Below are 144179 nucleotides of genomic sequence, written 5' to 3' on the forward strand. Positions count from 1 at the left end.
TGAACAACAATTCCTAACGAATTGTCTGCGTATATGTTTAATGTCCTTTTCTCTGGTCAAATCAAGGTCCATATATGTATGTCCTATGTCAATGAGTCTGTCCATAAAGTGGGAGGGCGTCTCATCAATTTCCTGTCGGGATTGTTCAAATTTTTCCCATGCATCAGGGCTATCAGAGCAGTCTCTCATGGCTTTTAATAATGCTTCTCTGGCCAGGACTAGTTTTGTGTGATCCTGTATAATATTGGGGTTCCAGTGTGGATCTACAGTTGGCCAGTGATGAGCTCCTCTACCACTTTTCTTATTAGCTAGAGAGATGACATTATTTTTCTCTCTCTTTGTCAGAAATGTATCTAACAAATTCTCCACATCCAACCAAGAAGGGTCAAAGTTTCTGAATATATTTTCTAATTTTTCTATAACCAACATTGGTTCTGCCTCAAATGATTGAACATTGTGCTTGAATTTTTCTAAATCATCAGGTTTAAAAGGTGTATAGTGTCTTACAGACACCAAGTTCCCTTCTTTATTAAAGGTGGGTACTTCCCTCAATGGAAATAAACTTCTGTCTAAACTATCTGGTGTTACTGTTTCTAGGCTACTTGCTCCATTTTTAATGTTAGGATTATTGGCAGTTGGAGCATGGGGGTTGGACATTAGAGCATGAGTGGAGGGGAGGGCAGGGGGAAGGGCTGGGACAGGAACAGGGGGTGGGGCTGGAGCATGAGCATGGGTGGGGGGAAGGGCAGGGGGAGGATCCGGGGCTGAGGAGGCAGGGTAAGAGGCATGAATGGAAGGAGGAACCAGGGTGGGAGGGGCAAGAATGGCAGGGGGAAGGGCTTGGTGGTCAGGATGGGGAGGAGCTGGTTGGTGTGAAGGGGCTTCTATTTGAGCCAAATCGTTTTGGGCAGGGTTGGTCAGGGAATCTGATAATGATGGGGGATGGAGAGTTAAATCACTCCTATTGTAGGATGTTTTTAACTCCCTATCAATGTTTTGCAGGAAGGTTCTTATCTCTCTCCATTTTTCCTCCCTAATTTCATCCAGGGAAGTTTTTATCTCTCCCCATCTTCCCTCCCTAATTTCAGCCAGGGAAGTTTTTATCTCTCCCCATGTTTTCTCCCTAACTTAATCCCGTTCCACCAATTGCTGATAAATAAGAGTAATTTCTTTTTTAATTTGTTCATTATACAAGTATTTTGGTCCCGAATTCTTTGATCAGTGACAGTATTCAATTCTTTATGTTGCTGATCAATAAATGTGTGCAGTTCTGTAATTCTCTGATCAGTTATAATATTCTGTTCCCTAAGTTGCTCCTCAATAAAAGTGTGGAGTTCCCTAATACGTTGATCAGTGATATTATATTGCTCATTAATTTGTAGATCAATAAAAGTGTGTAATTCCCTAATTTGTTTAGTAATAGAAGGAACAAGGGAGTGTTCTCTCTTAGAGGTTAGGTATATTATTGTAAGTACAACAATTACAATCCCAAGGAAGATGAATATAAGGGTCACGAAGAGGTTTATATTTTCTGAAAAATACCATCCTAGAGGAACACCTACTAAAAATCCAATGTACTTGGTCATCGAACTTATAAGCCAATTTAGAAGCAAAGCAGACATTGGTTGTAGCCACATTTTTTTCTTCTTTGAGTCAATTACTAGGTTGCCTGTAACCTTTTTTTTTTTACAGTAGGTGGCTCCCTAGTCTACAACCCTATACAGGCTAAGGGCCTATTGTGTTGTAAATTCTCCTTATTAAGCTTCTGGGAGGGGTTACAAAAGACCTCATGCAGGAAGGTAGAAGCTATGAAAGGGCTGATTAGGAGTGAATAGACCCTAAACAAAAGGTAGAGCTAAACCTCCTTCTTTTACAAAGTGTGTATATGGGAGGGTCCCAGCAATCTTCCTTAGCCCTCAGGCTAAAACCGCTAGGACCATGTGCTATCTTCCTTGAGCAAAGCCCACTTAAATTTTTAAGACTAGAAAGGCCAGGAAACAGAAAAAAAATGGGTTTTAAGTTAGCTCCCTAGCTGTATTCAGCTGTTTTTTTTTGTTTTCGGGCTAGAAGCTCCTAAAAGCTCCTTCTCTTGAGGTTCCTAGTTGCTAATCAGTTGATTAGATAAGCCTGGCCTGCCTCTCAATCTACTGAGCCACCTCCTCAAAGTAAAAGGAGACGGAAATGAGAGACAAAGGGGAGAAGGAACAAAATCCTGTTGACCCCAATTTAACTTAAGGAGAAAAGGGAAGAGAGAAAAGGTGTTTTATACTCACCTGTTCTGGCAGCTTTGTCTTTAAGCCAAGGTATTTGGTAAAAGGACTGACGGAGTGAGTAATAAGTGGGGTGAAAGGGCAAGAAAATTCAAGAAATTTATTGAGGTTCTAGAAACCTTTGAAGCACTAAAGCAGGGCCAAGAGCCAGAGGGGGTAGCTGGGGTGGGACCTCTCCCAGGTGATTACTAAAGAGATCAGAAGACTGATATAGTTCTTTTTCCCGAAGTGGTTACACCAACTGTAATGGCTGAAAATTTTAGGCTTCTGGGAGAGGTTATGAGCAACTGTATTTGGTTAAAATGTGGCTACAGGATTTATGTAATATTGAACAATGGCCGCCAAGGAATTTACTTATGAAATTCCTAAAATGAAGCACTCAAGTCAGAATGCAGTTTATGGAGGTTTAATCACACTGGGAGTAGGGAAAGGAGAGGGAGAGAAGGAGAGAAGAGAAAAGGGAAAGGTGCTACTCAACCTCTGACCAAGGCAGAGGGAGTTTTAGGCCCAAAGGGCCAAGGTGGAAAGAATCAGTCCTTAACTCACGTGAGTGATCTGAAGGCAAGCTGTCTGCGGGCGTCCTCCCTGTCCAAGCTCCTAACACCAACTCCCATCTAGCTCTCTCCACAGGAAGTGAGCGAATTCCAGAGGCTGTTCCCTACCTCACTTCCTGTGTCTCACAAATGCCAATGGTTGGCTCTAGCTTGGCTTAGGACAGCCCAGGTGGGCAGTTAGTTATTTCTGATTTGTCATTGACTCGCACATGCCCGTGTAGTGAGGGTGTGCACATTTTTTGGGTGCTAGACCAAGATGGAGACTTTTAAAATTCACACCATAGAAGTGAGGAAGCAGGGTTTGAGGGGATTCCTGGCAGCCACCAGCTGACTCGGGCCCAGAAGCCCCACGTGGGCCAAGAGAGCCACCCTGAGAGTCTCAGGAGGGAGGAGGAGCTTCTGGGGGGTGAGAATGAGAAAAGGAGAGGATTGAAGCAATGAGGACTGACGGGAGTGAGAGAATAATGGAGAGAAAGTTTCCTCAGACAGCTACAAAGACCAGAAGATTCCACAGAGCTGTGTCTGTGCCACATCTGGTTCTGATCCTGTCCAAGGCTCTGAGCGTGCTCCAGGGCAGAGCTGGAGAAACGTTGGGGAAGTAGCAGCTTCGTTTGGGTCACGTGGTTATGGCCAGTTCTGGAGAGCAGGAAGAAGCCAAACAGCCCCAAGTCTGAGAAACGCGGGTCGTCCCACGCTGGCCTCCATCCTGGGTCTCCTGTTTAGGCAGAGGCATAGATTGGAGCCCCGAGTTTGCTCTCACTATCTGACCAGCTCCTGACAATTTTCATTTGATGCTGAATTGAATTAGCTTCTATTTTTGAAAGGAATTCAGGCAAAGAGGTGATCCAGGACCCTGGACAGGAGGAGGGAGATCAGCAGGAGGAGCTGTGTCCAGCACCACCATGACTGCATATGGCGCAAGAGGAGGATCGATAATGGTCCACACAGAAGATCCAGGGCTCCCAGGCCCAATGCAGCCCTGGATGGAAATCTTCTGGGTAGTTAGGAAGTCTGGGGCTTTCCATTGAGCCAGGCTGTGCAAAGCAGCCCAGTGCTCTGTAAATCTTGAAAAATTTCTCAGACTTGTGAATGTTAAAAATTTCCCCATTGGGGAATTCTCAATTGGAACAGTTCTCTACTGGGAACATTCCCCATTTTGACTGTGAGAACTCGCCAGGATCAGAAATGGGAGGACCTCTACTCCACCTGTACTTAAGACTGCTTTGGGGGGAGAAAACTACTGCTAAACAATGAAAGTACTTGGACCCATGCTTATGATGAGACAGGGAGTTCTTTGAGCCATGCCTGTTTTTAGAATTGATACAATGGGGTGCTAGGTACCTAAAAAGGTCGGGCAACTTGTAAACTTGCAAGGAGCAAAGAGGCGAAAACTTACTCAGAGGTTTTCTCTTGAGGGGATTACTCAATTCAGCTGTGTTTTCTCTAGTTCAGACTTACTGAGGGGATTAGTCGACTCAGCTGTGTTTTCTCTGGTTCAGACTTACTCAGAGGTTTTCTACTAAAGGAATTAGTCGACCCAGCAGTGTTTTTAGAATGGGTTGTCCTTTGGAAAACATCTACAGTGATTGGTAGATGTAAGGACTTAGGGGAGGTGACATAGGAGAAAACCCCCTATATAAGAATAAGCAGAATCTCTTGAAGGACAATCCTTTTGGAGAAATCTCTGATGAGGATCGCTTGGGAAGAATCTCTTGATAGAGGCTCTTTGAAACAGCCTCTGGCTGGATCTCTCTTTGAGGAGGACTCTGGCTGGAACTCTCTCTGGTGAAGTCAGCTGAGATGGAGCTGGCCTGGTGTCACTAGAATCCTTGCTTAGACAGACCTTGGAGTGAGTGATAAAAGACTGAATGACTGATCTCTCTCTCTCTTAAGACTCAGGTCTAGGCCATGTTGGCTTAAGGCCCTTCATACTTATTGCTTTCTTACTCTTTCTCTCCTTTTCTTTAATTCCTCATTGTATTATTAATTAAAATCTCTATAAAACCCAGTTGACTTGGGCATATTCATAATTGGGAATATATTCCCTGGCGACCACCTTATATTTAATTTAAAACCAAGACACTGTAGGGAAACATTTTCTGTGGTCAAATTTACTCACCCACTGTTCTATCTTCCACTATTTTACTCACTACAGTTTAAGACCCCAACTCTTTTAACTGCCACAGTTTATGGCAGATAACCATTTTAATTATTACAGCTCCCCAGATTGCAAGGTGTCTGCATAGCCATTAACTCAGAGGCAGTGACACACGCAGTCTGCAGCCCAGCTTGAGACAAGCAAACATTTCCCTCTGGCCAAAACAGGAGATGTCATGCCAAGAGAACAATAAGCCAGAGCCCTGGAAGAAGACCATGCCATATTCTATAGTGAACTGGTCAGGCCTCCATTATCCTCTAGAAGATGCTGCTCAGAGTATAGGAGAGGATTTCTAGCTGGGCAGAGCAGTGCAGGCTGGCAGCCTGGGATGATGAAGATCAAAATTCCCCAGACCTTGGCTGGGTCAGGATTCTAGGGCAGTTGGAAAATCTCTTTTTCTCTCAAGCTGGTCAGACTGGAAGGTGTGCCTAGTGGTCTACCTGAAGAACCAGTTGAGCAGCTGCCAAGGACTTTGGATTATCCAAAAGGGTTGCATGGGTGTTCCCCTGCACATTGTGGACAGTGACAACTTTCTCCCCTTTGGGACCTTGTGAGGACAAACTTCTTGACTCTACTGTCTGACCCAACCATCTAGAGTTTGTGAGGATCTGGCCCCGTGGACATTACTAACCCCTTGTAGTCTGGTTTTAGTTGTTAACATTTATTTAGGTTTAATACCTGCGTGGTTTGATAGAAGTAGGACTTCCCTAAATTCCTCTCCAATTCCCTTTATCCTTATAATTAAATATACTTCTGTTATATATTTATTAGTGTTATCTTCTGTTACCTTTCCCTAAAACCTTCCCTATAACAATTTTTAATATAACAAGAGCCACTGAGGCAATCTCCATCCATTGGTTCTATCTTGCAAATCATTGCCAATCATGGTTCCTGCCAAAGGCTTACCCCATACTTTAGCCTACGTCATTTCCCCTCGAAATTGTGGACCCAAATCAGTAAACCTTGTTACCACCCAGCAAGAGCATGTCTGCAAGTCTAATCTGTAAGCCTGTGGGATGAATAATCCTGTAATCCCGGCCAATTTCTCTTGTCCCAGTTCCAAGAACTCGCCATATGTCTGTGGAGCAGATCTCTACTGTGTGGACAGGGGGTTGCCTTACTAGTGCCCTTTGTGTGTCTCCCATGTTTTTTTGGTTTGTTGGTTGGTGAAATTCTCATGGTAGCAGGAGTGTGACCCTGTAATGGCACCCTGGTAAAGTGTTTAACAATCTTTTTTTTAGTATTATATAGATTAACACCCCAGCATCCTAGTTAAGCCCTCCATGTAACAGGTAGCCATTATCCTTCAGGAATTTCATTGGGGAAACTGAGGCCCAGGATCCCCAAGATGAAGGGAGAAATAGTGAGAATTTATTTTTCATATACTGTATGAATAACAAATACTTGGGAGGACTACTGAGCATTCCTGCATCTGGGATCCCATCAGAGACAGCATCTAGGCTGTTGGTTTGGGCATTTCTTTGTCCCAGGAATCTCCAGGAGCATCTTCCTCTCTAGCAGGATTGGGCTAAGCAGTGAAGGGACCAAGTACTCCTCACCTGTGTCAGCTCCCATGATGTGGTCTGGAGAGGACAGGAGAGCTGACTGGGCCTCCTCTTTATGAGCTCCCCATTAAAGCTGTCTTGGCTGATAGGGAAGACGCTGAGTAATGAGCTCCTCAGAGTTGGTTTCTTAAGTTGTGGGACCCAACACAAAAGGATCCTGACTGTGAGAACACCAGGGAGCCTCGGATCACTTTGTAGGGTTTGCTGCTGCCTCACCTGCCAGCTGGCCACCATCCATGAACTTGTCTTCTTACCCCTTAGTCAGTCTCTTTTCTTAATTTTAAATATAACAGGGGACAGACAGGCCCATCAGGTGGTATATTTGGTCCAAACCTTCTAATCATGAACTAAAGAAACTGGTGATGCCTGCAGAAGGAGGTGACACTCATGATCATAAAAAAAGCACAACTATAACAATCCAATGAGAATCACCACTTAGGTGACCCTTTAAAGTTTGCAAAGCACTACAAATATAATATTTGTTGATACTCATAAGGACTCTGGGATATAGATGTTGTTTTTATGCCTATTTGACAGATGAGGGGACTGAGGCAGATAGAGACTCAGTGACAAGGTTAGGGTCACACAACATTTCAGTGTCTGCAGGAGCTTTTGAACTCAGGTCTTCATTTCAGTTCTGGAATTCTATCCTCTGGGCCCTCAGGGTGCCACCATGGTCTGACTTCTGGGGATGGACAAGGATCTACTGTCACCACTTTGGCACCATCCCTTCCTATGGGTCTCCTCCTCTCTCCCCAAGTCAGTCTCTCTCTTGCTCTCTTCTTCCCATTCTCCAGTCTCTCCCTGAGCATCCTTTACTTCTCACTAGCCCTGAGTCACTCCTTCATTGCCCCCTACTAGAGGCTGGGAAATCTTCACTGGCCACCTGAGACTTGAGCAAGAGTGAGATCCATGACTCCATTCAAAATGGTACCTACAGCCAATAGCTAGTGAGGATTCACCAACATGCTCTGAACTATTTTGACCCTACCACGTGTGACAATGTTGTCCAGATAATGGGATGGGACTCAAGGGACCATGAATTCCTTTCAGTGACTCCTGATCAGGAAACCCAACACTGGACAAGGGTCTGAGGACCTTCATCCCACCTCGCACATTCCATGAAGGGTCTTTAATTTCTCTCTGGGTTCTGGGGGTTCCCCTGAGACTTGTTCTTGCGTTTGTCAACTTGTAATGGCTCAGGCTCCCATTCTGCTCATCTCCCTTCTGTAACCTTTCTAATCGGCCAATGAGCACAATTGGTTTCATTAAATTATATTCATTGAGATAATACAGAAAATAAAAGTTTCAAATATTTTCACTCAACATCTAGGGACGCTTTCTCTCCTCTACAATCCAGTGCATTGGAGAGAATGGACTCCCTCTAGAACTACTTTGGCCTTTATGTCTACCCATTCAGTTTCCTTGTAGATCAGGTCCGGCCCCAGGCTCAGTGCTCTCATGATGTGACCATAGCCCTTCGCAAGAATCCAGATATAAACCCCCAAAGTGATCTTTATATGGAAAAAGGCCACTTGCTATTAAATTGTAGAAACCGGGATCAGGTATTCAATAACATGAATTTTAGGAAAAATGGTAATTTCAGAAATAAAGCTATAAAAATAATCAAAATTATAATCAAAGCAATTACAGAAATATACTCCAAGTGTCACGAATGACACTACACAGCAAAATACCCAAGAACAATATCTCAAAAGTGGAGCTTGTCCACTCTGTACTCAGGGTGACAATCCCCTCCGAGTGGGGGATCCCAAGGAATACTCATGGATCTTTATGAACGTGAGATGTGGGGAGGGGAGGGGGAATAAGGCCCTGGGATCAAGGAGTGAAACCTTTGATTCCGCAGACCCTGATGTTGTAATGCCAATCATCCCTGTTCATTATCCCCCATGTATGGTAATGAAGCTCGTGTAACCCTAAAAGATGGGAACACATATAATGATTGCCACTTAGATACAGGAGCTTCCAAATCATTTTTGATGAATGAACCAGATGCTGAGTGCAGTTCTATTGGCTCTCTAAATGGAGTAGGTGTATCAGGAACACCTCAAAAGGTACTAAAGCTTTCCCGCCAGGGGCCCTCAGAGGCATGACCAAAGGAATCTACATGAATGATGGTACTCAGGAGGGGAAGGAAACTGAAAGAGTCTCGAGGTGAGTTTTAAGCTTTTTCAGACTCTTCCCCTCCCAACAGTAAAGACACCTCTGTAATGCTATTTATTCCTTATTTTTTATTTTTCCCTCTCCTATGGTTGGACTGGAGACAATACCATTTTAAGAGTCCACAGACAAATGGACACTGTTTTGGGAACACAGTGAATTCCTGAAAATTCTTACTATTGCTTTTCTTTGTATTTTCAATGGAATATCTCTTTTTCCCCTTTCTTATTTCTTGTACTTAAAATACATATAATCAATATTATTTTTATTTGCAATATAATAAGTTTAAAATATCCATTTGCTCCAATATTGATTCATAACCCAAAGTTTTAGACTATGGAAACCTGCCATTGATAAGTGTTATGAGACTTTGATTAAGGATCACGTCTGATCCCCGGGAAAAGGCATCACAGAAGAGCCACTGCACAGTAGGAAGGAAGCACAAGGTTAATCTGCACAGTGCCTACAAGCACAGGGTCAAGGAGACCAACCAATGCCAGTGGGATTGATGAGTTTCTGCACCAAAACAGAGGACTTGTTTGAAGTTGGAGTTTGTGGCTGTTTGACATACAGCAGAAGCATGTCTTCCCCATGGCACATTCTGACGTGTACCCAAGCTCAGCCACCATCTTGGCTCCCACATCCTTAATAGTGAAGGTAAAACAAGGCCTTTTATACAGAATATCTAGTCCTTTTCTCTCTCTTATAATATAACAACTTCCTGTAGTCCTGGCTGCCAATGGGTAAGCACAATAATACTGAATTTGTCCTATAGACTTGTGAGACAGAAATGACTTCAATTGAACCCTGACTTAAGAAACTATTATGGATTTATTGTTTACTCAGAAATTTTATATACATAGATTTTTGATATTTTGGTTTTGATTTTCATTTTCTTTTTTCCCAAAATTTATTTTTTTATGTTTTGGGTTTTCATTTGACACTCAATTCACACATGTCATAACTCAACCATGTATCCTGAGTTGATGTGGATGTTGCTCAACACCCTTTTCAGGGGGGATTGTGAGATTTTCATACAATTCAAGATTTAAAAAAATTTTTTGAGAAAAGTTTCAGGAAAAGAACCTCGCCAAGTCCTTGAATCTAGCAGATGAACTGTTTGCAGAAAATGCCATAAAGAAATCCACACTTCATTGGAAGATCCAGAATGAACTTTGGGATGTAATTAATTGAACTGAAGGGGGTTGTACATATTTATTCTGAATCTAAACTCTTATGCCAAATGGGACTTCTCCCTAATTGGCTTTTTTTCAATGCACCTAGTGACCATTGGTTTCTCTCTCTGTCTCTCTCTCTCTCTCTCTCTCTCTCTCTCTCTCTCTCTCTCTCTCTCTCTCTCTCTCTCTTCTAATTCCCTCTTATCTCTATTGTAATTTCCTCTTAGAAAGTGCAATATTGTATGCACTTTTACTTAGAGATTTTTAGAGGTATAAGATAGTTATGTTTAAATGATCAATTGAGGAGACTAGTCTCCCCAAAGATCACAGGGGGAATTGTGAAGACTGTAGTATTTATTGGGAAAATGGGGTGATTGATTAATAGGGGATATGGAAGGATTTGTATCAGGAAATGTTGGAGTTGAAGGGAGAGAGGGAATATGGCTACCGGTGAGGTAAAAGGAGAGAGATGCCCCCTGCCCAGGGGCTATTTTTTAAAAATGGGGTTCCTGAGAAATGGGCCATTTATGATAGCCTGAGGGGATGTCTTCTCTATAGAATGATGTTGAAGATACCCCAGAGCAGGTAAGCATGGACCCTCCTAAGGGAAAAGCCTTCCCAGACCAAGGTCGCCCAGCAGGGGTCCAATAAGGACTGTTTTTAGTTGAATGGTTGTCCTGAGGTTCAGCTCCCTTGATGTTCCCTGAAATGATCTTCCTCTTATCTGACTACGATATTCAAATAAAGATAAATTTTAATAACAAGTTTGGGTTGGAGATGTATCAGGGAAGAGGGAAGAAGGATTTCCCTAGAAGAGGTTTGAGTCTCTCTCAGCTTTCGAGCTGAGGCCAGGCCTTACAGGCTGGTGGAGGGTTTCTGTTGTTCCTGTCTATGCTAATCTGTGCTAGTTTTCTCAAGTTCAAAGTCTTAGCAGTAGACAGCAAGATGGAGAAAAGTTCTGACTTTCAGAACTGATTGGGCCTGTTTCTTCAGGCTGATGCCCTAAAGTCTGGCCTTACAGTTCAAACTGCTTCCCTTAAGTCCTTTTGTCTAATGAACACAATCACAGGGATCCAGGTAGAGCACTCAGTTGGGAAATTCAGGAATAGAGGCACTTCTATCCAAAGACAGAGAAAGAGGCTCCTTCCAGTTTAAGGACCAGGAAGTGAGCACATCACAAGACCAACTGCTACTCCCAGTGTCCTCCACCAACTATCCATCTTGTCAATATCTTCTCTCCAATACTCCAACTGGTGCTTCTTCCAACTCAGTGGCAGAAATTCCAGAATTTGCTTTAGTTTTCCTTTCCACAAGACCCAGAGACAGAGACAAAGAGATAGAGACAGAGAGACAGAGACAGATAGACAGTGATAGAGACACAGAGACAGACAAAGAGACAGAGACAAAGAGACAGATAGAGACAGAGACTCAGAGACAGAGACAGACATACAGACAGACAGACAGAGACAGAGATCCCCTGGCTTCCTTTCCCTTCTCGGTGCCGATGCTTCCTCTGGGCAGCAGGCACAGATCCCCTTGTCAGGGAAGGTCAGGCCCAGGAGAGAACACCAGCTCCAGCCCTGGAAGAGAACAGCTTCCTGTCTCTGGCCAGGCTTTTCCTCTCCTCTACAGACTCTCTGACTGGCCTTTTTCAGCTTCAGTCCTTCATTTGAGACATGCCAGCACAGGGTATTCTGGACAGCCTCTCCCAGACCTCTCCAGGTACAAACACATGAGCAGAGTCACTCCAAGGTGGAGCAGCTTTCCAGAATCTGATTTTCAAACTGAATCAGTCATTATATTTCTATTATGCTGACTCTACAGGCTTGTGGGGGAGCACAGAAGGCCTGGAAGCTGAGCCCAGCTGGGCCTGGGGAGCTCCATGAGGATGGCAGACAGGACAGGCTGGCCTGAACCAGAGAGCAGAGTTTCCTGTAGGTCCAGGAGCCCCAGCAGGCTGGGAAGAGGCAGCGGGCAGGGACTGGGCTCTGGGAAGGCTCGAAAGCCAGGAAGAACCTTTCCCCAGTGAGAGGCCACAATTTCTATCCCTGGAACCCAGGCACAGATAAGTTCCTGCTAGCGGAGTGTGCTGAGGACAGAAGGCCAGGCCAGGGAAGGGGCTGAGTTCAGGGGCTGCTCTGGGTGCCTCAGGCTGGGGTTCAAGGGAGGCTCCATCTTTGGGTGGGATGAACAGAAGAGGCAGCAGGAAGCTTCCTCTGCCTGGAGGCCCTGAGCTCTGCCTCCTTGTGGGATGGATGTGGGTCCTGTAGCCAGCAGGAGATGCTGTGGGGCTTGTTCTGGACAAGCAGTGAGGGCCTGGGGAGGGAAAGAGCCCAGCTGGCTGTGCCTGTGACTACTTTGAGCCCTGTGATCACTCCTGGGTGACATCTCAGCTGGGCTGGGCCCAGTGACTCCAACAACCCCCCTGCATGAAGGGCTGCCCCCCTGGGACCCCAAGAGAGGATGCAGGTGGGGTCTAGAGGAGGCTGGAGCAGGCCCAGATTTGCATCAATCCCCGTGTGCCCATCAGCCACCATCACAGGGTAACCAGGAGAGAATAAGAGGGAGCTGAGAGAGGCCAGACTCAGCTGGGAGCTCTTTGAAGCTGAGCTCTCGGGTCCTCTCGCCATGGCCTGGCCTCTTGTCTGTCTCTCACTGCTCACCTTCTGCTCAGGTCAGGACCATCCCAGACCTCCCCTTTGGCCTCCTCCTCCCTCCCTGTTCTTGCCTCTCAGGAGGATCTCAAAGCACCTTCTGGCTTCCTCCTTGTTCAGGGTCATTAACGAGTCTCTCTGTTTGCAGGCTCCCTCTCCCAGGCGGTGGTGACTCAGCCTCCCTCTGTGTCTGCAGCCCTGGGGAGCTCGGCCAGACTCTCCTGCACCCTGAGCAGTGGGATCAGTGGTAACTATGTTTATTGGCACCAGCAGAGCCCAGGAAAGCCCCCTCGGTACCTCCTGTATGTCCGCAGTGATGGAAGTACAGGCAGGGCCGACGGGATCCCTGAGCGCTTCTCTGGCTCCGGATCTGGGACGAACCGATTCCTGTCCATCAGCAACGTCCAGCCTGAGGATGAGGCCGATTATTTCTGCCAGTCGTATTATGGCAGTGGTAGTAGCTTTGGTTATACACAGTGATACATTCAGTGAGGAAGTGGGACAAAAACCTCCTTGTCAGGCCTGCAGCAGCTTCTCGCTTGTCCCCAGGCTCCTGAGCAAGGCCAGGGTGCTGCTAGGGCCATGTGAGCTGTTCTTTCTCCCTCTGTCTCTGCCAGTCTCTGTCCTCTTTGTGTCTCTTTTTCTGGCTCTTTCCTTCTGTCTCTCTGTGTGTCTCTATTTTACCCAGTTCAGTAGTGACTTGCCCAAGGTCACACAGACTAAAGCTGGAACTTAGGTCTTCTCACCCCATCACCAGTACTTCCCTCCATGCCCCAGCCTCCTTTGGGATGACCAAGACACCAGAGGAGTGATTCAGTTGAGCCTTCAAGGCTGAGGATTTGGCTGGTGGAGAGGAGCTGAGAGGAAGCTCCCTGCCGTGCTCTGGCTGTGCCCCAGTTTGCTCTCAGGGAATAGAATCTTGTTTCTTTGAGGGGATCCCTTGAACCCCTGCCAGTGCTCATGAGTCCATGACCAGAGACACCCTTCAGGGGAACAAAAAGGGAAATGACGATTTCAGGAAGGAAATGGGAATAATGTTTGGAAATGACCAAATAAAATAATCTTCAAAAAACCCTTAATTATTAAATATTCATTTTCATCTTTACAATGCCTAAGTCTTGGACCTTCTAGGACGTCAACTTCATGAACAGTGAGAGAGCCAACAATCTACACATTCTATTGTCTTCCTCTTTATAAACATGTGAAAAACAGGGGCCTTCTCCAGGAAGGGGAACGTTCCCTCAGAAACTGTGTTTTCACCCTCAGGCTCCTAGTAATGTCCCTTCAAGGAGCCCCAAAACTCTGGCTACTAAGAGATTTCAGAAACTCTCTGCCCGGCCTGCCCAGGCTCCAGACTCTAAAGGACCCACTGTTAAACCCGGCCTGTGGAACATGTGCAGATCAGGAGAAGGCATGAGGAGTACCCTGAGCCTGACCTGGAAGCTGGACAGCCCACAAACCTTGGTAGCCTATGCATCTGGGACCCATCTGGGCTGGAGATATTTGTTCAGTTCTCCATCTCAGGCTCTCACTGTGCTATTGTAAAGGATAAAATTAATGTTTGACAATGATTATATGAAAGTGTGTAGTCATCAGTATTTATTATATCTTGTGTCTGAAAAATTTATGTACAAATGATGAGGAAACAATAAAGAAGAGAAATGTGAAGGGGATGAAAAAGTCATTGATTAGCTCTCAACCAGGAAGGCTGATAGTGAGTAACCACATAGCCTCCTCCAAGATGGAAGTTAGTCTCTCCAGAAGGTAGGAAAGTGATCAGCCTTTCACTCACTCAAGGAAGCAGTCCAGGAGTCAGAGTCCAAGTAGAAGCTGAGCTCGAAGCCAGCAAAACTCCCTTGAAGACTATCCAAGACTATCTCCAGAAGACAATCTCTTCAGACTATCTTCTCTAAGACAATTCCCACCAAAGGAGTATGGGGTTTGCTTTGATGGTGACTCCTTGTCCCTTCCCCTCTTCACAGGGGCCAATCACAGTTTACAAATTATCTATCACTGCCCAGTAGGCAGTATCTGTGGGATCACCTTTTCACCTATAAGAGTTAAATTAATGTCCAATACTTTAAGTATTATTTTATGAAGTTTATTATATGACAAAATAGAACCATGTGACTAAGTTCTCTACCTGCTCAAAAATCCTTGCTCCATCAAAGCTGCCACCATAAGGAAAAGAGGGAGAGAGATGGACCTCCACCCAATTTATATCCTATCTACCTCAGCATGTAATGAAAGGAAGTGAGTCGAGTTCAGGGAATTATAGTTTTGCTGGGGATCATAGTTTTTCTAGGGTAACAGATTCCAATTACACACACCTCTGAAGGTCTTAACTCTTATCATATACAAGATTCTCACTGATCGAGTTTACTGATCACTTTAGCAAATGACTTGCCAACTCTCTTACTTAGTGTTGAGTTATAGAGTTATCACTCATTTTAGCAAGTGACTTGCAAACTCCCTTACAGTGTTAACTCCGTACAGAATTCTCTTTTCACAGTGACAAGAACTGTTGTGCCATATAGAACAGTCATAACCAGCCTCATCCTCAGACTGGACCTCTGGGATGGTGAGGGCACCCTTGTTTCCCAGGAGGGACCCAAAAAAACAGGCAGGGACCCCTGATGAAGGATTGTTGGGTCTATAAATCAGAGTGCTGGGAACAAGGCCAGATTTCTGAGGGAACCAGTGAGGGCTGAGGCCAGTGATGAGTGCCCCTGCACTGGAGCTGCGGGTCAACGTGATGGTTCTTCCTTGGATCACAGTCAGAGAAGGTCCCTGAGGCACCACCACCTCAGAAGTGACCCCTGAAAACAACAGGACAGAGATGAAGACGGGGCTGTCAATGGGGGGGCTCTTTGCTTCCTGCCCACCTCAGCCCTCATCCACTCCTCAGATCCCAGAGTCTCCCCAGAACCTGTGCAGAGAGAGAGGAGCATCAAGAGGGGAGTCAAGGCCCTCATGTTACTTCTCTGTTTCTGGACTCTCAGAGCTAGGGCTGGGTTCCTACCAGCCCCTCTCATCCCCCCAGACCCAGGAGCATGGAAGGCTGTTTCCTGCCAGGGTTCCCAGTGTCATGGCTAGTTTAGAGGGGGTGAAGCACAGCATAACCTTCCCTCGAACTTACCCCATGGGGCGCAGGCAGGAAGCAGCTACTGGACTAGCCCCCTCCTGACACATATAGGACCAACTTATTCACTTTTGGAGAAGCTCCTGTGACTTCTGACATGTGATGAGGCCCTGCCAGGACTCACCTCTGGCGATCCCACACTGTCCTCCATTGTCACCAGGCCTGAGAGCCAACAGATGTCAAGGAGGAAGCGCCAAGGCTACAGAACTTGTGGCAGATACCTGAACAGGCCACTCACGGCAGTCTTTATGGCCTGTTAGCCTCAATTTCCCCTTGTGTAAAAATGAGCCTTAGAAGGAATGGCAAACCACTGGGGCGTCTGTGCCCCCAAATCCCCAGTGGGGTCGGGATGAGTCACATAAGGCTGACAAAACTGAATGTCGGTCCTGGGGAATCGGCGTCCTGCTGCCCAGAGAGCAAAGAGCTCATCCCTGCCTCTGATTAATGACCCTGAAAGTGATGGAATATCAATGCAAATGGAAGAACCGCACGTCATTCCTGTATATTAACTGGAAGAAGGAAATGAGTTTTATTATGTCTGTGCAGAGCCAACTAGAAGTAGAAGTACATGAGCTTTTAGTGGAGAAAAAGCATGCCGTAACAGAAGAAGGACATTATACAGACTAATTGATCTCCCAGGGAAAGATTTCTGTGTTTGTGGAAGCTTTGGGGAGAAGCTTATTCCATGATCCAAAGCTTTCTCTGTGAATGCCTTGAGTGTTCATACAAGGGGATCCCTTGAACCCCTGCCAGTGCTCACGAGGCCATGACCAGAGACACCCTCCAGGGGAAGAAAAGGGGAAACGAAGATGTCAGGAAGGAAATGGGAAGAGAGGAGACAGAGGCAGCTGCTGACAGTCCCTGCGCCATGATGTACACCTTGTGGCCAAGCGCCCACACCTCTACAAGCCTTGACAGGCATCCCCTGAGGAGAGGCTGAATTCTGAGGTCGAGAAACCCTGCGGGGCGTCTGCAAAATCAGCTACATCATTGTGTGGGCTGCAGAGGGCTCTGAGGGCCTCCCTGAGGCCAGGACAGTGTGGAGTCCATTCAGGCCTCTTTCGGAGTTGGTGCCGCCTGAGGAGAGAGATCGTGTCTGACGGTGTAGCCGCGTCTGCCCAGCTTGGGGGACGCCCATCGCCCGTCTCTCGGTCCCATAGGAGGGAGGAAGCAGCGTTTGGGTGGATTCCTGGCGGCCACCAGCTGACTCGGGCCCAGAAGCCCCTCGTGGTCCAAGAGAGCCGCCCTGAGAGGCTCCGGAGGGAGGAGGAGCTTCTGGGGGCTGAGAATAAGAAAAGGAGAGGATTGAAGCAATGAGGACTGACGGGAGCGAGAGAATAACGGAGGGAAAGTTTCCTCAGACAGCTACAAAGACCAGAAGAATCCACAGAGCTGTGTCTGTGCCTCATCTGGTTCTGATCCTGTCCAAGGCTCTGAGCGTGCTCCAAGGCAGAGCTGGAGAAAGGTAGGGAAAGTAGAAGCTTCGTTTGGGTCACGTGGTTACGGCCAGTTCTGGAGAGCAGGAAGAAGCCAAACAGCCCCGAGTCTGAGAAACGCGGATCGTGCCGCGCCGGCCTCCGTCCTGTGTCTGCTGTGTAGGAGGAAGCAGAGTCCGGAGGCTCGAGTTCGCTCTCACCGGCTGACCAGCTCCTGACAATGCTGACTTGATGCTGAATTGCATTAAGTTCTATTTTTGAAGGGAATTCTGGGAAAGAAGCGATCCAGGGACTTCCGGTTAAGATGGCGGCTTAGAGAAAGCTAAAGTTCAGATCTCCGGAAAACCCTTCCTGACTGATCACAAACTATAAGCTCCTAAGGCGCCGAAATTCAAAACGATCAACAGCACAGACCCTGGGAACCCTCCTCCTGGACCTGGACCAGGATCAAAAGGTACGGCTCCCCTCAAAAGCCAGAACCCGAGATCACTCGGACCTAAGGGCTAGGAGCGCAGAGTCCAAGGCTCCGGGAAGCCTCAGCCTGGCCCGGCTCAGAGAGCAGGGTCCTCGGAACAACAACCCTCAGGGCCTTCTATCCGAGTCCCAGTGAAAGTCACTGCCTGGAGCAAGACAGCCTCACTGGCTGGATCCTGCTATCCAAGTCTCAGTGAAATTCCCTGCCCTCGGAGCTTGGGGAAGCTGCAGCCCATCCCCCCCGCAGGCCAACGAAACTTCCTCTCGGCCAGCGATTCTGAAGGCAACTTCCGGAAAGCAATGTGGTCCGACCTGTCCATTTTAGTTCCAGTGAGGCATATTCAGTTTAACCCAGGGAAAGCTCATAGAACCGACAATCTGCCCAGGACTAAAGCCTCTGATCACCAGACAGAGATAAGAAAAGCTAATCCTCCACATTCAGAGATGGCAAACTCCACAGAAGCACAGAAGCCCCAAAATACCAAGAAAAATAAGAAGAAAGGGGTGACTTTGGACACATTCTATGGAGCCAAAATACAAAATACAGAGCAGATAGAAGAAGATATATAAGAAAATGCTCCAAAATCTTCCAAAGGAAATGGAAACACTCCACAAACCCATGAAGAATTTGAGTCAGAAATGACCAAAAAGATGGAAGCCTTCTGGGAGGAAAAGTGGGAAATAATGCAAAAGAAATTCACGCATCTACAAAACCAGTTTGACCAAACTGTAAAAGAAAACCAGGCTTTAAAGCAAGAAGTAATAAAGCAAAGCCAAAACACCAAGAAATTAGAAGAGAACATAAAATATCTCACCGACAAGATGATAGATCTGGAAAATAGAGGGAGAAGAGAGAATTTAAGAATAATTGGACTCCCAGAAAAGCCAGAAATAAACACCAAACTGGACATGGTGATACAAGATATAATCAAAGAAAATTGCCCAGAGATTCTAGAACAAGGGGGCAATACAGCCACTGACAGAGCTCACAGAATACCTTCTACACTAAACCCCCAAAAGACAACTCCCAGGAATGTAATTGCCAAATTCCAAAGCTATCAAACAAAAGAAAAAATCCTACAGGAAGCCAGAAAAAGACAATTTAGATATAAAGGAATGCCAATCAGGGTCACACAAGACCTTCCAAGTTCTACTCTGAATGATCGTAAGGCATGGAACATGATCTTCAGAAAGGCAAGAGAGCTGGGTCTCCAACCAAGAATCAGCTACCCAGCAAAACTGACTATATACTTCCAAGGGAAAGTATGGGCATTCAACAAAATAGAAGACTTCCAACTTTTTGCAAAGAAAAGACCAGAGCTCTGTGGAAAGTTTGATACCGAAAATCAAAGAGCAAGGAATACCTGAAAAGGTAAATATTAAGGAAAGGGGAAAAATGTTATCTTCTTCTTTTACTCAAACTCTCTTCTATAAGGACTACATTTATATCAATCTATGTATACTAATATGTGGGGAAAATGTAATGTATAAATAGGGGGTAAAGAAAGACCAAATAGAATAATGGTTCTCACACAAAGATTCACAGGGGAAGGGGAGGGGAAGAAAACTCCTATAAGAAGGAGAGGAAGAGAGGGGGGGTGGTTTACTTAAACCTCAATCTCAGGGAAATCAACTCTGAGAGGGAAAAACATCCAGATCCATTGGGATCTTGAATTCTATCTTACCCAACAAGGGTAAGGAGAAGGGAAAACCAAGGGGGGGAGGGGGAGAGGGAGAACAAAAAGGGAGGGAAAGAGAGGGGAGAGGGGGAGGGAACAAAAAGGGAGGGACTAAAAAGGGAAACATCAAGGGAGGGGACAAGGGGGACTGATTCAAAGTAAATCACTGGACTAAAAGGTAGAGCCGAAGAAGAAAAGGTTAGAATTGGGGAAGGCAATCAAAATGCCAGGGAATCCACAAATGACAATCATAACTTTGAACGTGAATGGGATGAACTCACCCATAAAACGTAGACAAATAGCAGAATGGATTAGAATCCAAACCCTACCATATGTTGTCTTCAAGAAACACACATGAGGCGGGTTGACACCCACAAGGTCAGAATTAAAGGATGGAGTAAGACCTTCTGGGCCTCAACTGATAGAAAGAAGGCAGGAGTGGTAATCATGATATCTGATAAAGCCAATGCAAAAATAGACCTGATCAAAAGAGATAGGGAAGGTAATTATATTTTGTTAAAAGGGACTCTAGACAATGAGGAAATATCATTAATCAACATGTATGCACCAAATAATATAGCACCCAAATTTCTAATGGAGAAATTAGGAGAATTGAAGGAAGAAATAGACAATAAAACCACACTAGTGGGAGACTTAAACCAACCATTATCAAATTTAGATAAATCAAATCAAAAAATAAATAAGAAAGAGGTAAAAGAAGTGAATGAAATCTTAGAAAAATTAGAATTAATAGACATATGGAGAAAAATAAATAGGGATAAAAAGGAATACACCTTCTTCTCAGCACCACATGGCACATTCACAAAAATTGACCATACATTAGGTCACAGAAACATAGCACACAAATGCAAAAAAGCAGAAATAATGAATGCAGCCTTCTCAGATCACAAGGCAATAAAAATAATGATTAGTAATGGTACATGGAAAACCAAATCTAAAACCAATTGGAAATTAAACAATATGATACTCCAAAACCGTTTAGTTAAAGAAAAAATCATAGAAACAATTAATAATTTCATCGAGGAAAATGACAATGGCGAAACATCCTTTCAAACCTTTTGGGATGCAGCCAAAGCGGTAATCAGAGGTAAATTCATATCCCTGAATGCTTATATTAACAAACAAGGGAGAGCAGAGATCAATCAATTGGAAATGCAAATGAAAAAACTCGAAAGCGATCAAATTAAAAACCCCCAGCAGAAAACCAAATTAGAAATCCTAAAAATTAAGGGAGAAATTAATAAAATCGAAAGTGATAGAACTATTGATTTAATAAATAAGACAAGAAGCTGGTACTTTGAAAAAACAAACAAAATAGACAAAGTACTGGTCAATCTAATTAAAAAAGGAAGGAAGAAAAGCAAATTCACAGCATTAAAGATGAAAAGGGGGACAGCACCTCCAATGAGGAGGAAATTAAGGCAATCATTAGAAATTACTTTGCCCAATTATATGGCAATAAATACACCAATTTAGGAGAAATGGATGAATATATACAAAAATACAAACTGCCTAGACTAACAGAAGAGGAAATAGAATTCTTAAATAATCCCATATCAGAAATTGAAATCCAACAAGCCATCAACGAACTTCCTAAGAAAAAATCCCCAGGGCCTGATGGATTCACCTGTGAATTCTATCAAACATTCAGAGAACAGTTAATCCCAATACTATACAAACTATTTGACATAATAAGCAAAGAGGGAGTTCTACCAAACTCCTTTTATGACACAAACATGGTACTGATTCCAAAACCAGGCAGGTCAAAAACAGAGAAAGAAAACTATAGGCCAATCTCCCTAATGAATATAGATGCAAAAATCTTAAATAGGATACTAGCAAAAAGACTCCAGCAAGTGATCAGAAGGATCATTCACCATGATCAAGTAGGATTCATACCAGGGATGCAGGGCTGGTTCAACATTAGGAAAACCATCCACATAATTGACCACATCAACAAGCAAACTAGCAAGAACCACATGATTATCTCAATAGATGCAGAAAAAGCCTTTGATAAAATACAACACCCATTCCTAATACAAACACTAGAAAGCATTGGAATAGAAGGGTCATTCCTAAAAATAATAAACAGTATATATCTAAAACCAACAGCTAATATCATCTGCAATGGGGATAAACTAGATGCATTCCCAATAAGATCTGGAGTGAAACAAGGATGCCCATTTTCACCTCTACTATTTGACATTGTACTAGAAACACTAGCAGTAGCAATTAGAGAAGATAAAGGAATTGAAGGCATCAAAATAGGCAAGGAGGAGACCAAGTTATCACTCTTTGCGGATGACATGATGGTCTACTTAAAGAATCCTAGAGATTCAACCAAAAAGCTAATTGAAATAATCAACAACTTAAGCAAAGTTGCAGGATACAAAATAAACCCACATAAATCATCAACTTTTCTATATATCTTCAACACAGCTCAGCAGCAAGAATTAGAAAGAGAAATCCCATTCAAAATCACCTTAGACAAAATAAAATACCTAGGAATCTATCTCCCAAGACAAACACAGGAACTATGTGAACACAACTACAAAACACTCGCCACACAACTAAAACTAGACTTGAGCAAATGGAAAAACATTAACTGCTCATGGATAGGACGAGCCAATGTAATAAAAATGACCATCCTACCCAAACTTATTTATCTATTTAGTGCCATACCCATTGAACTACCAAAATACTTCTTCACTGATTTAGAAAAAACCATAACAAAGTTCATTTGGAAGAACAAAAGATCAAGGATATCCAGGGAAATAATGAAAAAAAACACATATGATGGGGGCCTTGCAGTTCCTGACCTAAAACTATATTACAAAGCAGCAGTCATCAAAACAATTTGGTACTGGCTAAGAAACAGAAAGGAAGATCAGTGGAATAGACTGGGGGAAAGCGACCTCAGCAAGACAGTATACGATAAACCCAAAGATCCCAGCTTTTGGGACAAAAATCCACTATTCGATAAAAACTGCTGGGAAAATTGGAAGACAGTGTGGGAGAGACTAGGAATAGATCAACACCTCACACCCTACACCAAGATAAATTCAAAATGGGTGAGTGACTTAAACATAAAGAAGGAAACCATAAGTAAATTGGGTAAACACAGAATAGTATACATGTCAGACCTTTGGGAGGGGAAAGGCTTTAAAACCAAGCAAGATATAGAAAGAATCACAAAATGTAAAATAAATAATTTTGACTACATCAAACTAAAAAGCTTTTGTACAAACAAAACCAATATAACTAAAATCAGAAGGGAAACAACAAATTGGGAAAAAATCTTCATAGAAACCTCTGACAAAGGTTTAATTACTCATATTTATAATGAGCTAAATCAATTGTACAAAAAATCAAGCCATTCTCCAATTGATAAATGGGCAAGGGACATGGATAGGCAGTTCTCAGATAAAGAAATCAAAACTATTAACAAGCACATGAAAAAGTGCTCTACATCTCTTATAATCAGAGAGATGCAAATCAAAACAACTCTGAGGTATCACCTCACACCTAGCAGATTGGCTAACATAACAGCAAAGGAAAGTAATGAATGCTAGAGGGGATGTGGCAAAGTGGGGACATTAATTCATTGCTGGTGGAGTTGTGAACTGATCCAACCATTCTGGAGGGCAATTTGGAACTATGCCCAAAGGGCGACAAAAGAATATCTACCCTTTGACCCAGCCATAGCACTGCTGGGTCTGTACCCCAAAGAGATAATGGACACAAAGACTTGTACAAAAATATTCATAGCTGCGCTCTTTGTGGTGGCCCAAAACTGGAAAACGAGGGGATGCCCATCAATTGGGGAATGGCTGAACAAACTGTGGTATATGTTGGTGATGGAATACTATTGTGCTCAAAGGAATAATAAAGTGGAGAAGTTCCATGGAGACTGGAACAACCTCCAGGAAGTGATGCAGAGCGAGAGGAGCAGAACCAGGAGAACATTGTACACAGAGACTAATACACTGTGGTATAATCGAACGTAATGGACTTCTCCATAAATGGTGGTGTAATGTCCCTGAACAACTTGCAGGGATCCAGGAGAAAAAAAAAAACACCATTCATAAGCAAAGGATAAACTATGGGAGTGGAAACACCGAGGAAAAGCAACTGCCTGAATACAGAGGTTGAGGGGACATGACAGAGGATAGACTCTAAATGAACACTCTAATGCAAATACTATCAACAAAGTAATGGGTTCAAATCAAGAAAACATCTAATGCCCAGTGGACTTACGCGTCGGCTATGGGGGGTGGGGGGGAGGAAAAGAAAATGATCTATGTCTTTAACGAATAATGCTTGGAAATGATCAAATAAAATATATTAAAAAAAAAAAAAAGAAGTGATCCAGGACCCTGGACAGGAGGAGGGAGATCAGGGGGAGGAGCTGTTCCCAGCACCAGCCTGACTGCAGATGGCCCAAGAAGAGGATCCAAAGAGCCGGGGAGCCCGGAAGTCAGCCCGCTGCATCTGGGGACTCTGAGTCCTCCGACCTAATGGTCCGCACAGAAGATCCGGGGCTGCCAGGCACAGTGCAGCCCAGGACGGACATCTTCTGGGCAGTTAGGAAGTCTGGGGCGTTCCATTGAGCCAGCCTGTGCAAAGCAGCCCAGCGCACGCCAGATTGCAACGTGTCTGTATAGCCATTAGCTCCGAAGCACTGAGACACGCAGTCTGCAGCCCAGCCTGAGACAAGCGAACATTTCCCGCCGGCCAGAACAGGAGACGTCGAGCCTAGAAAGCAACAAGCCAGAGCCCGGGAAGAAGAACAAGCCGTATTCTACAGTGAACTGGTCAGACATCCATTAACCCCAAGAAGACGCTGCTCAGAGTGTAGGAGAGGATTTCTAGCTGGGCAGAGCAGTGCAGGCTGGCAGCCTGGGGTGATGAAGACCAAAATTCCCCCGACCTTGGCTGGGTCAGGATTCTAGAGCAGTTGGAAAATCTCTTTTTCTCTCGAGCTGGTCAGCCTGGAAGGTGTGCCTGGTGGTCTCCCTGAAGAACCAGTTGGGCAGCTGCCAAGGTCTTTGGATTACCCAAAAGGGTAGAGTGGGTGTTCCCCTGCACATTGTGGATGGTGACAACCTTCTCCCCTTTGGGACCTTGTGAGGATACTCCATCTTGACTCTGCTGTCTGACCCAACCATGTGGAGTCTGTGAGGATCTGGCCCCGTGGACATTACTAACCCCTTGTAGTCTGGTTTTAGTTAAGATTTATTTAGGTTTCATACCTGGGTGGGTTGATAGAAGTAGGACTTCCCTAAATTCCTCTCCAATTCCCTTTATCCTCTTAATTAAATATACTTCCGTTTTATATTTATTAGTGTCATCTTCACTTACCTTTCCCTAAAACCTTCCCTATAACAATTTTTAATATAACAAGAGCCACTGAGGCAATCTCCATCCATTGGTTCTATCTTGCAAATCATGGCCAATCATGGTTCCTGCCAAAGGCTTACCCCATCCTTTAGCCTACGTCATTTCCCCTAGAAACTGTGTACCCAAATCACTAAACCTTGTTACCACCCAGCAAGAGCATGTCTGCGAGTCTAATCTGTAAGCCTGTGGGATGGATCCTCCTGTAATCGGGGCCAATTTCTCTTGTCCCAGTTCCAAGAACTCGCCATATGTCTGTGGAGCAGATCTCTCCTGTATGGACAGGGGGTTGGCTTAGCAGTGCCCTTTGTTTCTCTCCCATGTTCTTTTGGTTTGTTTGTTGGTGAGATTCTTATGCTAGCAGGGGGTGACCCCGTAATGGCACCCTGGCAAGGCCTCTAACAATCTTTCTTTTATTATTATATAGAGTAACACCCAAGCATCCTAGACACTCCATGTAATATGTAGCCATCATCCTTCAGGAATTTCACTTGGGAAACTGAGGCCCAGGATCCTCAAGTGGGTGGGAGAAATAGTGACAATTTATTTTCCATCTACTGTAAGAATAACAAATACTTGGGCGGTTGACTAAGCATTCCTGCATCTGGGATCCCATCAGAGACACCATCTAGGCTGCTGCTTTGGGCATTTCTTTGTCCCAGGAATCTCCAGGAGCATCTTCCTCTCTAGCAGGATTGGGCTAAGCAGTGAAGGGACCAAGCACTCCTCGCCTGTGTGGGCTCCAGAGAAGTGGGCTGGGGAGGGCAGGAGAGCTGACTGGGCCTCCTCTTCATGAGCTCTCCCCCATTAAAGCTGTCTTGGCTGATAGGGAAGACCTTGAGTAATGAGCTCCTCAGAGTTGCTTTCTTAAGTTGTGGGACCCAACACAAAAGGATGCTGGCCGTGAGAACACCAGAGAGCCTCGGATCACTTTGTAGGGTTTGCTGTTACCTCACCTGCCAGCTGGCCACCATCCATGAACTTGTCTTCTTACCCCTTAGTCAGTCTCTTTTCTTAATTTTAAATATAATAGGGGACAGAAAGGCCCATCAGGTGGTATATTTGGTCCAAACCTTCTAATCATGAACTAAAGGAACTGATGAAGGCTGCAGCAGGAGGTGACACTCATGATCATAAAAAAAAAAACACACACACACAACTATACCAATCCAATGAGAATCACCACTTAGGTGACCCTTTAAAGTTTGCAAAGGACTACAAATATTTGTTGATATTCACAAGGACTCTGGGATATAGATGTTATTTTTATGCCTATTTGACAGATGAGGGGACTGAGGCAGATAGAGACTCAGTGACAAGGTTAGGGTCACACAATATTTCAGTGTCTGCAGGAGCATTTGAACTCAGGTCTTCATTTCAGTTCTGGAATTCTATCCTCTGGGCCCTCAGGGTGCCACCATGGTCTGACTTCTGGGAATGGCCAAGGATCTGCTGTCACCAGTCTGGCACCATCCCTTCATATGGGTCTCCTCCTCTCTCCCCAAGTCAGTCTCTCTTGCCTTGATCACTGATGGGATTATTAACCTTCTTGGTATCTGCTACAGAACAACACTACTGAAGGGCTATTGCATTTAAAGTATCGCCTTCCTGTATATCTTCTGTTAATAATACAATATCATCGAATCTCTCTCTTGAGGTACTTCTTCTGACTTTCTCTCTTCTTCTTGGTCAAAGTTCATATACTTCAGCATCGTCTTCAAAGATATCAGTGTCTGTATCACTTACAAATGAATATATTTGGTTGCTCACCACAGACTGAGTTAATGGAAATGGAAAATTTAGAGTCTGATTCCTCCCTGCCATAACCTCAAACTCTGCAAGGACTTAAGTCTGGGGTGTGGGTTCATCCACTCCAAAGTTCTAACTAGTTACTACATATAATACTTAATGCATAAAAATGTAGAAGATAATTTAAATAAAATATAATAGTAAATAGCTTAAATCATAGGAATTTTATATCCTCCTTAAAGACGTTTTTCTACTCACCACATGAGAGCATTTTATATTCCTTCTAAAAGGTGACTTGTGTAAATATTTGTAGTTCTGTATATTTTTGTATCAGTTTTGCAAAGTTTTTGGTTTCATAATATTGTGTGTTAATTTTTTTTTCAAATTTAGCCAGATATCTAGTTTATTTTTTTTAATTTTTATTTGGTCATTTCCAAACATTATTCATTAGAAACAAAGATCATTTTTTTCTTCCCTCCCCCCCCTCCCACCACCTCTCCCACAGCCGATGTGCAATTCCACTGGGTATCCCATGTGTTCTTGATTCAAACCCATTTCCGTGTTGTTGGTATTTGCATTAGAGTGTTCCTTTAGAGTCTCTCCTCAGTCATATCCCCTCAACCCCTGTAGTCAAACAGTTGCTTTTCATCGGTATTTTTACTCCCACAGTTTATCCTCTACTTGTGGATAGTGTTTTTTAGATCCCTGCAGATTGTTCAGTGACATTGCATTGACACTAATGGAGAAGTCCATTATCTTCGATTGTACCACAATATATCAGTCTCTGTGTACAATGTTTTCCTGGTTCTACTCCTTTTGCTCTGCATCACTTCCTGGAGGTTGTTCCAATCTCCATGGAATTCCTCCACTTTATTATTCCTTTTAGCACAATAGTATTCCATCACCATCACATACCACAATTTGTTCAGCCATTCCCCAATTGAAGGGCATCCCCTCGTTTTCCAATTTTTGGCTACCACAAAGAGTGCAGCTATGAATATTCTTGTACAAGTCTTTTTCCTTATTATCTCTTTGGGGTACAAGCCCAGTAGTGCTATGGTTGGATCAAAGGGCAGACAGTGTTTTATCGCCCTTTGGGCATAGTTCCAAATTGCTCTCCAGAATGGTTGGATTAATTCACAACTCCACCAGCAATGAATTAGTGTCCCTACTTTGCCACATCCCCTCCAGCATTCACTACTTTCCATAGCTGTCATGTTAGCCAATCTGCTAGGTGTGAGCTGATACCTCAGAGTTGTTTTGATTTGCATCTCTCTGATTGTAAGACATGTAGAACACTTTTTCATGTGCTTATTAATAGTTTTGATTTCTTTGGCTGAGAACTGCCTGTTCATGTCCCTTGCCCATTTATCAATTGGAGAATGGCTTGTTTTTTGTGCAATTGATTTAGCTCTTTGTAAATTTGAGTAATTAAACCTTTGTCAGAGGTTTTTATGAAGATTGGTTCCCAATTTGTTGCTACCCTTCTGATTTTAGTTACATTGGTTTTGTTTGTACAAAAACTTTTTAATTTGATGTAGTCAAAATTATTTATTTTACATTTTGTGTCTCTTTCTAAGTCTTGCTTGGTTTAAAACCTTTCCCTTCCCAAAGGTCTAACAGGTATACTATTCTGTGTTCACCTAATTTACTTATAGTTTCTTTCTTTATGTTCAAGTCATTCACCCATTCTGAATTTATCTTGGTGTAGGGTGTGAGGTGTTGATCCAAACCTAATCTCTCCCACACTGTCTTCTAATTTTTCCAGCAGTTTTTATCAAATAATGGATTTTTATCCCAAAAGCTGGGGTCCTTGGGTTTGTCATAGACTGTCTTGCTGAGATCATTTACGCCAAATCTATTCCACTGATCCTCCTTTCTGTCTCTTAACCAGTACCAAATTGTTTTGATAACCACAGCTTTATAGTGTAGTTTGAGATCTGGGACTGCAAGTCCTTTTTCCTTTGCATTTTTTTTCATGATTTCCATGGATATCCTTGATCTTTTGTTCTTCCAAATGAACTTAGTTATGTTTTTTTCTAATTCAGTAAAGAAGTTTTTTGGTAGTTCAATGGGTATAGCACTAAATAAGTAAATTAATTTGGGTAGGATTGTCATTTTTATTATGTTAGCTCATCCTACCCATGAACAATCAATGTTTTTCCAATTGTTTAGATCTAGTTTTAGCTGTGTGGAAAGTGTTTTATAGTTGTGTTCATATAGTTCCTGTGTTTGTTTCGGCAGATAGATTCTTAAGTATTTTATATTATCTAGGGTGATTTTAAATGGAATTTCTCTCTCTATTTCTTGCTGCTAAGATGTGTTGGAAATATATAGAAATGCTGATGACTTATGAGGGTTTATTTTGTAACCTGCAACTTTGCTAAAGTTGTTGATTATTTCGAGTAACTTTTTGGTTGATTCTCTAGGATTCCTTAAGTAAACCATCTTATCGTCTGCAAAGAGTGATAGCTTGGTCTCCTCATGGCCAATTTTAATACCTTCACTTTCTTTTTCTTCTCTAATTGCTACTGCTAGTGTTTCTAGTACAATATTAAATATTAGAGGTGATAATGGGCATCCTTGTTTTGCTCCTGATCTTATTGGAAAGGCTTCTAGTTTATCCCCATTGCAGATGATGTTTGCTGATGGTTTTAGATATATACTGTTTATTATTTTTAGGAAAGGCCCTTCTATTCCTATTCTTTCTAGTGTTTTCAATAGGAATGGGTGTTGTATTTTATCAAAGGCTTTTTCTACATCTATTGAGATAATCATGTGATTTTTGTCAGTTTGCTTGTTAATATGGTCAATTATGTGGATGGTTTTCCTAATATTGAACCATCCTTGCATTCCTGGTATGAATCCTGCCTGGTCATAGTGAGTAACCCTCATGATGAGTTGCTGGAGTCTTTTTGTTAGTATCCTATTTAAGATTTTTGCGTCTATATTCATTAGGGAGATTGGTCTATAGTTTTCTTTCTCGGTTTTTGACCTGCCTGGCTTTGGGATCTTCTGTGCTAATTTAGAGTTATTTAACATCGATTTTCTTGTAATAAAGTAGTTTAAAAATGTGGTCTGATTTCTTTCCTTCCATGGTATTTCCAAAGTGAATTTTAAAGTATTGTCATTATATGGAATTGTGTTTTTATATAACACTATATGGTAAAGTGTCATTTTGTTATTGCAGTTGTTTGCATTTTAATTTTTGTTACTGTAATATTTGACTTGGAGTTTTGCAAGACTTTTCCTTACTTTCTCCTTTTATTTTTCCTGTAATTCTCTTTCTGTCCGTAGCATAGATTATAGCTTAGTTTAACTATAGAATAAGAATAGATATGTGTTTGCTTCATTTGAGAAAAAAAAAAGGTCTATAATCAACGTGACTTTTCAAAGAAGCCCAGGTGGGGAATGTAAACTTAAGTGAAATAGTTGAGTTAAAGAAGAGGCTTTAGATAGAAGTAAGACCTTGAGACAGATAGTTTAAAAAGGTTATCGGGGCTCCTTTAAATTAGAGAATTTTGAAGAGGTCGGAGGTTTTGGGATTCCCAAGGCTCCCCGGGAAGAGTCCGTTGATAAACAGACACTCCTTGGATTTCCCTTGCTGAGGGAGGGTGTCCAGGGAGATGGCTTTGAGCTATTGGGAAGAATTTGGTGATAGAGAGTTTGGAAAATATAAAACTCTGTATCCAATCAGAAGAGTAGCTGTGCAGTACTCTGGAATTCCACTAGGTGGAGGCAAAGAGCAACTTCAATCAGAAGACAGTCTAACAGCTGACAGAGAAGACCTTTCTCTGACTGGAGAGAGAGCAGGTTCTGCATTTCTAAACATATTCAATGAGATAAAGAAATGGATTCGTTTCATAATGGAGATAGTCAGTCTTTGGGGTTTTTTTGAAGACAGACAGTAAGAGTTAAAGTATCCCCAATTAATCAGGGCAGACTTCTTGGGAGAGGCAGAGAGACGAGGGAGGCTCCGGGAGCCAAAAGCTGGAGGTGAAGGGAAGGCTCTGGCTTTGGGGTGAACAGAGCAGCCAGCAGGGACCTGGGGGGCTGCTGAGGCTTAGCTACAAGCCTGGCATGAATGAGGCTTCTATAGGCAGCAGTTGACCCTGTGGGGCTGGTCCTAGGAAGGCAGGGGGGCACTGAGGACTCCTGGGGGTCGTCCCAGTTGCGTTGGGCCAAGACGCCCCAAGACCCAGAGAGAGAGGCTGTCCCCATGGGACCTGGGACCCAGAGTCAGGAGCCAGAGCAGGATTAAGTAAGCCCAGGTACAAGGTAGATTTGCATCCAGCCCCCACAGCCCTCCCAGTCAACATCACAGGGTTTCAGGGTGAGGATGAGGGACCAGGAAGAGCCCAGGCCCAGGCATGAGCTCTTTGGGGAGCAGAGTTCTTGGGGCCTCTGCACCATGGCCTGACCTCTCATCTGGGTGTCACTGCTCACCTTCTGCTCAGGTCATGACTGAACTCCACTTGTTCCTGCTCCTCCATCCCAGCCCTTGCCTCCTATAAGGATCTCAAAGCACCTTCTTGTTCAGTCATTAATGAGTTGCTCTGTTTACAGGCTCCCTCTCCCAGCTGGTGCTGACTCAGCTTCCCTCTGCCTCAGCATCCCTGGGGAGCACAGATAGACCCACCTGCAGCCTGAGCACTCAGCACAGCACCTACAGTATTCAGTGCTTTCAGCAGAGCCCAGGAAAAGCCCCTGAATGTGATGTGGGTCAAGAGCGATGGAGATGGAGAAAAGGGCGCTGGGACCCCGGAGTGCTTCTCGGGCTCCAGCTCTGGGGACGATCCATTCCTGTCCTTCAGCAGCGCCCAGCCAGAGGAGGAAGCCCAGCACTGCTGTGGGACAGGCCGAACCATTGGCCATGTTTGTGAATATCCACAGGGACCCGTTCAGTGTAGACACTCACTGCCCAAAGCCCCCCAACTGTCCCCTCCTATATCTTAATAGTTGGATCTGACTGCTTCTCATGAGTTTCAACATTCATTGTTTATAGACCTCCCTGGGCAGGTGGTGCCAGACCCCTCCAGGGCGTTTCCCTTCCACAGTCACTCAGAGGGTCCCAACAGCTCACAGCAGCTCCTGCCAGGACTTCCCCTCCTGCCATAGTAAGCAGAATCCGGTCTAATGACAGCAGAGAGCAAAGAGACGTTTCCTCTGGGAAGGGCTGCCAGGCTGAGCTGCTGGGAAGCCTCTGACCCAGGAACGGCTGAGCAAAGGCAGCACCCATTCCAGACCTCCCCCAGCCAGGCTTCCATTAAGGCTCATCTCAGAGAAGGAGAAAGTCCAAAGGCATGTTGTGTGTTGTAGAGGGAAGGGAGTGCGGAGCAGGGGATGGGCTCAGACCACCCTCATCACCGATTTTCTTGGTCCTCCAGAAAGAGAAAGAGAGGAGGCACATCTTGGTCTGGAAAATGGTGGGGGAAACGGGGGGCTGTTCTTGGGGAAGAAGGACATGGACTGCTGCTGCAGCAGGAGGCTGCCTTGGAAGTAATGATGACAATAAGAAAAAGACCTTTTATAGTCTTAAATTGTGTAGAACACTTTGCAAATGTCATCGCATGAGGCCAATCACAGCCCCTGGGGAGGGTGCTGTCATTATGCCTCATTTTCAGATGACAAAACTCAGGTAGATAGAGGTGAACAGACTTGCCCAGAGTCATACAACCTTTTAATTCCTGTAGCAGCATTTGAACACAGGTCTTCTGGAATTCAGCTCCAGGATTCTCTCCACTGGGACCCCTGGGTGACATCACGATCTGACTTTGGGGTGCTTCCCAAGGATCTCCTCTCCCACCACTCTGACACCATCCCTTCATATGGGTCTCCTCCTCCCTTCCCAAGTCATTCTCTCTCTTGCTCTCTTCTTCCCATTCTCCAGTCTCTCTCTGAGCATCCTTTACTGCTCACTAGCCTGGAGGCTGTCCTTCATTGCCCTCTACTGAAGGCTGGGAAAGCTTCAGCTGAGGCCTGAGCAGGAGACCCAGGAGTTCACCCAAACTATGAAGGTCCTGGTGTTGAGGAGGAGTTCCCTGAGAGGGTCAGGGACTTGGTACCTGCAGCCAATAGCTATTGAGGACTCAACAACATGCTCTGGGCTCTCTTGACCTACCACATGTGACAATGTTGTCCAGATATTGGGATGGGACCCAAGGGACCATGTATTCAGTCCAGTGACTCCGGACCAGGAAAGCCAGCCCTGGAGAAGGGTCTGGGACCTTCATCCCACCTCCTGCAATCCCTGAAATTCCCTTAATTTCCCTCTTGATCCTGGGGATTCCCTGAGCTTTGTGCTTGCCATTTCTACTTGTAATGGCTCAGGCTCCCACTCTGCTCTATTTCCCTCACTGTAAAGGATCTAATGAATGAATGAACAGAACCCATATGTACAAAATGATATTCATTGAGGTAACATAGAAAATGAAGAGCTTCCAAATATTTCAGATCAATACCGCAGGAGTCACTCTCTCCCCTCTCCAGTCTCACCCCTTGGGGCGATGGAGCTCCAACTGGAAGCACTTCGGACTTTATGTCGATCCCATTCAGTTTCCTTCCAAATCAGGTCTGGGCCAGCCTCAGGCCTCTCACCAGAGATCACTGGCCTGGCTCCCTGGGCTCCTTTCGTGCTACTAGTATGGCTACAATTCTGGTTACAATTCTCTGCTTCTTAGTCCCTCAGCAGCTCCCCATTCCTACCTGTTGAACCTCAGCAGCAGTAACTCTCCCTGATGGCCTTCAGGTAACACAAGAAATCCCAGGCCATTTCCTGGCCTCCCATGGAGAAGCCTGTGTCCTCCCTCCATCCTGGGACTCCCAGCACCTCCCTTCACACCCCCATGCAGGGAGGAAGAACAAGAGCCCCAGACCCTCTTTGGCTGAGGATGCTGGGGATTGGCCCCCTGGCTCTGGCTCCTCAGCCAATCAGAAAAGTTCTCTTCTTCCCTATCTGTCAGGGGAGGGAAGCAGTGACATGACATGATCCCAGGCTCTAACTGGGAGCAGGAAGGAACCATTTTCCTCCCTCTGGTCTTCGTAGGATCAGGCTCCCTAGGGTGGGGAGGTGGGATGGAGGGGTGGATTCACCTGCGCCCAATGAGCATGTTCCAACCCTCCCTCCCCTCTTGCACTTACCCAGTTGGAGGGGCTTTGGGTCTAGACAATAATCAGCTGATCTGATACACTCAGAGCCAGATTAGGAGCAATGAGACCCCAAATGGGAGGGAAGAACACCAAGAAACCTGAGCCTAATGGCCACAGGATCAGCGGAGAGGCTGCCCAACCTGATGAATGCCCAGGGAGGGGCTGCCCAAGCATCTGCCACGGAATCAGGGTAAGCCCTTGGGACCCTGAAGTACCAGGAGATTGTGGCCCCTCCAGGATGGCCTCTGGGAGGCAGGGAGGTCCAGCCTGTCAGCTTGCTGTTCCTAAGTGCCTGGGACATAGCAGAGAAACAAATAGATGCTTCATTGGTCCACTGATTGGGTGAAAATCAGAGGCCCTGTGACTTCTGAGAGGGCTTGTGGGAAGAGAGCACAGAAGGCCTGGAAGCTGAGCGCAGCTGGGCCTCAGGAGCTCCATGAGGATGGCAGACAGGACAGGCTGGTCTGGTGCAGAGAGCAGAGTTTCCTGTCGGTCCAGGAGTCCCAGCAGACTGGGATGGGGCAGTGAGCAGGGCTGGGCTCTGGGAAGGCTGTAAGGCCAGGAAGAAGAACCTTTGCCCAGTGAGAGGCCAGGATTTCTAGCCCTGGAACCCGGGCCTGGATCAGTGCCTGCTAGCAGGGAGTGAAAAGTGCAAGAGGCCAGGCCAGGGAGGGGGCTGAATTCAGGGGCTGCTCTGGGTGCCTCAGGCTGGGGCTCAAGGGAGGCTCTACCTTTGGGTGGGATGAACAGAAGAGGCAACAGGAACCTTCCTCTGCCTGGGGGCCCTGAGATCTGCCTCCTTGTGGCCTGGATGTGGGTCCTGTAGCCAGCAGGGGACGCTGTGGAGCTGGTCCTGGCCAGGCAGGGAGGGCCTGAGGAGCCTGGAGGTGTTGGGGGAGGGGTGAGCCCAGCTGGCTGTGCCTGTGGCTGCTGTGAGCCCTGTGATCACTCCTGGGTGACGTCTCAGCTGGGCTGGAACAAGTGACTCCAACAACCCCCCTGCATGAAGGGCTGCCCCCCCTGGGACCCTGAGAGAGGATGCAGGTGGGGTCTAGAGGAGGCTGGAGGAGGTCCAGATTTGCATCAATCCCCGCCTGCCCCTCAGCCACCATCACGGGGTAACCAGGAGAGAATAAGAGGGAGCTGAGAGAGGCCAGACTCAGCTGGGAGCTCTTTGAAGCTGAGCTCTCGGGTCCTCTCGCCATGGCCTGGCCTCTCGTCTGTCTCTCACTGCTCTCCTTCTGCTCAGGTCAGGACCATCCCAGACCTCCCCTTTGGCCTCCTCCTCCCTCCCTGTTCTTGCCTCTCAGGAGGATCTCAAAGCACCTTCTGGCTTCCTCCTTGTTCAGGGTCATTAATGAGTCTCTCTGTTTGCAGGCTCCCTCTCCCAGGCTGTGCTGACTCAGCCTCCCTCTGTGTCTGCAGCCCTGGGGAGCTCGGCCAGACTCTCCTGCACCCTGAGCAGTCAGCACAGAGATTATGCTGTTGGTTGGTACCAGCAGAGCCCAGGAAAGCCCCCTCGGTACCTCCTGTATGTCACCAGCAGTGGAGGTACCAGCAGGGGCGACGGGATCCCTGAGCGCTTCTCTGGCTCCGGATCTGGGACTGATCGATTCCTGTCCATCAGCAGCGTCCAGGCTGAGGATGAAGCTGATTATTTCTGTGGTTATGATTATGGCAGTGGTAGTAGTTATCGTTACCCACAGTGATGCATTCAGTGAGGAAGTGGGACAAAAACCTGCCTGCCAGCCCAGGCGCAGCTTCATGCCTGGCCCCACTTACCCACCCACTCAACTGCCAGGAGCTGGTCAGGACTGGCTCTGTATTGCTTCCTCTCTGTGTTCATCCCCCCCCCCCCTCTCTCTCTGTCTCTCCCTCTCTCTCTGTCTCTGTCTCTGTCTCTGTCCCTTTTTGTCTCTCTGTGCCCCCTTTTCTGTCTCTGTGCCTCTCTCTCCTCACTTTCTCTTCTCTCTCCCTCCTTTCGTCCCTCTGTCTCCCCTCTCTCTGTATATCTCCACCTCTGTCTTTCTTTCTCCCTCTGTCCCTCCTTCCCTCTCCCCTCTAACCCCCCCTTCTCTGTCTCTGTCTCTCCTTCTCTTCTCTTCTCTTCTCTCTCTCTCTGTCTCTCTCTGTCTCTCTCTCTGTCTCTCTCTCTGTCTCTCTCTCTCTGTCTCTCTCTCTGTCTCTCTCTGTCTCTCTGTCTCTCTCTCTGTCTCTCTCTCTCTGTCTCTCTCTCTCTGTCTCTCTCTGTCTCTCTCTGTCTCTCTCTCTCTGTCTCTCTCTGTCTCTCTCTCTCTCTCTTTCTCTCTCTCTCTCTCCCTCTCTTTCCCATTCCAGGAAGTCCCATGATGTGCCTGAGGTCACACTTCCAGACAGTGGCAGAACTGGACCTCGAGGAGCCATGAAGAGTGAGCAGAGGGGACTCCTGTGTGCACAGCCCGGGGACGAGCACCCACAGCTCCACCCAGCCTTGTCCTGGGTCCCCTGAGCTCAGCCTGACACCTAAACCCTGGGAAACCCTCCCCAAGTCTTGCCCTCTCGGGCCAGACCTGACCAGACAGAGGCTACCAGCCCCTCCCACCCCCAAGCACTGGGCCAGACAGACATGCCATTCAGGGCTCTTGATCCAGGCTACTCAGTGCTCCTAACAATGGCTCTGATCTTCACCAGTCCCACAGCTGCCTCAGGCCCCATACAATATAGTCCCATCAGTGATCAGCGCCCCTATTGGGATATAGTGTGGATGGACCAGCTGCTGGCGCTGCAGTCAGGAAGCCCCGAGTGCCAATCCGGTCTCAGACAATCTGAGCTCAGGAGACTGGCACTAGGAGTGGAGCTTTCTCAGGCTCAGTTTCTTCATCTATAAAATGGTCCCAATGATCACTCTATTCCTAGGCTGTTCTGAGGCACCAGCATCAACTTAACCAGCCTGGTTTCTCTTACCCGGATGCCGCCTGAGCAGAAGAATCTTGGCAATAGACATGTGTCCGGTCCAGTCGTGGTAGAACCTCCCATGGTCTGTGGCAGCTCCCCAGCCTCAGAGGCCATCTTGTGCCCAATGATGCAGCTGCCAATGGCTTCCTGCTGCCAGTCCCAGAGCAGGACAGGCTCTCCTGTATCTCCTCGGTCTGCTTCAGCTCAGAGGAGGCATATCTTGGTCTAGAACATGATGTGTGGAATGGAAGGCCCAGAGGACCAGGCTTTCCCCACTCCCAGAAAAGGTTGAGGGAGAATGTGGTCACATCATCCAGAACCAAAGGGATTTCTCCTTCCAGTCTAGACCATGGGCTCCCAGAGGCTTAATGAGGCAGGAGCAAAAAGGATTAGTTCCTCCTGGAATATGAAAATAGGAACAATAAAGCTGAGAGAACAAGTCTTGGAGTCAAGAAACCCTGAGTTCAAATCTAACCTGAGACACTCCTGGTGTGATCCTGGGCAAACATTGATCATTCCTGGTCTCAGTTTCCTCATCTGTAAAAGTGGATCATAATAGCCCTGCCTCCCAGGTCATTCTTGTGAGGATAGTATTTGGAAACAGCTTTGCAAGCAATAAGATCACATATGTATGTTTTTCACACACACACTGACACCCAACTACAAATACATGCATCTGCTTATAGAGAAGCACAGATACCTGAGGTAGGTACACCATGTGCCTCTATGTTGTTACATGTAATATATAGACACACACAAATGCCTGTTCATGTTAAAATGGCTCAGGGGTGTGAACATATGACTGACTCTGCCCTTGCCTATTTTGAACTGATCAACAAAAGCTGTAAAGCGCCCTACTGAACCCTAATTAGGGGAGGGCCACAAGCCTCTGGCTAATGACTGACCACCCCTGGGCGGTGCTAAGCAAACGTAAAGACTGCAATTGGCTCCAGTAAAGTGGAGGAAGTGGCAGGAAGGGAGCAAGTAACGGACTATAAAAGACGATGAATTCCTGTCCCAGATGGCTGTCCTGAATTTTCAGCTTGGAGGATCGTGGACTGGGACTGAGGCTAGGACGTGACGTGGCACTTCGACCACTGATTTTGGCTCTTGGCTTGCTTCTGGTGTGACTATCGCAGTCAGAGAAGTGGACTCGCTTTCTGGCGCATAGAGGGAGCTGAACCTCGGTTCAGTCATTCAACCACACCTGGGTGACCAAAGTCAGGGGAAAGGCTTGTCCCTCAGGAGGGTTCATGTTTAGCCTGCTCTGGGGCAGCGGCTGCACTGCAAAGTCCTCCCACACAGCGGTGTAAGCACTGCGACGAGGCTCAAAGTGTACAACGCAGGGGTCCTCAGCTCGCTCCTGTACGGTGTGAGACATGGACACTGTACCGGAAGCACATGATGCAGCTGGAGCAATTCCACCAACGCTCCCTCCAGTCAGTCATGAGTCTCCGATGGCAGGACCGAATCACCCACCAGGAAGTCCTCGACAGAGCCAACTCCACCAGCATCGAAGTCCTGGTCCTCAAAGCCCAGCTACGATGGTCTGGACACGTCATCCGCAAGGACCCACAGCGAATACCAAGACAGGTATTCTATGGTGAGCTGTCAGCTGGACTCAGGAAACAAGGCCGGCCAAAGAGAAGATTCAAGGATCAGCTAAAGTCCAACTTGAAGTGGGCTGGCATGACACCAAAGGAACTAGAACTCGCTGCCTCGGACAGAAGCAGCTGGCGAGCCCACATTCACCATGCCGCTGTAAACCTCAAAATTCCTTAGACTTATAAATGTTGGAAATTTCACCATTGGGATATTTCATACTTGGAAAATTTCTTACTGATAGTCTATTGGAATGGGAACCCCATTGGCATGGGAGGTTCCTTCTCTTCCCTTCTTAAGATTACTTTAGGACATAAACCTTTTGCTGAACAATGGAAAGGGCTTTGACCTATGCTTAAGCATAGAACAGGAATTTCTTTGAGTCATGATTGATTTTAGAATTGATACAATGGAGATACTTGGAATCAATCTCCACCCTATTCAGTCCTAACAGGATTGAGTAAGGGCTGCAGCCTAGATCAAAATTTAATTATTCCAATCTCTACCCTACTCAGGTTAACAGGATTTAGAAAGGACTGTAGCAAAGGAGCAAAGATTTAATCATTTGAAAATATGACCTTCAACAGACATGTGCAAAAGCCAGAACCTCTGGGCGGTCCTGGGTTAATCTAGAGCCTCCATTGGCACAGGGAAATTGATGAACAGTGATTGGTAGATGGGAGAACTGAGGGGAGGAACTTGGATGGTTTCCTTAAAGATAGGGGGTCTGAAGACTCGAGAGGAGGGTTGAGTAGTTGGTCGGTGTGGTTCGTGTGGGCTCGGAGAAGCTTGCTCTGGAGGAAGCTGAAGGTGGGGGCCTCTGAGACTGTTTCTCCATTTTGGTCACGTGAGTAATAGGGACTGATCTCTTTTCTTTGCCCCAGCTATCTAAGGGCTTGGGCCTTTTGGCCCAGCCTAAACAGAAGGGGTATTTAAGCCCTATTTCTTTCTCTCCCTTTTCTCTCTCTCTATCTCTAATTACTTCCTCCTATTGTAATTAAACTCCATAAAAGATTGACGGCTGACTTAAGTTTTCATTTAGGAATTACATAGCTGATTCCTTGGCGACCTTAAATTAATATATATCAGTCTTTTAAAGTGATTCCCTTGTAACACTGCCACCTTTGAAGATGAGCGACGTCGACGTCTTGCCACTGCGCTTGGAAGCCGACACCAGGCCACAACCGCACCTCCCGTCACAAGGGGCATCCCAGGCCCCGTGTGCCACACACTGTGCGCCTCAGCCTGTGGACTCCAAAGCCACATGAGGGTACATCAATAGATGAAACTGCGCAAAGACAATCGTCATTCTCGGTCACCGAGAGACCAGCACCCCCCCAATGCTGATTCCGAATCTATACTATAAGGTTCAGGGGATTCGCAGAGGAGGCGAGATCATTGCTTCGGTATTAAGATGCATTGATATACGTTTGTCAGTGAAGGATCAGAACCCAATCCCGATCCCTAAAATAATGAGGAGTCACCAGGGGAGGTTCAATTGCTCAATAGATTGTTTCTCACGTTAGACTTTCAACTTGTCGGCTTATGAGCACGAATGTCCTAACTACAGCTCATCCCATGTGTTTGATGAGGAAGCGTCCCCGGGAGCCTGAGCCAAAGACCTTCACTTTGGCGCATCCATCATCCATCTCTGTGCCCCCGAAGGGTTGTCGTAAACCTCTGTGGCAAGTTCTCAGACTGTGTCACTGCCCTCTGCTTGCCAGCAATGGGTGGGATCAGCCTCTAGGTGAGCTGAGGGCCAGTAGGGCTGGGGAGGCCCAGTTGGGCTGTCCCACGCCCCTGTGACCATCAGCCAATGAAGCTGGGCGGACTTTTGCTGGCTTGAGATCACAAAGGAGAATTTGTATTTGGTGCTGCCCCGTCTGGACTGTCTGGGACTTGCAGGCGGCACAATTTGTTCGCTGGAGTCTGATGGCTGATGGAGGCCGAAGGGAGCCAGATCTCTCTCACAAAGAGATGTCGGCGTGGAGCTCTACCTCGGCCATTTCACTGGCACGTTGGACCATTTCGGTCATTACACACCCCGTGGTTCCCTTGGCTAAGGCAGGGTAGACAGTGGATATACACAAGGCATTAGGCAGTTGAGGGAAGCCTCAGAGTGTTCTGACTCAGTTCTCTCTGGCGACCAGCTCCAGGGGAGGAGGAAGAGAAGAGGAAGGAGGGGTCCTCATGGATGACTCTTTGTGACACCATTTGGGGGTTTCTTGCCAAGGACCCCAGAGTGCTTTCCCATTTCCTTCTCCAGTTCTTTTTTATAGATGAGGAACTGAGGCAAATAAAGGTTATGTGACTTATCCAGGGTCACACATCTAGTAAGTATCTGAAGCTAGATTTGAACTTGATTTTCCTGACTCTAAGCCTAGCACTCAACCCACCCAACCACTGAGTCATCTGGGATTAATATAGATCTATTTCTTCCACAAAGGAAGCTCCCAATTTCTTTTAAACAATGCCTGACATAACATTCTGTTTCCAGCCTCTGCTCCCTCTGAATTTAACCACGAGGCCATTGAGAGGACAAGAGGGGCCACAATGATGGCCACTTTTGCCCTTCACCCCACAGCCAAAGACCAAGCATCCAGACCGCCCACGCTTTAGGGATGAAGCTTTCCAAACTACAGCAATGACAGTGGATGATCCAATATAGAGGAATGTGGTGAATCCTAGTGAAAGGATTTAAAAACAGAAATGAAAGGACGCCCATTAGAGTGAAATCCTCTGCAGCTCCCTCAGCCCCCCAAGAGCAGCCCAGTGGTCAGGGCTGCTGGACCAGAGCCCGAGGGAGCCCTCTTTTCTGCCTTGGAACTGTGACCGGGGTTCAAGCTCCCCTGAAGCCAAGAGCTCTGCCCTGCTGGTGCTTGTCCTTCCCCGCGGCTCTGACCCCAATCCTCCCCTGGACGGTGCATCAGTCCTGCACTCAGTGCCAGCAGAGGAGCCCCTGCCACCTCTTGATTGGTCATCGGACTCCCCGACCTTCTCTGGAAGCTGCTGCTGCTGATTGAGGGGCCCCTGAGGCTCACCTTCTGGGCTCACTTGGGCTGGCCGGAGCTCCACCTTCACGCCGGTGTGGCAGACCTCAGAGCTCTCCCGAAGACCTCTTTGGGATTTCACGTCGTCCTTCCCTGGGTTCCGGCCCTCCAGCTTTCCTTTGGAGCCTCTGCTTGGAGGTCGTTTGGGGGAACCTTTGGGAGTGCTTGTGTAGATCATTGCTTTTACTGCCTTGATCCAGCCATGCAAGTGAGGGCCAGGCGGGGATCCCTGTCTGGGGCTGAGTGTGGGGAGGGCCAGGCCCAGCCCAGGGAGGGGGATAAAGCACGAGGGAGGCTCCGGGAGCCGAAAGCTGTAGGTCAAGGGAAGGCTCTGGCTTTGGGGTGAACAGAGCAGCCAGCAGGGACCTGGGGGGCTCCTGAGGTTTTGTTACAAGCCTGTCATGAATGAGGCTTCTATAGGCAATAGTTGACCCTGCGGGCTGGGCCTAGGAAGGCAGGGGGGCACTGAGGACTGCTGGGGGAGGCCAAGATGCCCCAAGACCCAGAGAGAGAGGCTGCCCCCATGGGACCTGGGACCCAGAGTCAGGAGCCAGAGCAGGATTAAGTAAGCCCAGGTACAAGGTAGATTTGCATCCAGCCCCCACAACCCTCCCAGTCAACATCACAGGGTTTCAGGGTGAGGATGAGGGACCAGGAAGAGCCCAGGCCCAGGCATGAGCTCTTTGGGGAGCAGAGTTCTTGGGGCCTCTGCACCATGGCCTGACCTCTCATCTGGGTGTCACTGCTCACCTTCTGCTCAGATCAGGACTGAACTCCACTTGTTCCTGCTCCTCCATCCCAGCCCTTGCCTCCTATAAGGATCTCAAAGCACCTTCTTGTTCAGTCATTAATGAGTTTCTCTGTTTACAGGCTCCCTCTCCCAGCTGGTGCTGACTCAGCTTCCCTGTGCCCCAGCCTCCCTGGGGATCACAGATAGACCCACCTGCAGCCTGAGCACTCAGCACAGCACCTACAGTATTCAGTGCTTTCAGCAGAGTCCAGGAAAAGCCCCCTGAATGTGATGTGGGTCAAGAGCGATGGAGATGGAGAAAAGGGCGCTGGGACCCCGGAGTGCTTCTCGGGCTCCAGCTCTGGGGACGATCCATTCCTGTCCATCAGCAGCGCCCAGCCTGAGGAGGAAGCCCAGCACTGCTGTGGGACAGGCCGAACCATTGGCCATGTTTGTGAATATCCACAGGGACCCGTTCAGTGTAGACACTCACTGCCCAAAGCCCCCCAACTGTCCCCTCCTATATCTTAATAGTTGGATCTGACTGCTTCTCCTGAGTTTCAACATTCATTGTTGATAGACCTCCCCGGGCAGGCGGTGCCAGACCCCTCCAGGGCGTTTCCCTTCCACAGTCACTCAGAGGGTCCCAACAGCTCACAGCAGCTCCTGCCAGGGCTTCCCCTCCTGCCACAGTGAGCAGAATCCGGTCTAATGACAGCAGAGAGCAAAGAGCCGATTCCTCTGGGAAGGGCTGCCAGGCTGGGCTGCTGGGAAGCCTCCGACCCAGGCAAGGCTGAGCAAAGGCAGCACCCATTCCAGACCTCCCCCAGCCAGGCTTCCATTAAGGCTCATCTCAGAGAAGGCGAAAGTCCAAAGGCATGTTGTGTGTTGTAGAGGGAAGGGAGTGCGGAGCAGGGGATGGGCTCAGACCACCCCTCATCACCGACTTTCTTGGTCCTCCAGAAAGAGAAAGAGAGGAGGCACATCTTGGTCTGGAAAATGGTGGGGGAAACGGGGGGCTGTTCTTGGGGAAGAAGGACATGGACTGCTGCTGCAGCAGGAGTCTGCCTTGGAAGTAATGAAGACAATAAGAAAAAGACCTTTTATAGTCTTAAATTGCATGGAACACTTTGCAAATGTCATCACATGAGGCCAATCACAGCCCCTGGGGAGGGTGCTATCATTATGCCTCATTTTCAGATGACAAAACTGAGGTAGATAGAGGTGAACAGACTTGCCCAGAGTCATACAACCTTTCAATGCCTGTAGCAGCATTTGAACACAGGTCTTCTGGAATTCAGCTCCAGGATTCTCTCCACTGGGACCCCTGGGTGACATCACGATCTGACTTTGGTGGGTTCCCAAGGATCTCCTCTCCCACCAGGGAGAAATATCTCTTCTTTCTGAGATTTTGACTGACCAGGAATTGGAGGAAAGCCAGGCTGAAGGAGAGATTTTGGACTTTGTTTTCTCTCTAGAGGAGTTGTCTCAGATGGAAGGACCCTTGCGGGGGGCTTCAGAAATTAAGCTGAGAGACTTTGCTGACTATGTGAAGAAGAAGAAGGAAGATTTTGAACAGCTGTTGTCCTCCAGCTCCCTAAATGACTTAGAGTCACAGCTTGTCACTGGACTACTTTCTCAAACCCTCATTTTTGATTAGGGACATCCTCATCCATCTTACCTCAGTTTCCCATCTTGTTATGCCAATAACCGCCTGACTTGAAAAGGAAATGAATATCTTCATAGTTCTCTCATGGGGGAGGGAAGAAGCCAAAGGCTTCAAGAAGAACTGGGAGGAGAGGGTTGGAGAAGGGAGGGAGTGAAGGGAGGAAGAGGTTAAAAGGATATATTGATCCATCAGCCATCAGTAGAGATCAGTAGGCAAACCCCCAGAACATTCCCCAGAGCAGTCCCTTGTTTAGCAGTTCCCCTATATCAGCATCCCTGTGTGGCAGCATCCCTCAGATTTTCTCATTCCTACCCTCCATCACAAATAAGCAGCCTCAGGTTCCCTTAGAAGTTCTCTCTAGTCAAAGGCAAAGGACAGCAGTCATTGCAGAAGAAACATTTCCCCTCACTTTACCTTCTCTATTTCAATAAGCAATAGTTTCCTCAGTCTACATTCTCTATTTCAATAAGAAAGTTTCCTCGGTTTACCTATTCTATTTCAGTCGGCAGGAGCATTTGAACTCAGATATTCTTCATTTCAGTTCCAGAAGTCTATGCTCTGGGCCCTCAGGGTGCCACCATGGTCTGACATCAGGGGATGGCCAAGGATCTGCCGTCACCACGCTAGCACCATTCCTTCATATGGGTATTCTCCTCTCTTCTCAAGTCAGTCTCTCTCTTGCACTCTTCCCATTCTCCAATCTCTCCCTGAGCATCCTTTACTGCTCAGAAGCCCTAAGGCACTCCTTCATTGCCCTCTACTGGAGGCTGGGAAATCTTCACTTGCAAGATGAGACCTGAGCAAGAGTAAGACCCATGACTCCATCCAATATGAGAAGCTCTTGGTGTTGAGGAGGACTCCCCCTGGGAGGGTCAGGGACTTGGTACCTGCAGCTAATAGCTAATGAGGATTCACTCATATGCTCTGAGCTATCTTGACCTACCACGTGTGACAATGTTGTGCAGAAAATTAGGTGGGACTCAAGGGACCATGAATTCTGTCCAGTGACTCCTGATCAGGAAACCCAACACTGGACAAGGGTCTGAGGACCTTCATCCCACCTCCCACATTCCATGAAGGGTCTTTAATTTCTCTTTGGGTTCTGGGGGTTCCCCTGAGACTTGTTCTTGCGTTTGTCAACTTGTAATGGCTCAGGCTCCCATTCTGCTCATGTAACCTTTCTAATCTGCCAATGAACACAATTGGTTTCATAAAATTATATTCATTGAGATAATACAGGAAATAAAACAGTTTCAAATCTTTTCACTCAACATCTAGGGACACTTTCTCTCCTCTACAATCCAGTGCATTGGAGAGAATGGACTCCCTGTAGAACTACTTTGGCCTTTATGTCTATCCCATTCAGTTTCCTTGTAGATCAGGTCCGGCCCCAGGCTCAGTGCTCTCATGATGTGACCGTAGCCCTTCGCAAGAATCCAGATATAAACCCCCAAAGTGTTCTTTATATGGAAAAAGGCCACTTGCTATTAAATTGTAGAAACCGGGATCAGGTATTCAATAACATGAATTTTAGGAAAAATGGTAATTTCAGAAATAAAGCTACAACAATAATCAAAATTACAATCAAAACAATTACAGAAATATACTCCAAGTGTCACGAATGACACCTCACAGCAAAATACCCAAGAACAATATCTCAAAAGTGGAGCTTGTCCTCTCTGTTCTCAGGGTGACAACCCCCCAGAGTGGGGGATCCCAAGGAATACTCCTGGATCTTTATGAACGTGAGACGTGGGGACGGGAGGGGGAATAAGGGCCTGGGATCAAGGAGTGAAACCTTTGATTCCGCAGACCCTGATGTTTTAATGCCAATCATCCCTGTTCATTATCCCCCATGTATGGTAATGAAGCTCGTGTAACCCTAAAAGATGGGAACACATACAATGATTGCCTCTTAGATACAGGAGCTTCCAAATCATTTTTGATGAATAAACCAGATGCTGAGTGCAGTTCTATTGGCTCTCTAAATGGAGTAGGTGTATCAGGAACACCTCAAAGGTACTAAAGCTTTCCCGCCAGGGGCCCTCAGAGGCATGACCAAAGGAATCTACATGAATGATGGTACTCAGGAGGGGAAGGAAACTGAAAGAGTCTCGAGGTGAGTTTTAAGCTTTTTCAGACTCTTCCCCTCCCAACAGTAAAGACACCTCTGTAATGCGATTTATTCCTCATTTTTTATTTTTCCCTCTCCTATGGTTGGACTGGAGACAATACCATTTTAAGAGTCCACAGACAAATGGACACTGTTTTGGGAACACAGTGAATTCCTGAAAATTCTTACTATTGCTTTTCTTTGTATTTTCAATGGAATATCTCTTTTTCCCCTTTCTTATTTCTTGTACTTAAGATACATATAATCAATATTATTTTTATTTGCAATATAATAAGTTTAAAATGTCCATTTGCTCCAATATTGATTCATAACCCAAAGTTTTAGACGATGGAAACCTGCCATTGATAAGTGTTATGAGACTTTGATTAAGGATCACGTCTGATCCCCGGAAAAGGCCTCACAGAAGAGCCGCTGCACAGTAGGAAGGAAGCACAAGGTTAATCTGCACAGTGCCTACAAGCACACGGTCAAGGAGACCAACCAATGCCAGTGGGATTGATGAGTTTCTGCACCAAAACAGAGGACTTGTTTGAAGTTGGAGGTTGTGGCTGTTTGACATACAGCAGAAGCATGTCTTCCCCATGGCACATTCTGACGTGTACCCAAGCTCAGCCACCATCTTGGCTCCCTCATCCTTAATAGTGAAGGTAAAACAAGACCTTTTACACAGAAATTCTACTTTTTTCTCTCTCTTATAATATGACAACTTCCTGTAATCCTGGCTACCAATGGGTAAATGCAAGATTACTGAATTTGTCCTACGGACTTGTGAGACAGAAATTATTTCAATTGAACCCTGACTTAAGAAACTGTTATGGATTTATTGTTTACTCAGAAAATTTTATATACATAGATTTTTGATATTTTGGTTTTGATTTTGATTTTCTTTTATCCAAAAATTTATTTTTTTTATGTTTGGGTTTTATTTCGACACTTGATTCACACACCCCATAACTCATTCATGTATCCTGAGTTGATCTGGGTGTTGGTCAACACCCTTTTCATGGAGGGTTGTGAGATTTTCATTAAATACAAGATTTAAAAAAAATTTTTCAGAAAAGTTTCAGGAAAAGAAACTTGTTAAGTCTTTGTATCTAGAAGATGAACTGTTTGGAGAAAATGCCATAAAGAAACCTACACTAAGTTGTAAGATCCAGAATTAATTTTGGGATGTAATTAATTGAACTGAAGGGGGTTGTACATATTTATTCTGAATGTAAACTCTTATGCCAGAGGGGACTTCTCCCTAATTGGCATTTTTGTCAATGTACCTAGTCAACATTGATTTTTCTTTCTCTCTTCTATTTCCCTCTTATCTCTATTGTAATTTCCTCTTAGGATGTGTGCTATTGTGTGCATTTTTAGTTAGAGGTTTTTAGAGGTATAAGATAGTTATGTTGAAATGATCAATTGAGGAGACTAGTCTCCCCAAAGATCACAGGGGGAATTATGAAGATTGTAATATTTATTGGGAAAATGGGGTGATTGATTAATATGGGATGCGGAAGGTTTTGTAACAGGGAATGGAGGAGTTGAATGGAGAGAGGGAATATAGCTGCTGGTGAGGTGAAAGGAGAGAGATGTCCCCTGACGAGAGGCCATGCAACTATAGGCTATAGGCACTGACTACGGGAAAAAGGAATAATAACAGATTGAGAAATAATAACTATAGAAATTACTATGATAATCATAATAATAGAAATAATAGCAATCACAACTTTAGAACTGCTAGAAATAACTATAGGAATTGTAATGGCAATCAAAATAATGTCAGTGCTCCAAATGACGAAAATTATAATACCCAACACAATGCCCAACAACAATATATAAAAAATGGAGCTCATCCACTCTATACTCTGGGTGAAAATCCCCATCAGAGTGGGGATTCGAGAAAACTGCCCTAGCACATTTATAAAGGGGGGAGGGGGGAGGACCTTGGAATCAAAGAGTGAAACCTTTGATTTCCAAACCCTGATATTTTAATGCCAGTAATACCTATACATGCCCCTCCCCCCCTGCAGAGTAAGGAGCCTCATATCACTTTAAAGGTGGGAAATACATACTATGATTGTCTTTTGGACACTGGGGCATCTAGGTCACTTTTGTAAGCAAACCAGATGCAAAATGTGACCCTATTGGCTCCCTAAATGTAGTAGGTGTATCAGGAAAACCTTTAAAGGTCCAAAACCTTTCTCCTTGCACGGTATGTGTGGGACCCCTAACTGTTGACCATTCTTTTCTTTTAATGCTTATATCCTCCACAAACATGAGAGATTTACTATGCAAACTACAAGCTACAATAATTTGCATTCCAGACAGCTCCTTATCATTGGAAGTACCTGAGGAATTGGTAAAATTACTCCCTGTACTTCTCTCAGAGAGCCAGCAAAAGAGATTTCTATCTTTGTAATACCTACAGATATACCGAGTCTCTTTGGGCCACATCTACTTCTGATGTAGTCTTACTTAAATCTGCTGTTCCTGTTCAGATTAAAATTAAATCTAGCCCACCTCCTTCCATTCCTCAATATCCCCTCTCAAAAGAGGCAATTGAGGGTATTCCCCCAGTATTAAACTCATTAATTGATCAGGGAATAATAATCCCATGTAAATCTGAATACAACGTGCCCATCCTGCGGGTTAAAAAAAAAGGGGGGGGCCTATGTCAAGTACCTCTATAGATTCGTACAGGATTTCAGGGCTATGAAAAATCATGTTATAAAGAGACAATCAATAGTTTCCAATATAAATACTATTATTTCCTCTATTCCTCGCATAGCTACATACCTTACACTAGTTGACTTTTGCTCAGATTTTTTTTTCATTCCCATACATGAGAACTCCAGGCATATCTTTGCTTTTAAATGGAAGGGCTCACAGATACATGGAGTCAACTGCCACAGGGTTATGTGGAAAGCCTGTTTATTTGCGCAAATTTTGAGCCAAGACACAGATAATATTAATATTTAAAAATAAGAAATTAATCAAATATGTAGATGATCTACTCTTGGCTTCAACAGACACAGAAGCACGTCAGGAATATACCAAAAACATTCTTTTGGAATTGCACAAAATAGGGCATCAGATTTTGAAGGATAAAGTTCAGTGGTTTCTCCCTATAGTAGAATATTTGGGGTTCATCCTGACTGTGGGTGCCCATTCTATTTCTCCCAAACAAAATGAAAATATTTAAAAATTTAAGCACTCCTACCACTAAAAACAGTTGAGAGCAATTTTAGAAGCAACAGGGTTTTGTAGAGAATGGATTCTTTGCTATAGGGAAATTACTAAGCCCCTTGTAGCACTAACAAGGGATTTGGTCCCTGAACCCCTCAAATTGGAGCCAGAATACCTGTCAGGTCTATCATTTATAATACAGGCTTTCCTGTCAGCCCCTGTTCTAGGCATCCCAGATTACAACGAGCAATTTACTTTGTATGTACCTGAGTGAAGAGGGGTAGTTTCAGATGTTTTAACTCAGACTTTGGGGACTTCTCGGTGTCCAATTCCTTATTATTCTGCCCAACTGGACCCAGTAGCATCAGGAATACCACCATGTCTTAGAGGAGTAGCTGCTACAACCTTACTAGTGACAAAAACTGTTGATCTGGTATTAGGATGCCCATTAACAATTATGTGTCCACAAGAGGTAGAAGAATTGTTGCTAAGGCATAGAACACAGGCATTCTTGGATCAGAGAGTTACAAGGTATGAAATAACTTTGTTAAATTGCGAAAACATTGCCTTGAAATGCTGTACAATCATTAACCCTGCCACCTTGCTTCCAGGTTTACAACTTCAGGAGAACCATTACACAGTTGTGAATCACTAGTGTCCATGTCAAAAAAGCCTCAAGATAATCTCTTGGACACTCCCTTAGACAATCCAGATCTGGTCTTATTTATTGATGGTTCCTCTTTTATGAGGGATGACATACACTACACTAGAACTGCTGTAGTCACAGAATTTGTCACTGAGTGGTCAGCTTCACTTCCCTCTAATATTAGCGCTCAAGGAGCAGAACTCATAGCCCTGATACATGCCTGTATAATTGCCAAGGGTGAAAAGGCAACAATTTATATGGACTCTAGATGTGCTTTTGTCATTTGTCACTCAATCAGAATGCTATACCTCCAGAGAGTATTTATAACCTCAGCTGGAAAATCTATAGCTAATGCAGAAATTATTAATGTAGTTCTTTCTGCTCTCCAGCTGCTTGAAGTCCTAGTGGTTGTTCATTGCTCTGCCCATACAGGTGGCACTGACCTTATCTCTAGGGGAAATGATTGAACAGATGCTGCTGCAAAGCTAGCAGCCATAGAAGGACCTGAATTAATTTTAACATTAACAACCACTGATGACTTAAATTTATGACTTTCCTAAAATGAAAAGAGAGTGGAAGAATGGAAACAAAAATTCAAAGCAAAGCAGATTAATGGAGTATGGGTGTCATCTGAAGGAAATTCCCTGTTCCCTATAAGTTTCTATCACCAAATATGCCAATCTGTTCATAAAAATGGTCTCTTTGGCACCCAGGGTATCATGGTCTCTATTAAGAAAGTATGGATAGCCTTTGGTATAATTGCTATACTCTCTAAAGTGTATACAGCCTGCTCTACCTGCCAAGCATATAACAAACATGCCTTTCATGGCAAAACCTTTGATGGGTGTCCCCTGGTTTACACACTTTTTAAGCATCTACAGATAGATTTCATAACAAGGCCAAATGCTGGACATTATAAATTTTGCCTAGTCATAATAGATCAATTGACAAGATGGCTGGAATCATTTCCTGTGACCCGAGCCACAGTGGCTTTTGTTGCTAAGGTGATTTTAAAGGAAATTATTCCTTGCTTTGGCCTGCCAGCACATATTGATTCAGATAGAGGAAGTCATTTTAGTGATTCTCTTGTAAATCAGATATAGTCTTGCTTGGGGATAACTCCAAAATTCCATGTTCCATATCATCCCCAGAGCTCAGGCCAAGTTGAAAGAATGAACAGAGAACTTAAAAGCCAGAGTTTCTTCTCCTGCCACAGTAAGCTGAATCAGGACTTAATGACAGCAGAGAGCAAAGAGATATTTCCTCTGGGAAGGGCTGCCAGGCTGAACTGCTGGGAAGCCTCTGACCAAGGAAAGGCTGAGCAAAGGCTGCAGCCATTGTTGACCTCCCCCAGCAAGGCTGTGCCTGTCTCTGGCTTCTTCTCAGCACTGACTTTGGAGGCCTGACCAGGCTTTGGCTCTGAGTCCTGTCAATCACTCACCTCTGCCTTCCTTTAGCTCTTCCTCGCTGTTCCCTGTCAAATCCCCATCTGTGTGGTACTGGATCCAAATGAGAGATCTCATCCCCCCTCCATGAAGATGGCCCTAGGCAGGGTCTGAATCTCTCTCAGGGACTCCTTCTGGATGCTGGAAGGACACAAATGGCCCCAGATTCAGCTGAGAGGCTGCCCAAAGCCCCCTGAGGAGGGCCCTATGAGGGACTGCCCAAGCATCTGCCAGGAAGCAGGTTAAACCATGGGACACTCTGGTACAAAAAGATCCCATCCCCTCCATGGTGGTCTCTGGAAGGCAGGGAGGTCTGGACTCTCATCCTGGCCTTCCTCAGGCCAAGCACAGTGCCTGGCACTTAGTACAGAACAAAGAAACATTTCATTGGTTCATTGATTGACTGAATATTTGAGAACCTGTGAATTCTCAGAGGTGCAATGATTAAAGTTTCTGGAGATTGGATATTAATTCATAGTTATGTATTAGTAAACGTGAGAGAGAGACAGAGACACAGATACAGATACAAAGAGACAGAGAGAGAGAGAGACAGACCCACAGAGACAGACACAGAGACAGACAGACAGAGATACAGACAGACAGACAGACACAGAGACAGACAGACAGAGATACAGACAGAGACAGAGATCCCCGGGCTTCCCTTCCCTTCTAGGTGCTGATGCTCCCTCTGGGCAGCAGGCCCAGATCCCCCTGTCAGGGAAGGTCAGGCCCAGGAGAGAACACCAGCTGAAGCCCTGGAAGAGACCAGCTTCCTGTCTCTGGCCAGGCTTTTCCTCTCCTCCTCAGAGTCTCTGACTGGCCCCTTTCAGCTTCAGTCCTGCATTCTAAACATGCCAGCACAGAGTATTCTGGACAGCCTCTCCCAGACCTCTCCAGACCCTGCCAGAAGGCCGCACAGACAGACCTGCAGAGTCACTCCAAGGTGGGGCAGCTTTCTAGAATCTGGTTTTCAAACTGAATCAGTCATTAAGTTTCTATTACGCTGACCCTGCGGGCTTGTGGGGGAGCCCAGAAGGCCTGGAAGCTGAGCCCAGCTGGGCCTGGGGAGCTCCATGAGGATGGCAGGCAGGACAGGCTGGCCTGAACCAGAGAGCAGAGTTTCCTGTAGGTCCAGGAGCCCCAGCAGGCTGGGAAGAGGCAGGGGGCAGGGGCTGCGCTCTGGGAAGGCTCGAAGGCCAGGAAGAACCTTTGCCCAGTGAGAGGCCAAGATTTCTAGCCCTGGAACCCAGGCCTGGATCAGTGCCTGCTAGCAGAGTGTGGTGAGGGCAGGAGGCCAGGCCAGGGAAGGGGCTGAGGACAGGGGCTGCTCTGGGTGCCTCAGGCTGGGGCTCAAGGAAGGATCCACCTTTGGGTGGGATGAACAGAAGAGGCAGCAGGGAGCTCCCTCTGCCTGGGGGCCCTGAGCTCTGCCTCCTTGTGGCCTGGATGTGGGTCTTCTGGCCAGCAGGGGATGCTGTGGGGCTGGTCCTGGGCAGGCAGGAAGGGCCTGGGAAGCCTGGAGGTATTGGGGGAGGGGTGAGCCCAGCTGGCTGTGCCTGTGGCTGCTCTGAGCACTTTAATTCCCCCTGGGTGACATCTCAGCTGGGCTGGCCCAAGTGATTCCAAGCCCCACCCCCTCCATGAAGGGCTGCCCCCCTCTGGGACCCCGAGAGAGGATGCAGGTGGGGTCTAGAGGAGGCTCGAGCAGGTCCAGATTTGCATCAATCCCCGCCTGCCCATCAGCCACCATCACAGGGTAACCAAGAGAATAAGAGGCAGCTGAGAGAGGCCAGACTCAGCTGGGAGCTCTTTGAAGCTGAGCTCTCGGGTCCTCTCGCCATGGCCTGGCCTCTCGTCTGTCTCTCACTGCTCTCCTTCTGCTCAGGTCAGGACCATCCCAGACCTCCCCTTTGGCCTCCTCCTCCCTCCCTGTTCCTGCCTCTCAGGAGGATCTCAAAGCACCTTCTGGCTTCCTCCTTGTTCAGGGTCATTAATGAGTCTCTCTGTTTGCAGGCTCCCTCTCCCAGGCTGTGGTGACTCAGCCTCCCTCTGCCTCTGCAGCCCTGGGGAGCTCGGCCAGACTCTCCTGCACCCTGAGCAGTGAGCTCAGTGGTAATAATGTTTATTGGCACCAGCAGAGCTCTGGAAAGCCCCCTCGGTACCTCCTGTATGTCACCAGCAGTGGAGGTACAGGCAGGGGCGACGGGATCCCTGAGCGCTTCTCTGGCTCCGGATCTGGGACGAACCGATTCCTGTCCATCAGCAACGTCGAGCCCGAGGATGAAGCCGATTATTTCTGCCAGTCGTATTACTACGCTGGTGGTAGCTATCCTTCTACACAGTGATACATTCAGTGAGGAAGTGGGACAAAAACCTACTTGTCAGGCCTGCAGCAGCTTCTCGCTTGTCCCCAGGCTCCTGAGCAAGGCCAGGGTGCTGCTAGGGCCAAGTCAGCTGTTCTGTCTCTCCCTGCTTTCTCTTTGTCCCTGCTAGAGCTCCCTCTATCTCTCCCAGTCTCTGTCCTCTTTCTCTCTGTCTGTCTCCCTGTCTTTCAAACTTTCCCTCTCCATTTCTGTCTCTGTCTCTTTTTCGGGCTCTTTCCTTCTGTCTCTCTGTGTGTCCTTCTTTCTCTCTGTGTGTGTCTCTATTTTACCCAGTTCAGCAGTGACTTGCCCAAGGTCACACAGACTAAAGCTGGAACTCAGGTCCTCTCACCCCATCACCAGTACTTCCCTCCGTGTCCCAGCCTCCTTTGGAATGACCAAGACACTAGAGGAGTGATTCAGTTTAGCCTTCAGGGCTCAGGATTTGGCTGGTGGAGAACAGCTGAGAGGAAGCTCCCTGCCGTGCTCTGGCTGTGCCCCAGTTTGCTCTCAGGGAATAGAATCTTGTTTGTCTGAGGGGATCCCTTGAACCCCTGCCAGTGCTCATGAGTCCATGACCAGAGACACCCTCCAGGGGAAGAAAAAGGGAAATGATGATTTCAGGAAGGAAATGGGAATAATGTTTGGAAATGACCAAATAAAATAATCTTCAAAAAACCCTTAATTATTCAATATTCATTTTCATCTTTACAATGCCTAAGTCTTGGACCTTCTAGGACGTCATCTTCATGAACAGTGAGAGAGCTAACAATCTACACATTCTATTGTCTTCCTCTTTATAAAGATGTGAAAAACAGGGGCCTTCTCCAGGAAGGGGAACATTCCCTCAGAAACTGTGTTTTCACCCTCAGGCTCCTAGTAATGTCCCTTCAAGGAGCCCCATAACTCTGGCTACTAAGAGATTTCAGAAACTCTCTGCCCTGCCTGCCCAGGCCCCAGACTCTAAAGGACTTACTGTTAAACCTGGTGTTTGGGACATGTGCAGTTCAGGAGAAGGCATGAGGAGTACCCAGAGCCTGACCTGGAAGCTGGACAGCCCACAAACCTTGGTAGCCTATGCATCTGGGACCCATCTGGGCTGGAGATAGTTGTTCAGTTCTCCATCTCAGGCTCTCACTGTGCTATTGTAAAGGATAAAATTAATGGTTTGACAATGATTATATGAAAGTGTGGTCCTCAGTATTTATTATATCTTGTGTCTGAAAAATTTATGTACAAATGATGAGGAAACAATAAAGAAGAGAAATGTGAGGGGGATGAAAAAGTCATTGATTAGCTCTCAACCAGGAAGGCTGATAGTGAGTAACCACATGGCCTCCTCCAAGATGGAAGTTAGTCTCTCCAGAAGGTAGGAAAGTGATCAGCCTTTCACTCACTCAAGGAAGCAGTCCAGGAGTCAGAGTCCAAGTAGAAGCTGAGCTCGAAGCCAGCAAAACTCCCTTGAAGACTATCCAAGACTATCTCCAGAAGACAATCTCTTCAGACTATCTTCTCTAAGACAATTCCCACCAAAGGAGTATGGGGTTTGCTTTGATGGTGACTCCTTGTCCCTTCCCCTCTTCACAGGGGCCAATTACAGTTTACAAATTATCTATCACTGCCCAGTAGGCAGTATCTGTGGGATCACCTTCTCACCTATAAGAGTTAAATTAACGTCCAATACTTTAAGTATTATTTTATGAAGTTTATTATATGACAAAATAGAACCATGTGACTAAGTTTTCTACCTGCTCAAAAATCCTTGCTCCATCAAAGCTGCCACCATAAGGAAAAGAGGGAGAGAGATGGACCTCCACCCAATTTATATCCTATGTACCTCAACATGTAATGAAAGGAAGTGAGTCGAGTTCAGGGAATTATAGTTTTGCTGGGGATCATAGTTTTTCTAGGGTAACAGATTCCAATTACACACACCTCTGAAGGTATTAACTCTTATCATATACAAGATTCTCACTGATCGAGTTATCACCCACTTTAGCAAATGACTTGCCAACTCTCTTACTTAGTGTTGAGTTATAGAGTTATCACTCATTTTAGCAAGTGACTTGCAAACTCCCTTACAGTGTTAACTGTGGAAAGAATTCTCTTTTCACAGTGACAAGAACTGTTGTGCCATATAGAACAGTCATAACCAGCCTAATCCTCAGACTGGACCTCTGGGATGGTGAGGGCACCCTTGTTTCCCAGGAGGGACCCAAAAAAACAGGCAGGGACCCCTGATGAAGGATTGTTGTCTCCATAGATCAGTGTCCTGGGAGCATGGCCAGATTTCTGATGGAACCAGTAAGGACAGAGGCCAGTGATGAGTGCCCCTGCACTGGAGCACCAGGTCAAGGTGATGGTTCTTCCTTGGATCACAGTCAGAGAAGGTCCCTGAGTCACCACCACCTGAGAAGTGACCCCTGAAAACAACAGGACAGAGATGAAGATGGGGCTGTGAATGTGGGGGCTCTTTGCTTACTGCCCACCTCAGCCCTCATCATCTCCTCAGAGCCCAGAGTCTCCCCCAAAACCTGTGCAGAGAGAGAGGAGCATCAAGAGGGGAGTCAAGGCCCTCATGTTACGTCTCTGTTTCTGGACTCTCAGAGCTAGGGCTGGGTTCCTGCCAGTCCCTCTCATCCCCCCAGACCCAGGAGCATGGAAGACTTTTTCCTGCCAGGGTTCCCAGTGTCATGGCTACTTTAGAGGGGGTGAAGCACAGCATGACCTTCCCTCAAACTTACCCCATGGGGCCCAGGCAGGAAGCAGCTACTGGACTAGCCTCCACCTGACACATATAGGACCAACTTATTCACTTTTGGAGAAGCTCCTGTGACTTCTGACATGTGATTGGGCCCTGCCAGGACTCACCTCTGGCAGTCCCACACTGTCCTCCATTGTCACCAGGCATGAGAGCCAACAGATGTCAAGTAGGAAGCGTCAAGGCTACAGAGATTATGGCAGATACCTGAACAGGCCACTCATGGCAGTCTTTATGGCCTGTTAGCCTCAATTTCCTCTGGTGTAAAAATGAGCCTTAGAAGGAATGGCAAACCACTGGGGCGTCTGTGCCCCCAAATCCCCAGTGGGGTCGGGATGAGTCACATAAGGCTGACAAAACTGAATGTCGGTCCTGGGGAATCGGCGTCCTGCTGTCCAGAGAGCAAAGAGCTCATCCCTGCCTCTGATTAATGACCCTGAAAGTGATGGAATATCAATGCAAATGGAAGAACCCCACGTCATTCCTGTATATTAACCGGAAGAAGGAAATGAGTTTTATTATGTCTGTGCAGAGCCAACTAGAAGTAGAAGTACATGAGCTTTTAGTGGAGAAAAAGCATGCCGTAACAGAAGAAGGACATTTTACAGACTAATTGATCACCCAGGGAAAGATTTCTGTGTTTGTGGAAGCTTTGGGGAGAAGCTTATTCCATGATCCAAAGCTTTCTCTGTGAATGCCTTGAGCCCTTCAGTGATGAAGGATAGAGAAGAAGAACCAGAAGGAGGAGCAGCCATGAGCAAGAATGGGGGCAGCTTGGACTTTCCCTTTGACTGCACCGAGGAGACACAATTTCTGGAGAATGACTCCCAGGGCGGAGGACCCAGAGGGTGGGAGGATTTTCAACATCCAGCCATGAGTGCAGGAGAGACATAATCAGAAACCCACCCAGGTCTGAGGTCGACGTCTCCTGAGGTTATGGTCCCCTCGGGTGATGGGGACAACTTTTCAGTGGCTTTCCATCTGGTGGGAGAAGCTAGGGAGGATTTGCCTTTGTAAAGTCAGCTCAATCCCTCTCTGGTTCAAGATGCGACTGCCCACCTCCAGGACTCCATTTGGCCAAGAGAAATGTCTCCAGCTTGGCCCTGTCATTACCCAGGAATCAGAACCACCCAGGCTTGTGTCCTAGACTCCACAAGACCACTCCAGGCCAACCCCTGCTCCTCCACCCCCAATTTAAGGTTGGAAAAGGGGATCTGAGAGCACCAAAATACCCCTCACCAGGATTCCCTCATTCCTCTGGACGCACCTCTGCCAGCTCCTGCCTGATTTGAACCCCATCTGCCAATTTGTACCTGGAAAAAGAACTTTGAACAGCCTAATTCTGTGTCAGTTAGGTGACCCGATCCATAGAGTCCTGGGTCTGATATCATGAAGACTTGAGTTCAAATTCAAATACAGATACTTGCTGGTTTAGTTCAGTCATGCCAGACTCTTTGAGACACCATTTGGGATTTTCTTGCCAAGGACACCGGAGTGTTTTGCCATTTCCTTCTCCAGTTCATTTTTACAGATGAGGAACTGAGGCAAATCAAGGTTATGTGACTTATCCAGGGTCACACATCAAGTAAGTATCTGAGTCTAGATTTGAACCTGATTTTCCTGACTCTAAGCCTACCACTCTACCCACCCGGCCACTGAGTCATCTGGGATTAATATAGACCTATTTATTCCACAAAGGAAGCTCCCAATTTATTTTAAACAATTCCAGACATAACATTCTGTTTCTAGCCACTGCTCCCTCTGAAGTTAACCACGAGGCCATTGAGAGAAGGACAAGAAGAGCCACAATGATGGCCACTTTGGCCCTTCACCCCACAGCCAAAGACCAAGCATCCAGACCGCCCACGCTTTAGGGATGAAGCTTTCCAAACTACAGCAATGACAGTGGATGATCCAATATAGTGGAACGTGATGAATCCTAGTGAAAGGATTTAAAAACGGAAATGAAAGGACGCCCATTAGAGTGAAATCCTCTGCAGCTCCCTCAGCCCCCCAAGAGCAGCCCAGTGGTCAGGGCTGCTGGACCAGAGCCCGAGGGAGGCCTCTTTTCTGCCTTGGAACTGTGACCGGGGTTCGAGCTCCCCTGATGCCAAGAGCTCTGCTCTGCTGGTGCTTGTCCTTCCCCGCGGCTCTGACCCCAATCCTCCCATGGACAGTGCATCAGTCCTGCACTCAGTGCCAGCAGAGGAGCCCCTGCCATCTCCTGCTTGGTCATCGGACTCCCTGACCTTCTCTGGAAGCTGCTGCTACTGATTGAGGGGCCCCTGCGGCTCGCCTGCTGGGCTCACTTGGGCTGGCCTGAGCTCCACCTTCACGCCTGTGTGGCAGACCTCAGAGCTCTCCCGAAGACCTCTTTGGGATTTCATGTCATCCTTCCCGGGGTTCCGGCCCTCCAGCTTTCCTTTGGAGCCTCTTCTTGGAAGTCGTTGGGGGGGAACCTTTGGGAGTGCTTGTGTAGATCACTGCTTTTACTGCCTTGATCCAGCCATGCAAGTGAGGGCCAGGCGGGGATCCCTGTCTGCGGCTGAGTGTGGGGAGGGCCAGGCCCAGCCCAGGGAGGGGGATAAAGGACGAGGGAGGATCTGGGAGCCGAAAGCTGTAGGTCAAGGGAAGGCTCTGGCTTTTATAGTCTTTAAATTGTGTAGAACACTTTGCAAATGTCATCGCATGATGCCAAGCACAATCCCTGGGGAAGGTGCTCTCTTTATGCTTCATTTTCAGATGACAGAACTCAGGTAGATACACATGAACAGACTTGCCCAGAGTCATACTACCTTTCAATGCCTGTAGCAGCATTTGAACACAGGTCTTCTGGAATTCAGCTCCAGGATTCTCTCCACTGGGACCCCTGGGTGACATCATGATCTGACTTTGGGGGGTTCCCAAGGATCTCCTCTCCCACCACTCTGGCACCATCCCTTCATATGGGTCTCCTCCTCCCTTCCCAAGTCAGTCTCTCTCTTGCTCTCTTCTTCCCATTCTCCAGTCTCTCTCTGAGCATCCTTTACTGCTCACTAGCCCTGGGGCTGTCCTTCATTGCCCTCTACTGGAGGCTGGGAAAGCTTCAGCTGAGCCCTGAGCAGGAGACCCAAGAGTCCATCCAAACTGTGAAGCTCCTGGTGTTGAGGAGGACTTCCCTGTGAGGGTCAGGGACTTGGTACCTGCAGCCAATAGCTATTGAGGACTCACCAACATGCTCTGAGCTCTCTTGACCTACCACATGTGACAATGTTGTCCAGAAAATGAGGTGGGACTCAAGGGACCATGAATTCAGTCCAGTGACTCCTGACCAGGAAAGCCAGCCCTGGACAAGGGTCTGAGCACCTTCATCCCACCTCCTGCATTCCCTGAAATTCCCTCAATTTCTTTTTGGTCCTGGGCATTTCCCTGAGCCTTCTGCTTGCCTTTATTTACTTGTCATGGCTCAGGCTCCCATTCTGCTCTGTTTCCTGTTATAGACGAAAGAGTGGTTGCCATAAATTGTGACTGCAAAAATATGGGTTCAAGACTTTGAATTGCCAAAACTGCAAAGATAAGTTTTTAGCGTCCTGATTTTATATTAAAAATAAAGTGGTCGCCATAGGAAAAACCCCAAATATGACATTCCCAAGTCAGCTGGGTTTTATGAAGATTTTAATTAATACAAATGAAGGAATTAAGGAAAGGGAGAGAGAAGGAGTGTGAGGAAATAGGGCCTACGCCAATGACTTGGGCCTTTCCCCTTAAGAGAGAAAACTCATTCAGCCTTTAATCACTCACCACAACATCTTTCCAAGCAAAACTCTAGTGTTCAGAGAGACCCACCAGTTCAGCTCCTGAACTCAACTAACTTCAGCCACCGAGAGAGCCCAACGAGAGACCTCCAATTCACATCTACCAATCACAGTAGATGTTTTCCAAAGGACTGACCATTCTTAATTCACATCTTGTTATCACCTTCTCTGGGTAGACTAAAACTTCTGAGTATTTCACACCTCTTTGCTAAGCTTGCCCCTTGCAAGTTGCCTGACCTTTTAGTGATTAATTAGACCTTCATAGGTACTTAGCACCCGTTTGTATTAGATCTAAAAATAGACCCAGCTTAAGCTTTTGGCCTCACTATAAGTAAGAGTTAAATACCTTCATTGTTCATTAAAGAGTTTACAACTTTATCTTCCACTAAGGTATGCCTAAGTATGGGTGGAGTAATGTTAGAGTTCCCAATACATTCCTGACCAAGTACCTTCATTGTTTAAAATGGGGAATAGCCTTAACCAAATGTTTTAATGTAGAGTTTGAGCAGTTTTAAGATTCACATTCCCTCACTGTAAAGGATCTAATGAATGAATGAAAAGAATCCATATTTACAAAATGATATTCATTGAGATAACATAGAAAATGAAGAGGTTCCAATATTTCCACTCAACATCTAGGGACTCATTCTCTCCCCTCTACAGTCTCACCCCTTGGAGAGATTGAGCACCAACTGGAAGCACTTTGGCCTTTAAGTCCATCCTCCTTATTTTCCTTCCAAATCAGGTCTGCCCCAGGCTCAGTCCTCTCCCCAAGGACCACTGACCTGGCTCTCTGGGCTCCTTTCTTGCTACTAGTCTGGCTACAATTCTGGCCTGGCCTTTGCTGCTCGGTCCCTCAGCAGCTTCTCATTCCTACCTGTTGAACCTCATCAGCAGTAACTGTCCCTGATGGCCTTCAGGTAACACAAGAAATAACAACCTCAGAGGACAGAACAGATCTGCTCCTTCCCAGGCCATTTCCTGGCCTCTCAATGGGAAGCCTGTGTCCTGCCTCCATCCTGAGGCTCCCAGCACCTCCCTCCTCACCCTGCTGAGGATGCTGGGGATTGGCTCCCTGCCTCTGGCTCCTCAGCCAATGACAAATGTTCTCTTCTTCCCCATCTGTCAGTGGAGGGAAGCAGTGACAGAACATGGGCTCAGGCTCTATCTGGGAGCAGGAAGGAACCATTACCCTCCCTCTAGTCCTCATGGGAGCAGGCAGCCCAGGGTGGGGAGGTGGAGATATGGGATGGCTTCACCTGCACCCATTGAGCATGTTCCTCCTCCCTCTCCTCCATGGCTTTGGGTCTAGGCAATAACCAGCTGATCTGAAGCACTCAGAGCCAGTGTAGGAGGAATAAGACCCCAAATGGGAGGAAGAAGCTCCAGAAACCTGAGCCTAATGGCCCCAGACTGAGCTGAGAGGCTGCCCAAAGGCCCCTGATGAACTCCCAATGAGGGGCTGCCCAAGCATCTGCCAGGGAAACAGGGTAAGTTCTTGGCACCCCAAGAGACCAGGAGACGGTGGCCCCTCCAGAGTGGCCTCTCAGAAGCAGGGAGCTCCACGCTGTCGTGCTGCTATTCCTAAGGCCAAGAAGAGTGCCTGGGACAGAACAGAGGACCAAACAGATGCTTCATTGATCTATTGGTTGGCTGAACATCAGAGATGCTGTGACCTCTGAGAGGGCATGTAGGGGGAGCACAGAAGGCCTGAAAGCTGAGCCCAGCTGGGCCTGGGGAGCTCCATGAGGATGGCAGACAGGACAGGCTGGCCTGGCCCAGAGAGCAGAGTTTCCAGTAGGTCTGGGAGCCCCGGCAGGCTGGGATGGGGCAGCGGGCAGGGACTGGGCTCTGGGAAGGCTTTGTGGCCCAGGACGCAGAACCTTTGCTCAGTGAGAGGCCAAGGATTCTAGCCCTGGAACCCAGGGCAGGATCAGTGCCTGCTAGCAGAGTGTGGTGAGGGCAGGAGGCCAGGCCAGGGAAGGGGCTGAGGACAGGGGCTGTTCTGGGTGCCTCAGGCTGGGGCTCAAGGGAGGCTCCACCTTTGGGTGGGATGAGGCAGCAGAGACCTTCCTCTGCCTGGGAGCCTTGAGCTCTGCCTCCTTGTGGCCTGGATGTGGGTCCTATAGACAGTAGCGAATGCTGTGGGACTCGTCCTGGGCAGGCAGTGAGGGCCTGCAGAGCCTGGAGGAGTTTGGGGGGGGGGGTGAGCCCAGCTGGCTGTGCTCTTAGCCCTGTGATCACTCCTGGATGACGTCTCAGCTGGGTTGGGCCCAGTGACCCCAATCACCCCCCCTGCATGAAGGGCTGCCCCCCTGGGACCCCGAGAGAGGATGCAGGTGGGGTCTAGAGGAGGCTGGAGCAGGCCCAGATTTGCATCAATCCCCGCCTGCCCCTCAGCCACCATCACAGGGTAACCAGGAGAGAATAAGAGGGAGCTGAGAGAGGCCAGACTCAGCTGGGAGCTCTTTGAAGCTGAGCTCTCGGGTCCTCTCGCCATGGCCTGGCCTCTTGTCTGTCTCTCACTGCTCTCCTTCTGCTCAGGTCAGGACCATCCCAGACCTCCCCTTTGGCCTCCTCCTCCCTCCCTGTTCTTGCCTCTCAGGAGGATCTCAAAGCACCTTCTGGCTTCCTCCTTGTTCAGGGTCATTAATGAGTCTCTCTGTTTGCAGGCTCCCTCTCCCAGGCTGTGGTGACTCAGCCTCCCTCTGTGTCTGCAGCCCTGGGGAGCTCGGCCAGACTCTCCTGCACCCTGAGCAGTGAGCTCAGTGGTAGAACGGTTGCTTGGCACCAGCAGAGCCCCGGAAAGCCCCCTCGGTACCTCCTGTATGTCACCAGAAGTGGAGGTACAGGCAGGGGCGACGGGATCCCTGAGCGCTTCTCTGGTTCCGGATCTGGGACTAACCGATTCCTGTCCATCAGCAACGTCGAGCCCGAGGATGAAGCCGATTATTACTGCCAGTCGTATTACTACTCTGGTGGTGTTGATGTTTATACACAGTGATGCATTCAGTGGGGAAGTGGGACAAAAACCTTGTCTGGCCTGTAGCAGCTTCTCGCTTGTCCCCAGGCTCCTGAGCAAAGCCAGGGTGCTGCTAGGGGAGAGTCAGCTGTTCCTTCTCTCTCTGTCTCTGTCTCTTTGTCCCTGCTAGAGCTCCCTCTGTCTCTCCCAGGCTCTGTCCTCTCTGGGTCTCTTTCTCTCTGCCTCAATGTCTTTGTCTCTCTCTTTCTCTCCCTCCCCATCTCTGTCTCTCTATCTCTCTGTCTCTTTTTCTGGCTCTTTCCTTCTGTCTTTCTGTGTGTCTCTATTTTACCCAGTTCAGCAGTGACTTGGCCAAGGTCACACAGACTACAGCTGGAACTCAGGTCTTCTCACCCCATCACCTCTACTTTCTGCCATGTCCCAGCCTCCTTTGGGATGACCAAGACAGCAGAGAAGTGATTCAGTTGAGCCTTCAGGACTGAGGATTTGGCTGGTGGAGCTGAGAGGAAGCTCCTGCCATGCTCTGGCTGTGCCCCAGTTTCTTCTCAGGGAATAGAATCTTGTTTGTAGGAGGAGATCCCTTGAACCCCTGCCAGTGCTCACGAGGCCATGACCAGAGACACCCTCTAAGGGAAGAAAATGGGAACTGAAGATGTCAGGAAGGAAATGGGAAGAGAGGAGACAGAGGCAGCTGCTGACAGTCCCTGCGCCATGTTGTACAGCTTGTGGCCAAGCGCCCACACCTCTACAAGCCTTGACAAACATCCCCTGAGGAGTGGCTGAGTCCTGAGATGAGAAACCCTGCCCGGAGTCTGCAAAATCAGCCACATCATTGCAGGGCTGTGGAGGGGCTCTGAGGGCCTCCCTGTGGCCAGGACACTGTCGGGTGTATTCAGGCCTGGTTAGAAGCTGCTGACAGGTGACGAGCGAGAACTTGTCTGACCGTCTATCTGAGTCTGCCCAGCTTGGCTGGACCCCCATCGGGAGTCTCTTGTTCCCATGAAAAGGAGGAAACAGCATTTGGGTGGATTCCTGGCGGCCACCAGCTGATTTGGGCCCAGAAGTCCCAGGTGGGTCAGGAGAGCCGCCCTGAGAGGCTCTGGAGAGAGGAGGAGATTTCTCTGGGTTGGGGGGAAGGGGGGGCAGAGATTGAGAATAGGAGAGGGTTGAAGCAATGATGTCTAATAGGAGTGAGAGAATAATGGTGGGAAAGTTTCCTCAGACAGCTACAAAGACCAGAAGATCCCACAGAGCTGGGTCTGTGCCTCATCTGGTTCTAAGCATGTCTCAGGCTCTCAGCATGCTCCAATTCAGAGCTGGAGAAAAGCTGGGAAAGTATCAGCATCATTTCTGTCACTTTGTTAAGGACAGTTTTGAAAGCAGGAATGAGGAAGAGAAGCAAAGCAGTTGCAAGTCTAAGAAACGTGGATTCTCCATGGCAGAGCTCCCTCCTGGGGCTCCTTTGTAGGAAGAACATGTGAATCCTGAGGTTCTAGTTTACTCTCACCATCTGACCCAGCTTCTGACAATGCTGATTTGATGCTGAATTTCATTAGGTTCTATTCTCGAAAGGAATTCAGGGAAAGAGGAGATCCAGGACCCTGGACAGAAGCAGGGAACTCAACCAGAGGAGCTGTTACCAGGACCAGCTTGACTGCAGATGGCCCAAGAAGAGGACAGCAATATCCCGGGAGCCCAGAAGGCAGCCTGCTGCATCCGGGGACTTTGAGTTCTCCCTCCTAATGGTCAGAACGGAAGATCAGGGGCTCCCAGCCCCAAGGCAGCCCAGAACGGAAATCTTCTGGGTAGTTAGGAAGTCTGGGGCTTTCCAATGAGCCCGGCTGTGCAAACCAGCCCAGTGCACCCCAGATTGCAAGGCGTCTTCAGAGCCACTAATTCAGAATCAGGAAGACTCAAAGTTTGCTGCCCAGCTTTAGACAAGCATACATTTCCCTCTGGCCAAAACAGGAGGTGTCGTGCCAAGAAAGCAATAAGCCAGAGCCCTGGAAAGAACATGCCGTATTATATAACGAACTGAGCAGACTGGGTCTAGAAAACACTGCTCAGAGCCACTCACGCCATCTCCATCCACTGGTTCTGTCTTGTAAATCATTGTCAATCGTGGTTCCTGTCAAAGGCTTACTCCATCCTTTAACTGATGTCATTTCCCTATAAATTGTGGACCCAAACCAGTAAACATTACCACCGCCCAGCAAGAGGATGTCTGCAAGTCAAATCTGTAAGCCTGCTGGGTCGACCCTCCTGTAATCCTGGCCAATTTCTCTTGTCCCGCGTTCAGTGACCCACCACATATCTGTGGAACAGATCTCTATAGTCTGGACAGCTGACTGTCTCACCAGTACCCTTCGTGTCTCTCTCATATTCTTTTGGTTTGTTTGTTGGTGACATTGTTATGCTAGAAGGGACGTGATGCCTTAATGGCCACCTGGCAAAGCCTCTCACAAATTTTTAATATTACATAAATTAACACCCAAGTATCCTAGTTAAGCTCTCAATGTAACATGTCACCATCATCCTTCAGGAATTTCACTGGGGAAACTGAGGCCCAGAATCCCCCAAAAGGAGGGGGAGAAATAGTGAGAATTTGACTTTTATATATTGAATGATTCTCAAATACTTTGGAGGACAACGGAGCATTCCTGCTCTGCGGACCCATCAAAGGCATCCTCTAGTCTCCTGCTTTGGCTATTTCTTTGTCCCAGGAATCCCCAGGAACGTCTTCCTTTCTGTCAGGATTGGCCTAATCAGTGAAGGGACCAAGGGCTCCTTGCATGTGTGGGCTCCCATGACATGGGCTGGGGAAGTCAGGAGAGCTGGCTAGCCCTCCTCTTCATGAGCTCCTCCCCCCCATTAAAGTTGTCTGGGCTAAATAGGGGAGCCCTGAGTAATGAGCTCCTCTTAGCCGGTTTCTGCAGCTGTGGAACCAAAGCACAGGAAGATGCTAGCCATGAGAGCACCAGGTAGCCCTGGATCATGGTGTGAGGTTTACTGCTGGCCTAACCTGCCACCCTGCCACCATCAATAAACTTGTCTTCTTCCCCCTGAGTCAGACAATTGCCTTAATTTTAAACATAACAGGGGACAGACAGGCCCATGACGTGGCATATTTTGTCCAAACTTCTAGTCATAAACTAAAGAGACTGATAGCTGCAGCAGGAGGTGATATGGGGAGTCAACAGACCCCCCTCTGGCTTACAAGGTCACAGTTGGGAGACTGGAACTGCAAGGCAGCTCCCCGAGAACAAAGCCCCCAATGACGCCCTTCTGTGACTTCTCTCTCTCCAACTTCCCCTACTAATGGACTTGTTATGATTGCTGTTTCCTCCCCAGTACAGGAGAAATAATATGAGAGCAAATACTTTTGGGATCAATACATATATATCCCACTTTAATCCTGCTACATTATTACCCTCAAAAGATTGCATTTACAGAATTAAAGCCCAAAGATTATTGCCCATCACCCCTCCTTTCTCTCACTCAAGCACAGATACGCTGCAAGGTCCTACAAAAAACACTGGCCAAATGCTTGAGCACCATAATCAATCTTTCCTTACAGTTATCACACTCCAATGAATTTGTTGATGAACAGGAAAAAGGTAGCATTGCAAGGCACTTCAAAGCAACGCAAGAAAAACAGAACTTGTAAATTGAGGAAAATCCCAAATCTAGACTGTCATTAAATTGCCCTCTAACCTTGTACCTAGCAAGAAATATTTTGTTACCCATCTCCTAAGTAATTGTGATTGATTGTGAAAGCTGACCAAAAGTAACAATGATTCTCCTAGGTCAGGGAGAACTAAGCTCTAGATCACCAAATTTATGTCATTCATCAGTTGCAACAATGTTTCATTGACTATCTCCTGAGGCTACATGTCTTGTTGTTAAGTGGAAACATGTTGTGGAAAATTGATTGTGTTCCATAGAAGCCTGTAATCACCAGCCTATATAATAAACGAACCTCCCTGCTATAGCAGAACACTGTGTGATGCCTATGCACATGAGCCTGAGTGTCTCTCATCTCCATTATTTGACCGAATTGTCACATCTAGACAGAGTGATTCCTTACCCTCAGGGAGACCACTGGACGCTCCCAAAGAGGTGACACTCGTAATCATAAAAAAGAAAAGCAATAAATATAACAATTCAATAAGAATCATCACTTTTATGATCCTTTAAAGTTAACAAGTATTACAAATATAATATTCATCGATACTCACAATGACTCCGGAATATAGATGTTGTTATTATGTCTATTTGACAGATGAGGGGACTGAGGCAGATAGAGACTCAGTGACCAGGTTAGGGTCACACAACATTTCAGTGACTGCAGGAGCATTTGAAATCAGATCTTCTCTATTTCAGTTCCTGAATTCTATCCCCTGAGTCCTCAGGGTGCCACCATGGTCTGACTTCTGGGGATGGCCAAGGATCTGCTCTCTCACCACCATGGCACCATCCCTTCATATGTGTTGCCTCCTCTCTTCCCAAGTCGTTTCTCTCTTGCTCTCTTCTTCCCATTCGCCAATCTCTCTCTGAGCATCCACTAGCCCTAAGGCACTCCTTCATTGCCCTCTCCTGGAGGCTGGGAAAGCTTCATTGGCCAGCTGAGGGTGGAGCAAGAGTGAGAACCATGCCTCCATCTAAAATGTGAAGATCTTAGTGTTGAGAAGGACTTCCGCTGAGAGGGTCAGGGACTTGGTGCCTGAAGCTAATACCTAATGAGGACTCACCAACAGGCTCTGAGCTATCATGACCCTACCACATGTGACAATATTGTCCAGAAAATTGAGTGGGACACAAGGGACCATGAATTTTTTCTAGTGACTCCTGACTAGGAAAGTCAGTGCTGGACAAGGGTCTGAGGACCTTCAGCCCAACTCCTGCATTCCCTAAAGAGTCTTTAATTTCTCTCTGGGCACTGAGGTACCTTGCGGACAGTGCTGTGCCAGACTCAATTTGCCTGGGGTAAAGCCTCGCACCATCAGACAGATACACTAAGAGCCAGTCCTCCACACTCATATAGAGGTGGCAATCAGTACAGAAGTGCAAAAGCCTCCAAACACCAAGAAAAGCAAGAAGAAGGTGGTGAGTTTGGACACATTTTATGGAGCAAAATACTAAATACAGAGGAGATAGAAGAGGAAACACAAGCAAATGCTCTGAAGCCTTCCAAAGGAAATGGAAATTCTCCACAAACTCTTGAAGAATTTAAATCTGAAATTATCAAAAAGATGGAAGCATTCTGGGAGGAAAAATGGGAAATAATGCAAAAAGTACTCAGCAATCCGAAGCATGAAAAAAAGCAACTACAGAAACAGCTTGACCAAACTGAAAAGGGAAATCAGGCTTTAAAGGTCAGAATCAGGCAACTGGAAGACAATGATTTTGCAAAAGCGCAAGAATTAATAAAGCAAAGCCAAAAGACTAAGAAATTAGAATAGAACATAAAATATCTCACTGACAAGGTGACAGACCTGGAAAATAGAGGAAACAGAGACAATCTGAGAATAATTGGCATTCCAGAAAAGCCATAAATAAATAGTAATCTCAACATCATAATACAAGATATCCTCAAAGAAAATTGCCCAGAGAGTCTAGAACAAGGGGGAAATACAGGCATTGAAAGAGTTCACAGAACACCCTCTACACTAAATCCCCAAAAGACAACTCCCAGAAATGTAATTGTAAAATTCCAAAGCTTTCAAGCAAAAGAAAAAATCTTACAATGAGCCAGAAAAAGACAATTTAGATATAATAATGCCAATCAGGGTCACACAAGACCTTGCAATTTCCACTCTGAATGACTATAAGGCATGGAACATGATTTTCAGAAAGGCAAGAGAGCTGGGCCTTCAACCAAGAATCAGCTATCCATCAAAACTGACTATAAGGGGAAAGTATGGACATCCAACAAAATAGAAGATTTCCAAGTTTTTGCAAAGAAAAGACCAGAGCTCTGTGGAAAATTCAAAATCCAAACACAAAGAGCAAGGAATACCTGAAAAGGTAAATATGAAGGAAAGGGAAAAGGAGAAAAATGTTATCTTTTTCTTTTAATCAAACTCTCTTTTATAAGGACTACATTTATATCAATTTCTATATATTTATATGTGGATAAAATGTAATGTGTAACTCTCAAAAATTGTATGCATTATTAGAGTAGTTAGAAGAATCATGCATAGGGAACATTTGGGGCATCAAGATGATATGGAGAAAGGGGGGATAGAAAGAAAAAGGGAGGGGGGAATCATTGATGGTACTAAGATATACTCCAAGAAATAGGGGGAAAAACTAAATAGAATAATCTTTCTCACACAAAGATACACGTGGGAAGGGGAGGGGAAGAATTCTCCTATAAGAAGGAGAGGAAGAGAGTTTTTACTTAAAACTTACCCTCAATGAAATCAACTCTGAGATGGAAGAGCTTCTAGATCCATTGGGATCTTGAATTTTATATTATCCAACGGGGTATGGGAGAAGGGAAAACCAAGGGGAATATGGGGGGAAGGAACACAAAAAGGGAGGGAAGGAGAGGGGGAAAGGGAGGGAACAAAAAGGCAGGGGCTAGAAAGGGAAACATCAAGGGAGGGGACTAGAGGGTCTGATTTAAAGTAAATCACTGGCTTAAAAATTTATAGCTAAAGTAAAAAAGTTCAGAATTAGGGGAGGATATCAAAATGCCAGGGAGTTCACAAGTGACAATCTTAACTTTGAACATGAATGGGATTAAATCAACTATAAAAGGTAGAAGAATAGCAGAATGGATTAGAATCCAAAACCCTACCATATGTTGTCTTCAAGAAACACACATGAGGCAGGTAGACACTCACAAGGTCAGAATTAAAGGATGGAGTAAAACCTTCTGGGCCTCAACTGATAGAAAGAAGGGAGAAGTGCAATCATGATATCTGACAAAGCCAAAGCAAAAATAGTCCTGATTAAAAGGGATAGGGAAGGTAACTATATTTTGTTAAAAGGGACTTTAGATAATGAGGAAATATCACTAATCAACATGTATGCACCAAATAATATAGCACCCAAATTTCTAATGGAGAAACTAGGAGAATTTAAGGAGGAAATAGACAGTAACACCATATTAGTGGGAGATCTGAACCAACCACTATCAAATTTAGATAAATCAAATAAAAGAATAAATAAGAAAGAGGTAAAAGAAGTGAATGAAATATTTTAAAAAATTAGAGTTAATAGAAATATGGAGAAAAATAAATAGGGACAAAAAGGAATACACCTTCTTCTCTGCACCACATGGCACATTCACAAAGATTGACCATACACTAGGTCACAGAAACATGGCATGCAAATGCAGTAAAGTAGAAATAATAAATGCAGCCCTTTTCAGATCATAAGGCAATAAAAATAATGATGAGTAAGGGTACATGGAAAACTAAAATCAAAAATTAATTGGAAATTAAATAATATGATACTCCAAAATCGGTTAGAGAACAAATCATAAGAACAATTAATAATTTCATCGAGGAAAATGAAAATTGTGAGACATCCTTTCAGACCTTATGGGATGCAGCCAAAGCAGTATTGAGAGGAAAATTCATATCCCTGAGTGCATATATTAACAAATGAGGGAGGGCAGAGATCAATCAATTGGAAATGCAAATAAAAAAACTAGAAAGCGAACAAATTAAAAAAGCCCAGAAGAAAACCAAACTAGAGATCCTAAAAATTAAGGGAGAAATTAACAAAATCGAAAGTGATAGAACTATTAAACTAATATATAAAACTAGAAGCTGGTACTTTGAAAAAAAACAAACAAAATAGACAAATTCCTGTGAATGTAATCTAAAAAAAGAAAGAAGAAAATCAATTTAACAGCATCAAAGACAAAAAGGGGGACATCGCCTCCAATGAAGAGGAAATTAAGGAAATCATTGAAAATTACTTTGCCCAATTATATGGCAATAAATATACCAATCTAGGTGATATGGATGAATATATACAAAAATATAAACTGCCTAGACTAACAGAAGAAGAAATAGAATTCTTAAATAATCCCATATCAGAAAACGAAATCCAACAGGCCATCAAAGGACTCCATAACAAAAAATCCCCAGGGCCTGATGGATTCACAAGTAAATTCCATCAAACATTCAAAGAACAGCTAATCCCAATACTATACAAACTATTTGACATAATAAGCAAAGAGGGAGTTCTACCAAACTCCTTTTATGACACAAACATGGTACTGATTCCAAAACCAGACAAAGATAAAACAGAGAAAGAAAACTATAGACTAATCTTCCTAATGAATATAGATGCAAAAATCTTAAATAGGATACTAGCAAAAAGATTCCAGCAAGTGATCACAAGGATCATTCACCATGATCAAGTAGGATTTATACCAGGGATGCAGGGCTGGTTCAATATTAGGAAAACCATCCACATAATTGACCATATCAACAAGCAAACCAACAAAAACCACATGATTATTTCAATAGACACATAAAAAGCCTTTGATAAAATACAACACCCATTCCTATTAAAAACACTAGAAAGCACAAGAATAGAAGGGTTGTTCCTAAAAATAATAAATAGTATATATCTAAAACCATCAGCTAATATCATCTGCAATGGGAATAAACTAGATGCATTCCCAATAAGATCACGAGTGAAACAAGGATGCCCATTATCACCTCTAATATTTGACATTGTACTAGAGACACTAGCAGTAGCAATTAGAGAAGAAAAAGAAATTGAAGGCATTAAAATAGACAAAGAGGAGACCAAGTTATCACTCTTTGCAGATGACATGATGGGTTTACTTAGAGAATCCTAGAGATTCAACCAAAAAGCTAATCGAAATAATCAACAAATTTAGCAAAGTTGCAGGATACAAAATAAACCCGCATAAGTCATCAGCATTTTTATATATTTCTGACACACCTCAGCAGCAAAAACTAGAAAGAGAAATCCAATTCAAAATCACCTTAGACAAAATAAAATACCCAGGAATCTACCTCTCGAGACAAACATAGGAACCTTATGAACACAACTACAAAACACTCTCCTCGCAACTAAAACTAGACTTAAGCAATTGGAAAAACATTAACCGCTCATGGGTAGGATGAGCCAATATAATAATAATGAACATCCTACCCAAACTTATTTATCTATTTAGTGCCATACCCATTGAACTTCCACAAAATTTCTTTACTGATTTAGAAAAAAAACTATAACAAAGTTCGTTTGGAAGACCAAAAGATCTAGGATACCCAGGGAAATAATGAAAAAAAATACAAAGGAAGGGGGCCTTGCAGTCCTAGATCTCAAACTATATTACAAAGCAGCAGTCATCAAAACAATTTGGTAGTGGCTAAGAGACAGAAAGGAGGATCAATGATATAGACTTGGGGAAAGTGACCTCAGCAAGACAGTCTATGATAAACCCAAAGATCCCAACTTTTGGGACAAAAATCCACTATTTGATAAAAACTGCTAGGAAAATTGGAAAGCAGGGTGGGAGAGATTAGGTTTGTATCAATACCTCATACCCTACACCAAGATAAATTCAAAATGAGTGAATGACTTGAACATAAAGAAGGAAACAATGAGTAAATTAGGTGAACACAGAATAGTATACATGTCAGACCTTTGAGAAGGGAAAGATTTTAAAACCAAGCAAGACTTAGAAAGAGTCACAAAATGTAAAATAAATAATTTTGACACATCAAATTAAAAAGCTTTTGTACAAACAAAACCAATGTATCTAAAGTCAGAAGGGATGCAACAAATTGGGAAACATTGCTCATAAAAAACTCTGACAAAAGTTTAATTACTCAAATTTACAAAGAACTAAATCAATTGTACATAAAAGCAAGTATAAACCTTAAAATTTCTTAGACTTATAAATGTTGGAAATTTCACTATTGGGAAATTTCATATTTGAAAAATTTCCTATTGATAGTGGGAACTCTATTGGAATGTGAACCCCATTGGCATGGGAGGTTCCTCCTCCTCCCTTCTTAAGATTACTTTAGGACAGAAACCTTTTGCTGAACAATGGAAAGGGCTTTGACCTATGCTTAAGCATAGAACAGGAATTTCTTTGAGTCATGATTGATTTTAGAATTGATACAATAGAGATACTTGGAATGACAGAACCAGGTCTTGGAAATTACAATCTCCACCCTACTCAGTCCTAACAGGATTTAGGAAGGGCTACAGCATAGATCAAAATTTAATTATTCCAATCTCTACCCTACTCAGGGTAACAGGATTTAGGAAGGGCTGTAGCAAAGGATAAAGATTTAATTATTTGAGAATATGAACTCAACAGACATGTGCAAAGCCACAGACCTCTGGGTGGTCCTGGGTTAAGCTAGAGCCACCATTGGCACAGGGAAGACATGGACATTGATTGGTAGATGTGAGAATGGAGGGGAGGGAACTTGGATGGTTTGCTTAAAGAGAGAGGGGTCTGAGGACTGAGGGGTGGTTGGTTGGAGAGTTTTGGCTCTGAGTGGTTGGAGAGGTGCTCTGAGAAGCTTGCTCTGAAGGAAGCTGGAGGTGGAGTCCCCTGAGACTGTTTCTCCATTTTGGTCACGTGAGTAATAGGGACTGATCTCCTTTCTTTGCCCCAGCTATCTAAGGGCTTGGGCCTTTTGGCCCAGCCTAAACAGAAGGGGTATTTAAGTCCTATTCCCTTCTGTCCACTTTCTCTCTCCCTCTCTCTCTCTATCTCTAATTCCTTTCTTCCTCCTGTTTGTAATTAAACTCTATAAAAGTTTGACGGCTGACTTGAGTTTTCATTTGGGAAATGCATAGCTGAATTCCTTGGCAACCTTGAATTAATATGTATCAGTCTTTTAAAGTGATTTCCTTGTCACACAAGCCATTCTCCAATTGATAAATGGGCAAGGGACATGAATCAGCAGTATTCAGATAAAAAATTAAAACTACCAATAAGCATATGAAAAAGTGTTCTAAATCTCTGATAAGCAGATAGATGCAAATCAAAACAACTCTGAGGTATCACCTCATACCTAGAAGATTGGCTAACATGACAGCAAAGGAAAGTAATGAATGCTGGAGGGGATGTGGCAAAGTAGGGACATTAATTCATTGCTGGTGGGGTTTTGAATTGGTCCAACCATTCTGGAGGGCAATTTGGAACTAGGCCCAAAGGGAGATAAAACACTGTCTGCCCTTTGATCCAGCCATAGCACTGCTGGGTTTGTACCCCAAGGAGATAATAAGGGAAAAGACTTATACAAGACTATTCATAGCTGCGCTCTTTGTGGTGGCCAAAAATTGGAAAAGGAGGGGATGCCCATCAATTGGGGAATGGCTGAACAAATTGTGGTATATGTTGGTGATGGAATACTATAGTGCTAAAAGGAATAATAAAGTGGAGGAATTCCATGGAGACTGGAACAACCTCCAGGAAGTGATGCAGAGTGAAAGGAGCAGAACCAGGAGAACATTGTACACAGAGACTGACACATTGTGGTACAATCGAAGGTAATGGACTTCTCCATTAGTGGCAATGCAATGTCTCTGAACAATCTGCAGGGATCTATGAGAAAAAACACTATCTACAAGCAGAGGACAAATTGTAGGAGTAAAAACACCGAGGAAAAGCAACTGCTTCACTACAGGGGTTAAGGGGACATGACAGAGGAGAGACTCTAAATGAACACTCTAATGCTAATACCAACAACATGGAAATGGGTTCGAATCAAGAACACATGGGATACCCAGTGGAATTGCGCATCGGCCATGGGAGGGTGGGGGAGAAGGAAAAGAAAATGATCTTTGTCTCCAATGATTAATGTTTGGAAATGACGAAATAAAATAATGTTTAAAAAGTTTAGTTTGATTTCTTTCCTTCCATAGTATTTGTAAGGTGAATTTTAAAGTATTTTCTTTAGAGAGAATTTTGTTTTTCTGTAACAGTATAGGGGAAAGTGTTATTTTGTTATTGCAATACTTTGCATTTGAGTTTTTGTAACTGTAATGTTTAACTTGCAGTGATGCAAGAATTTTCCTTAGTTTCTCTCTTTCTTTTTCCTGTAATTCTCTCTCTGTCCTTAGCATAGATTATTGCTTAGTTTATCTTTAGAATAAGAATAGTTAGGTGTTTGCTTCATTTGAGAAAGACATATCTTTAATGATTGTCTTCTCAAAGAAGCCCAAGTGGGGAATATAAAATTAAATAATAAATTAAGTTAATTAGTTGAGTTCAAGAATACACTTTAGATAGAGGTAAGAAGTAAGAAGTTGGGACTAAGGGTTTAAAAAAGAAATCTCGGCTCCTTTCACTTGGAAGGAGAATTTTGAAGAGGTCAAAGGTTTTGGAGTTTCCAAGGCTCCCTGGGAAGAGTCGGTTGACAAACTGACACTGCTTGGATCTTTTTTTGTTGAGGAAGGGTATCCAGGGAGACGGCACCGAGCTACTGGGAAGAATGTGATGAAATCTAGTTTGGAAAATCTCTATAAAATTCTGTATCCAAACAGAAGAGCTGTGCAGTACTCTGGAATTCCACTAGGTGGAAGCAAAGAACAACTTCAATCAGAAGTTAGCGTGTCTAATAGCTGACATAAGATCTCTGATGGAGAGAGAGCAGCTTCTGGATTTCTAAATGTATTTAATGAGATAAAGAAATGGATCAGCTCAATAATATGGATAGTCAGTTTTCAGGGGGGGTTTATATAGACAATAAGAGTTAAATTACCCCCTGAGTATGCAGGGAACAAGATGTCTTGGGAGAGGCAGATCTGGTTCTGATTTAGATAGGCTAGATAGATATTTTAGATTTCGGGTAAATAAATCAACAATCAATATATTTCCTACCTTTCCGTTTCCTTTTCCTGTCCCTGTTCTTTTTGAAATAATATAAATAAATACATTTGGTTTTTTGGTTTGTTTTCTAAAGAAAGCTATCTCCAGCCAAATCCTTCAACTATTGGTCCAACCAAATTCTCAGTGGCCAACAACTGAATCTCCATTAGCTCTTCCTCGCTGTTCCCTGTGAAATACCCATCCGTGTGGCAGTGGATCCAAGTGAGACAGAGATCTCATCCCCCCTCCATGCAGATGACCCTAGGCAGGGTCAGGGTCTCCCTCAGGGACTCCTTCAGGATGCTGGGTGGACAATAATGGCCCCAGACTCAGCTGAGAGGCTGCCCAAAGCCCCCTGAGGAGCGCAATGAGAAAAGTTCCTGGAGATTGGTTATGAATTCATATTTCATTGGATAATAATTCAAAATTATTTATTAGTAAAAGTGAGAGAGAGATACAGAGACATACAGAGACAGACACAGAGACAGACACAAAGAGACAGAGACAGAGAGACAGAGACAGAGAGACAGAGACAAAGACAAAAAGAGAGACAGACAGAGATACAGACAGACAGACAGAGACAGGGATCCCCTGGCTTCCCGTCCCTTCTAGGTGCCGATGCTTCCTCTGGGCAGCAGGCCCAGATCCCCCTGTCAGGCCCAGGAGAGTACACCAGCTCCAGACCTGGAAGAGACCAGCTTCCTGTCTCTGGCCAGGCTTTTCCTCTCCTCCTCAGAGTCTCTTACTGGCCTCCTTCAGCTTGAGTCCTGCATTCGAGACACGCCAGCACAGGGTATTCTGGACAGCCTCTCCGAGACCTCTCCAGCCCCTGCCAGAAGGCCACACAGACACACCTGCAGAATCACTGCAAGGTGGAGCAGATTTCCAGAATCTGGTTTTCAAACAAAATTAGTCATTATGTTTCTATTATGCTGACCCTGCGGTCTTGTGGGGGAGCCCAAAAGGTCTGGAAGCTGAGCCCAGCTGGGCCTGGGGAGCTCCATGAGGATGGCAGACAGGACAGGCTGGCCTGAACCAGAGAGCAGAGTTTCCTGTAGGTCCAGGAGCCCCAGAAGGCTGGGATGGGGCAGTGGGCAGGGCTTGGGCTCTGGGAAGGCTCTATGGCCAGGGAAGGAGAACGTTTGCCCAGTGAGAGGCCAATATTTCTAGCCCTGGAACTGGGCCTGGATCAGTGCCTGCTAGCAGAGTGTGGTGAGGGCAGAAGGCCAGGCCAGGGAAGGGGCTGAGTTCAGTGGCTGCTCTGGGTGCCTCAGGCTGGAGCTCAAGAGAGGCTCCACCTCTGGGTGGGATGAACAGAAGAGGCAGCAGAGACCTCCCTCTGCCTGGGGGTGCTGAGCTCTGCCTCCTTGTGGCCTGGATGTGGGTCTTGTAACCAGCAGGGGATGCTGTGGGGCTGGTCCTGGGCAGGCAGTGAGGGCCTGGGGAGCCTGGAGGTATTGGGGGGGGATGAGCCCAGCTGGCTGTTATTGTGGCTGCTCTGAGCCCTGTGATCCCTCCTGGGTGACGTCTCAGCTGGGCTGGAACAAATGACCCAAAGGATCCCCCTGCATGAAGGGCTGCCCCCCCGGGACCCTGAGAGAGGATGCAGGTGGGGTCTAGAGGAGGCTGGAGCAGGCCCAGATTTGCATCAATCCCCGCCTGCCCCTCAGCCACCATCACGGGGTAACCAGGAGAGAATAAGAGGGAGCTGAGAGAGGCCAGACTCAGCTGGGAGCTCTTTGAAGCTGAGCTCTCGGGTCCTCTCGCCATGGCCTGGCCTCTCGTCTGTCTCTCACTGCTCTCCTTCTGCTCAGGTCAGGACCATCCCAGACCTCCCCTTTGGCCTCCTCCTCCCTCCCTGTTCTTGCCTCTCAGGAGGATCTCAAAGCACCTTCTGGCTTTCTCCTTGTTCAGGGTCATTAATGAGTTTCTCTGTTTGCAGGCTCCCTCTCCCAGCCTGTGGTGACTCAGCCTCCCTCTGCCTCTGCAGCCCTGGGGAGCTCGGCCAGACTCTCCTGCACCCTGAGCAGTGGGATCAGTGGTAACTATGTTTATTGGCACCAGCAGAGCCCAGGAAAGCCCCCTCGGTACCTCCTGTATGTCGAGAGTGATGGAAGTACAGGCAGGGGCGACGGGATCCCTGAGCGCTTCTCTGGCTCCGGATCTGGGACTAACCGATTCCTGTCCATCAGCAACGTCGAGCCCGAGGATGAAGCCGATTATTTCTGCCAGTCGTATTACTACTCTGGTGGTAGCTATGCTTCTACACAGTGATGCATTCAGTGAGGAAGTGGGACAAAAACCTCCTTGTCAGGCCTGCAGCAGCTTCTCGCTTGTCCCCAGGCTCCTGAGCAAGGCCAGAGAGCTGCTAGGGGAGAGTCAGCTGTTCTTTCTCTCTCTGTCTCTGTCTCTTTGTCCCTGCTAGAGCTCCCTCTGTCTCTGCCAGTCTCTGTCCTCTTTGGGTCTCTTTCTTTCTGCCTCTGTGTCTTTTTCTCTCTCTGTCTCTCCCTCCCCAACTTCCGTCTCTCTGTCTCTTTATCTGGCTCTTTCCTTGTGTCTCTCTGTGTGTGCTTTCTCTCTGTGTGTCTCTATTTCATCCAGTTCAGCAGTGACTTGCCCAAGGTCACACAAACTAAAGCTTGGACTCAGGTCTTCTCACCCCATCACCAGTACTTCCCTCCATGTCCCAGCCTTCTTTGGGATGTCTAAGACAGGAGAGAAGTGATTCAGTTGAGTCTTCAGGGCTGAGGATTTGGCTGGTGGAGAGAAGCTGAGAGGAAGCTCCCTGCCATGCTCTGGCTGTGCCCCAGTTTGCTCTCAGGGAATAGAATCTTGTTTGTATGAGGGGATCCCTTGAACCCCTGCCAGTGCTCATGAGGCCAGGACCAGAGAAACCCTCCAGGGGAAGAAAACGGGAAACTACGAAAAGAGGAAGGAAATGGGAAGAGAGGAGAGAGAGGCAGCTGCTGACACTCCCTGCGCCATGTTGTACACCTTGTGGCCAAGCATCCACACCTCTACAAGCCTTGACAGGCATCCCCTGAGGAGAGGCTGAATCCTGAGGATGAGAAACCCTGCCAGGAGTCTGCAAAATCAGCCACATCATTGTCAGCGTTGTCAAGAGATGCAAATTGCATCACTCCAGGCAGTACAATATTGAGTCTATTTGGGCCTGGTTAGAAACTGGTGAAATCTGATGAGAGATAACTTGTCTGACAGTGTAGCTACATCTGCCCAGCTTTGCAGGACCTCCATCGCACGTGTCTTGTTCCAATAGAAAGTATGAATCGTGTTTTGGCTATGTTCGTGGTGGTCACCAGCTGACTGAGGCACAGAAGCCCCACATTTGCCAAGAGATTTGCCCTGTGAGGTTCCTGAGGGAGGAGGAGATTCTCCAGAGGTGGGGGTTGATAATGAAAATGGGAGAGGCTTCAAGCAATGATGAATAATGGGAGAGAGAGAATAACGGAGTGAAAGTTGCCTAAGAAAGCTACAAAGACCAGAAGATTCCACAGAGCTGTGTCTGTGGTGTCAGATCTGGTTCTGATCCTGTCCAAGGCTCTGAGCGTGCTCCAAGGCAGAGCTGGAGAAATGCTGGGAAAGAATCAGCTTCACTTCTCTCACTTTGTTAGGGACATTTCTGGAAAGCAGGAATGAGGAAGAGAAGCCAAACAGCCCCAAGTCTAAGAAACGGGGATTCTCCAGTGCAGAGCTCCATCTGGGATCTCCTTTGTAGGAAGAACATGAGAATCCTGAGACTCCAGTTTCCTCTCACCATCTCACCCAGCTACTGCCCATGCTGAGTTGAGGCTGAATTGCATTAGGTTCTATTTTTTTGAAAGGAATTCAGGGAAAGAAACAATCCAGGACCCTGGACAGGAGGAGGGAGATCAGCGGGAGGAGCTGTTTCCAGCACCAGCCTGACTGCAGATGGCCCAAGAAGATGACAGCAATAGCAGAGGAACCCAGAAATCAGCCCGCTCCATCAGGGGACTTTGAGTCCTCCGACCTAATGGTCAGCACAGAAGATCAGGGGCTGCCAGGACCAATGTATCCCAGGACAGAAATCTTCTGGGTAGTTAGGAAGTCTGGGGCGTTCCATTGAGCCAGGCTGTGCAAAGCAGCCCAGCACACGCCAGATTGCAAGGTGTCTGTATAGCCATTAGCTCAGAAGCAGTGAGACACGCAGTCTGCAGCCCAGCATGAGACAAGCAAACATTTCCCTCTGGCCAAAACAGGAAATGTGGAGCCAAGAAAGCAACAAGCCAGAGCCCGGGAAGAAGAACATGCCGTATTCTATAGTGAACTGGGTCAGACATTCCTCATCCTCTAGAAAAAACTGCTCAGAGCCCCTGAGGCCATCTCCATCCACTGGTTCTATCTTGTAAATCATTGTCAATCATTGTTCCTTCAAAAGGCTTACCCAAACCTTTACCATACATCATTTCCCTATAAATTGTGTACCTAATCCAGTAAATGTTGCCACTGGTCCGCAAGAGGATGTCTGCAAGTCAAATATGTAATCCTGTGGGGTGAATCCTCCTGTAATCCCAGGCAATTTGCCTTGTCTTGGTTCTGAGGACCTGCCATATGTTTGTGGAGCAGATCTCTACTGTTTGGACAGGGGGTTGGCTCAGCAGTGCCCTTTGTGTCTCTCCCATGTATTTTTGGTTTGTTTGTTGGTAAGACTCTTATGCTAGAAGGGAGGTGGCCCTGTGATGGCTACCTGGCAAGGCCTCTCATAATCTTTTTTTAATATTGCGTAGACTAACACCCAAGCATCCTAGTGAAGCCCTCCATGTAACATGTAGCCATCATCCTTCAGGAATTTCACTGGGGAAACTGATGCCAAGGATCCCCAGGAGGCAAAATTGTGAGAATTTATTTTTCATATACTGAATGAATGTCAAATACTTGGGGGGATAACTGAGTGTTCCTGCTCTAGGGTCCCATCAGAGACACCCTCTAGTCTGCTGCTTTGGGCATTTCTTTGTCCCAGGAATCCCCAGGAAAGTTTTCCTTTCTAGCAGGATTGGGCTAATCAGTGAAGAGACCAAAGGATCCTTGACTTTGTGGGCTCCCATGATGTGGGATGGGGAAGGCAGGAGAGCTGGCTGTGCCTCCTCTTCATGAGCTCTTCCCCATTAAAGCAGTCTGGGCTGATAGGGGAGCCACTGAGTAATGAGCTCCTCAGAGCCGTTTTCTGGAGCTGTGGGAACCCAGCGCCGGAGCATACTGGCTGTCAGAGGACCAGGGAGCCCCGGATTATAGTGTGGGGTTTGCTGCTGGTCTGTCCTGCCAGCCATCCACCCTCAACGAACTCATCTTCTTCCCCCTGAGTCAGGCACTTGCCTTAATTTTAAACATAATAGAGGACAGGCAGGCACACCAGGTGGCCTGTTTGGACCAAACCTTCTAGTCATGAACTAAAGAGACTGATGCCTGCAGCAGAAGGTGATGCAGGGAGTCAATAGACCCCCCCCCCCCACTGGCTGACAAGGTCACAGTTGAGAGGCTAGAACTGCAAGGCAGCTCCCCAAGAACAAAGTCCCCTGATGACCCCCTTCTGTGTCTTCTCTCTCTCCAACTTCCCCTACTAATGGACTTGTTATGATTGCTATTTCCTCCCCAATACAGGAGAAATAATATGAGAGCAAATACTTATAGGATCAATACATATATATCCCACTTTAATCCCCCTAGATTATTGTTCCCAAAAGATTGCATTTACAGAATTAAAGCTCAAAGATTATTGCCCATCAAGGCCCTACAATAAACACTGGCCAAATGCTTGAGCACCATAATAAATCATTCCTTACAGTTATCACACTCCAATGAATTTGTTGATGAACAGGAACCAGGCACTTCAAAGTAACACAAGAAAAACAGAACTTATAAATTGAGGAAAACCTCAAATCTTGTTTGCATTGAAATATTTCTCTAACATTGTATCTAGTTACAAAATGTTTTGTTACCCATCTCCTAAGTAATTGTGATTGGTTGTAAAAGCTGACCAAAAGTAACAATGATTCTCCTAGGTCAGGGAGAACTAACCTCTAGATCACCCTGTTTATGTCATTCATATATAGCAACAATGTTTTGTTGACTATCTCTTTAGGCTATGTGTCTTGTTAAGTTCCATGGAAACATATATATATATATATATATATATATATATATATAATTGATTGTGTGCCAACAAAGTATGTAATCATCAGCCTACGTAATAAACGAACTTCTGTGCTATACCAGAACATTGTGTGATGCCTATGTATGTGGGTCTGAGAGCACAGTGTCTCTCATCTCCATTACTCAGCTGGATCATCACATCTAGACAGAGGGAGCCATCACCCTCAGGGAGACCACTGTACAGCACCCAGAGAGATGACACTCATAATCATAAAAAAGAAAAACAAATAACAATTCAATAAGAATCATCACTTTTATGATCCTTTAAAGTTTACAAGCACTACAAATATAATATTTATCCATACTCACAATGACTCTGGACTGTAGATGTTGTTGCTATTATGCCTATTTGACAAATGAGGAGACTGAGGAATATTGGGGTTCAGTGACTTTGGTAGGGTCACACAACATTTCAGTGACTGCAGGAACATTTGAACTCAGGTCTTCTCTATTTCAGTTCCAGAATTCTATTATCTGAGTCCTCAGGGTGCCACCATGGTCTGACTTCTGGGGATGGCCAAGGATCAGCTCTCTCACCACTATGGCAACATTCTGTCATATGTGAATGTTAAAAATGGTAAATGCCAAAACTTTAAAGGTTAATTTTAGTGTTTTCACTTAAAATGTAAAATAAGTGGGCGCCATGGGAAATTCCCAAATATGAAAATACCCATGTCAGCTGTGATTTTATGGAAATTTGAATTAATAAAGAAAGAAGGAATTAAGGGAAGAAGAAGACGAAGAAGACGAAGAAGACGAAGAAGATGAAGAAGACGAAGAAGACGAAGAAGAAAGAGAGAGAGAGAGAGAGAGAGAGAGAGAGAGAGAGAGAGAGAGAGAGAGAGAGAGAGAGAGAGAGAGAGAGAGAGAGAGAGAGAGAATTAATTTAAATTGCCCTGGCTCAGGCTGAACCAAGCAGTAGAAAAAGGGCCTAGGCCAAAATGGCCTAGGCCTGAGGCTAAGGGAGAGTGGGTCAGTCTTTATCACTCACCACAAGATCATCTCCAAGCAAGCTCCAGTCATCCACTGAATCTCCTGAACTGAATTCAGAAGTCGCACTCAATTCAACTGACCTCCTTTTTTTTTTTAATTCCAGATTAGATATAAAGCCTATCATTCTATAATGTTAAAGATTGCTTAGCATTTATAGGGTTAGTTTTTCACAAGGATAAAACAAAACTTTACACATCCAAACTTCATCAAGATTAAGGAAGAATTTGTATCATAAGGATGAGGAAAGACAAATGTATTAAGTATTATTGTCTCCACTTTGGTTGAGCGAAAAAAAGTACATTTTATTCTCTTTTACCTCATGCTACATGAAGTTGGCTAAGTTGAGTCAATGTTATGATAAAGGAAATGTATATAAAATTCGTAGAAAAAATTAGATAGTATCCATAGATTTCTTCAACAGATGCTCAAAACAAATTATTAAAAAAATGACTTTCACCTTGGTCTAGGAATGTCAAAAGGTAAATATTTCAAGGAAAGTAATTGTGCAGTAAAATTTTCTTAATACGTACAGTCAGTTCCAATAAAATGTGACATGTGCTCCTCCCAAAGCAATGCATCATGCAAAATCAGCTAACAGAAATCAGAGATTCTAGAGAAAATCTGTTTAATGTCACAATACATAAAAACCTTGTCAGTGACGTATTAAAAGATAGAAGCCTCAGAAAAACTGTAGCAGTTTTATACATATGAAATGATGAAGAAACGCATAAACACTACAATAAAAGTGGCTCTTTCTTCAACTTCATACTGCATGAACAGTTAAGGCAGTTAGGCAGGCAGATTGCTGTTCCAGGACTGTTGGGGATAGTGAAGTGTTGAGGCCTTCTCTGCTCACAGCTACTATTGCACCAGGAGAAGCATGATAAATATGGCTTTTACCTTGGCAAAGACCTGAAGCTGTAGCAGAAGCGGATGTCTGAAGCGCTGTAGTTTGTGAGCTATGATGAAGTGCAGTTTAAGAGCCTCGCATTCTCACTGTTTCTCCAGGAAGAAATCAAGTGGAAGCAACTCAAAATTCATGTTATGCTCAATATATCAATCATATTGGAATAAAGTCCTAGTTTCAAAATACACGTGCTAGCAGAAATGACTGATCAAATAAAAACCTAGATGAGTTTTCCAAGTCACCAATAACAACATTCATATAACACTGTGTGGAAAGCTCCTTACAACATTTGTCAGTACAGAGGTGAATCAGAACATGAATAAAAGATGTGAGGATTTATGTGTGTGCGTATATAGAGGGATAAAATGATATATTGGATAATATTCAGCGTAAAAATAACCTTCACATGAATAGCTGAAGTAGAATTCATATAAATATATAAAAAAGATAATTATTAAATGTCCTATTTGGTAATTTGATAACATCTTCAATTTAAAGGGAAACTCCTGGGTACAAATGACAGCATCATTCACAATAAAATTTCCTGTTGCAAAAGTGAAGAATTTTGGCAGAAATTAAGTACATGGATGTAGAAGGTGTCTCTCAGCCACTGGGTTCTAACTTTGAGCCTGACAGGTGGTAGAAGAATAGTCGTATGCTGGTGGATGTCTCTAGGAATCAAAAAGAAAACACAACACAAAACTCCCCTCATTTCATTACCACAGTATTCTCTAGTCTATTGCTCTTAAATATATTTATCTAGAAGGAAATAAGGCAGAAAAAGTGTCTTTACGTAAACAGACATCTTTCTCAACACTTGGAGAAAAGTCAAATGAAAAATATTTGTGAAGAAAGTAGAAATACAAGGGTGACGTTTTAATGATCTAAAGAAATGACAGTTGCTTAATTAACCAAAATATCCTTTCCTTCCCACACACCAAAGTTGAATATCTAAATGAATGTGGTGTACAGTATATGTTACACAATCTGCTTGAGTACTATATATTTTGTAGCTAAAAAAATTAAAATGGAAATGGGACCAAACTCTATATTACACAAACAGATTGTTAATAAATGTAAAAGATATTTTATAGTTATTTAAAACTTTTCACAAGTTCTATAAAATTAGTAAACTAGATAATGGAAAATAGAATCTTTGAATTCGGTTCAACTTTATATTACTCGTTAACATTCATACAGTGTTATAACATATTTAAATTTAATAGTAAATCAATTAGAAAGTGATCCAGAATTGAAAAAAATTTCTCCTCTCTTCTTAAAATTGAATTTGTATGGAAAAATATCATACTTTTGTTATTGATTTAGTTATACTTATTCATCTTGAAAAAACTGAAGGGAATTAAAAATGATTCTACGTAGTAAAAATCAGAAGTTTAGGCTAATGAATGTTAAGAGAAATTACTTTCATTTTATAATATAATCTGGTATTTATTTTTAACACTAATTATAAATGCGCTGCGGATTTTATACAGCATTGTAATTTTAGATGAGCTTAAATCTACTTTAAATGGTAATAGCTTAAATTTCAAAAGTTCAAGATAGGTAACTTTTACAAAAAGCATGATTCCACTTATTGGGGCATACTGAAACCCTTCTAAAGTAGGGTGACTTCATGAATTATTGTGACCAGAGAAATCTATCATCTGATGACTACCATTGTGGGGAAGTGCATCGACTGTTTCCTGGAAATAGTTTAATGGGAGGCCTGTAATCAAAGCTTGCCTTTCTACCTCAGTAGGGTCCTCAGAAGCTTCTGCTATTTATAGCTACCTTCGACTACCAAGGGTCACTTTCCTACCATAATGAGGCATTAAAGAAAGGCTTTGTATTGAGACAGTACCTGAAAATTCAGGTCATATTTAACAATTTACTGTGTACCTGATATTTGCCATGTATGAGGAAGTAAAGATACAGAAGCAGAAAATAGTCTATTGTCACAAAGACTTATGTTTTAATGGCAGAAAACCATTAAAACCATATAAAAATAAGTAAATGAAAAATATATACAAAATAAAAATGATAGCACATTAAAAAAGTCACCTATGTACCCTGACCATCAGTTTCCTCATTTGTAAAATGAGGGAGTGAAAACCAGATTGCAAGCAAGCAAGGTAACATGTCAATTAGAGGAGAAAACACTTATAGGCGTGTTCAACTATAGCAGATAAGAAGTCCTGAAAAACAGTAATTCCCAATGGTACAGAAGCAAAGTTTCAGGGCTCATGGTATGGGCTAGTGGACCTTAATTTACAATGATAGGTAAAGTGTCAGCCCTTGGCCAGAAAGCAGTGCCAAAGGAAAGAGGGGCTCCCCAAGCCATGCTTCTATTGGGACCTCTGGCCACTCACGAGTTATCTTCTTATAACCAAACTATGATATTCTATGTGCCATTTCCCCCCCATATATGCTCTCATATACGCCTTTACCTTTTCCTTCATTTCATACCTTTGATGGAATTCACACATGTGCATAAATACTTATGTAAACATGTAAGAACTTAATTCTTTTTTTTAATATATTTTATTTGATCATTTCCAAGCATTATTCATTAAAGACATAGATCATTTTCTTTTCCTCCCTCCACCCCCCATAGCCGACGCCTAAGTCTACTGGGCATTAGATGTTTTCTTGATTTGAACCCATTGCTTTGTTGATAGTATTTGCATTAGAGTGTTCGTTTAGAGTCTCTCCTCTGTCATGTGCCCACAACCGCAGTATTCAGGCAGTTGCTTTTCCTCGGTGTTTCCACTCCCTCAGTTTGTCCTCTGCTTATGAATGGTGTTTTTTCTCCTGGATCCCTGCAGATTGTTCAGGGACATTACACCGCCACCAATGGAGAAGTCCAAGAACTTAATTCTTACAAGGAACTTTGTTCCGAGGCACACACACAAAGATGCTTTAGATATCAAGCTTATTTGCAAGAAATTAATAATATAAAATGTAGTAAAGACAGCCTGGAGAATGAAATTATTTACCAAACAAACCAACTCTGCCAGGCAGACTTCTAAAGAACTGTAAGGATGGAAAAAAGGCACTTTACTGACAGAGATGGCTGGGATTGGGGGATTGTCATCCAGGAGAACAATGACACAGGAACAGTTTTGTGGAAGAACTGTTGACAGGAAATCCGTTTGTCTATATTCTTGCTTATGAAACAAGTGGAAGGATGTATATATACACCTTAATGCAGAGTTCTTCAGAATGACCAGGGAATTCTCAAAACGAATGTTAAGTAAGCCCGACCCCTTAGAATAATGCATTTGTGTACAGAAACTTCCAATCCTGGATCTCCAAATATTATGGAGCTTTATCAAACAATTATTATTTAACCAAAGAAAACTGAATTTATTGTGTCTACATGAGAAGTCAAGTCCAACGGCTTTTACTACTCCATTTAGATGTGAGGGGATCACGTGATGTTAAAGCTTGTCAAGAAAACAAAACAATTCGTAAAGAGGCCTTTCTGGGTAAGTAACGAGAAGGCATTTTGAGCATCAGATGCAGAGCTGTAAGTTAGCAATGAGGGCGTTAACATTTTTTATGGTTCTGCTAAACGAATCAAATATTTAACTTTGGTACGTATGCAGATGAAGCTGTCAAGGTCTGTACCTCGTGCCGGCAATGCTCGGCGATTCTGCTCCACGCCTGCGTCTTTCTAGCTGACTGGCAACAAGTTGTCTTTCCACTTCCGGCTCTCTGGTGAGTCGCTGAAACTGAAGCTCCAAACTGAGGTAGCGGTTGGGAAGAGAAGGAAGGGTTCCGGTAGGTGACGATGGAAAATGAACTTCATGCTGCTCCCTCACAGAGGCAAGAATGCTAGTGGCTGTACTTTCTGGTTCCCTGCCTGGGTCTGTACAGGCTTCCGCGCTAGTTTGTTGCAGCCCCTCCTCCACCAAAGGGGTCTGCTCCGGAGCTGGCATTCCTCTTTCCAGGTTAGGAAGCGGCTGCTGTCGCTCCGGGAATCGGGGACATCCGCGCGGAGGGGTCGCGGCTGCCGCACCCAAAAAAAAAGTGCCAGGGCCAAGAGAGCTTCCCTCCCCCGCCCTTGCCCCCAGCCGAGCCCCCACCCGCTCGCCCGCCCGCCCCCTCCCCTGGAACACTTCTCCCACCCCACCCCCAGGAGGCGGTGGCGGCGGCCAACTTCCCCCTGTACCCCGTGCCCATGGTGCCCCTTGGCGACAACACAGAGTCAGCCCCGGAGCTCTGGGTGCTGCCGAGCTCCCTCGAACAGCCCCCCAACTGACCTCCTTTTAAAGAGAATTTTCTCTCATGCCACCGCCCCTAAATTTTCAATTCCACCAATCACAGTAGACGCTTTTTCCCAGGACTGCCCATTCTCAGTTTTCACCTTCTCTGGTTAAAACAAATCTTCTGAATACTTCGAAGGTCTTTGTTAAACTTGCCTTTTGTAAGTTACTTGACCTTTTAGGTACTAATTTAACCTTTATAGACACTTAGCGCCTTTTTGTATTAGATCTAAAAATAGACCACCTGGCTTAAGATTCTAGCTTTACTACATATAAGGTACGAGTTGGGGACGTTCATGTTTCAATCAGGAGTTACAACTTTATCTTCCACTTAGGCACTTTCTAAGTAGGGTGGAGTAATTTTAAAAGTTCCCAACACGTTCCTGATGTATCTCCATTGTTAAAATAGGGGAATAGCTTAACCAAATCTTCTAAAGTAGAGTCTGAGTCATTTTTAAGATTCACACATATGGGTCCTCTCCTCTCTTCCCAAGTCAGTCTCTCTTTTGTTCTCTTCTTCCCATTCTCCAGTCTCTCTCTGAGCATCCATTACACCTCACTAGCCCTGAGGCTGTCCTTCATTGCCCTCTTCTGGGGCTGGGAAACCTTCCCTGGACAGCTGTGGATTGAGAAAGAGTGAGAACCATGACTCCATCCAAAATGTGAAGTTCCTGGTGTTTAGGAGGACTTCCCCTGAGAGGGTCAGGGACTTGGTACCTGCAGATAATGACTCACCAACATACTCTGAGCTATCTTGACCCTACCATGTATGACAATATTGTCCAGATAATGCAGTGGGACACAAGGGACCATCAATTCCTCCTGGTGACTCCTGACCAGGAAAGTCAGCTCTGGATAAGGGTCTGAGGAACTCCATCTCACCTCCTGCATTCCCTGAAGTCTTTAATTTCTCTCTGGGTTCTGAGGGTGTCCCTGAGTCTTGTGCTTGTCTTTCTCAACTTGTACTGACTCAGGCTCCCATTCTGCTTGTCTCCCCACTGTTACATTTCTAATCAGCCAATGAACACAATTTGTTTCTATAAAATGATATTTATTGAGATAATCTAGAAAATAAAGAGGTTCCAAATATTTCTCCTCAATATCTAGAGACTCATTCTCTCCCTTCTACAGTCTCACCCCTTTGGAAAAATGGATTCCAACTGGAAACACATTGGATTTTATGTCAATCCCATTCAGTTTCCTTCCAAATCAGGTCTGGCCTAGCCTCAGGCCTCTCACCAAAGATCACTGGCCTGGCTCCCTGGGCTCCTTTCTTGCTACTAGTCTGGCTACAATTCTGGCTACAATTCTCTGCTGCTTAGTCCCTCAGCAGCTCATCATTCCTACCTATTGAACCTCATCAACAGTAACTCTACCCAATGGCCTTTAGGAAACATAAGAAATAACAACCTCAAAGGACAGTACAGATTTTCTCCTTCCCTGGAAATTTCCTGGCCTCCCATGGGGAAACCTATGTCTCCCTTCAACCTGGGGCTCCCAGCACCTCCCTCCTCACCCCCATCCAGGGAGGAAGGACAAGAACTCCAGACTCTCTTTGGCTGAGGATGCTGGGGATTGGCTTTCTGTCTCTGGCTCCTCAGTCAATCATAAAAGTTCTCTTCTTCCCCATGTTAGAGTTGAAATGGTTGAGGTTTTAAACTGTAGTGATTAAAATAGTGGAAGATATAAATTGTGATAGATATAAGAGAGGGTGAGTAAATTTGACTGCAAAAAATGTTTCACTACAGTGTCTTGGTTTTTAAATCAAATATAAGGTAGTCACCAGGGAAATATTCCCAATTATTCAAATACCCAAGTCAACTGGGTTTTATAGAGATTTTTAATTAATAATATAATGAGGAATTAGAGAAAGAAAGAGTAGGAAAGGAATAATTATGAAGGGCCTCAAGGAAATATGGCCTAGACCTGAGTCTTAAGAGAGAGAATCAGTCAGTCAGTTTTTTAACACTCACCACAAGGTCTGCCTAAACAAGGATTCTAGTGACACCAGGCCAGCTCCATCTCAGCTGACTTCACCAGAGAGCCTTCCAGCGAGACCTCCTTAGAGATTGTCCTCCAAGAGCTTCCCTTCTCCAGAGCCTCTCTCAAGAGATTCTTCCCAAGCGATCCTCATCAGAGATCCTCCAAAAGGATTGTATCCTCAAGAGATTCTGCTTTTTCTTATATAGGGGTTTTTCTCCCATGTCACCTCCCCTAAGTCCCTACATCTACCAATCACTGTAGATGCTTTCTAAAGGACTGCCCATCTAAATTCCTGCTACATTGACAAATCTCCTCAGTAAGACTGAACTAGAGAAAACACAGCTGAGTCAACTAATCTCATCAAGAGAAAACTTGCCCGACCCTTTTAGGTACCTAGCATCTCATTGTATCAATTCTAAAAACAGGCCTGGCTCAAAGAACTCCTTGCCCCACCATAAGCATGGGTCCAAGTACTTTCATTGTTTAGCAAGGAGTTTTCTCCCCTAAAGCAGTCTTAAGTATGGGTGGAATCGAGGTCCTCCCATTTCTGATCCTGGCGAGTTCTCACATCAAAATGGGGAATGTTTCTCAGTAGGGAATTTGTTCCAATTAAGAATTCCCCGATGGGGAAATTTTTAACATTCACAAGTCTGAGAGATTTCAAGATTTACACCCATCTGTCAGGGAAGAAGACCTGTGACAGGACATGATCACAGGCTCTAACTGGGAGCAGGAAGGAACCATTTCCCTCCCTCTGGTCCTTGTAGGAGCAGGCTCCCTAGGGTGGGGAGGTGGGATGGAGGGGTGGCTTCACCTGCACCCACTGAACATGTTCCAACCCTCCCTCCCCTCTTGCACTTACCCAGTCTGAGGGGCTTCGGGTCTAGACAATAATCAGCTGATCTGATGCACTCAGAGCCAGATTAGGAGGAATGAGACCCGAAATGGGAGGGAAGAACACCAAGAAACCTGAGCCTAATGGCCCCAGGATCAGCTGAGAGGCTACCCAAAACTGATGAATGAGGGGCTGCCCAAGCATCTGCCAGGAAAGGAGGGTAAGCCCTTAGGATCCTGAAGTACCATGAGATGGTGGCCCCTCCAGGATGGCCTCTGGGAGGCAGGGAGGTCCAGCCTGTCAGCTTGCTGTTCCACAGTGCCTGGGACACAGCAGAGAAACAAATAGATGCTTCATTGGTCCACTGATTGGGTGAAAGTCAGAGGCCCTGTGACTTCTGAGAGGGCTTGTGGGAAGAAAGCACAGAAGGCCTGGAAGCTGAGCCCAGCTGGGCCTGCAAAGCTCCATTAGAATGGGAGACAGGACGGGCTGGCCTGGCCCAGAGAGCAGAGTATCCTGTAGGTCCAGGAGTCCCATTAGGATGGGATGGGGCAGCAGGGAGGGGGTGGGCTCTGGGAAGGCTCTATGGCCAGGGAAGGAGAACCTTTGCCCAAAGAGAGGCCAAGATTTCTATCCCTGGAACCCAGGCTTGGATCAGTGCCTGCTAAAAGAGTGGAAAGTGCAAGAGGTCAGACCAGGGAAGGGGCTGAGGACAGGGGCTGCTATGGGTGACTCAGGCTGGGGCTCAAGGGAGACTCCACCTTTGGGTGGGATGAACAGAAGAGGCAGCAGGGACCTTCCTCTGCCTGGGGGCCCTGAGCTCTGCCTCTTTGTGGGCTGGATGTGGGCCCTGTAGCCAGCAGGGGACACTGTGGGGCTGGTCCTGGGCAGGCAGGAAGGGCCTGGGGAGCCTGGAGGTGTTGGGGGAGGGGATGAGTCCAGCTGGCTGTGCCTGTGACTGCTCTAAGGCCTGGGGATCCCTCCTGGGTTATGTCTCAGCTGGGCTGGGCCAAGTGATTCCAAGCCCCACACCCTGCATGAAGTGCTGCCCCCCTGGGACCCCGAGAGAGGATGCAGGTGGGGTCCAGAGGAGGCTGTAGCAGGCCCAGATTTGCATCAATCCCCGCCTGCCCATCAGCCACCATCACAGGGTAACCAGGAGAGAATAAGAGGGAGCTGAGAGAGGCCAGACTCAGCTGGGAGCTCTTTGAAGCTGAGCTCTCGGGTCCTCTCACCATGGCCCGGCCTCTTGTCTGTCTCTCGCTGCTCACCTTCTGCTCAGGTCAGGACCATCCCAGACCTCCCCTTTGGACTCCTCCTCCCTCCCTGTTCCTGCCTCTCAGGAGGATCTCAAAGCACCTTCTAGCTTTCTCCTTGTTCAGGGTCATTAATGAGTCTCTCTGTTTGCAGGCTCCCTCTCCCAGGATGTGGTGACTCAGCCTCCCTCTGCCTCTGCAGCCCTGGGGACCACAGTAAGTCTCTCCTGCACCCTGAGCAGTGGGTACAGTGGTAGGACTGTTTATTGGCACCAGCAGAGCCCAGGAAAGCCCCCTCGGTACCTCCTGTATGTCTATAGTGATGGAGGTACAGGCAGGGGCGACGGGATCCCTGAGCGCTTCTCTGGCTCCGGATCTGGGACAAACCGATTCCTGTCCATCAGCAACGTCCAGCCTGAGGATGAAGCCGATTATTTCTGTCTGGCATATTATGGCAGTGGTAGTAATTATCGTTACCCACAGTGATGCATTCAGTGGGGAAGTGGGACAAAAACCTCCTACCCAGCCCAGGCTCTGCTTCATGCCTGGCCCCACTTACCCACCCACTCAACTGCCAGGAGCCGGTCAGGACTCTCTGTATCATTTTCTCTCTGTGTTCATCCCCCCCCCCTCTCTCTGTCTCTCCCTCTCTCTCTGTCTCTGTCCCTTTTTGTCTCTCTGTGCCCCCTTTTCTGTGTCTGTGCCTCTCTCTCCTCACTTTCTCTTCTCTCTCCCTCCTTTCATCCCTCTGTCTCCCCTCTCTCTGTATATCTCCACCTCTGTCTTTCTTTCTCCCTCTGTCCCTCCTTCCCTCTCCCCTCTAACCCCCCCTTCTCTGTCTCTCCTTCTCTTCTCTTCTCTTCTCTTCTCTTCTCTTCTCTTCTCTTCTCTTCTCTTCTCTTCTCTTCTCTTCTCTTCTCTCTCTGTCTCTCTCTCTGTCTCTCTCTCTCTCTCTCTGTCTCTCTCTCTCTCTCTGTCTCTCTCTCTCTCTCTGTCTCTCTCTCTCTCTCTGTCTCTCTCTCTCTCTCTGTCTCTCTCTCTCTCTCTGTCTCTCTCTCTCTCTCTGTCTCTCTCTCTCTCTCTGTCTCTCTCTCTCTCTCTGTCTCTCTCTCTCTCTGTCTCTCTGTCTCTCTCTCTCTGTCTCTCTCTCCCCCTCTCTTTCCCATTCCAGGAAGTCCCATGATGTGCCTGAGGTCACACTTCCAGACAGTGACAGAAATGGACCTCGAGGAGCCATGAAGAGTGAGCAGAGGGGACTCCAGTGTGCACAGCCCGGGGATGAGCACCCACAGCTCCACCCAGCCTTGTCCTGGGTCCCCTGAGCTCAGCCTGACACCTAAACCCTGGGAAACCCTCCCCAAGTCTTGCCCTCTCGGGCCAGACCTGACCAGACAGAGGCTACCAGCCCCTCCCACCCCCAAGCACTGGGCCAGACAGACATGCCATTCAGGGCTCTTGATCCAGGCTACTCAGTGCTCCTAACAATGGCTCTGATCTTCACCAGTCCCACAGCTGCCTCAGGCCCCATACAATATAGTCCCATCAGTGATCAGCGCCCCTATTGGGATATAGTGGGGATGGACCAGCTGCTGGCGCTGCAGTCAGGAAGCCCCGAGTGCCAATCTGGTCTCAGACAAATGTGAGCTCAGGAGACTGGCACTAGGAGTGGAGCTTTCTCAGGCTCAGTTTCTTCATCTATAAAATGGTCCCAATGATCACTCTATTCCTAGGCTGTTCTGAGGCACCAGCATCAACTTAACCAGCCTGGTTTCTCTTACCCGGATGCAGCCTGAGCAGAAGAATCTTGACAATAGACATGTGCCCAGTCCAGTTGTGGTAGAACCTCCCATGGTCTGTGGCACCTCCCCAACCTCAGAGGCCATCTTGTTCCCAATGATGCAGCTGTCAATGGCTTCCTGCTGCCAGTCCCAGAGCAGGACAGGCTCTCCTGTATCTCCTCGGTCTGCTTCAGCTCAGAGGAGGCATATCTTGGTCTAGAACATGATGTGTGGAATGGAAGGCTCAGAGGACCAGGCTTTCCCCACTCCCAGAAAAGGTTGAGGGAGAATGTGGTCACATCATCCAGAACCAAAGGGATTTCTCCTTCCAGTCTAGACCATGGGCTCCCAGAGGCTTAATAAGGCAGGAGCAGAAAGGATTAGTTCCTCCTGGAATATGAGAACAGGAAGAGTAGAGCTGAGAGTGCAAGTCTTGGAGTCAAGAAACCCTGAGTTCAAATCTAACCTGAGACACTCCTAGTGCGATCCTGGGCAAACATCAATCATTCCTGGTCTCAGTTTCCTCATCTGTAAAAGTGGATCATAGTAGCCCTGCCTCCCAGGTCATTCTTGTGAGGATAATATTTGGAAACAGCTTTGCAAGCAATGAGATCACATATGTATATTTTTATATATACACACTCAAACAAGTACATATACATGCATCTGCTTATAGATAATATGCACAGATACCTGAGGTAGATATGCCATATGTTCCTATATGTTGTTACATGTAATATGTAGACACACACAAATGCCTGTTCATATTAAAATGGCTCAGGGGTGTGAACATGTGACTGACTCTGCCCTTGCCTATTTTGAACTAATCAACAAAAACTGTAAACATCCATACTTAACACTAATTAGGAGCGGTCCACAAGCCTCTTGCTAAAGTGAGTGACAACTCAGAAATGACTGACCATCTCAGTCATGCAAAGCAAATTTAAACACTGCAATTGGCTCCCATAAAATGGAGGAAGGGCCAGGAAGGGCCATAAATAAAGGACTATAAAGGATGATAAATTCCTGTCCAAGATGTCTTTGTCCTGAATTTTCAGGATCCTGGACTGGTGTAACCGTGAAAATGTGGGGTTTGCCAAGACTGTGGATTGCCAAAACACTGTAAAGGTTTTGGCCAAACTGTAATGATTTATATAAAAAAAAATAAGTGGTCCATGGGAAAATTCTCAAATATGAAAATATCCAAGTCAGCTGGGTTTTATGGAGATTTTAATTAATAAAAATGAAGGAATTAAGGGAAGGGAGAGAGAGAGAAAAAATAGTAGGAAGGGCTTACACCAAATGGCCTAGGTCTGAGCCTTAAGGGAGAGCGAGTCAGTCTTTATCACTCACCACAAGGTCTTCTTCAAGCTGGGTTCTTCTACTCCAAACAGAAATTAGCCTCCAAAGTGAATTCAAATTGTAACTGAATTTAATTCCTCTGAACTTGTTCCTTTGCTTCCTTTTAAAGAGATTTTTCTCTTATGTCACCTCCCCTAAATTTTCACATCTACCAATCACAGTAGATGCTTTTTCCTAGGACTTCCCATTCTTAGTTCACACCATTCTTTAGTTCTCAACTTTTCTGGGTAGACTAAAACTTCACACCTCTTTTGTTAAGCTTGCCTTTTGTAAGTTGCTTGATCATTTAGTGATTAATTTAACCTTTAAAGGTACTTAACACCTGTAGCAGTCCACACCTAGCTATAGGCAAGGGAAACTGTTGGTATGTACAGATTGTCTTAGAAGAGAGCATGCTCAGTCTTGAGCATGCTCAGTATTGCACATGGCTGGGGAAGCCTCTGACCCTTGACCCCAGCTTCCCCCAGGTTAGGTGGGAACACACATTTCTTTGTGCTCACCTGGTTAAGAGAAACCACACCTATACCTTGTCATTAACCAATGAGAATCATCCCTATGTACTGTGTATATTTGCATATCAAAGATTATATATAGCCCAGCAAGCTCTGCCTCTCTCTCTCTCTCTCTCTCTCTCACTCTCTCTCTCTCTCTCTCTCTCTCTCTCTCTCTCTCTCTCTCTCTCTCTCTTCAGGCTAGCTGATGGCTGTCCTGGCAGGAGCTTGGTCTCTGGCCAAGCTCCATCTTTAAACCTTCTCTATCTCTCTTTCATCTCTCTGACCTGTGTGGTATTAAATGTGGATCTCTGGACTGGTAAAAGCCTACGGAAGGGTCCTTTGATCAGAGCTTAGCTGTGGCTCATGGAAAATTAATAAAGACTCATTCCTGCCACCTCATATCTCTAATTTGACTCCGTCATCCCCCTTGTGGTATCTAAAACTTCTATCCTGTCTCTATCTTCCTACCTTAAAGCTTCTCTCCCCTCTGAGGAAGCTTTAACACCCTTTTTGTATTGTATCTAAAAATAGACCTAGCTTAAGGTTTTTGCTTCACTATAAGTATAAGTTGGGGACTTTCATTGTTCCATCAGGAGTTCTCAACTTTATCTTCCCCTAAGGCAGTGTCTGAGCAGGGTGGAGTAATTTTAAAGTTCTCAATACATTCCTGACCAAGTACCTCCATTGTAGAGAATGTAGCTTAATCAAATCTTCTAAGGTAGTGTCTGAGCAATTTTATGATTCACACTGGTACTGGGGCTTAGAGGTGTCTTGGCACTTAGAACAGTGATTTTGGCTTTTGGCCTGGTTCTTGTAAGACTCTGGCAATCAGAGAAGTGGACTCTCTTTCTGGGGCACAGAGGGAACTGAACCTCAGTTCAATCATTTAACTGGGTGACTAAAGTCAAGGGAATGGCTTCTCCCTCAGGAGGGTCCATGTTTAGCCTGCACTGGGGCAACTTTGGCAGCAATCCAGGAAGAAGACATCCCTGCAGGCTATCATAAGTGGCTCAATCTTAGACACCCCATTTTGGTCAAAAACATAGCCTCTCGGCAGGGGGCATCTCTCTCCTTTGCCTCACTGGCAGCCATATTCCCTCTTTCATATCAACACCTCCATACTCTGCTACAAACCTTCCATATCCCCTGTTTTTTCAAATCCCTATATTCTTTCCCAATGAATATTATAGTTTTTGGCAGAGCCAGCTAGGTTTTCCAGCCTATTTTGTCAAGAATTTGGGAAAAAAGAAGGTAGTTGGAGGTGCCAGAGAAGTTTCAAAGAAATTGGGCCTACATACATTTCAAAAGCCTGTGTGACTGTGGAAGCAGCCATTTTGAAAGCAGTGTTGAGTGCAAGTAATCTGCCTAGCAACACCACAGCCAAGAGAAACCACTCCTGCTGAAGGGAGAAAGTAACTCTTAAAGGGCCAGATTTAAAAACATTTTTTCTGTTGCAAAAGGCTTTTCAAGATACAAGATGGCAAAGAAACTATTACTTGCCATGGGTTATCTAGCCTGGATTGGACAGTTCTTTTATATGTTTTACAATTCATTTTTTGTCAAGATTCCAGATTATATTTATTTTCTCCTTAATATCTCTGAAAGATTTGAATAGCTGAATATGAGTGTAAATTGGTTGATTTCATTTATTCCCACATTTGCTGGAGCAAATTCTTAATCAAAAATTCTTAATGCAATTGTACTATGGCCTGAAAAAGGTGTATGTCTAATTTATGGGGGGAAAGCAAGAGATAATAAAATAGCCGTGATGATTTTAGCCATGAGGAAGGAGATGATGCAATTAAAGCAAATGATTAAGCAACTGACTGAGGAGAAACAAAGTAGCAAATATATTAACACACAACATGGCATACCTAAAAATAACAATGTAGTTAAGGAAAAAAATATAGATCGGGCTGAAGGGGGAATACCAATATTGCCACTAAGAGATCAAACAAGTCTACAACCAGATACTGGCATAATTGATATTAAAACACATAAACCATTTACAATAGCTGACCTTGAAAGTCTGAAAAAATGAATGCCTTCTTGGTTTTCAGAACCAGTAAGATGTTTGAAAGAATTTAAAAGAGCAATTAGGCTTTATGATCCAGATTTCCAGGACACAGCATTTCTTCTCTCAGAATTATTTTCAAAAGGGGGAAAACAACAGTTCATTGATGAAACTAGAAAGAATCCAAATTTAACATCTTGGCCAGAGGAAGGAACAGACATAGAGTTATCTAATAATTAAAATCTACATTATCTAAAAAAGGCCAGAGAAGATCAATTAGAAGCAATGAAAAGTTTTTCAAAAAGACCAGATTCTTGGGGGCAATTTGAGAAATTGAGACAGGAAAGTGGGGAACATCCATCTAAGTTCCTCAATAGAGTGATTGAAATAGCAGAAGATGTGATTAGATTTGAAAATTTAACTGAACAAAATCTCCAACACATAAGGAGACAATTTGTGAAAGGCAGTAGCACGCCTATTATATCATATTTTAAACTTCAATGCTCAGACTGAGAAACACTAAGTCTGGAAGATTTAAGAAAAACTTCAACTTACATATTCACAGGTCATAAAGAAATCCTAGAGGAAAAGGATAAAATAATAAGGGAGCTTAAAACCAAGCTCAAGGAGGCAAATAGCACAATTAAACATAAAGAAATTGAAGAAATAAAAAATCTAGCCACTCTTCAATCATAGAAACCCATAAGAAATTACACACAAAGCAATCAAAGGAGAAATGTACCCAAATGTTTCCTATGTGGAAAAATGGGTCACATGGTTCGAGGCTGTTATTTAAAGGCACAATTAGTCCAAGCTAATAACAAAGAGGTCCTGGAAAAGCAACAAAAAGTATAGCAGCAACAATACACAAACAAATACAAACTGTTGTAATTATAATTGAAAGAATTCATTGCAAGCACCAAATTTAGAAACCATGGATAGATACATCCAAAAAGGAGCAAAACCACATTATTCGCAAGTAGTATCAGGTGCAGCCAAACAAAGTCAGTTATGAAGCCAGGTGCATGGAGAAACATCAAAAAGGCAAGATGGGAAAGGAAATGGGGCAAATGAAAAGGAAGGAGACAGGAAATAGAACTTGGGGATCCAAAAGCACAAAATAAAATTAAAGAACAGATAGAAGAAGAAATCCAATTAGATAAAGATGTAACAGAGATTAAAAAGAAAATTTTTCGAACAGTGGAACAAGCTACAAAGAAAGAGGAAGGAAAAGAACTGGAAATAGTCTGTAATACACAAACCTTAAATGCATTTGTAAATTATAACTTAAAAAGCAAAGAACATGGAAGATTACATCCAAGCAAAAGTGAATTACAACATGTCTCAGAACAAGTGACAAGTAACTTAGTGGAAAGGAAAGAATATACTTTAGAAACAGGAAGTATAAAACCAAAAACAGAACCATATGGGAAACAAATAGTAGAGGGTTATAAAAATTCTAAACAAACTGCAAATGAATTAATTGAAGCACATGAGCAAAGAACAGAAGGATCCAATGGGGAGGTAAATGCAATAACAGAGAACATTCAAATTAGCAGACCTCCTGGAGACAATGACACTGAAAGCAGGTATGATATTACAAAAGAAAATACCAAAGACATAATAGAAAAGTCAACCTTAAATTCTTATGCAGAAGAAATACAACCAATAGTAACTACACAAGAAAAAGCAAACACAAACATTATTGCACCATCCTTAAGTCTCCATGATAATGAAATTCCATTGCAAACTGATGATGGATTACAAAAAAAAAAGAGTACTGGGTCTGTCGCCATGAAAACTTGAGTTCAAATTCAGCTACAGATACTTCCCGATTTAGTTCAGTCATGCCTGACTCTTTATGACACCATTTGGGGTTTTCTTGCCAAGGACACCAGAGTGCTTTGCCATTTCCTTCTCCAGTTCATTTTTACAGATGAGGAACTGAGGCAAATAAAAGTTATGTGACTTATCCAGGGTCACACATCTAGTAAGTATCTGAGGCTAGATTTGAACCTGATTTTCCTGGCTCTAAGCCTACCACTCTACTCATTGAGCCACTGAGTTTTCTGGGATTAATATAGACCTATTTATTCCACAAAGGAAGCTCCCAATTTATTTTAAACAATGCCAGACATAAAATTCTGTTTCTAGCCACTGCTCCCTCCTACCCACTCAGAACTCCCTTTCTTATGGAAGACTTTTCTCAATTCCCCATTAAAAATGAATTTAACCAGGAGGCCATTGAGAGAAGGACTAGAAGAGTCACAATGATGGCCACTTTTGCCCTTCACCCCACAACCAAAGACCAAGCATACAGAATGCCCACACTTTAGGGATGAAGCTTTCCAAAATACAGCAATGATGGGATGACTCAATATAATGGAACCTGGTGAATCCTAGTGAAAGGATTTAAAAAAGGAAATGAAAGGATGCCCATTAGAGTGAAATCCTCTGCAGCTCCCTCAGCCCCCCAAGAGAAGCCCAGTGGTCAGGGCTGCTGGACCAGAGCCCTGGGGAGCCCTCTTTTCTGCCTAGGAACTGTAAATGGGGTTCGATCTCTCCTGATGCCAAGAGCTCTGCTCTGCTAGTGCTTGTCCTTCCCCGCAGCTCTGAACCCAATCCTCCCATCCATGGACAGTGCATCAGTCCTGCACTCAGTGCCAGCAGAGGAGTCCCTGCCATCTCCTGATCGGTTATCGGACTCCCCAACCTTCTCTGGAAGCTGCTGATGATTCAGGGGCCCCTGCTGGGCTCACTTGGGCTGGACTGCACTCCACCTTCACGCCGGTGTGGCAGACCTCAGAGCTCTCCTGAAGACCTCTTTGGGATTTCATGTCGTCCTTCCCTGGGTTCCGGTCCTCCAGCTTTCCTTTTGAACCTCTATTTGGAAATTGTTTGGGGGAACCTTTGGGAGTGCTTATGTAGATCATTGCTTTTACTGCCTGCCCTTTGATACAGCCATGCAAGTGAGGGCCAGGCGGGGATCCCTGTCTGCGGCTGAGTGTGGGGAGGGCCAGGCCCAGCCCAGGGAGGGGGATAAAGGACGAGGGAGGCTCCGGGAGCCGAAAGCTGTAGGTGAAGGGAAGGCTCTGGCTTTGGGGTGAACAGAGCAGCCAGCAAGGACCTGGGGAGTTCCTGAGGCTTAGCTACAAGCCTGGCATGAATGAGGCTTCTATAGGCAATAGTTGACCCTGTGGGGCTGGTCCTGGGAAGGCAGGGGGGCACTGAGGACTCCTGGGGGTCTTCCCACGTGGGTTGGGCCAAGATGCCCCAAGACCCAGAGAGTGAGGCTGTCCCCATGGGACCTGGGACCCAGAGTCAGGAGCTAGAGCAGGATTAAGTAAGCCCAGGTACAAGGTAGATTTGCATCCAGCCCACATAGCCCTTCCAGCCACGATCACAGGGTTTCAGGGTGAGGATGAGGGACCAGGAAGAGCCCAGGCCCAGGCATGAGCTCTTTGGGGAGCAGAGTTCTTGGGGCCTCTGCACCATGGCCTGACCTCTCATCTGGGTGTCACTGCTCACCTTCTGCTCAGATCAGGACTGAACTCCACTTGTCCCTGCTCCTCCATCCTAGCCTTTGCCTCCTATAAGGATCTCAAAGCACCTTCTTGTTCAGTCATTAATGAGTTTTTCTGTTTACGGGCTCCCTCTCCCAGCTGGTGCTGACTCAGCTTCCTTCTGCATCCCTGAGGAGTACAGATAGACCCACCTGCAGCCTGAGCACTCAGCACAGCACCTACAGTATTCAGTGCTTTCAGCAGAGCCCAGGAAAAGCCCCTTGAATGTGATGTGGGTCAAGAGTGATGGAGATGGAGAAAAGGGCGCTGGGACGCCTGAGTGCTTCTCGGGCTCCAGCTCTGGGGACGATCCATTCCTGTCCTTCAGCAGCGCCCAGCCAGAGGAGGAAGCCCAGCACTGCTGTGGGACAGGCCGAACCACTGGCCATGTTTGTGAATATCCACAGGGCCCCGTTCAGTGTAGACACTCACTGCCCCAAAGCCCCCCAACTGTCCCCTCCTATATCTTAATAGTTGGATCTGACTGCTTCTCCTGAGTTTCAACATTCATTGTTTATAGACCTCCCTGGGCAGGTGGTGCCAGACCCCTCCAGGGCGTTTCCCTTCCACAGTCACTCAGAGGGTCCCAATGGCTCACAGCAGCTCCTGCCAGGGCTTCCCCTCCTGCCATAGTGAGCAGAATCCGGTCTAATGACAGCAGAGAGCAAAGAGCCGATTCCTCTGGGAAGGGCTGCCAGGCTGGGCTGCTGGGAAGCCTCTGACCCAGGAAAGGCTGAGCAAAGGCAGCAGCCATTCCAGACCTCCCCCAGCAAGGCTTCCATTAAGGCTCATCTCAGAGAAGGCGAAAGTCCAAAGGCATGTTGTGTGTTGTAGAGGGAAGGGAGTGCGGAGCAGGGGATGGGCTCAGACCACCCTCATCACCGACTTTCTTGGTCCTCCAGAAAGAGAAAGAGAGGAGGCACATCTTGGTCTGGAAAATGGTGGGAGAAACGGAGGGCTGTTCTTGGGGAAGAAGGAGATGGACTGCTGCTGCAGCAGGAGTCTGCCTTGGAAGTAATGATGACAATGAGAAAAAGACCTTTTATAGTCTTAAATTGCATGGAACACTTTGCAAATGTCATCGCATGATGCCAATCACAGCCACTGGGGAGGGTGCTATCATTATGCCTCATTTTCAGATGACAAAAGTCAGGTAGATAGAGGTGAACTGACTTGCCCAGACTCATACAACCTTTCAATACCTGTAGCAGCACTGAATGGTTCTCCCAGTCAGATTCTCCATATCATAGGTACAATCTTTCACGAGAACATTTGTATGTGTGAGCCCTATTATATTATTACTTAAGCAAGGTACAGGATGAATACCCTAGCTCAAAACAACCCCTTTCTCAGGCTTCTCATGAGTATAGCTGAGCTGCCTTGACATGATGTATGTTGAATATGTCTATATCTATATCTATATCTATATCTATATCTATATCTATATCTATCTATGTTGAATCTTGAAAACCGGGACATATTTCCATTGGGAGTTGGCCATTGATGCTGAGACATGGCATCCTTTCAGCCCAGGTATAGGGATGTGCTTTCAATTGAAGGGCTGTTCAATTAGAATTTTTTTTAATTTTGCTTTTCCAACTACAACATACTAGGTCAGCCATTTATAATATCGATTTGGTGCTGGTAAATGTTCAAACTAGATTCATAAATGCACTGTAATATTTACACAAATTAGAAGGCAAATCACAATTACTCAGTTTAAAGATTTCATTAATTGCAGACAACCAAAGTTAGCTCCGCAGCTTATCTCAGTTATGACTATAATACAGTACAGGTAAATTAAGTGTGTGTATACTGTAATTGTGCCATTTTTATTATTGAAGCATTTGTGAACTAGAGTAATAATACCCTAAACATGAGGGTTTATAATGATGCTTATTAAGACCAACTACTTGTTAACTATACACCAACCTAATGATGAAATGTTTGTGACTTATCCAAAATTGCACTGAGGGCAGGAAGAGCCAGTAAACATTCTCAGCCATCAGATGACCCTCAGTGTGCACCAAACATCTTGACATTGTGTAATATGTGCCAAGAGTACCCGTCATGATCCTTTGCAACAAGGACTCAATGTCATAAATGTCACAATAAAACAGACTCTTTTTTAGTTTGAAAAAATTTGAACTCAGGTTTTCTAGAATTCAGCTCCAGGATTCTCTCCACTGGGACCCCTGGGTGACATCACCATCTGACTTTGGGGGTTCCCAAGGATCTCCTCTCCCACCACTCTGGCACCATCCCTTCATATGGGTCTCCTCCTCCCTTCCCAAGTCAGTCTCTCTCTTGCTCTCTTCTTCCCTTTCTCCAGTCTCTCTCTGAGCATCCTTTACTGCTCACTAGCCCTGAGGCTGTCCTTCATTGCCCTCTACTGGAGGCTGGGAAAGCTTCAGCTGAGGCCTGATTAGGAGACGCAAGAGTCCATCCAAACTGTGAAGCTCCTGGTGTTGAGGAGGAGTTCCCTGAGAGGGTCAGGGACTTGTACCTGCAGCCAATAGCTATTGAGGACTCACCAACATGCTCTGAGCTCTCTTGACCTACCACGTGTGACAATGTTGTCCAGATAAAGGGGTGGGACTCAAGGGACCATGAATTCAGTCCAGTGACTCCTGACCAGGAAAGCCAGCCCTAGACAAGGGTCTGAGGACCTTCATCCCACCTCCTGCATTCCCTGAAATTCCCTTAATTTCCCTCTGGATCCTGGGGATTTCCCTGAGCTTTGTGCTTGCCTTTTTCTACTGGTAATGGCTCAGGCTCCCACTCTGCTCTGTTTCCCTCACTGTAAAGGATCTAATGAATGAATGAACAGAATCCATGTGTACAAAATGATATTCATTGAGATAATATAGAAAATGAAGAGGTTCCAAATATATCAGAGCAATACCGCAAGAGTCACTCTCTCCCCTCTCCAGTCTCACCCCTTGGAGCGATTGAGCTCCAACTGGAAGCACTTCGGACTTTAAGTCCATCCTTCTTAGTTTCCTTACACATCAGGTCTGGCCCAGGCTCAGTCCTCTCCCCAAGGACCACTGACCTGGCTCTCTGGGCTCCTTTCTTGCTGCTAGTCTGGCTACAATTCTGGCCTGGCCTCTGCTGCTCTGTCCCTCAGCAGCTCCTCATTCCCACCTGTTGAACCTCAGCAGCAGTAACTCTCCCTGATGGCCTTCAGGTAACACAAGAAATAACAACCTCAGAGGACAGAGCAGATCTGCTCCTTCCCAGGCCATTTCCTGGCCTCTCATGGGGAAGTCTGTGTCCTCCCTCCATCCTGGGGCTCCCAGCACCTCCCTTCACACCCCCATGCAGGGAGGAAGGACAAGAGCCCCAGACTCCTTTGGCTGAGGATGCTGGGGATTGGCTCCCTGCCTCTGGCTCCTCAGCCAGTAACAAAGGTTCGCTTTTCCCCCATCTGTCAGGGGAGGGAAGCAGAGACAGAACATGGGCCCAGGCTCCATCTGGGGGCAGGAAGGAACAATTTCCTTCCTTCTGGTTCCCTTGGGAGCAGGCAGTCCAGGGTGGGGAGGTGGAATGGCTTCACCTGCAACCACTGAGCATGTTCCTCCTCCCTCCCCTCCCTGTCTGAGGGCCCTTGGGTCTAGGCAATGACCAGCTGATCTGATGCACTCAGAGTCAGGGTAGGAGGAATGAGACCCCAAGTGGGAGGAAGAAGGCCCAGAAACCTGAACCTAATGGCCCCAGACTCAGCCGAGAGGCTGCCCAAAGACCACTGATGAATGCCCAGTGAGGGGCTGCCCAAGCATCTGCCAGGGAGGCAGGGTAAGCCCTTGGGACCCCGAGGGACCAGGAGATGGTGGTCCCTCCAGAGTGGCCTCTCAGAGGCAGGGAGGAGTGTGCTGTCACCCTGCTCTACCTAAGGCCAAGAACAGTGCCTGGGACAGAGCAGAGGACCAAATAGACGCTTCATTGATCCATTGATTGGCTGAACATCAGAGATGCTGTGACCTCTGAGAGGGCATGTAGGGGGAGCACAGAAGGCCTGGAAGCTGAGCTCAGCTGGGCCTGGGGAGCTCCATGAGGATGGCAGACAGGACAGGCTGGCCTGGCCCAGAGAGCAGAGTTTCCTGTACGTTCAGGAGCCCCAGCAGGCTGGGATGGGGCAGTGGGCAGGGCTGGGCTCTGGGAAGGCTCTAAAGCCTGGGAAGGAAAACCATTGCCCAGTGAGAGGCCAGGATTTCTCAGCCTGGAACTGGGCCTGGATCAGTGCCTGCTAGCAGAGTGTGGTGAGGGCAGGAGGCCAGGCCAGGGAAGAGGCTGAGGACAGGGTCTGTCTGGGTGCCTCAGGCTGGGGCTCAAGGGAGGCTCCACCTCCCTTGACATAAGAGGCAGCAGGGACCTTCCTCAGCCTGGGGCCCTGAGCTCTGCCTCCTTGTGGCCTGGATGTGGGTCTTGTAGCCAGCAGGGGACGCTGTGGGGCTGTCATGGGCAGGCAGGGAGGGCCTGGGGAGCCTGGAGGTGTTGGGGAGGGGTGAGCCCAGCTGGCTGTGCCTGTGGTTGCTCTGAGCCCGGTGATCATTCCTGTGTGACATCTCAGTTGGGCTGGGCCACATGACCCCTAGGACTCCCCCTGCATGAAGGGCTGCCCCCCTGGAACTCCAAGAAAGGGTGCAGGTGGGGTCTAGAGGAGGCTGGAGCAGAACCAGATTTGCATCAATCCCCGCCTGCCCATCAGCCACCATCACGGGGTAACCAGGAGAGAATAAGAGGGAGCTGAGAGAGGCCAGACTCAGCTGGGAGCTCTTTGAAGCTGAGCTCTCGGGTCCTCTCGCCATGGCCTGGCCTCTCGTCTGTCTCTCACTGCTCTCCTTCTGCTCAGGTCAGGACCATCCCAGACCTCCCCTTTGCCCTCCTCCTCCCTCCCTGTTCTTGCCTCTCAGGAGGATCTCAAAGCACCTTCTGGCTTCCTCCTTGTTCAGGGTCATTAACGAGTTTCTCTGTTTGCAGGTTCCCTCTCCCAGGATGTGGTGACTCAGCCTCCCTCTGTGTCTGCAGCCCTGGGGAGCTCGGCCAGACTCTCCTGCACCCTGAGCAGTGCGTCCAGTGGTAATACTGTTGGTTGGCACCAGCAGAGCCCAGGAAAGCCCCCTCGGTACCTCCTGTATGTCTACAGTGATGGAGGTACAGGCAGGGCCGACGGGATCCCTGTGCGCTTCTCTGGCTCCGGATCTGGGACTAACCGATTCCTGTCCATCAGCAACGTCCAGCCTGAGGATGAGGCCGATTATTTCTGCCAGTCGTATCACTACCCTGGTGGTAGCTATGCTTATACACAGTGATGCATTCAGTGGGGAAGTGGGACAAAAACCTCCTTGTCAGGCCTGCAGCAGCTTCTTGCTTGTCCCCAGGCTCCTAAGCAAGGCCAGGGTGCTGCTAGGGGAGAGTCAGCTGTTCTTTCTCTCCCTGCTTTTTCTTTGTCCCTGCTAGAGCTCCCTCTGTCTCTGCCAGTCTCTGTGTCTTTGTCTCTCTGTCTCCCTCCACATCTGTCTGTCTGTCTCTTTTTCTGGCTCTTTCCTTCTTTCTCTGTGTGTGTGTCTATTTCATCCAGATCAGTAGTGACTTGCCCAAGGTCACACAGACTAAAGCTGGAACTCAGGTCTTCTCACCCCATCACCAGTACTTCCCTCCATGTCCCAGCCTCCTTTGAGATAACCAAGACACCAGAGGAGTGTATTTAGTTGAGCCTTCAGGGCTGAGGATTGGGCTGGTAGAGAGGAGCTGAGAGGAGGCTCCCTGCCATGCTCTGGCTGTGCCCCAGTTTGCTCTCAGGGAATAGAATCTTCTTTGTATGAGGGGATCCCTTGAACCCCTGCCAGTGCTCACGAGGCCATGACCAGAGACACCCTCCAGGGGAAGAAAAGGGGAAATGAAGATGTCAGGAAGGAAATGGGAAGAGAGGAGACAGAGGCAGCTGCTGACAGTCGCTGCGCCATGTTGTACACCTTGTGGCCAAGCGCCCACACCTCTACAAGCCTTGACAAGCATCTGCTGAGGAGAGGCTGAATCCTGAGGACAAGAAACCCAGCCCAGAGTCTGGAAAATCAGCGGCATCATGGTCAGGACTGTGCAGGGGCTCTGAGGGCCTCCCTATGGCCAGGCCAATGTTGAGTCTATTCAGGTCTGCTTAGAAGCTGGTGCCACGTGACCAGAGAGAACGTGTCTGATGGTGTAGCCTCGTCTGCCCAGCTTGGTGCGACCCCCATCCCATGTCTCTTATTCCCAAAGAAGTGAGGAAGCAGGGTTTCAGGGGATTCCTGGCAGCCACCAGCTGACTCGGGCCCAGAAGCCCCACGTGGGTCAAGAGAGCCACCCTGAGAGGCTCCGGAGGGAGGAGGAGCTTCTGGGGGCTGAGAATGAGAACAGGAGAGGATTGAAGCAATGAGGACTGACTGGAGCGAGAGAATAACGGAGGGAAAGTTTCCTCAGACAGTGACAAAGACCAGAAGATTCCACAGAGCTGTGTCTGTGCCTCATCTGGTTCTGATCCTGTCCAAGGCTCTGAGCATGCGCCAAGGCAGAGCTGGAGAAAAGCTGGGAAAGTAGCAGCTTCGTTTGGGTCATGTGGTTACGGCCAGTTCTGGAGAGCAGAAGAAGCCAAACAGCCCGGAGTCTGAGAAACGCGGGTCGTCCCACGCCGGCCTCAGTCCTGGGTCTCCTGTTTAGGTGGAAGCATAGATCGGAGCCCCGAGTTTGCTCTCACTATCTGACCAGCTCCTGACAATTCTCATTTGATGCTGAATTTGCATTAAGTTCTATTTTTGAAAGGAATTCCGGGAAAGAGGCGATGCAGGACCCTGGACAGGAAGAGGGAGATCAGCAGGAGGAGCTGTTCCCAGCACCACCATGACTGCATATGGCCCAAGAGGAGGATCGATAATGGTCCGCACAAAAGATCCAGGGCTCCCAGGCCCAATGCAGCCCAGGATGGAAATCTTCTGGGTAGTTAGGAAGTCTGGGGCTTTCCATTGAGCCAGGCTGTGCAAAGCAGCCCAGTGCTCTGTAAATCTTGAAAAATTTCTCAGACTTGTGAATGTTAAAAATTTCCCCATCGGGGAATTCTCAATTGGAACAGTTCCCTACTGGGAACATTCCCCATTTTGACTGTGAGAACTCGCCAGGATCAGAAATGGGAGGACCTCTACTCCACCTGTACTTAAGACTGCTTTAGGGGAGAAAACTCCTGCTAAACAATGAAAGTACTTGGACCCATGCTTATGATGAGGCAGGGAGTTCTTTGAGCCATGCCTGTTTTTAGAATTGATACAATGGGGTGCTAGGTACCTAAAAAGGTCTGGCAACTTGTAAACTTGCAAGGAGCAAAGAGGCGAAAACTTACTCAGAGGTTTTCTCTTGAGGGGATTAGTCGACTCAGCTGTGTTTTCTCTTGTTCAGATTTACTGAGGGGATTAGTAGACTCAGCTGTGTTTTCTCTGGTTCAGACTTACTCAGAGGTTTTCTACTAAAGGGATTAGTCGACCCAGCAGTGTTTTTAGAATGGGTTGTCCTTTGGAAAACATCTACAGTGATTGGTAGATGTAAGGACTTAGGGGAGGTGACATAGGAGAAAACCCCCTATATAAGAATAAGCAGAATCTCTTGAAGGACAATCCTTTTGGAGAAATCTCTGATGAGGATCGCTTGGGAAGAATCTCTTGAGAGAGGCTCTTTGAAACAGTCTCTGGCTGGATCTCTCTTTGAGGAGGACTCTGGCTGGAACTCTCTCTGGTGAAGTCAGCTGAGATGGAGCTGGCCTGGTGTCACTAGAATCCTTGCTTAGACAGACCTTGTAGTGAGTGATAAAAGACTGAATGACTGATCTCTCTCTCTCTTAAGACTCAGGTCTAGGCCATGTTGGCTTAAGGCCCTTCATACGTATTGCTTTCTTACTCTTTCTCTCCTTTTCTTTAATTCCTCATTGTATTATTAATTAAAATCTCTATAAAACCCAGTTGACTTGGGCATATTCATAATTGGGAATATATTCCCTGGCGACCACCTTATATTTAATTTAAAACCAAGACACTGTAGGGAAACATTTTCTGTGGTCAAATTTACTCACCCACTCTTCTATCTTCCACTATTTTACTCACTACAGTTTAAGACCCCAACTCTTTTAACTGCCACAGTTTATGGCAGATAACCATTTTAATTATTACAGCTCCCCAGATTGCAAGGTGTCTGCATAGCCATTAACTCAGAGGCAGTGACACACGCAGTCTGCAGCCCAGCTTGAGACAAGCAAACATTTCCCTCCAGCCAAAACAGAAGATGTCATGCCAAGAGAACAATAAGCCAGAACCCTGGAAGATCAACATGCCATATTCTATAGTGAACTGGTCAGGCCTCCATTATCCTCTAGAAGATGCTGCTCAGAGTGTAGGAGAGGATTTCTAGCTGGGCAGAGCAGTGCAGGCTGGCAGCCTGGGGTGATGAAGATCAAAATTCCCCCGACCCTGGCTGGGTCAAGATTCTAGAGCAGTTGGAAAATCTTTTTCTCTCAAGCTGGTCAGACTGGAAGGTGTGCCTGGTGGTCTCCCTGAAGAACCAGTTGAGCAGCTGCCAAGGACTTTGGATTATCCAAAAGGGTTGAGTGGGTGTTCCCCTGCACATTGTGGATGGTGACAACCTTCTCCCTTTGGGACCTTGTGAGGACACTCCATCTTGACTCTGCTGTCTGACCCAACCATGTGGAGTTTGTGATAATCTGGCCCCGTGGACATTACTAACCCCTTGTAGTCTGGTTTTAGTTAAGATTTATTTAGGTTTAATACCTGGATGGGTTGATAGAAGTAGGACTTCCCTAAATTCCTCTCCAATTCCCTTTATCCTTATAATTAAATATACCTCTGTTACATATTTATTAGTGTCATCTTCACTTACCTTTCCCTAAAACCTTCCCTATAACAATTTTTAATATAACAAGAGCCACTGAGGCAATCTCCATCCATTGGTTCTATCTTGCAAATCATGGCCAATCATGGTTCCTGCCAAAGGTTTACCCCATCCTTTAGCCTACGTCATTTCCCCTAGAAATTGTGTACCCAAATCAGTAACCTTGTTAACATCCAGGAAGAGGATGTCTGCAAGTCTAATCTGTAAGCCTGTGGGATGGATCCTCCTGTAATCCCGGCCAATTTCTCTTGTCCCAGTTCCAAGAACTCGCCATATGTCTGTGGAGCAGATCTCTACTGTGTGGACAGGGGGTTGGCTTAGCAGTGCCCTTTGTGTGTCTCCCATGTTCTTTTGGTTTGTTTGTTGGTGAAATTCTCATGGTAGCAGGAGTGTGACCCTGTAATGGCACCCTGGTAAAGTGTTTAACAATCTTTTTTTAAATATTATATAGATTAACACCCCAGCATCCTAGTTAAGCCCTCCATGTAACAGGTAGCCATTATCCTTCAGGAATTTCACTGGGGAAACTAAGGCCCAGGATCCCCAAGATGAAGGGAGAAATAGTGAGAATTTATTTTTCATATACTGTATGAATAACAAATATTTGGGAGGACTTCTGTGCATTCCTGCTCCTGGGGTCCCATCAGAGACACCATCTAGGCTGTTAGTTTGGGCATTTCTTTGTCCCAGGAATCTCCAGGAGCATCTTCCTCTCTAGCAGGATTGGGCTAAGCAGTGAAGGGACCAAGTACTCCTCGCCTGTGTGGGCTCCAGAGAAGTGGGCTGGGGAGGGCAGGAGAGCTGACTGGGCCTCCTCTTTATGAGCTCCCCATTAAAGCTGTCTTGGCTGATAGGGAAGACCCTGAGTAATGAGCTCCTCAGAGTTGGTTTCTTAAGTTGTGGGACCCAACACAAAAGGATCCTGGCTGTGAGAACACCAGGAAGCCTCCGATCACTTTGTAGGGTTTGCTGCTGCCTTACCTGCCAGCTGGCCACCATCCATGAACTTCTCTTCTTACCCCTTAGTCAGTCTCTTTTCTTAATTTTAAATATAACAGGGGACAGACAGGCCCATCAGGTGGTATATTTGGTCCAAACCTTCTAGTCATGAACAAAAGGAACTGATGATGGCTGCAGCCGGAGGTGACACTCATGATCATAAAAAAAAGCACAACTATAACAGTCCAATAAGAATTACCACTTACGTAACCCTTTAAAGTTTTCAAAGCACTACAAATATTATATTTGTTGATACTCATAAGGACTCTGGGATATAGATGTTGTTTTTATGCCTATTTGACAGATGAAGGGACTGAGGCAGAAAATTAGGGTCACACAACATTTCAGTGTCTGCAGGAGCATTTGAACTCAGGTCTTCTTCATTTCAGTTCTGGAATTCTATCCTCTGGGCCCTCAGGGTGCCACCATGGTCTGACTTCTGGGGATGGACAAGGATCTGCTGTCACCACTTTGGCACCATCCCTTCATATGGGTCTCCTCCTCCCTTCCCAAGTCAGTCTCTCTCTTGCTCTCTTCTTCCCATTCTCCAGTCTCTCCCTGAGCATCCTTTACTTCTCACTAGCCCTGAGTCACTCCTTCATTGCCCCCTACTAGAGGCTGGGAAATCTTCACTGGCCACCTGAGACTTGAGCAAGAGTGAGATCTATGACTCCATTCAAAATGGTACCTACAGCCAATAGCTAGTGAGGATTCACCAACATGCTCTGAGCTATCTTGACCCTACCACGTGTGGCAATGTTGTCCAGATAATGGGGTGGGACTCAAGGGACCATGAATTCAGGCCAGTGACTCCTGATCAGGAAACCCAACACTGGACAAGGGTCTGAGGACCTTCATCCCACCTCCCACATTCCATGAAGGGTCTTTAATTTCTCTCTGGGTTCTGGGGGTTCCCCTGAAACTTGTGCTTGCCTTTGTCAACTTGTAATGGCTCAGGCTCCCATTCTGCTCATGTATCATTTCTAATTAGCCAATGAACACAATTGGTTTCATAAAATTATATTCATTGAGATAATACAGAAAATAAAACAGTTTCAAATCTTTTCACTCAATATCTAGGGACGCTTTCTCTCCTCTACAATCCAGTGCATTGGAGAGAATGGACTCCCTCTAGAACTACTTTGGACTTTATGTCTATCCCATTCAGTTTCCTTGTAGATCAGGTCCGGCCCCAGGCTCAGTGCTCTCATGATGTGACCATAGCCCTTTGCAAGAATCCAGATATAAACCCCCAAAGTGATCTTTATATGGAAAAAGGCCACTTACTATTAAATTGTAGAAACTGGGATCAGGTATTCAATAACATGACTTTTAGGAAAAATGGTAATTTCAGAAATAAAGCTATAACAATAATCACAATTATAATCAAAACAATTACAGAAATATACTCCAAGTGTCACGAATGACACCTCACAGCAAACACCCAAGAACAATATCTCAAAAGTGGAGCTTGTCCTCTCTGTACTCAGGGTGACAATCCCCTCAGAGTGGGGGATCCCAAGGAATACTCATGGATCTTTATGAACGTGAGACGTGGGGAGGGGAGGGGGAATAAGGCCCTGGGATCAAGGAGTGAAACCTTTGATTTCGCAGACCCTGATGTTTTAATGCCAATCATCCCTGTTCATTATCCCCCATGTATGGTAATGAAGCTCGTGTAACCCTAAAAGATGGGAACACATACAATGACTGCCTCTTAGATACAGGAGCTTCCAAATCATTTTTGATGAATAAACCAGATGCTGAGTGCAGTTCTATTGGCTCTCTAAATGGAGTAGGTGTATCAGGAACACCTCAAAAGGTACTAAAGCTTTCCCGCCAGGGGCCCTCAGAGGCATGACCAAAGGAATCTACATGAATGATGGTACTCAGGAGGGGAAGGAAACTGAAAGAGTCTCGAGGTGAGTTTTAAGCTTTTTCAGAGTCTTCCCCTCCCAACAGTAAAGACACCTCTGTAATGCGATTTATTCCGTATTTTTTATTTTTCCCTCTCCTATGGTTGGACTGGAGACAATACCATTTTAAGAGTCCACAGACAAATGGACACTGTTTTGGGAACACCCTGAATTCCTGAAAATTCTTACTATTGCTTTTCTTTGTATTTTCAATGGAATATCTCTTTTTCCCCTTTCTTATTTCTTGTACTTAAAATACATATAATCAATATTATTTTTATTTGCAACATAATAAGTTTAAAATATCCATTTGCTCCAATATTGATTCATAACCCAAAGTTTTAGACGATGGAAACCTGCCACTGATTGATAAGTGTTATGAGACTTTGATTAAGGATCACGTCTGATCCCCGGAAAAGGCCTCACAGAAGAGCCGCTGCACAGTAGGAAGGAAGCACAAAGTTAATCTGCACAGTGCCTACAAGCACACGGTCAAGGAGACCAACCAATGCCAGTGCGATTGATGAGTTTCTGCACCAAAACAGAGGACTTGTTTGAAGTTGGAGGTTGTGGCTGTTTGACATACATCAGAAGCATGTCTTCCCCATGGCACATTCTGACGTGTACCCAAGCTCAGCCACCATCTTGGCTCCCACATCCTTAATAGTGAAGGTAAAACAAGACCTTTTACACAGAAATTCTACTTTTTTCTCTCTCTTATAATATGACAACTTCCTGTAATCCTGGCTACCAATGGGTAAATGCAAGATTACTGAATTTGTCCTACAGACTTGTAAGACAGAAATTATTTCAATTGAACCCTGACTTAAGAAACTGTTATGGATTTATTGTTTACTCGGTAATTTTATATACATAGATTTTTGATATGTTGGTTTTGATTTTGATTTTCTTTTATCCAAAAATTCATTTTTTTAGGTTTTGGGTTTTATTTTGACACTTGATTCGCACACCCCATAACTGAACCATGTATCCTGAGTTGATCTGGGTGTTGATCAACACCCTTTTCATAGAGGGTTGTGAGATTTTCATTAAATACAAGATTAAAAAAATTTTTTTGAGAAAAGTTTCAGGAAAAGAAACTTGTTAAGTCTTTGTATCTAGAAGATGAACTGTTTGGAGAAAATGCCATAAAGAAACCTACACTGAATTGGAAGATCTAGAATTAATTTTGGGATGTAATTAATTGAACTGAAGGGGGTTGTACATATTTATTCTGAATGTAAACTCTTATGACAGAGAGGACTTCTCCCTAATTGGCATTTTTGTCAATATACCTAGTCAACATTGATTTTTCTTTCTCTCTTCTATTTCCTTCTTATCTCTATTGTAATTTCCTCTTAGAATGTGTGCTATTGTGTGCATTTTTAGTTAGAGGTTTTTAGAGATATAAGATAGTTATGCTTAAATGATCAATTGAGGAGACTAGTCTCCCCAAAGATCACAGGGGGAATTATGAAGATTGTAATATTTATTGGGAAAATGGGGTGATTGATTAACAGTTTTTAACAGGAAGGTTTTGTAACAGGGAATGGAGGAGTTGAATGGAGAGAGGGAATATAGCTGCTGGTGAGGTAAAAGGAGAGAGATGTCCCCTGATGAGAGGATATTTTTTGAAAAATAGGCCACTTTTTATAGCCTGAGGGATGCCTTCTCTATAGAATGGTGTTGTGGATACCCCAGAGGAGATAAGCATGGAACCTCCTGAGGGACAAGTCTTCTCATACCAAGGTCGCCCAGCAGGGGTCCAATAAGGACCATTTGTAGTTGAATGGATGTCCTGAGGTTCAGTTCCCTCAATGTCCCCTGAAATGATAGTCCTCTTATCTGACTGTGATATTCAAATAAAGATAAATTTTAATAACACATTTGGATTGGGGAGGTATCAGGGAAGAGGGAAGAAGGATTTCCCCAGATGAAGTTTGAGTCTCTCTCAGCTTTTGAGCTGAAGCCAGGCCTTACAGGCTGGTGGAGGGTCTCTGTTGTTCCTATATATGCTCATCTGTGCAGGTTTTCTTAAGTTTAAAGTCTTAGCAGTAGACAGAAAGATGGAGAAAAATTCTGACCTTCAGAGCTGGTTGGGCCTGTTTCTTCAGGCTGATGCCCTAAAGACAGGCCTTACTGTCCAAGCTGCTTCCCTTAAGTCCTGTTGTCCAATGAACACAATCACAGTGATCCAGGTAGAGCACTCAGTTGGGAAATTCGGGAATAGAGGCACTTCTGTTGGGAACTTCAAAAATTACTCCAAGCTACTCAGACCATACTTTAGAAGATTTGATGTAGCTATTTCCTTATTGTAACAATGGAGATACTTGGTCTAACAGAATCAGGAATGTCTTGGGAACTCTACATCACTCCACCCTACTTAGTCTAACAAGGTCAGGAATGTCTGCACCCATACTCAAGAATTAAGTATCTAGGAGGATGGCCTTCAACAGAAATGTGCAGAAACAGCTGATAGACCCTGGGCTGTCCTAAGTCAAGCTAAGCTACCATTGGTACAGATGAGATGCAGTAAAATGATGTAAAACCATCTATATAGGGCACAGCACTTCCTCCCTTCAGTCTCTTTTCCCTAGAGAGGTGGCTCTGGCTTATCGCTTCCTGTGAACAGGCCTGGGTTCAATCCTGGAACTCTAGATTGAGACTCGAGCCTGGAGGAGCTCCCTTAGACAGGTTCCTTGAGATGGTCACTTGGTGAGTGATAAGTCTGAGATCCCTATCCCTTGGCTCTCAAGGGAGGCCCCCTTGGCCAAGGTCTTTAATCCTGTCTGGCTCATCCTGAACTGGAGCAGTTTTAATTAACTCTTTCCCTATCTCTCTCTTTCTTAAATTCTTTCCTCTATATTAATTAAAATCACCATTATTTCCAGCTGACTTGGGTATTTTATTATTTGGTATATCCCATGGTGACCAATTAATTTTGATTTCAAGTCACAATGCTAAAATTATCCTTACAGTTTTGGTGGACCATGTCAGTTGTGATGAAATATCCTCAATGTTTTTAACTTTCCTAAACTTTTTCTTTACTGTGACTATCCCTAATTACAGCTTTTAATAGCTTATTTTGATCGGCTGTAGAGGTAAGTATATTTGGATTTTTTCCCTCTCTCCTTAAATTAGATTGAACACAGCTATTTTAAATCTTAGCATCAGGGCCCTAGTCCTGGCTGGGAGAGCTATTTCTAAATCTCCTTTCCCTTAGGGAACAACTGCCTAGATTAGGAATGAGGAAACCTGTAGAAAGTTTTGGCCTTGTCCTGCTCCCCACGTGTTTTGAAGTCCCTAGGAAAATTTACAACAAAATAAAACCCTTGGCAGTAGAGCCTTCGACTGACAAAAGCCAAAATTCCAGGCAAATTAATGTTTGACTTTAGAAATGTGGGTTTACAGGCAGTTCACAACTTAGTTAACAACTGGCTTTTCAGGCTTTTCAGCAAATACATTGTTCTTTTTACAGTACAAATGTGAATTTTAAAAATATTCCTCCCTAATCAGATCATTCTTTAGAAGATGTGATTTAGCTATTTCCTGATCAGTTATGATGGAGATACTTGGAATAACAGAATCAGGTTTTGAAAACTACATTTCTCCTCCCTTCTTAGTTTAACAAGATTTTGAAGGTCTGCATCAAACTCAAGATTTAATTATCTAAGGAATTGCCTTCAACAGACATGTGCAGACAAAAAGGACAGACCTCTGGGCTATCCAAAGTCAAACTAAGTCCTCATTGGTACAGATGAGATGCAGAAAAGTGATTTTAAAACATCCATATGAGGCATGGCACTTCCTGTCCCTTTCTCTTTCCCTGGAAAGGCAACTCTGGCTGGCAGCATGCTAGGTGTTCTGACATCTTGGGAGTGGTGGCAGTTATTGTCTGTGTTTTGGCAGTGAGTTTTGTCCTTGACCTGATTCAGGTTCAGGAATCTCAGCTAAGCCCCTTTTGGAGTTAAGATTGATTCCTTCCTCCTTCACACTCCAAACGCATACTTTCCAGATCTTCTAATCTTCTCGCCTGGTACAAGTCGGGGTTGGGGGGAGGGAGGGAGAAATCCTTCTCCCTTTCCTTCTCCCTTCTTCTTCATTTTCTCTACTATATCAATTAAATCACAATAAAAATTGACAGTTGACTTGGGTATTTTATTATTTGGGTTTTTCATTAGGATTTTTAGAAATAAAATCTTTGGTGACCTAAATTAATTATACATTCATTCTCAGCCATAATTTCACCCTTTACACAAATATTGTTCTTTGTCTATTTCATAATCCCAGACTATGTATGGCAATGGCTATGTTTCACACTGTTTCTGGTTGAGATTTTAATTATTGTAGCTGTAAGATTGTATCTCCTTGAAAAAAAATATTTCCCAGCCAAACCAAACAATTGTTCCTTCTATTATTCAGCAATATGTGGAACAAAATACCCAGCTTGAGCTTATAGAGGAAAGTTTGGGGGAGATTATAGCTTCTATAAAAAGCATTAAGTGAGTGTTAAGAACATCCTGGGATAGGAGTGATTTATCTCTCCATATTCCATCATTATCAGAATGCTTGTCCCACCCTGCTCTACACAATTTGGCTCCTAGTTCTCAAACCACCGCCTCCAATACCCAACCCACTCCTTCCCCTCCCCACTCTCCCTGCCCTACCCCCTCCTTACCCACTTACCCACTTACCTACTCCTAACCAACCCACTCCTACCCAACCAACTCCTCCCCATGCGCATTCCCCCTGCCCAACCTGCTCAGCCCCAGTTCCCCCCTACTCATGCCTCCTACCCTAACCCCTCTGCATCGTTTCCCCCAGCTAATGACCCTTCTTCCTTTGACCCTCCTTCCCACCCTGCCCAATTCAATTCCTATACCCGTCCTACCTATGATCCTTTTGGCACTCACTATGGGACAACTACAAACTCTCCCCCTCAGGATGCCCAAACCTTCCCTTTCTCACACCTGCCCCATTGATAATGGAGCAAGAAGCCTAGAGACAGGAGTATGAGAAAATTTATAGAGTTTAATTACTTTAAGTGAAGTTCCAACTTTCAATAAAGATGGGAACTTGATATCTATAAGGCACCATACACCTTTTAACCCTGAAGATCTAAATAAATTAAAGGAAGATCTTCCATCATTAGAGGAAGAACCAATATTAATTACAAAAAGATTGGAGAATATATTCATAACTTTTGACCCCACTTGAATGGATGTTGAAAATTTGTTAGAAAAATTTCTGACAAAGAGGAAAAAAATAATGTAATCTCTCTGGCTAATCTGAAGCAAGGTAGAGTAGAAAATTATTGGCCACCAAATGACTGAGGAGAGACTCTAAATGAACACTCTAGTGCAAATACCAACAACATGGAAATGGGTTCGAACCAAGAACAGATGTGAAACCCAGTGGAATTGTGTGCCGGCTATGGGAGAAGTGGTGGGAGGGAGGTGGGGGGAGGAAAACATAATGGTCATTGTTTCCAATGAATAATGTTTGTAAATAACCAAATAAAATAATGTTTAAAAAGTAAAAAAAAAAGAAAATTATTGGCCAACTGAAGATCCACATTGGAACCCCAATATTGAACTAGATCACACAAAACTAAACCAGGCCAGAGAAGCATTATTGACAGCCATGAGAGCTTTATTGGGTAGACCTGAAAAATGGCCAAAATTTGAAAAAAACCCGACAAGAAATTGATGAGACCCCCTCCCAGTTTATGAACAGACTTATTGACATAGGAAATACATATATGGACCTCTATTCAGAGAAAGGTACATTAGGGAAATACATAGGCAATTCATTGAGAATTGTTGTTCAGTGGTAAAAGACTACTTTAAAACTAGTTGTCCTAATTGGGACTCTATGGATTTTGAAGAATTGAGGAGAGTAGCAGCCTATGTTTAAAAGGGTCATGTAAAAAGGCCTGAGGAAGACGATACATCAGTGGAAGACTTAAAAAAAGACATTGAAATGTTAAAGTGACAATTGAAAAATAAGGGAGAGACCATAGTCCCTTTGCAGGAATCCACAGATAAATCATTAACATGCCTTTTCTGTGGGAAGAGAGGCCATGCAACTATGGGCTATAGGCACTGACTACGGGAAAAACGAATAATAACAGATTGAGAAATAATAACTATAGAAATTACTATGATAATCATAATAATAGAAATAATACCAATCACAACTTTAGAACTGATAGAAAACTATAATAACCATAGGAATCATAATGGCAATCAACATAATGACAGTGCTCCAAATGAGGAAAATTATAATACCCAACAAAATGCCCAACAACAATATATAAAAAAATGGAGCTCATCCACTCTATACTCCGGATGAAAATCCCAATCAGAGTGGGGATTCGAGAAAACTGCCCTAGCACATTTATGAAGGTGGGGGTGGGGGGAGGACCTTGGAATCAAAGAGTGAAACCTTTGATTTTCCAAACCCAGATATTTTAATGCCAGTAACACCTATACATGCCCCTCCCCCCCTGCAGAGTAAGGAACCTCATATCACTTTAAAGGTGGGAAATACATACTATGATTGTCTTTTGGACACTGGGGCATCTAGGTCACTTTTGGTAAGCAAACCAGATGCAAAATGTGACCCTAATGGCTCTCTAAATGTAGTAGGTGTATCAGGAAAACCTTTAAAGTTCCAAAAACTTTCTCCTTGCATGGTATGTGTGGGACCCCTAACTGTTGACCATTCTTTTCTTTTAATGCTTGTATCCTCCACAAACATGAGGGATTTACTATGCAAACTACAAGCTACAATAATTTGCATTCCAGACAGCTCCTTATCATTGGAAGTACCTGAGGAATCGGTAAAATTACTCCCTTTACTTCTCTCAGAGAGCAAGGAAGCAAAAGAGATTTCTATCTTTGTAATACCTACAGATATACCGAGTCTCTTTGGGCCACATCTACTTCTGATGTAGTCTTACTTAAATCTGCTGTTCCTGTGCAGATTAAAATTAAATCTAGCCCACCTCCTTCCATTCCTCAATATTCCCTCTCAAAAGAGGCAATTGAGGGTATTCCCCCAGTATTAAACTCATTAATTGATCAGGGAATAATAATCCCTTGTAAATCTGAATACAACATGCCCATCCTGCCCGTTAAAAGTGGGGGGGGGGGCGTGATGGCAAGCACCTCTATAGATTCGTACAGGATTTCAGGGCTGTGAACCATCATGTTATAAAGAGACAATCAATAGTTTCCAACATAAATACCATTATTTCCTCTATTCCTAGCACAGCTACATACTTTACAGTAGTTGACTTTTGTTCAGATTTTTTTCCATTCCCATACATGAGAACTCCAGGCATATCTTTGCTTTCAAATGGAAGGGCTTTCAGATACATGGAGTCAACTGCCACAGGGTTATGTGGAAAGCCCGTTTATTTGCACAAATTTTGAGCCAAGACACAGATAATATTAATATTTAAAAATAACAAATTAATCAAATATGTAGATGATCTACTCTTGGCTTCAACAGACACAGAAACACGTCAGGAATATACTAAAAACATTCTTTTGGAATTGCACAAAAGAGGGCATCAGATTTTGAAGGATAAAGTTCAGTGGTTTCTCCCTATAGTAGAATATTTGGGGTTCATCCTGACTGTGGGTGCCCATTCTATTTCTCCCAAACAAAATGAAAACATTTAAAATTTAAGCACTCCTACCACTAAAAACAGTTGAGAGCAATTTTAGAAGCAACAGGGTTTTGTAGACAATGGATTCTTTGCTATAGGGAAATTACTAAGTCCCTTGTAGCACTTACAAGGGATTTGGTCCCTGAACCTCTCAAATTAGAGCCAGAATACCTGTCAGGTCTATCAGATCTAAAACAGGCTATCCTATCAGCCCCTGCTCTAGGCATCCCAGATTACAACAAGCAATTTACTTTCTATGTACATGAGAGAAGAGGGGTAGTTTCAGGTGCTTTAACTCAGACTTTGGGGTCTTTTGGTGTCCAATTCCTTATTATTCTGCCCAACTGGACCCAGTAGCATCAGGAATACAACCATGTCTTAGAGGAATAGCTGCTACAACGTTACTAGTGAGAAAAACTGTTGATCTGGTATTAGGATGCCAACTAATAATTATGTGTCCACAAGAGGTAGAAGAATTGTTGCTAAGGCATAGAACACAGGCATTCTTGGATCAGAGAAGTACAAGGTATGAAAGAACATTGTTAAATAGCAAAAACATTACCTTGAAATGCTGTACAACCATTAATCCTGCCACCTTGCTTCCAGATTTACAACTTCAGGAGAACCATTACACAGTTGTGAAATACTAGTGTCCATGGCAAAAAAGCCTCAAGATAATCTCTTGGACACTCCCTTAGACAATCCAGCTCTGGTCTTATTTATTGATGGTTTCTCTTTTATGAGGGATGACATACACTACACTTGAACTGCTGTAGTCACAGAATTTGCCACTGAGTGGTCAGCTTCATTGCCCTCTAATATTAGTGCTCAAGGAGCAGAACTCATAGCCCTGAAACATGCCTGTATAATTAATTGCCAAGGATCAAAAGGCAACAATTTATATGGATTCTAGATATGATTTTGGCATTTGTCACTCAATCAAGATGCTGTGGATCCAGAGAGGATTTATAACCTCAGCTGGAAAATCTATAGCTAATGCAGAAATTATTAATGTAGTTCTTTCTGCTCTCCAGCTGCCTGAAGCCCTAGCTGTAATTCATTGTTCTGCCCATACAGGTGGCACTGACCTTATCTCTAGGGGAAATGATTGAACAGATGCCGCTGCAAAGCTAGCAGCCATAGAAGGACCTGAATTAATTTTAACATTAACAACCACTGATGACTTAAATTTATGACTTTCCTAAAATGAAAAGAGAGTGGAAGAATGGAAACAAAAATTCAAAGCAAAGCAGATTAATGGAGTATGGGTGTCATCTGAAGGAAATTCCCTGTTCCCTATAAGTTTCTATCACCAAATATGCCAATCTATTCATAAAAATGGTCTCTTTGGCACCCAGGGTATCATGGCCTCTATTAAGAAAGTATGGATAGCCTTTGGTATAATTGCTATACTCTCTAAAGTGTATACAGCCTGCTCTACCTGCCAAGCATATAACAAACATGCCTTTCATGGCAAAACCTTTGATGGGTGTCCCCTGGCTTACACACTTTTTAAGCATCTACAGATAGATTTCATAACAATGCCAAATGCTGGACATTATAAATTTTGTCTAGTCATAATAGAGCAATTGACCAGATGGCTGGAATCATTTCCTGTGACCCGAGCCAAAGTGGCTTTTGTTGCTAAGGTGCTTTTAAAAGAAATTATTCCTCTCTTTGGCCTACCAGCACATATTGATTCAGATAGAGGAAGTCATTTTAGTGATTCTCTTGTAAATCAGATATATTCTTGCTTGGGGATAACTCCCAAATTCCATGTTCCATAGCATCCCCAGAGCTCAGGCCAAGTTGAAAGAATGAACAGAGAACTTAAAAGCCAGAGTTTCCTCTCCTGCCACAGTAAGCTGAATCAGGACTTAATGACAGCAGAGAGCAAAGAGATGTTTCCTCTGGGAAGGGCTGCCAGGCTGAGCTGCTGGAAAGCCTCTAACCCAGGAAAGGCTGAACAAAGGCTGCAGCCATTGTCGACCTCCCCCAGCAAGGAGATGAGTGTGTCTGGCTTCTCAGCACTGACTTTGGAGGCCTGAATAGGCTTTGGCTGTGAGTCCTGTCCATCACTCCCCTCTGCCTTCCTTTAGCTCTTCCTCTCAGTTCCCTGTCAAATCCCTACCCTTGTGGCAATGGATCCTAGAGATACGGAGATCTCATCCCCCTTCCATGAAGATGGCCCTAGGCAGGGTCTGCATCTCCCTCAGGGACTCCTTCAGGATGCTGGTGGAACACGAATGGCCCCAGACTCAGCTGAGAGGCTTCCCAATGCCCCCTGAGGAGTGCCCTACGAGGGACTGCCCAGGCATCTGCCAGGAAGCAGGTTAAACCATGGGACACTCAGATACAAAAAGATCCCATCCCCTCCATGGTGGCCTTTGGAAGGCAGGGAGGTCTGGACTCTCATACTGGCTTTCCTCAGGCCAAACACAGTGTCTGGCACCTAGCAAAGAACAAAGAAACATTTCATTGGTTCATTGATTGACTGAATGTCTGAGAACCTGTGAATTCTCAGAGGTCCAATGATTAAAGTTCCTGGAGATTAGATATTAATTCATAGTTATGTATTAGTAAACGTGAGAGAGAGAGACAGAGACACAGAGAGAGATAAAAAGAGACAGATAGAGAGACACAGAGATAGAGATAGACAGAGACAGACAGACAGAGACAGACATAGACATATAGAGACAGAGATCCCCGGGCTTCCCTTCCCTTCTAGGTGCTGATGCTCCCTCTGGGCAGCAGGCCCAGATCTCGTGTCAGGGAAGGTCAGGCCCAGGAGAGAACACCAGCTGCAGCCCTGGAAGAGACCAGCTTCCTGTCTCTGGCCAGGCTTTTCCTCTCCTCCTCAGAGTCTCTGACTGGCCTCTTTCAGCTTCAGTCCTGCATTCTAAACATGCCAGCACAGAGTATTCTGGACAGCCTCTCCCAGACCTCTGCAGCCCCTGCCAGAAGACTGCACAGACAGACCTGCAGAGTCACTGCAAGGTGGGGCAGCTTTCCAGAATCTGGTTTTCCAACTGAATCAGTCCTTGTGATTTCTATTACGCTGACCCAGTGGGCTTGTGGGGGGAGCCCAGAAGGCCTGGACGCTGAGCCCAGCTGGGCCTGGGGAGCTCCATGAGGATGGCAGACAGGACAGGCTGGCCTGAACCAGAGAGCAGAGTTTCCTGTAGTCCAGGAGCCCCAGCAGGCTGGGAAGAGGCAGCGGGCACGGACTGGGCTCTGGGAAGGCTCGAAAGCCAGGAAGAACCTTTCCCCAGTGAGAGGCCACAATTTCTATCCCTGGAACCCGGGCCTGGATCAGTTCCTGCTAGCGGAGTGTGGTGAGGACAGAAGGCCAGGCCAGGGAAGGGGCTGAGGACAGGGGCTGCTCTGGGTGCCTCAGGCTGGGGCTCAAGGGAGGCTCCACCTTTAGGTGGGATGAACAGAAGAGGCAGCAGAGACCTCCCTCTGCCTGGAAGCCCTGAGCTCTGACTCCTTGTGGCCTGGATGTGGGTCTTGTAGCCAGCAGGGGACACTGTGGGGCTTGTTCTGGACAAGCAGTGAGGGCCTGGGGAGGGAAAGAGCCCAGATGGCTGTGCCTGTGACTACTTTCAGCCCTGTGATCACTCCCAGGTGACGTCTTAGCTGCGCTGGGCCAAGTGACCCCAATCACCCCCCTTGCATGAAAGGCTGCCCTCCTGGGACCCCGAGAGAGGATGCAGGTGGGGTCTAGAGGAGGCTGGAGGAGGCCCAGATTTGCATCAATCCCCGCCTGCCCATCAGCCACCATCACGGGGTAACCAGGAGAGAATAAGAGGGAGCTGAGAGAGGCCAGACTCAGCTGGGAGCTCTTTGAAGCTGAGCTCTCGGGTCCTCTCGCCATGGCCTGGCCTCTCGTCTGTCTCTCACTGCTCACCTTCTGCTCAGGTCAGGACCATCCCAGACCTCCCCTTTGGCCTCCTCCTCCCTCCCTGTTCTTGCCTCTCAGGAGGATCTCAAAGCACCTTCTGGCTTCCTCCTTGTTCAGGGTCATTAATGAGTCTCTCTGTTTGCAGGCTCCCTCTCCCAGGATGTGGTGACTCAGCCTCCCTCTGCCTCTGCAGCCCTGGGGAGCTCGGCCAGACTCTCCTGCACCCTGAGCAGTGCGTCCAGTAGTTATTATGTTTATTGGCACCAGCAGAGCTCTGGAAAGGCCCCTCGGTACCTCCTGTATGTCACCAGCAGTGGAGGTACAGGCAGGGGCGACGGGATCCCTGAGCGCTTCTCTGGCTCCAGATCTGGGACTAACCGATTCCTGTCCATCAGCAACGTCCAGGCTGAGGATGAAGCCGATTATTTCTGTCAGGCATATTACTACCATAGTAGTAGTAATTTTGGTTATACACAGTGATACATTCAGTGAGGAAGTGGGACAAAAACCTCCTTGTCAGGCCTGCAGCAGCTTCTTGCTTGTCCCCAGGCTCCTGAGCAAGGCCAGGGTGCTGCTAGGGGCAAGTCACCTGTTCTTTCTCCCTCTGTCTCTGACAGTCTCTGTCCTCTTTGTGTCTCTTTCTCTCTGTCTGTTTGTCTGTCTCCCTGTCTTTCAAACTTTCCCTCTCCATTTCTGTCTCTGTCTCTTTTTCAGGCTCTTTCCTTCTGTCTCTCTGTGTGTCCTTCTTTCTCTCTGTGTGTGTCTATTTTACTCAGTTCAGCAGTGACTTGCCCAAGGTCACAAAGACTAATTCTGGAACTCAGGTCTTCTCACCCCATCACCAGTACTTCCCTCCATGTCCCAGCCTCCTTTGGGATAACCAAGACACCAGAGGAGTGATTCAGATGAGCCTTCAGGGCTGAGGATTTGGCTGGTGGAGAGGAGCTGAGAGGAAGCTCCCTGCCATGCTCTGGCTGTGCCCCAGTTTGCTCTCAAGGAATAGAATCTTGTTTGTGTCAGGGGATCCCTTGAACCCCTGCCAGTGCTCATGAGGCCATGACCAGAGACAACCTCCAGGGGAACAAAAAGGGAAATGACGATTTCAGGAAGGAAATGGGAATAATGTTTGGAAATGACCAAATCAAATAATCTTTAAAAAACCCTTAATTATTCAATATTCATTTTCATCTTTACAATGCCTAAGTCTTGGACCTTCTAGGACGTCATCTTCATGAAGAGTGAGAGAGCCAACAATCTACACATTCTATTGTCTTCCTCTTTATAAAGATGTGAAAAACAGGGGCCTTCTCCAGGAAGGGGAACATTCCCTCAGAAACTGTGTTTTCACCCTCAGGCTCCTAGTAATGTCCCTTCAAGGAGCCCCATAACTCTGGCTACTAAGAGATTTCAGAAACTCTCTGCCCTGCCTGCCCAGGCCCCAGGCTCTAAAGGACCCACTGTTAAACCCGGTGTTTGGAACATGTGCAGTTCAGGAGAAGGCAAGAGGAGTACCCAGAGCCTGACATGGAAGCTGGACAGCCCACAAACCTTGGTAGCCTATGCATCTGGGACCCATCTGGGCTGGAGATATTTGTTCAGTTCTCCATCTCAGGCTCTCACTGTGCTATTGTAAAGGATAAAATTACTGGTTTGACAATGATTATATGAAAGTGTGTGGTCATCAGTATTTATTATATCTTGAGTCTGAAAAATTTATGTACAAATGATGAGGAAACAATAAAGAAGAGAAATGTGAGGGGGATGAAAAAGTCATTGATTAGCTCTCTACCAGGAAGGCTGATAGTGAGTAACCACATAGCCTCCTCCAAGATGGAAGTTAGTCTCTCCAGAAGGTAGGAAAGTGATCAGCCTTTCACTCACTCAAGGAAGCAGTCCAGGAGTCAGAGACCAAGTAGAACCTGAGCTCCAAGCCAGCAAAACTCCCTTGAAGACTATACAAGAGTATCTCCAGAAGACAATCTCTTCAGACTATCTTCTCTAAGACAATTCCCACCAAAGGAGTATGGGGTTTGCCTTGATGGTGACTCCTTGTCCCTTCCGCTCTTCACAGGGGCCAATTACAGTTTACAAATTATCTATCACTGCCCAGTAGGCAGTATCTGTGGGATCACCTTCTCACCTATAAGAGTTAAATTAATGGCCAATACTTCAAGTATTATTTCATGAAGTTTATTACATGACAAAATAGAACCATGTGTCTAAGTTTTCCACCTGCTCAAAAATCCTTGCTCCATCAAAGCTGCCACCATAAGGAAAAGAGGGAGAGAGATGGACCTCCACCCAATTTATATCCTCTCTACCTCAGCATGTAATGAAAGGAAGTGAGTCGAGTTCGGGGAATTATAGTTTTGCTGCAGATCATAGTTTTTCTAGGGTAAAAGATTCCAATTACACACACCTCTGAAGGTGTTAACTCATCATATACAAGATTCTCCCTGATCGAGTTATCACCCACTTTAGCAAATGACTTGCCAACTCTCTTACTTAGTGTTGAGTTATAGAGTTATCACTCATTTTAGCAAGTGACTTGCGAACTCCCTTACAGTGTTAACTCCATACAGAATTCTCTTTTCACAGTGACAAGAACTGTTGTGCCATATAGAACAGTCATAACCAGCCTAATCCTCAGACTGGACCTCTGGGATGGTGAGGGCACCCTTGTTTCCCAGGAGGGACCCGAAAAACCAGGCAGGGACCCCTGATGAAGGATTGTTGGCTCTATAGATCAGTGTCCTGGGAGCATGGCCAGATTTCTGATGGAACCAGTAAGGACAGAGGCCAGTGATGAGTGTCCCTGCACTGGAGCTGCAGGTCAAGGTGATGGTTCTTCCTTGGATCACAGTCAGAGAAGGTCCCTGAGTCACCACCACCTGAGAAGTGACCCCTGAAAACAACAGGAGAGAGATGAAGATGGGGCTGTCAATGGGGGGGATCTTTGCTTCCTGCCCACCTCAGCCCTCATCCACTCCTCAGAGCCCAGAGTCTCCCCAGAACCTGTGCAGAGAGAGAGGAGCATCAAGAGGGGAGTCAAGGCCCTCATGTTACTTCTCTGTTTCTGGACTCTCAGAGCTAGGGCTAGATTCCTGCCAGTCCCTCTCATCCCCCCAGACCCAGGAGCATGGAAGGCTGTTTCCTGCCAGGGTTCCCAGTGTCATGGCTAGTTTAGAGGGGGTGAAGCACAGCATGACCTTCCCTCAAACTTACCCCATGGGGCCCAGGCAGGAAGCAGCTACTGGACTAGCCTCCACCTGACACATATAGGACCAACTTATTTACTTTTGGAGAAGCTCCTGTGACTTCTGACATGTGATGAGGCCCTGCCAGGACTCACCTTTGCAGTCCCACACTGTCGCCCAATGTCACCAGGCCTGAGAGCCAACAAATGTCAAGGAGGAAGCGTCAAGGCTACAGAGCTTGTGGCAGATACCTGAACAGGCCACTCATGGCAGTCTTTATGGCCTGTTAGTCTCAATTTCCTCCGGTGTAAAAATGAGCCTTGGAAGGAATGGCAAACCACTGGGGCGTCTATGCCCCAAAATCCCCAGTGGGGTCGGGATGAGTCACATAAGGCTGACAAAACTGAATGTCGGTCCTGGGGAATCGGCGTTCTGCTGCCCAGAGAGCAAAGAGCTCATCCCTGGCTCTGATTAATGACCCTGAAAGTGATGGAATATCAACGCAAATGGAAGAACCCCACGTCATTCCTGTATATTAACCGGAAGAAGGAAATGAGTTTTATTGTGTCTGTGCAGAGCCAACTCGAAGTAGAAGTACATGAGCTTTTAGTGGAGAAAAAGCATGCCGTAACAGAAGGACATTTTACAGACTAATTGATCACCCAGGGAAAGATTTCTGTGTTTGTGGAAGCTTTGGGGAGAAGCTTATTCCATGATCCAAAGCTTTCTCTGTGAATGCCTTGAGCCCTTCAGAGATGAGAGGTAGAGAAGAAGAACCAGAAGGAGGAGCAGCCATGAGCAAGAATGGGGGCAGCTTGGACTTTCCCTTTGACTGTGCCGAGGAGACACAATTTCTGGAGACACACCTGCAGAGTCACTGCAAGGTGGGGCAGCTTTCCAGAGTCTGGTTTTCAAACTGAATCAGTCTTTATGTTTCTATTATGCTGACCCTGAAGGCTTGTGGGGGGAGCCGAGAAGGCCTGGAAGCTGAGCCCAGCTGGGCCTGGGGAGATCGATGAGGATGGCAGGCAGGACAGGCTGGCCTGACACAGAGAGCAGAGTTTCCTGTAGGTCCAGGAGCCCCAGCAGGCCGGGATGGGCAGCGGGCAGGGGCTGCGCTCTGGGAAGGCTCGAAGGTCAGGGAAGGAGAACCTTTCCCCAGTGAGAGGCCAAGATTTCTAGGGCTGAAACCCAGGCTTGGATCAGTGCCTGCTAGCAGAGTGTGGTGAGGACAAGAGGCCAGGCCAGGGAAGGGGCTGAAGACAGGGGCTGCTCTGGGTGCCTCAAGCTGGGGCTCAAGAGAGGCCCCACTGTTGGGGGGAAGAACAGAAGAGGCAGCAGGAACCTTCCTCTGCCTGGGGGTGCTGAGTTCTGCCTCTTTGTGGCCTGGATGTGGGTCCTCTAGCCAACAGGGGACGCTGTGGGGCTGGTCCTGGGCAGGCAGTTACTCTATGAATGATAAAGTGTTATTTTGTTATTGCAGTTGTTTGCATTTCAATTTTTTTTGTAACTGTAATGTTTGACTTGCATTGTTGCAAGAACTTTCCTTAATTTCTCCTTTTATTTTTCCTGTATTTCTCTCTCTGTCCTTAGCGTAGATTATAGCTTAGTTTAGCTTTAGAATAAGAATAGTTAGGTGTTTGCTTCATTTGAGAAAGGCGCGTCTCTAATAAACGTGTCTTTTCAAAGAAGCCCAGGAAGGATGTAAAATTAAATCACAAATTAAGGGAATTAGTTGAGTTAAAGAAAAGGCTTTATATAGAAGGAAGAAGTTGAGTCTCATACATAGAGCTTTAAAAAGCTATCAGGGCTCCTTTAATTTAGAGAGAGAATTTTGAAGAGGTCGGAGGTTTTGGATTCCTCAAGGCTCCCTGGGAAGAGTCGGTTGATAAACAGACACTCCTTGGATTTCCCTTGCTGAGGAAGGGAGTCCAGGGAGATGGCTTTGAGCTATTGGGAAGAATTTGATGATAGAGAGTTTGGAAAATCTCTATAGAACTCTACATCCAAATCAAATACCTGTGCAGTACTCTGGAAATCCACTAGGTGGAGGCAAAGAACAAGTTCAATCAGAAGACAGTCTGTCTAACAGCTGACAGAGAAGACCTTTCTCTGACTGGAGAGAGAGCAGGTTCTGCATTTCTAAATATATTCAATGAGATAAAGAAATGGATTCGTTTAATAATAGAGATAGTCAGTCTTTAGGGGTTTTTTTAAAGATAGACAGTAAGAGTTAAAGTATCCCCAATTAATCAGGGAAGACTTCTTGGGAGAGGCAGATCTGGTTCTGATTTAGATAGGTTAGATAGTTATTTTAGATTTAGGGTAAATAAATCAATACTCAATATATTTCCTACCTTTCCGTTTCCTTTTCCTTTCCCTGTTCTTTTTGAAATAATATGAATAAATAGGTTTTCTTAAGAAAGCTATGCCCAGCCAAATACTTAAACTACTGGTCCAACCAAATTCTCAGTGGCCAACAACTGAATTTCCATTAGCCTATCAATAACTATCTATACCAATTTAACAATAGGTCATATTTCCCCATATCACCATCCTGCCTCCTGTATTCACTCAGCTCCAGTGGCTCCAAATGACTTCCGGAATGAATGTTCAAATCCTTTGCTTGGCTTTCAGTGCCCTTCACTGTGTAGCCATTTTCTATGCTTCTGGAATTGACCCTCCTTCTCCTTCCGCAAACCCAACCTATTCTTCCATCCAGTGACAATGGGCTCCCTGCTCTTCCTTACACAGTCACTCTCTCAACTCTGCCCATTCTCCCTGGCTGTCTTTCTAAGCTCAGAATTCCATCCTTGCTCATCCCCAGCTTCCTGCATCTCTGATTTCCTTCAAGTCTCAGTAAAATCTGGCCTTCCTTTTGCAAAAAGTCTGTCTCAGGGATCCATCATCTTAATGCCTGCTTTCTGAGATTGTCTCTCATTGACCTGTTTTATGTCCAGTTTTTTTTTATTTTATTACTTGTTTGAGTGTCGTCCTGCACTTAGCCTCTGACGTCTATTCATTTAGGGGTTGCTTTTCCTTTTTTCTGTATCCATGAAACCTGGAACTATTGGGCACGTCATACATACTAATCAATTCCTTCCTTCCTTCCTTCCTTTCTTCTTTTTCTCGGTCTTAGAATCAATACTATATATTGGTTTTTAAGGCAGAAGAATGGTAAGGGTTAGACCATGGTGGTGAAGTGACTTGCCCAGCTAGGAAGTGTCTAAAGCTGGGTTTGAGCTCCTGTCTCCAGGCTGGGCTCTCAATCCACTGAGTCATCTCATTGCTGACATTCTTGATTGATGGGGATCCCAGGATCCCAGATGTAGATCTGGAAGTGACTTCAAAAACAAGGACATCCAGTTCACTTAGTTTATTGAGCAGGAAAGGGAGGCCCAGAGCTTTTAGGTGATTTTCTTCTCTGGCCTCTGCTGAGAAGGCAGTTCACTGAAAGTAGATTCCTTTTACGAGATTTCATTGATTCTTCAGCCCTGTACAGAAGTGGTTTTGTTTGTTTATCACAGATTTCAAACCCAGCCCAAACTTCCTCATGCCTTATTCCAAATCCTTCCCCTCCCATTATCTTATGGCCAGGTATATGTCCTTCTGATTGGATGATCCATTGTCCATCATCTTGATTTTAGCACTCCTGGTTCCCCATGCCATTCAATGCCCTTCTTGCCTCCTCTCCCTTTGGGAGACCCTCATTTTCTTTAGATTCTGACCTTGACGTAAAGGCTCTCCCAGTGCCCTGATCTCATGATGCCTCTCTTTCCCTGAAACCAATGACTTTCCCCTTTCCTATATTTATACCTGCACATTAAATACTCTCTCCGTATACTATGGCCTCCCAAAGGACACAGAGTTCTTCAATGTTCCTGGGTCTAACACAGCTGTCCCTCAGGCGCCTTCAACCCTGTCTGACTCTTTGTCATCTCATTGGGGTGTTGTTGCCACAATATATGGGTTATGATGGACACTTACTAATTGTGTTTTTTTCACATATAACTGAGAAGGGAGGCAGCTGGGTGCCTCAGTGGATGGAGAGTCAGGCCTAGAGTCAGGAGGTTCTAGGTTCAAATATGCCATCAGGCACTTGCTAGCTGTGTGACCCTGGATAAATCTCTTCACCCCCATAGCCTAGTTCTTACTTCTCTTCTGTCTTAGAATCAACATTGATGCTAAGATGGAAGATGAGAGATTTTCTTTTAAAGAAAAACAAATAACTGAGAAGTCAGTGTCTTCTAGAGGACACAAACATGTATTTTGGTGTTCCCAGTGCTGAGAACCAGAGATTTGGATGAGAAGAAGCCCGTTAACAAGGCATGAACTCCTCGGGAGAGGACAAGGAATGACTTGGGACCTGAGAGGGGGCTCTGACAGAAGAGCTGGACCTGTGAGAGGATGAAGAGTGAGCCCTGATGTGGGTAAGAGCCATCTAGTAGGATTTCTGTGATTGTCCTTAGGATTAAGTTCACCCCCCCTGCCTCCCCCAGGGCACTCCCAGATTGAGTCTCCAAAGGTCTGACTCCACCAGCTAATGGCACTGGGTGTCCCGACACCTCTCTGTGCAGGTGGTGCCAGACCCCTCCAGGACGTTTCCCTTCCACAGTCACTCAGAGGGTCCCAACAGCTCACAGCAGCTCCTGCCAGGGCTTCCTCTCCTGCCACAGTAAGCAGAATCTGGTCTAATGACAGAAGAGAGCAAAGAGATGTTTCCTCTGGGAAGGGCTGCCAGGATGAGCTGCTGGAAAGCCTCTGACCAAGGAAAGGCTGAGCAAAGGCAGCAGCCATTGTCGACCTCCCCGAGCAAGGCTGTGCCTGTCTCTGGCTTCTTCTCAGCACTGGCTTTGGAGGCCTGACCAGGCTTTGGCTGTGAGTCCTCTCCATCATTCACCTCTGCCTTCCTTTAGCTCTTCCTCCCTGTTCCCCCTCAAGTCCCCATCCTTGTGGCAGTGGATCCAAGTGAGACAGAGATCTCATCCCACCTCCATGCAGATGGCCCTAGGCAGGGTCTGGGTCTCCCTCAGGGACTCCTTCAGGATGCTGGAATGACACAAATGACCCCAGACTCAGCTGAGAGGCTGCCCAAAGCCCCCTGAGGAGCTCAATGAGTAAAGTTGCTGGAGATTGGATATGAATTCGCAATGATTTATTAGTAAAAGTGAGAGAGAGATACGGAGACAGACAGAGACAGAACCAGAGACAGAGATACAGACAGACAGACAGAGATACAGACAGACAGACAGAGATCCCCGGGCTTCCCTTCCCTTCTAGGTGCCGATGCTTCCTGGGCAGCAGGCCCAGATCCATTTCTCAGGGAAGGTCAGGCCCAGGAGAGAACACCAGCTCCAGCCCTGGTAGAGACCAGATTCCAGTCTCTGGCCAGGCTTTTCCTCTCCTCCTCAGAGTCTCTTAATGACCTCTTTCAGCTTCAGTCCTGCATTCAAGACACGCCAGCACAGGGTATCCTGCAGAGCCTCTCCCAGACCTCTCCAGCCCCTGCCAGAAGGCTGCACAGACACACCTGCAGAGTCACTGCAAGGTGGGGCAGATTTCCAGAATCTGATTTTCAAACTGAATCAGTTCTTGTGATTTCTATTACGCTGACCCTGCGGGCTTGTGGGGGAGCCCAGAAGGCCTGGAAGCTGAGCCCAGCTGGGCCTGGGGAGCTCCATGAGGATGGCAGACAGGACAGGCTGGCCTGAACCAGAGAGCAAACTTTCCTGTCGGTCCAGGAGCCCCAGCAGGCTGGGATGGGACAGCGGGTAGGGGCTGGGCTCTGGGAAGGCTCTATGGCCAGGAAGAACCTTTCCCCAGTGAGAGGCCACAATATCTAGCCCTGGAACTGGGCCTGGATCAGTGCCTGCTAGCAGAGTGTGGTGAGGGCAGGAGGCCAGGCCAGGGAAGGGGCTGAGTTCACGGGCTGCTCTGGGTGCCTCAGGCTGGGGCTCAAGGGAGGCTCCACCTCTGTGTGGGATGAACAGAAGAGGCAGCAGGAAGCTTCCTCTGCCTGAATGCCCTGAGCTCTGCCTCTTTGTGGCCTGGATGTGGGTCCTGTAGCCAGCAGGGGACGCTGTGGGGCTGGTCCTGGGCAGGCAGGGAGGGCCTGGGAAGCCTGTTGGTGTTGAGGGGGATGAGTACAGCTGGCTGTGCCTGTGGCTGCTCTGAGCACTGTGATCACTCCTGGGTGACGTCTCAGCTGGGCTGGGCCCAGTGACCCCAATCACCCCCCCTGTATGAAGGGCTGTCCCCCGGGGACCCGGAGAGAGGATGCAGGTGGGGTCTAGAGGAGGTTGGAGCAGAACCAGATTTGCATCAAACCCCGCCTGCCCATCAGCCACCATCACAGGGTAACCAGGAGAGAATAAGAGGGAGCTGAGAGAGGCCAGACTCAGCTGGGAGCTCTTTGAAGCTGAGCTCTCGGGTCCTCTCGCCATGGCCCGGCCTCTCGTCTGTCTCTCACTGCTCACCTTCTGCTCAGGTCAGGACCATCCCAGACCTCCCCTTTGGCCTCCTCCTCCCTCCCTGTTCTTGCCTCTCAGGAGGATCTCAAAGCACCTTCTAGCTTCCTCCTTGTTCAGGGTCATTAATGAGTCTCTCTGTTTGCAGGCTCCCTCTCCCAGGATGTGGTGACTCAGCCTCCCTCTGCCTCTGCAGCCCTGGGGACCACAGTCAGTCTCTCCTGCACCCTGAGCAGTGGGAGCAGTGGTAGAGATGTTTATTGGCACCAGCAGAGCCCAGGAAAGGCCCCTCGGTATCTCCTGTATGTCACCAGCAGTGGAAGTACAGGCAGGGGCGACGGGATCCCTGAGCGCTTCTCTGGCTCCGGATCTGGGACTAACCGATTCCTGTCCATCAGCAACGTCGAGCCTGAGGATGAAGCCGATTATTACTGCCAGTCGTATCACTACCCTGGTGGTAGCTATGCTTCTACACAGTGATGCATTCAGTGAGGAAGTGGGACAAAAACCTCCTTGTCAGGCCTGCAGCAGCTTCTCGCTTGTCCCCAGGCTCCTGAGCAAGGCCAGGGTGCTGCTAGGGCCAAGTCAGCTGTTCTTTCTCTTTCTGTCTTTGTCTCTTTGTCCCTGCTAGAGCTCCCTCTGTCTCTTCTTTGTTTCTCTTTTTCTCTGTCTCTCTGTCTTTATCTCTCTCTGTCTCACCCTCCCTATTTCCATCTCTATCTCTTTTTCTGTCTCTATCCTTCTGTTTCTCTGTGTGTCCTTCTTTCTCTGTGTGTGTGTCTATTTCATCCAATTCAGCAGTGACTTGCCCAAGGTCATACAGACTAAAGCTGGAACTCAGGTCCTCTCACCCCATCACCAGTACTTTCCTTCATGTCCCAGCCTCCTTTGGGATGACCAAGACACCAGAGGAGTGTATTTAGTTGAGCCTTCAGGGCTGAGGATTGGGCTGGTAGAGAGGAGCTGAGAGGAAGCTCCTGCCATGCTCTGGCTGTGCCCCAGTTTCCTCTCAGGGAATAGAATCTTGTTTGCATGAGGGGATCCCTTGAACGCCTGCCAGTGCTCACGAGGCCATGACCAGAGACACCCTCCAGGGGAAGAAAATGGGAAACGAGGATGTCAGGAAGGAAATGGGAAGAGAGGAGACAGAGGCAGCTGCTGACAGTCCCTGCGCCATGATGTACACCTTGTGGCCAAGCGCCCACACCTCTACAAGGCTTGACAGGCATCCCCTGAGGAGAGGCTGAATTCTGAGGTCGAGAAAACCTGCGGGGAGTCTGCAAAATCAGCTGCATCACTGTCTGGGCTGCGGAGGGCTCTGAGGGCCTCCCTGAGGCCAGGACAGTGTGGAGTCCATTCAGGCCCCGTTAGGAGTTGGTGCCGCCTGACGAGAGAGATCCTGTCTGACGGTGTAGCCGCGTCTGCCCAGCTTGGCGGGACCCCATCGCCCGTCTCTCGGTCCCACAGAAGGGAGGAAGCAGCGTTTGGGTGGATTCCTGGCGGCCACCAGCTGACTCGGGCCCAGAAGCCCCGCGTGGGCCAAGAGAGCCGCCCTGAGAGGCTCCGGAGGGAGGAGGAGCTTCTGGGGGCTGAGAATGAGAACAGGAGAGGATTGAAGCAATGAGGACTGACGGGAGCCAGAGAATAACGGAGGGAAAGTTTCCTCAGACAGCGACAAAGACCAGAAGAATCCACAGAGCTGCGTCTGTGCCTCATCTGGTTCTGATCCTGTCCAAGGCTCTGAGCGTGCGCCAAGGCAGAGCTGGAGAAAAGCTGGGAAAGTAGCAGCTTCGTTTGGGTCACGTGGTTACGGCCAGTTCTGGAGAGCAGGAAGAAGCCAAACAGCCCCGAGTCGGAGAAACGCGGATCGTCCCGCGCTGGCCTCCGTCCTGTGTCTGCTGTGTAGGAGGAAGCAGAGTCCGGAGGCCCGAGTTCGCTCTCACCGGCTGACCAGCTCCTCACAATGCTGATTTGATGCTGAATTGCATTAAGTTCTATTTTTGAAGGGAATTCCGGGAAAGAAGCGATCCAGGACCCTGGACAGGAGGAGCGAGATCAGCGGGAGGAGCTGTTCCCAGCACCAGCCTGACTGCAGACGGCCCAAGAAGAGGATCCAAAGAGCCGGGGAGCCCGGAAGTCAGCCCGCTGCATCCCGGGACTCTGAGTCCTCCGACCTAATGGTCCGCACAGAAGATCCGGGGCTGCCAGGCACAGTGCAGCCCAGGACGGACATCTTCTGGGCAGTTAGGACGTCTGGGGCGTTCCGTTGAGCCAGGCTGGGCAAAGCAGCCCAGCGCACGCCAGATTGCAAGGTGTCTGTATAGCCATTGGCTCAGAAGCAGTGAGACACGCAGTCTGCAGCCCAGCCTGAGACAAGCGAACATTTCCCGCCGGCCAGAACAGGAGACGTCGAGCCAAGAAAGCAACAAGCCAGAGCCCGGGAAGAAGAACAAGCCGTATTCTACAGTGAACTGGCCAGACATCCATTAACCCCAAGAAGACGCTGCTCACAGTGTAGGAGAGCATTTCTAGCTGGGCAGAGCAGTGCAGGCTGGCAGCCTGGGGTGATGAAGACCAAAATTCCCCCGACCTTGGCTGGGTCAGGATTCTAGAGCAGTTGGAAAATCTCTTTTTCTCTCGAGCTGGTCAGACTGGAAGGTGTGCCTGGTGGTCTCCCTGAAGAACCAGTTGAGCAGCTGCCAAGGACTTTGGATTATCCAAAAGGGTTGAGTGGGTGTTCCCCTGCACATTGTGGATGGTGACAACCTTCTCCCCTTTGGGACCTTGTGAGGACACTCCATCTTGACTCTGCTGTCTGACCCAACCATGTGGAGTCTGTGAGGATCTGGCCCCTTGGACAGTACTAACCCCTTGTAGTCTGGTTTAGTTAAGATTTATTTAGGTTTAATACCTGGATGGGTTGATAGAAGTAGGACTTCCCTAAATTCCTCTCCAATTCCCTTTATCCTTATAATTAAATATACCTCTGTTTTATATTTATTAGTGTCATCTTCAGTTACTTTTCCCTAAAGCCTTCCCTATAAAAATTTTTAATATAACAAGAGCCACTGAGGCATTCTCCATCCATTGGTTCTATCTTGCAAATCATGGCCAATCATGGTTCCTGCCAAAGGCTTGCCCCATCCTTTAGCCTACGTCATTTCCCCTAGAAATTGTGTACCCAAATCAGTAAACCTTGTTACCACCCAGCAAGAGCATGTCTGCGAGTCTAATCTGGAAGCCTGTGGGATGGATCCTCCTGTAATCCCGGCCAATTTCTCTTGTCCCAGTTCCAAGAACTCGCCATATGTCTGTGGAGCAGATCTCTCCTGTGTGGACAGGGGGTTGGCTTAGCAGTGCCCTCTGTGTCTCTCCCATGTTCTTTTGGTTTGTTTGTTGGTGATATTCTTATGCTAGCAGGGGGTGACCCCGTAATGTCACCCTGGCAAGGCCTCTAACAATCTTTCTTTTATTATTATATAGAGTAACACCCAAGCATCCTAGATACTCCATGTAACATGTAGCCATCATCCTTCAGGAATTTCACTTGGGAAACTGAGGCCCAGGATCCCCAAGTGGGTGGGAGAAATGGTGACAATTCATTTTTCATCCACTGTAAGAATAACAAATACTTGGGAGGACTACTGAGCATTCCTGCATCTGGGATCCCATGAGAGACACCATCTAGGCTGCTGCTTTGGGCATTTCTTTGTCCCAGGAATCTCCAGGAGCATCTTCCTCTCTAGCAGGATTGGGCTAAGCAGTGAAGGGACCAAGTACTCCTCACCTGTGTGGGCTCCAGAGATGTGGGCTGGGGAGGGCAGGAGAGCAGACTGGGCCTCCTCCTCATGAGCTCTCCCCCATTAAAGCTGTCTTGGCTGATAGGGAAGACCTTGAGTAATGAGCTCCTCGGAGTTGGATTCTTAAGTTGTGCGACCCAACACAAAAGGATGCTCGCCGTGAGAACACCAGGGAGCCTCGGATCACTTTGTGGGGTTTGCTGTTACCTCACCTGCCAGCTGGCCACCATCCATGAACTTGTCTTCTTACCCCTTAGTCAGTCTCTTTTCTTAATTTTAAATATAATAGGGGACAGACAGGTCCATCAGGTGGTATATTTGGTCCAAACCTTCTAATCATGAACTAAAGGAACTGATGATGGCTGCAGCAGGAAGTGACACTCATGATCATAAAAAAAAAAAAACACAACTATACCAATCCAATGAGAATCACCACTTAGGTGACCCTTTAAATTTTGCAAAGGACTACAAATATAATATTTGTTAATACTCACAAGGACTCTGGGATATAGATGTTATTTTTATGCCTATTTGATAGATGAGGGGACTGAGGCAGATAGAGACTCAGTGACAAGGTTAGGGTCACACAACATTTCAGTGTCTGCAGGAGCATTTGAACTCAGGTCTTCTTCATTTAAGTTCTGGAATTCTATCCTCTGGGCCCTCAGGGTGCCACCATGGTCTGACTTCTGGGAATGGCCAAGGATCTGCTGTCACCAGTCTGGCACCATCCCTTCATATGGGTCTCCTCCTCTCTCCCCAAGTCAGTCTCTCTTATCTTGATCACTGATGGGATTATTAACCTTCTTGGTATCTGCTACAGAACAACACTACTGAAGGGCTATTGCATTTAAAGTATCGCCGTCCTGTATATCTTTTGTTAATAATACAATATCATCGAATCTCTCTCTTGAGGTACTTCTTCTGACTTTCTTCTTCTTGGTCAAAGTTCATATACTTCAGCATCGTCTTCAAAGATATCAGTGTCTGTATCACTTCCAAATGAATATATTTGGTTGCTCACCACAAATTGAGTTATTGGAAACGGAAAATTTTGAGTCTGATTCCTCCCTGCCATAACCTCAAACTCTGCAAGGACTTAAGTCTGGGGTGTGGGTTCATCCACTCCAAAGTTCTAACTAGTTACTACATCTAATACTTAATGCATAAAAATGTAGAAGATAATTTAAATAAAATATGATGGTAAATACCTGAAGTCATAGGAATTTTATATCCTCCTTAAAGACGTTTTTCTACTCACCTAAGGAGGGCATTTTATATTCCTTCTAAAAGGTGACTTGTGTAAATATTTCTAGTTCTGTATATTTTTGTATCAGTTTTGCAAAGTTTTTGGTTTCATAATATTGTGTGTTAATTTATTTTTTTTTCAAATTTAGCCAGATATCTACTTCATTTTTTTTTAATTTTTATTTGGTCATTTCCAAACATTATTCATTAGAAACAAATATCATTTTCTTTTCTTCCCTTCCCCCCTCCCACCACCTCTCCCACAGCCGATGTGCAATTCCACTGGGTATCCCATGTGTTCTTGATTCAAACCCATTTCCATGTTGTTGGTATTTGCATTAGAGTGTTCATTTAGAGTCTCTCCTCAGTCATATCCTCTCAACCCCTGTAATCAAACAGTTGCTTTTCATCGGTGTTTTTACTCCCACAGTTTATCCTCTGCTTGTGGATAGTGTTTTTTAGATCCCTGCAGATTGTTCAGGGACATTGCATTGACCCTAATGGAGAAGTCCATTACCTTCGATTGTACCACAGTGTATCAGTCTCTGTGTACAATGTTTTCCAGGTTCTACTCCTTTCGCTCTGCATCACTTCCTGGAGGTTGTTCCAATCTCCATGGAATTCCTCCACTTTAGTATTCCTTTGAGCACAATAGTATTCCATCACCATCACATACCACAATTTGTTCAGCCATTCCCCAGTTGAAGGGCATCCACTCATTTTCCAGTTTTTGGCTACCACAAAGAGTGCAGCTATGAATATTCTTGTACAAGTCTTTTTCCTTATTATCTCTTTGGGGTACAAGCCCAGTAGTGCTATGGTTGGATCAAAGGGCAGACAGTGTTTTATCTCCCTTTGGGCATAGTTCCAAATTGCTCTCCAGAATGGTTGGATTAATTCACAACTCCACCAACAATGAATTAGTGTCCCTACTTTGCCACATCCCCTCCAGCATTCACTACTTTCCATAGCTGTCATGTTAGCCAATCTGCTAAGTGTGAAGTGATACCTCAGAGTTGTTTTGATTTGCATCTCTCTGATTATAAGACATGTAGAACACTTTTTCATGTGTTTATTAATAGTTTTGATTTCTTTGGCTGAGAACTGCCTGTTCATGTCCCTTGCCCATTTATCAATTGGAGAATGGCTTGTTTTTTTGTACAATTGATTTAGCTCTTTGTAAATTTGAGTAATTAAACCTTTGTCAGAGGTTTTTATGCAGATTGTTTCCCAATTTGTTGCTACCCTTCTGATTTTAGTTACATTGGTTTGTTTGTACAAAAACTTTTTAATTTGATGTAGTCATAATTATTTATTTTACATTTTGTGTCTCTTTCTATGTCTTGCTTGGTTTAAAACCTTTCCCTTCCCAAAGGTCTAACAGGTATACTATTCTGTGTTCACCTAATTTACTTATAGTTTCCTTCTTTATGTTCAAGTCATTCACCCATTCTGAATTTATCTTGGTGTAGGGTGAGAGGTGTTGATCCAAACCTAATCTCTCCCACACTGTCTTCCAATTTTTCCAGCAGTTTTTATCAAATAATGGATTTTTATCCCAAAAGCTGGGGTCCTTGGTTTTGTCATAGACTGTCTTGCTGAGATCATTTACGCCAAATCTATTCCACTGATCCTCCTTTCTGTCTCTTAACCAGTACCAAATTGTTTTGATAACCACAGCTTTATAGTGTAGTTTGAGATCTGGGATTGCAAGTCCTCTTTCCTTTGCATTTTTTTTTCATGATTTCCATGGATATCCTTGATCTTTTGTTCTTCCAAATGAACTTAGTTATTGTTTTTTCTAATTCAGTAAAGAAGTTTTTTGGTAGTTCAATGGGTATAGCACTAAATAAGTAAATTAATTTGGGTAGGATTGTCATTTTTATTATGTTAGCTCATCCTACCCATGAACAATCAATGTTTTTCCAATTGTTTAGATCTAGTTTTAGCTGTGTGGAAAGTGTTTTGTAGTTGTGTTCATACAGATCCTGTGTTTGTTTCGGGAGATAGATTCCTAAGTATTTTATTTTGTCTTGGGTAATTTTGAATGGGATTTCTCTTTCTAGTTCTTGCTGCTGAGCTGTGTTGGAATTATATAGAAATGCTGATGACTTATGTGGGTTTATTTTGTATCCTGCAACTTTGCTAAAGTTGTTGATTATTTCAATTAGCTTTTTGGTTGAGTCTCTAGGATTCTTTAAGTAGACCATCATGTCATCTGCAAAGAGCGATAATTTGGTCTCCTCCTTGCCTATTTTGATGCCTTCAATTTCTTTTTCTTCTCTAATTGCTACTGCTAGTGTTTCTAATACAATGTCAAATAATAGAGGTGATAATGGGCATCCTTGTTTCACTCCTGATCTTAATGGGAATGGATTTAGTTTATCCCCATTGCAGATGATATTAGCTGATGGTTTTAGATATATACTGTTTATTATTTTTAGGAATGACCCTTCTATTCCTATGCTTTCTAGTGTTTTTAGTAGGAATGGGTGTTGTATTTTATCAAAGGCTTTTTCTGCATCTATTGAGATAATCATGTGATTCTTGTTGGTTTGCTTGTTGATGTGGTCAATTATGTGGATAGTTTTCCTAATGTTGAACCAGCCCTGCATCCCTGGTATGAATCCTACTTGATCATGGTGGATGACCCTTCTAATCACTTGCTGGAGTCTTTTTGCTAGTATCCTATTTAAGATTTTTGCATCTATATTCATTAGGGAGATTGGCCTATAGTTTTCTTTCTCTGTTTTTGGCCTGCCTGGCTTTGGAATTAGTACCATGCTTGTGTCATAAAAGGAGTTTGGTAGGACTCTCTCTTTGCTTATTATGTCAAATAGTTTGTATAATATTGGGGTTAACTGTTCTCTGAATGTTTGATAGAATTCACTGGTGAATCCATCAGGCCCTGGGGATTTTTTCTTAGGAAGTTCTTTGATGGCTTGATGGATTTCAATTTCTGATATGGGATTATTTAAGAAAACTATTTCTTCTTCTGTTAGTCTAGGCAATTTATATTTTTGTAAATATTCATCCATATCACCTAGGTTGGTATATTTATTGCCATATAGTTGGGCAAAGTAGTTTTTAATGATTGCCTTAATTTCCTCTTCATTTGAGGTGAGATCCCCCTTTTCATCCTTGATGCTATTAATTTGCCTTTCTTCTTTCCTTTTTTTAATTAAATTAACCAGTACTTTGTCTATTTTGTCTGTTTTTTCAAAGTACCAGCTTCTAGTCTTGTTTATTAGCTCAATAGTTCTGTCAATTTCTATTTTATTAATTTCTCCCTTAATTTTTAGGATCTCTAGTATGGTTTTCTTCTGGGGGTTTTTAATTTGTTCATTCTCAAGTTTTTTTATTTGCATTTCCAATTCCTTGGTCTCTGTCCTCCCTAATTTGTTAATATATGCACTCAGGGATATGAATTTTCCTCTAAGTACTGCCTTGGCTGCATCCCATAAGGTTTGAAAGGATGTTTCGCCGTTGTCATTTTCTTCAACGAAATTGTTAATTGTTTCTTTGATTTCTTCTCTAACTATCCGATTTTGGAGTATCATGTTATTTAATTTCCAATTAATTTTTGATTTGGGTCTCCATGTACCCTTACCGATCAATATTTTAATTGCCTTGTGATCTGAAAAGGCTGCAGTTAATATTTCTGCTTTTCTGCATTTAAGTGCCATGTTTCTATGACCTAGTGTATGATCTATTTTTGTGAATGTGCCATGTGGTGCTGAAAAGAAGGTGTATTCTTTTTTGTCCCTATTTATTTTTCTCCATATGTCTATTAATTCTAATTTTTCTAAGATTTCATTCACCTCTTTTACCTCTTTCTTATTTATTTTTTGATTTGATTTATCTAAATTTGATAGTGGTTGGTTCAAGTCTCCCACTAATATGGTTTTACTGTCTAATTCCTCCTTCAATTCTCCTAGTTTCTCTATTAAAAATTTGGATGCTATACCATTTGGTGCATACATGTTGATTAGTGATATTTCCTCATTGTCTATACTTCCTTTTAGCAGAATATATTTACCTTCCCTGTCCCTTTTGATCAGGTCTATTTGTACTTTGGCTTTGTCAGATATCATGATTGCAACTCCTGCCTTCTTTCTATCGGTTGAGGCCCAAAAGGTCTTACTCCAACCTTTAATTCTAACCTTGTGAGTGTCAACCCGTCTCATATGTGTTTCTTGAAGACAACATATGGTAGGGTTTTGTGTTCTAATCCAATCTGCTATTTGTCTGCGTTTTATGGGTTTGGATAGTTGGATCTGACTGCTTCTCCTGAGTTTCAACATTCATTGTTTATAGACCTCCCTGGGCAGGTGGTGCCAGACCCCTCCAGGGCGTTTCCCTTCCACAGTCACTCAGAGGGTCCCAACAGCTCACAGCAGCTCCTGCCAGGGCTTCCCCTCCTGCCATAGTAAGCAGAATCTGGTCTAATGACAGCAGAGAGCAAAGAGACGATTCCTCTGGGAAGGGCTGCCAGGCTGAGCTGCTGGGAAGCCTCCGACCCAGGAAAGGCTGAGCAAAGGCAGCGGCCATTCCAGACCTCCCCCAGCAAGGCTTCCATTAAGGCTCATCTCAGAGAAGGAGAAAGTCCAAAGGCATGTTGTGTGTTGTAGAGGGAAGGGAGTGTGGAGCAGGAGATGGGGCTCAGACCA

At 45.7% G+C, this 144179-nt stretch overlaps 2 pseudogenes and 6 gene segments (V, D, J or C); all 8 read left to right on the forward strand.

The window, feature by feature from the left end:
• The first annotated feature begins 12443 nt into the window (after positions 1–12443).
• On the forward strand, positions 12444–13143 carry LOC100617057 (immunoglobulin lambda variable 4-69-like). The segment is given in 2 exon segments: positions 12444–12580; positions 12709–13143. Coding segments are annotated over 2 exon segments (378 nt in total).
• Positions 13144–34713: 21570 nt separating this feature from the next.
• On the forward strand, positions 34714–35316 carry LOC100618431 (immunoglobulin lambda variable 4-69-like). The segment is given in 2 exon segments: positions 34714–34856; positions 34985–35316. Coding segments are annotated over 2 exon segments (378 nt in total).
• A 27003-nt stretch (positions 35317–62319) lies between these two features.
• On the forward strand, positions 62320–62961 carry LOC100618516 (immunoglobulin lambda variable 4-69-like; annotated as a pseudogene). Its single transcript, XR_008917203.1, has 2 exons — positions 62320–62456; positions 62585–62961. The product of XR_008917203.1 is annotated as an immunoglobulin lambda variable 4-69-like (transcript).
• A 14362-nt stretch (positions 62962–77323) lies between these two features.
• On the forward strand, positions 77324–78058 carry LOC100618555 (immunoglobulin lambda variable 4-69-like). The segment is given in 2 exon segments: positions 77324–77544; positions 77673–78058. Coding segments are annotated over 2 exon segments (378 nt in total).
• A 14083-nt stretch (positions 78059–92141) lies between these two features.
• On the forward strand, positions 92142–92647 carry LOC103098212 (immunoglobulin lambda variable 4-69-like). The segment is given in 2 exon segments: positions 92142–92187; positions 92316–92647. Coding segments are annotated over 2 exon segments (378 nt in total).
• Positions 92648–106102: 13455 nt separating this feature from the next.
• LOC100619448 (immunoglobulin lambda variable 4-69-like) lies at positions 106103–107790 on the forward strand (annotated as a pseudogene).
• A 16882-nt stretch (positions 107791–124672) lies between these two features.
• LOC100619586 (immunoglobulin lambda variable 4-69-like) lies at positions 124673–125277 on the forward strand. The segment is given in 2 exon segments: positions 124673–124814; positions 124943–125277. Coding segments are annotated over 2 exon segments (381 nt in total).
• A 9158-nt stretch (positions 125278–134435) lies between these two features.
• LOC100618921 (immunoglobulin lambda variable 4-69-like) lies at positions 134436–134941 on the forward strand. The segment is given in 2 exon segments: positions 134436–134481; positions 134610–134941. Coding segments are annotated over 2 exon segments (378 nt in total).
• Positions 134942–144179: the final 9238 nt, after the last annotated feature.

The sequence above is a fragment of the Monodelphis domestica genome, chromosome 3, assembly GCF_027887165.1.
Source record: "Monodelphis domestica isolate mMonDom1 chromosome 3, mMonDom1.pri, whole genome shotgun sequence".
NCBI lineage: Eukaryota > Metazoa > Chordata > Mammalia > Didelphimorphia > Didelphidae > Monodelphis > Monodelphis domestica.